General features: G+C 41.7%; 4 protein-coding genes across 4 annotated transcripts; 3 read left to right on the top strand and 1 right to left on the bottom strand.

Annotated features, from left to right (window-relative positions):
• Window positions 1-17,800: 17,800 nt before the first annotated feature.
• Window positions 17,801-20,713, top strand: LOC122178025 (G-protein coupled receptor 183-like). The gene is made up of 2 exons (XM_042867920.1): window positions 17,801-17,876; window positions 18,748-20,713. The coding sequence occupies exon 2, from the start codon at window positions 18,774-18,776 to the stop codon at window positions 19,827-19,829; it is 1,056 nt and encodes a 351-aa protein (XP_042723854.1). The 5' UTR covers window positions 17,801-17,876; window positions 18,748-18,773; the 3' UTR covers window positions 19,830-20,713.
• Window positions 20,714-24,539: 3,826 nt separating this feature from the next.
• Window positions 24,540-117,761, bottom strand: UBAC2 (UBA domain containing 2). Its single transcript, XM_042867109.1, has 9 exons — window positions 117,657-117,761; window positions 109,620-109,747; window positions 106,268-106,387; window positions 105,738-105,844; window positions 54,713-54,836; window positions 52,848-52,895; window positions 42,232-42,477; window positions 28,721-28,843; window positions 24,540-25,397 (listed from the first exon to the last, which is right to left on the bottom strand). Exons 1-9 carry the CDS (start codon window positions 117,685-117,687, stop codon window positions 25,290-25,292), a joined length of 1,035 nt encoding a protein of 344 aa, XP_042723043.1. The 5' UTR covers window positions 117,688-117,761; the 3' UTR covers window positions 24,540-25,289.
• GPR183 (G protein-coupled receptor 183) lies at window positions 63,649-75,366 on the top strand. Its single transcript, XM_042867107.1, has 2 exons — window positions 63,649-63,731; window positions 72,697-75,366. Coding segments are annotated over exons 1-2 (1,116 nt in total). The 5' UTR covers window positions 63,649-63,729; the 3' UTR covers window positions 73,811-75,366.
• On the top strand, window positions 99,835-104,489 carry GPR18 (G protein-coupled receptor 18). Its single transcript, XM_042867108.1, has 2 exons — window positions 99,835-99,889; window positions 103,191-104,489. Exons 1-2 carry the CDS (start codon window positions 99,848-99,850, stop codon window positions 104,196-104,198), a joined length of 1,050 nt encoding a protein of 349 aa, XP_042723042.1. The 5' UTR covers window positions 99,835-99,847; the 3' UTR covers window positions 104,199-104,489.
• Window positions 117,762-144,179: the final 26,418 nt, after the last annotated feature.

Genomic DNA, 144,179 nt, shown 5'->3' with positions numbered 1-144,179 from the left:
TGCTTTTATATCTCTGTGATACACTGTGCTGCTTCAGGTATTGTAATAGAAGGCAAACAAGTTACTTTAGATGTAGGAAGTGGGATCTTACGTTCACTTCAAGAAAATCACATTGAGAAAGGTAAGCTCAGGAGTTCCTGAGCAGAGATGGCAAAATCTCATGGGAGACTTCTCTGAGTAGTCTTGGAGATTATCCAGAGCTTTCATTGCAATGGAAAGCCTTTTTTTTTTTTTTTTTTTGGTTATTGATGGACAATGATTGAAATCAGTAAGAAGTTATCAAGGGACATTGTGTTTCAACAAGCAAGAGACCATAACCACATTTTTTTTACCTAAGTATGATAAAAGATCTGCAAACATCCATTTCTTTGGTGGACCAGCTGCACGTAGCACCATGTAAGTGCAAATTTACCCACCTTTTTCAACTCTTGTGTAACTAGGAAGATGGAAGGACTGGTGAGACTCCTGCAGGTGCCTTCCCTCTTTCCCATTTGCCTATTACTTTGAATGAGGGAGGGAGTGTTGGTTGAGGACTGGTGAGGAGCTCCTGATGGACCCATTCTGACAGTGGGAGAGAACAATTCCTGTTTAAGGATTCGGGCTTCGAAGTCCTGAGTTTACCCATGTTGGTGGCAGCAAGAGACCGGTTTATCTGATGTCACCTGGGCAGGAGCCTGCGTATGAATGGTTGGGAGGACTGCACAAAAACCCAGCCATCCCTTGCCTACTCTTGTCAGAGCTATAATTAGACTATCCAGTTAATGAGTAAAAGATACCTCTGAAAATAGCTGCTTGTTCCGTGCCTTGTGCCTAAGGCTACCCCAGAAAAATCAGGGGACTGTAGGTGCCCTAAGCACGGGGCTGTGCTGGTTTCCTGCTCCTGTACTGCTCCAAGCCACATGCATCCTTACTATCCTGCCAAGCAAGAGGCTGCAAATCCACTTGGGACTCTGGACCCCAAGGAGGGCTGCTAAGCTCTCCCCAGCTGTTTTCTAATAAGCTTTGGTGCTTTGCAATTCCCCTTTCCAATTACCAGCCCTGCTCCCTGCGCTGGCCAGGTCTGATGCATGCTGATGGCTGTGCAGCTACATAGGGGCTTTTGGGTTGAGTGATGGAGGAGGTGGGAGGCACGATGGTGCAGAGCAGGGACATACACCAGGAATTCAGGTGGTGTCACCTCACAGCTTTCTTTGGCAGAAGCCCCTAAAGTTGTCCTCGTGGCTGAGGATGGAGTCACCTGGGTGTATGGTGCAGCAATGGCCCTGATGAGAAACACCTGTCAGAAAAGACTTTAGCTGATAGAGGAGATTGAAGCATTGGAGTACTGAGTGTACTGCGGTGTGTCCATCACCAAAGTCAAATGGGAAAACAACATGTTGAAATGGCTTGAATAACTGACCTGTTTGGATACCCTTCGGTTCCCAAAGACAACATTCCCAAAGCTTCTTTTTATAGCAATATAGTTGAAGAGAACTCAAATTTAGCACTGAAATCATGATTTTGGGTATGGTGGGCTTCACACTTTCCCTTACCATAGGCACGTTCTGGTTTTTGTAAGATCTCCACAAAATTATTGGCAGCCCCGGCATCGATGTCCATCATCTCCCAGTCACCAAGTAGCTGTCCTAGTCCTGCAGCCACTGGCAAGTTGCTGCCTCACCATGCTGTGGGGCCCCCTATGGGCACTGAGTGGAAACCTGGCTTCCTCTTGATGCAGGCAGAGGACAACCAGATGCCCTGCATCCCTACAGCAGGCTTTGTGCCTGAGACTGCTTTGCAAACAAGACTGATTATGGCTGAGCTTGTGCTAAGCATCTCGCGAGGGATGGATGAGCAACTGCAGAGGGCAGAGAACAAAAGTAGGGAGCTGCGGTCTTTGTTTTCCCCCTTCCCTAAATTCTCTCTTTATCCATCCTGGTACCAAGATTTTATTGGTGTGAGACTGGAGTGAGGCTCAGGCTGCTGCTGCAGGTAACACACTCTGCAATTAGTTCAAAAAAGAGATCTCTGGGGAACAAAGAGCTTCTCACCAGGAGAAAGAGCTCCCTACTGGTGTCAGCTCCAAAGCAGGTCTTGTCTGAGTTGAGAACAAAGAGGCTACAGTCTGGGTTACAATTTTTAATATTCTAGATAACAGATTTTTTACATGTTATTATATTCTTGAAAAGCATCAGAGTGAATATGTGTGCATTGTGAAGATCTAGCCTCAGTTTTGAAAGAAAAGAGGCAACAAGCTTGACCCGACAACTATCCTGAGACCCCCGTGGAAAGTAATAATCTTGAAAAAGCCAGTGCAAGCTATGTTTTCAATTTATAAATTAAATGTATTTAAAATTTATGAACTTTGACTGCACGAGTAACTACTTCATTAGACTTTAAGGCTGCATGTTTCCTTGGCTTTTGCGTGGTAAAGTGAAACACATTTCTAATAAACATGGAAAGAGATTTCAAGGTAGAGTCACTACTTTTATGTAAAGCACCCTCCAGACTCATTAAAAAAGTTTACCACCTAAATAAAACAAGCACACTGTAATTCTTGAAGCCATAAAATTGTTAATATATACATAATATTAGTCTACTCTTGCATGTACACTGCTTGATATCAATGAACGACATACAGTAAGGGTTTTACTGTAAGGAAATTAGCATATAAAACTATGTTTTGCTAAGTCTCACACTGTAATGTGAACTTGAGAAACAAGAGAATGTAAGTTGGGTGCTGCTCTCGTTCACTGAGTAGCTACAGCTAATGGCATGCACATCCTTAGGAGAGAGTGCTGTGGTGCTCTGACACCCAAGCTTCAGCTGTAAATGACTCTGCCCTGTTTCTCCTAGTTTATATCAATCAGCTAGAACCCCTCGGATGGCCAGCAGTGGGGACATGAGTGGTAGCACTATGGTGGGCACCATAGAATCATAGAATGGCCTGGGTTGAAAAGGACCACAATGATCATCCAGTTTCAACCCCCCAACCACCAGACCAGGCTGCCCAGAGCCACATCCAGCCTGGCCTTGAATGCCTCCAGGGATGGGGCATCCACAGCCTCCTTGGGCAACCTGTTCCAGTGTGTCACCACCCTCTGTGTGAAAAACTTCCTCCTAATATCTAACCTAAACCTCCCCTGTCTCAGTTAAAACCATTCCTCCTTGTCCTATCACTATCCACCCTCATAAACAGCTGCTCCCCCTCCTGTTCATATGCTCCCTGGAAGGCCACAATGAGGTCTTCTTGGAGTTTTCTCCAGGCTAAACAAGCCCAGTTCCCTCAACCTTTCCTCACAGGAGAGGTGCTCCAGCCCTCTGATCATCTTAGTGGTCCTCCTCTGGACCCGCTTCAAGAGCTCCATGTCCTTCCTGTATTGGGTTCCCCAGTCCTGGACGCAGTACTCCAGATGGGGCCTCACAAGAGCTGAGTAGAGGAGGACAACCACCTCCCTCTCCCTGCTGGCCACCCCTTTTTTAATGCAGCCCAGAACACAGTTGCCCTTCCTGGCTGCAAGCGCACACTGCTGGCTCATGTCCAGCTGCTTGTCCACCAGGACCCCTAAGTCCTTCTCCGCAGGGCTGCTCTCAAGGAGATTTTCTCCCATTTTCTATAAATACCTGGGATTGCCCCAGCCCAAGTACAGCACCCTGCACTTGGCCTTGTTGAACTTCATTAAATTTTCATGGGCCCACTTCTGCTGCCTGTCCAGGTCACTGTGGATGGCTTCCTTTCCTTCCAAAGTATTGACTGCACTGCTCAGCTTGGTGTCATCCACAAACTTGCTGAGAGTGCACTTAATGCCACTGTCTATGTCACTGATAAAGGTGCTGAAGAGCACTGGTCCCAAGACTGAACCCTGAGGGACACCGCTTGTGACCGGCCTCCACCCTGACACAGAACCATTGATCACAACCCTTTGGCTGCGTCCAGCCAGCTGATTCCTAATCCATCAAACAGTCCATCCTTCAAATCCACACCTCACCAATTTAGAGAGAAGGATGTGGTGACGGATCATGTCAAAGGCTTTGCAGAAGTTCAGGTAGATGACATCCATAGCCCTTCCCCCACCCACCAAAGCTGTCATTCCATCATAGAAGGCCACCAGTTCGGTCAGGCACGATCTGCTGGCTGTCTTAAATCACCTCTTTATCCCATATGTGCCTTAACATAGCTTCTAGGAGGATCTGCTCCATGATCTTCCCAGACACGAAGGTGAAGCTCACCAGCCTGTAGTGCCCCGGGTCTTCCTTTCTGCCTTTCTTAAAAATGGGAGTAACGTTTCCCTTTTTCCAGTCACCAGGGACTTCACCAGACAGCCGCGATTTTTCAAATATGATGGAGAGCAGCTCGGCAACCACATCAGCCATCTTTCAGAACCCTAGGATGGATATCATCTGGCCCCATGGACTTATAAATTTTCAATTTCATGAGGAGAACTTGGACCTGTTCTACCATTACAGTGGGACAGAAACCACTCCCCACACCCTCACCTAGAGGTTCATGGTCCTGGCAAACACAGGAAGCCTTACCTCTCATGAAGACTGAGGCGAAGCACTCATTGAGTACCTCAGCTTTTTCCACATCTGAAGAAGCCAGCTCCCTGTTACCTTTCATCAGAAGGGAACACTCTCCTTGGCCTGTCTCCTCCTGGCTATGTACTTGTAGAACCCCTTCTTGTTATCTTTCACATCCCTCGCCAAATTCAGCTCCATCTGTGCTTTCCTAATCCTATCTCTACACACATGGACAACAGCCCCATATTCTTCCTAGCCTACACAACCCTGCTTCCATTTTCTGTACATTTCCCTCTTTTCTCTCAGTTTCAGCTGCAGGTCCTTGCACAGCCCCAACGGTCGCCTGCCTCCCCTGCTCGACTTCTGCTGGGGGATGCTGAGGGATGGAGAGTCGTTGTGCTCTCAGAAGGGTGTCCTTAAAGAGCTGCTTTGTTCTGTACCCATGCCCTTAAGGACGGTTTCCCAGGGGATCCCACTCAGCAGCCAGAAGTTCACTCTCCTAAAGCACAGGGTCCTAGCTCTGCTTTTTGCCAGGGCCACATACTTCAAGATCACAAACTCCACCAATTCGTGGTCACTACAGCCCAGGCTGCCTGCAATCTTAACCTCTCCAATGCTCTCCACTGCATTAATGAGCGCTGGGTCCAGTAAGGCTTCACCTTGGGTCGGTCCATCTATTACCTGGACCAGGAAGTTGTCCTCAACAGACTCCAGGAACCTCCTGGATTGTCTGCCCCCCGCCATGCTGCTATCCCAGCAGATACCTGGGTGGTTGAAATCCCCCATCAGGATCAGGATCCTGATGTCCCCCATCAGGACAAGAGCCTGAAAGCGTGACACCTCCTGAGGATCAACCTGGATGCCCCTTGTTTGCCACCCTTCCTTTCCTTTTTCTGCCACTTACACGCTGCTGCATGGCATGGTGCAGGCAAAGCTTTGCTTCATTTTTAAGTCTCATGGTGACAAATCCCTCATCCTTTTCTGCTCAGACATTACTTCCATGTCCCGTCTTTCAGTCTGAGCCTGTCTGTGTGCAGAAACTTTTCCTCTGCCCAAGCAAAGCCATCTGCTGGAAGACAATCCCTGCCTTGAACTTTATGTGAAGTCTTATCTGTGTGATTTGCAGCTGGTGCTAGATTCACCTTCAGTTCTTCTCCTACCTTGGGATTAGCAGTGTGAAAACCACAGGATTTGCTTATTCTAGCAAAATATCTCCTCTGCACACACCCTTTCCCAGCTATCCTTGGAAAATTGCCCTCAAACCCTTTCCTGGCTGTCCTCAGCCTTTCAACAGCTCCAGGCTGCTGCTGCCACCCCTCTCCCAGCTCCCCACCTCCTGGGCCACAGCAGTGCTCCAAATAACACCATAAATCTCACTTCACAGGCTCTTGTCTGACAGCAAGCCACACAAACCACCCCAAGGAGAGCTTTCCTGAGCAATGTTTGCAGAAAGTATGGGGTCACGGAGCAAGCAGACCTGCTCCAACTCTGATTTCTTTGATATGGACACCAAGTGGGCCACCGAGCTGGTCCCCACTCCCTAGAGCCCTTGTTTGTGTATATTGTAAGCGCCTCTTAAAAAAAAAATAGCGAAAGCTCCAATGAGTTTCCTAAGTGAAACAAGAACCAAGCAGGTAAGGTAGGCATACGGCATATGGCGCTAGTAAAACTAACAGTGAAAGTTGGCGAGAGCCGAGCAGCCTTTGTATTAATTCTCTGGAGCTTCAGGTAGAGCCTAATGTAATTACTTGCTCTACTTTGTAGCTTTTTAAGAGCAAAGTGTGTGTTTTAAAAAGTTAAATTTCCAAATAAAACAGTCAGGCCTGGAGCAGACAGAGTGCCTGATTCTTGTCCCTCTGAAATCAACAGCAAAACTCCCGTTGACTCAAATCAGAGCAGGATTATGTCTCAAATTTAAGAAATATAAACCAACAGAGCTGCTCTCTTTTAAAATTCACTGATTAAGCTTCAAGGCTGTACCCAGTATTGCTCCCAGATTCAATTTTCCCTGCTTTCTTTTCCCTACTTGAGACTGCAGAAGATCTCAGCTTCACTGGTTGGGCCTCCATCAACAACATTAGAGTTTAAATTTGTTTCTCACATGAAGACAGCTGCTCTGCAGATACCTGAGTGTAGGTGCTGCATCCAGAGACACCAACTCTCACTGGACAAATGTAATGGTTTAACGTGAGAAACATTCATGCTGTACTTCTGTATTTCAAAAAGTCACTCTGTCAAAATATCGTAAATGTTCTTTAACAAAACCAAGAACCTGTGCTATCTCTCAGCCTTTTCCTGGCTTACATCTTGCCATGGTTTATCAACAGAGCAGTCAGAAGTGACGCAAAGCTGAACTGCACCAAGATCCTTGTGCTGTGTAAACGCTGGCTTAAGAAATGCTCTCCAGATCTCACTGAATAGCAAACGTGGTGTGGATAGGCCCCTCTGCAGCCATTTGGTGCTGGGAGCAGCCTCCTATCAGCCTGCAATTCCTTGCGATTCACCTTCCCATATGGTTCCTAAGAGCAATGCGTGTTCCATCGCCTCAACTCACCCTGTTATTTCACTTCAGGTGTTTATGGTCTCTAATCACCACCTGCCTCCCCATAATGGAGTTTGTCCCATACCCACAGTGGGTTTTTCATTTGGGCTTCTCCTGGCCTGCTTTCAATCAATCACTCTGGTCACACACCTCCAAGGTTAGATGAGAAGCAGATTTTATCAAATTGGCATAAAATGCAGTAAAGCTGCACTGGCTTTTGATAATTTCAGTCTTATGGTTCACAGGGTTTATTAGCAACATTTTCCTATTGATTTTCCACAGCTGCTGTAAGAGCTCTGTAGCACAGAGAAGGGAACACCACACAGCCCAGCACTTGTGCTTTGCCCCTGCAATGCCTAGCAAAGGATGGGGCTGGGGCACCAGCACTGCAGCTTGCAGGAGCCAGTTCTGACCTGGGCTGTAAAAGTACGCACAGGCGCCCTAGTGAGAAGTGGCCTGCTGAGCTCACACCCAGCTGGACAAGAGGGGTATGTGAGCAAGGAATGGCTCTGGACCTTCACCTTCCTCTGCTCGATGTGCCCCACTTGCCAAAGAGATGCCCCGGGAAAGGCATCAGCATTTACCCTGGCTGTGGGGCAGCGTGGGCACCACGAGGGGCTTTATGTGATGCACCGTGCACTGACCCTGCTGCCCTTATAGAGGTGTGCATCCTCCTCTTGGCGTCTTTCCTTCTTCCTTCTCCACCTGTGTAACAACGACTATCCCTGACAATGAATTCAAACACAGCAGCTGCACCAGCGCCTTTTTATTTACCAGGAAGCAAAGTTTGCTCTCATGATGACTAATGTTAATGGAGGTAAAGAGCAACAGCAGTGCTGCTGCTGCAGCCCAGCACTGTTCCTGCTTGGCTGCTGGGGCCCACCCTCTGCCTGGGGACATGGGCTCTGTGCCCAGGGTGAGAAACACGGCTGCCACTTTCTCCTTTGCAAATTCAGGTGGTAGCAAACCCTCTTCTACCTACCTCCTCTCACCACTATTCCTCCCACTCCCCCCGTGAAGCCCAACGGGCTGCAGAGCTGTGCGGTGTGACTGCCTGTACAAATGCAGGTGGTTAAGATGTGCCTGCAAAGTTCAGGAGCGAGTTGGAATGCTCTGGGAACATGAAAGCGCCCACTGCAAGAGCAATGTTTCCAACGGGGGATGCTGGGGTCCCTGTAGGGCAGTGCCATCCTTGTGCTGCACGACCCCACACATTCCCCCTCCCCACACAGTGCTGGCACAGGGGTGCAGGCAGCACCAGCAGGGAAAGCAAGAGTGGGTTTGCTCAATGTCAGCTGTGATTTGCTGCCGGCATTTCCGGCAGCAAGATGCAGAGCTAGCCACTGACAGCAAACCCCGCTCTCAGTTTCACCCCAAAACTGAGGGTGTTGTGTCTGGTTTCTAACAGGAGGGATGGCGGAGTGAAAGGGCTGCAAATGGCTTCCCTCTAGCCATAAGAGACGAGGTGCAACAGCCCGAGGCTTGAGTTCATGTGAGTTAGCCTGAGGCTTTGTCTGAGTTTGGCTTTGAGACAACCCAGCCATTCAAAGTGAAACCCGGCTGAGACCACGGCAGGGACTTTCAGACTTCACCCTACCCAGCAAGGTTTGAGGCATGCAAATGGAGGCCTGCCAGCCCCAGCAGCTGAGGACCAAACTCGAGGGCGGTGAAAACATCAAAGGAAGGAGGTTGGGGAAGCCCTGGGGCAGAGATAAACCCTCTGATCCCCTCTTTGAAGGTGTTAAAGGCTGGGTTGGATGGGCAGCCCGGTGTAGTATTAAACGTGGAGGTCGGTGGCCCTACCTGTGGCAGGGGGGTTGTGGTTGGAGCTTCATGATTCTTGAGGTCCCTTCCAACCCTTGCCATTCTGTGACTCTGTGATTCTGTGACCACCACGGTGATTAGATTTCATTGAAACATGTAACGTTGCTGACAACTGACAGCAGTACATCAAACAAACGCCCCACGGCTCTGCCCACAGCCCGCCCGCAACGTCGTACAAACGGTGACCTCTAGCGGGGAAGCTGCTCTTCCTCCGCAACCCAGCGAAAATCTTAAGGACGGCTGCTGCTCGTTAGCACCTCCGAGAGAGCGAAGGGAATCGGCGTTTGGGCGACGCGGGCTCTGCTGTTTGCACCCAAGGGTGCCCGTGGTTGCTGGCGGAGGCTTTGTGCGGGGCTGCTCCCCTGTGTTTTTCCTATTAACAGAGCTCGTTCTTTCAGAAAGTGGAGATTAATCCGGTGCTTAATCACAGCTACTGCCTAAACCCAAACTGACGTTCCTCACTTTCCTTGTGCCATTTCAATGGATCGTGTAGAACCGCAGATTGCACCTCTACCAATCCTAAAAACGGCACCCAAGGATTAACAAATACTTTTTGCTGTCTTCCCCTTTTACTGCCTCCTCACCATTTCTTCAGCATTCCCAGTTTTGCAGAGGATCTGGGTTGGGAGCCGTCATCCCCATCTCCCCCTGCATTCTCTCCCAGCTCCAGGTGGGTCTGTGAGGAGGGGGAAGAAGAATAGGATGTCTCCTTCTCTTGCACTTCTTCCTGTACCTCCCAGCAGCCCGCTGGCCCTCTCATCCAAGACCAGACTCCAGGGCAAACCCCAAGCACTTCAGCCAACATAGGCTGATTTGCTCAGCCCTTGTCTCCTTTCTGCACCTCCTGGGGTATGGAGCCATACACACCTCCCTCCTTGCCTATACAGGGTGAGTGCTGTTGCAGGGCTTTGCAATTGATGTGCAGCCCATCACTGGAGATAAGAAAAATCACCTATTGCCCACAACCTGTATGAATCTGCACCAGGACATGCTGACAGCTCTGTGTCACCATCCTGAGCTCAAGCCTATCAGACAGATAAGTCACTGAGAGCTTCTTTGATTTGAGAGTGAAGAGACACTTGCTTAGGATGCAACTTGGATGGGAGCGCTCCTTGCTGGACTGTGGCTGAAGAGAGGAGAATCAGAGTGCCAGCCCCCCAGTGGGCACTGGGCATCTTATGAAGGGACAGAATCAGCATGGCTTTGGTTTGTCCAGAGCCCCCTGGAAGCCCTGCAGGTGTTGACATGTCACTGTGCCGAGGCTCATCCCAGCAATGGGTGGCTTTTGTCCTGTGCTGCAGGAGCAGAGCAGCACTGGGGGTGCCCAGTGGATCTCCTGTACGCTTGTCCTGTGGAGAGCGTGGTCTCTGCTTGGGGATATTTCTTTTGAATATGAATCACATTACACTTTCTCAGTGGACCTTGCTAAGGGACCTCAGTGTGAAATCTCTCTTTTACCTCAAACTGGTTTCTGGCATACTGCATTCAAGCAGTGCACGCTCTTTCCCTGTTCAGCATAATGCCTTTTCAAAGACTTTCTGCTTTCACAACAACCATGTGGGCTCCTACACCCAGCTGGCTGCATGGAATCTGCCCACAGACGTGCTATATCCAAAAAAGTAGGATGAAGATATCCACATCTCAAGAATAAAGCATATTTCTGAGCATAAAATCACTTTCACCCCAGTCTATACCCAATTACAAACATGAATTCCACTGTCAACATGAATCATACCAGAAAATGCACTGTGCTTGGGGAGGATGATGGGACCCACAGTTCTGTTGGTGGTGGTCCAGAATGGCCCAGTAGCCCTCATAACAGTGAGAAGGAGATTAATGCAGAAATTGCTTTTTCAGGAGGAGACACAGTCTGACAGCCACAGCCACGCTATTGATATGTCAAACCAGTGTGATCATCTTTCACTATTCCAGTATTTAAGAGGAGTTTATAAACTGGAGGAAAATCAACATTTTACATGGGTAGATAGTGATAGTGCGAGGGGAATGGTTTTAAATTAAAGGAGGGGACGTTTAGATTAGATGTCAGGTGGAAGTTTCTCATGGAGAGGGCAGTGAGGTGCTGGCACAGGCTGCTCAGAGAGGCTATGGATGCCCCATCCATGGAGGTGTTCAAGCCCAGGATGAATGGGGCCCTGGGCAATCTGATCTAGTACTTAATCTAGCAGTTGGCAAGCCTGCCTGTGGCAGGGGGATGGAACTTAATGATCTTAGAGGTCTCTTCCAATCCAATCCAAGCTATTTCATGATGATTCTATGCTTCTGTAATCCTTATCTGCACCTCCCAAAGAGTGAGTAAGGCTAGCTGCTGAAACAACACTATCTTCATTTCTAGCGAGTACTGATTTTATCCTTCCTGGAAGTTGGTGCTCACGTCAGATCAGGACAATGACTCCATTGTCACAACCTGATTGGATGTGCTCTCAGAAAGTGCTAAAGAGGCACGTCGGTCATTTCACGTGGAGTTCCATGTTTAGTAATCAATGGTCAAGGCCAACCAAAGTGATCAGATGACTACAGCTCTGGAGAGATGGGAAATTACTGTCCCCTTCAAATTTCCTTCAGAAACCCCCTTTGTTTCTTGTTCTTTTAGAACTATTCTGTGTGATTCCTGTTTGTTGTCAGATCAGCTCTGACCCATCACGATGCTGACCACCAGCACCCGGAGTGGTCCCAGCTCCCCTAAAGCAGCACCGAGCTTACAGGCAGAGAAGGGCCATGATGGCAGAGCCTTCCATGCACAAGGGCACAAAGCTGCCCTCTGCAGAGGTGTCAGCCCCAGGTGACATTGCACCAGGCACGCGACAAAGCTGGGCACTGCTAAAGAACAGGTGGGATGCAACAGCAGTGCAGGCACTGTAGCTGTGTGAGGATGGGGACCCGTTTCTGCATTTGAACATTTAAAAGGAACCACGATTTTAAATAACTTTGAGGTCAGGCTTTGATGAGGGGTGTGAAGAACCAAACGCTTCCCTCCAACTGAGTGTTTCAGAATGATGCATGTGGCAGCAGCGCAGCGCTGGTTGCTGCAGACAAGCTCAGAGAGCCAAGTGTTCGGTAAGCATTAGCAGCTAAAACATCAGTACACGTGAAGAGAGTGAAACCCCAGGAAGCAAAAGTACCACTATGAAGGGAATCATTTGGTAACCACACTCATGGGTGCATGAGGCAGGAGACCAGCTGCTGTGTGGGCTCAGGAGATGAGCAGGGAGAAGGAAAGGTGTAAAATGAATGCATGGAAATGATCAAATCCAGTGGTTGTTTAAAGTGGTAAGGTTTAAGATCTATCTGTCTGATCTTGCAAGTAAAGCCCTAAAGAACATCATTTGCAGACTGGAAAAGAAATCCTTCAATGTAATCCAAAAAAAAAAAAGCACCAAAACCCATAATCTGATTAAATGTATGGATTTAAAATCAGTGTAGGTAAAATGGGACATTTTCTTGGGTAGTTGCACAGAATCGTGAGGGACAGAAAGAATGTGGGGCTGCTGAATGTAGTGCTCTGTCTGTCTGTCTGAGGTGGTCAGCAGGGCAACAGCCCAGTGAGGGAAGGGATCTGCAGAGAAATGCGGGACCCACGCAGAATTTGGTACTGCTTAACTGGAGGAAGACTCTCACCCTGTTTTGCCACGCAGCTGAAGAATGCCGGAACATCTCTGTTCTCTACCTCCAGTAACTTTCAACCTTTCTGAGGTTATAAAATAGTGCAGCTAAGCAAGAGAACCCCCAGAAAGCCTTTGTGGCCCATGAGAACTAACAGCCAATTTTTTTTGCAACCTTCTACAATGTGTTGCATGAATATGGTCCTCCGTGGGAAAGTTTAAAAGCAAAGCTGAGGGCACACCCAGAAATATTGTTTTCCATTTACCATTGAGTGTTAAAATTACTTCTCTATTCCCATTTTCCCAGCTGCCTAAGACATTCTCTGCTGTTTGGAGATCCCAGAACCCCATTCTGGCTGAGGCAGACAGGGCCCTCTGTGTCCGTGTGTCCCAGCCCCTGCTCCAGCAGCACCACCCAGAGCAGGGTGCCCAGGCCCACGGCCAGGCGGTTCTGGAGAGCTGCAGGGAGGAGACCCCACAGCCTCTGGGCAGCCTGTGCCAGTGCTGCCAGTGCTCCGGCACCCGCACAGCGCAGCACTGCTCCTGGTGTTCAGGGGGAGCCTCCGGGGATACAGTTTGTGCGCCCAGAGCCTCCTCTCCTGGCGCTGGGCATCACTGGGAAGAGCTCCATCCTCTCTGCACCCTCCCTTCATGTATTAATCAATCATTAATATTAATCCAATGTTGTAATTAGTGAAAGATCATTAATAGCATCCTCCTGAGGCTCCCTTACTGCAGGCTGAGCAGTCACAGCTCTCTCAGCCTTTTCTCATGGGGGAGATGCTTCAGTCCTTTCATCATCCTCATGGCTGTTTGCTGGAGCCTCCAGTAACTCCACATCTCTCCTGTACTGCGGAGCCCAGAACTGGATACAAGCCTACGTGTGAGATATGTACATCTGCACACACAAACAGGAGCATCCTCTGCTTTGGGAGCAGGGCAGGAGGTTGGGCTGCAGCACGCTCTGTGGTTACGCTTCCCCAGCACTTTCTGTTACGTGACGTCTTTCGGTTCTGTACAGCTTTGGCCCAGCAGGTATTGTTTGGGTTGGGGCTGTTGTGGAAACACAGCTAGGGGATGAATGCAGCTGGGAAATTCTACCAAAAAAAACAGATTAGCAATTTCTCCCACTATAATTCAAGAGAAACATTCCATTTTCAAACTTGAAAACAACAAGGCTGTGGTTTTGCAGGGAGGTGCGGGCCCCTGAGGAAGAGCACCTTGATGAGGCAGGGTGCTCACAGGGACGTGGCCGCCAGCTTTTGGCCATTTGGGATCCATTATACTGGATATAAGGAAAATGTTCTTAATGACAAGAGTGGTGAGGCACTGGAACAGGTTGCCCAGGGAGGCGGTGGATGCCCCATCCCTGGAGACATAGGGTCTGGCTGGATGTGGCTGTGAGCAAGCAGATCTAGCACTGGGTGTCCCTGTTCATTGCTGGGGGTTGGAATAGGTGACAATAGGTGACCCTTAAAAGTCCCTTCCAACTAAAACGATTCTACTATATTCTGAGGTGCCCCTCATCCACAGCAAGGCACCAAGGAGCCACCTTCAAGTTGCATTTAACAAATCAGGAGAGGCCACTGGCAAGCCCACGTGCCGTGCCACATCCAGGCAGCCAGGCCCAGCTCCCCAGCAAACGGAGCCCAGCTCTCCAGCACCGCGCTGCTCTCGCCGGTGCCACAGCTGCACCCTACAAGTGTGTGTGCACGCATAGCGTGTGCGGCCCCACTGTGAGGAAAAACAGACAAAAATAGGACCTCTGATCTCCAAACCCGCCTTCTGATTGCTTTTTTTTTCTTTCTTTTTTTCTTAAACAAACGTTTTTACATTGTTTTTAACCACAGAAATCAGATACTCAGACAACTTTCATCTCATTCCTGCAGAATCAAAATGGAGCTTCTCAGCTGCGGGGCGGCGTGGGACCGGCACCGCTCACACTCAGCAGAGGAAGTTGCCTCATAATGCGAATTTCTCCCAGCTTGGGAGCCCAGGGCTGAGTGCTGTCAGGCCTTGGGACACCTCGTGCAGCCAACTGGTCTTGAGCAGTGCTGTGTGCTGCCTCTCAGCGATCCTCTACACTGTGTGGGACTTCGGTGTCATCTCCTGAAGCATGCATCATCACACGTTTATCCTGACAAAGATTTAGGATGAGATCAGGTTTCAAGAATACCCAATTATTTTCTTGAGATTTTCTTCACAAAGTAGTAAGAATCTCAATAGTTTCCATTGAATTGATGCCTCCCAAATGCCTTGCTCCCCCCACAGCTGCTGCCAAAACCAGCTGATCTCTTGGTGGTCCTGCTCCCCACCAGGTGAACAGCCAGGCACCCAGTGGGGAAAATCCCTGCCTCATGTGTTGAAACCAAAAGCACCTGGATGGGAGATTTTATGTATAAACCCCGAGCTTCCTGACAATGTTTTGCACCTGAAGACAAAAGCAGCAGCCACAGCTTAAGTGGGGAGGAAGCCAGGAGAGATGATGATACAATGGAAAGGAAGCGCAAAGCTTCCTGCCACCCCTGGCAGGAGGGGATGCTGCCTGCTCAACATGAGGCTCTGGGACAGGCTCTGCCAGCAACACTGCTTTGGGTATGGGGATCACAAGTGCAGCAAGCCTGGTGCCCTCATGTATGAGGCCTTTGCAAGCTCTCCCCACTGACCCCATGGGTTCTGGTCCTGAGGAGCGAGGCCCTGCAGCCTGTGGGTCAAGAGGGAGATGGAGATAATGGTGGCTCTTGGTGGGACAATGCAGGGGCTCAGGTGCGAGTAGGCTGGATAATAGGAAAAGCTTCTTCTCAGAAAGAGTGGTGAGGCACAGCCTGCCCCAGGGATATGGTGGAGTTACTGTCCCTGGAGGTGTTCGTGAACGGTGTGAATGCGGCACTGAGGGACATGGGCAGTGGGCACAGTGGGGATGGGCTGGTGGTTGGACTGGGTGATCTTAGATGTCTCTTCTAACCTGAACGATTCTATGATTCTACGAAAGCCGCTGCACTGATGGAGCCAAACATGAGTGGAACAAGCAAACCAGACTTGAGGGGCTGAGTGATGGTGACATGTGTGACACTGGCTTGAGGGACCAGCTCCCAGAGGAGTCACCGGCAGGCCCTTCTACTGGGCAACACAAAGCTCATGGGTAAAGGCTTCCAGGATCAAAGACGGGGTGCAGGGAGCACCAGAATACCTGGGCCAGCTTGCAGCCCTCATGTCATGCTCTCATGTCAGGGCCTTGCAGGGGGATTGGAGGGTGGGTAACACCAACATGTAACCATGCTGAACAGGCTGCACTATGGTGCATCTCTGGCTGCCTTGGAGCTGCCAGACCCCACCTGCCCTGCACCCCATGGGTGCTTCAGAGGCAGGAGCTCCACCAGAGCTTCTGGTCCACCAGGCCAGGTTTCTGGCCTGAAGGAGCTGTGGGTGCAGCATGGAAGGGTTTGGTGGGGCCATGCAGCGGGTGGGGCTGGGCTGCACGCCTGTAGGCTGCACCTGCTGCATGCAGGGCAGGTCTGTGTTTTGCACAGAAGAAGCCACTTCCTTTCTTCTGCACTGAAAAGAAATAAAATCAGGTGGAGCTCATTGCTTTCACCCTCCTTATTCCCAAGCATACATGCACTGGCCCTGGAAGAAACAGTGGGATCTTTGGGCTTCCTTGATTGTGATTGAGGCTGGTGGTGCCAGCAGGGCCCATCCCTCCTCTGGCTTCTCCTTCCCTTGGGAGATCTTTGGTCTCTGTCCACCATCCTGGTGTTGTGGTGCCTTCTTGCACCTATCAAGCAGCCCTAGGGATGGATGGGGACAGTGGGTCTGGCCTGGGGATGATGCTTTTAGGTTTTCCACAGAAAACTCTCCTGATAGCACCAGGAATGCAGCCAGGAACCTCTCCTGGGCCAGGCAGCACTCACCCTGGTGACCTCAGTGGGAGCATGGGGTACCTCACAGCCCACGATGCATGCTGGCTAAAAGTCGGTCCCATATCTGCTCTTGGGTGTGCACTCAGAAGAACCCCGGGCATTGCCATGATGGAGAAGGAAACTCAAGGACATCTGAGAACCATGCAGGTTTGGGTGGCTTAATTATTGCCAGCTGCACAGGTAGAAAGCCCATCTTACTAAGGAATATTGTCTCCACAGCAGATCCTTCCCCTCAAGCAATACAGACCCCTAAGCTAGAGAAGTAGATCCATTCATAGATGGTTGCGAGCAGATTTTCACTATTAGTCTTTAAGTCATAGTGGTTCATGGCAATACCATTCACTGTGTAATTTCTATACGCATGACTCACCATCCACGAGTACACAGATTAGTGCTGAGTTTAATGCTGTTCTGTTGTAAAGCATTACAAGTATTATGCAATTAAATAATTGGTTGAGCTTTACTACAATAAAGGGTAATTTAAGTTTAACTGTGACTTTAACCTCGACTTTTCTTGGCCTCAGTTTTTCAGTAGCACCATGAATGCCCCTTGGTGGGAATTTCCTAGCTAATTGGGAGTATTTGGAAGGAAGAAAACAAAGAAAATAAGCCAGATCATCACCGCCACCAAGGAAAAACCCCAAAACACTGAGAAGAGAATAAAAATCCTCCTGGGATTTGAAAGCTCCATCAGTCTTCACTAAATGGTGCCCATGGGGAAGCGCATCCCACCAGCAGCAGCCTAAGAATAAAAGGCAACTAATCTAACTTTCAGTCTGTGTCTCAAGAAGCAATGACTGATGGTCTCTCCATCCCTCAGAAGAGGGAGATTTGCCCCCAGAAGTGCAATGAGGGACAGCCTGGGATGTTCCACACTGTAGGCTGCACCAGGGTTTGTCCAGGCTTTGTTGGGGTCTCATCAGGCTTCTGTGGCCAAGGGGCTGAGCATGTGAAGTAGGGCTGGAGCTGCTTTCCTGGCTCACTTGCGTTTTGTGTCCTCACGGACGTTTTCAGAGTAAAACCCAAAGTCGGCAGAGATGTCAGGAGCGATTGCTGTGCAGGTACAGTCATTTATCTGCTTCTACTCAGAATAACCCCGCAGCAGCCAAATGCCTCTCGTACATCGAGAAAGGAAGGAAAAAAAAAAAAAAGAAAAAAAAAGCCCAGTGAGAACCGTTTTACTAAATCTAAGAAGGAAAAAAAAAAAAAAAAAGCCCAAACCTCCCGGTGCTTTTATAGCGTGAGCCAATACCGAGAGGCGCTCACTCACACAGCAGGAGCCCTGCAGGGAGGGTCCACACGGAGCCAGGGCAAGAGGAAGGGGAGGAGGGCGAAGCGGAGTGGGTGTATGCCTGTGTCTGTCAGTGTGTCTCTCCGTCTGTTCACACCTCAGGGAGTGGGAGGTAGTGTGGGGCTGTGTGTCCACAGAGCAACAGGACAGGGGACACGACCTCAAAACAGCAGCAGGAGGTAAGCAGTGTCCGCAAGGGATGGATAGGGAGGGGATGGATGGGATGGATGGGGCTGGATAGGGCAGGATGGGACAGGGAAGGGTGGGATGGGAATGGACAGGGGTGGATGGAATGGAGATGGGCAGGATGGGATGGAGATCGAGTGGATGAGAACAGACTAGGATGGATGGAATGCAGATGGGTTGGAAGGAAACAGGCAGGGAGGGATGGGATGTGGATGGATAGGGCAGTTTGGAATGGAGCAGTGTGATGGAGGACTCAGGAGGCACTGACCCACAGTTCGAAGCACATCAAGGAGAAGGAGGGTGTGTCGTTTGGTAGCAGGGAATGCTCCTCTCACATCTGTGCATGGCATGGGGCATTGTATGCATGAGGATGGCTGGAATCTCTCTTTTCTTTGATTTTTTGTTTCTGCTTCTGCTCCCTTGCAATTATGCTTGCCCCGCTGAGCTCCCCCCAGCCCCATCTCCATCTGGCTGTTTTCTCAGTGAATCTCCCCATTGCCCCTGTGGTGATGAATCAATGATCTCACCGCCACAGGATGACTTTGGGACCTTGTTTGTACAAGATGCAACTGCTCTCCCCACGCACTGCCATCCTTTCTGGTATTGCTTGGATGTTTTTTTAAAAAAAAAAGAAAGAAAAAGAGATGGTGACAAGAAGCAGAAAGAAGACAATGAGTCACAGCCTTTGTTGCACCGCTCACACCGAAATCACGAGAGATGCATTTTTCCAAATGACTCGGGCTGTGTGCTGCTGGGGGCGGTGAGGAGCAGGACGGACAGGCGGGGGGTGGCAGGGAGCATGAAGGGACAGCCCTGAGGGTGCTGCTCCCACTGCTGGGCTTTTACATCTGTTCCTATCCTCAGAGAGAAGGCTCACGAGACGCTCCAAAATGGCTGCAGTGGTGGCCACGTCCGCACCTGCCAACATCACCTCCAACCAGAGCAGCTGCAATGTGCATAACCATCACTTCTCTGCCAGGGTCACCTTCTCCCTCTTCTACACTGCCCTGCTGGTGTTCGGCGCCTGCGGAAACATCCTGGCCCTCTGCATCACCTTCCAGCGCAGGAAGAAGAAACTCAACTCCACCGACCTCTACCTGGTGAACCTGGCTCTGTCCGATGCCCTCTTCACACTGGCGCTGCCTGGCAGGATCGCCTACTATGTCCTGGAGTTTAACTGGCCCTTTGGGGACTGGTTCTGCCGGGTCACCGCCTTTGTCTTCTACATGAACACCTACGTGAGCATCTACTTCATGACCTGCGTCAGCGTGGACCGCTACATCGCTGTGGTGCGCACCAGGCACCCTGGCAGGACCCGCAGGGTCAGCCGTGCCAGGGCTGTCTGCGCCCTCGTCTGGTCCCTGGTGTTCCTGCAGACGGCACCACTCCTGCTGCGGCCCATGACGCGCCGGATGGGTGACAAGCTGACATGTATGGAGTACTTCAACTTCGAGGAGATTCCCAAGCTGCCCTACCTGCTCCTGGTGGCCTGTGTGCTCGGCTTCTTCCTGCCCATGGGCATCATCTTGGTGTGCTATGTGCGGATCAACCTCAAGCTCTGCCAGACCGCCAAGGAGAACCCACTGACAGTGAGGAATGGGCACCACCGCCGGGCCTTCACAGTCATCTTGGTGGTGCTGCTGGCCCTCCTGCTTTGCTTCAGCCCCTACCACATCAACATCGTCCAGTTCATGGTCAGGAAGATCCTCCACCAGCCATCTTGCCATGAGCAGCAGGCCTTCAAGATGTCTCTGCAAGTCACCGTGGCATTCATGAACTTCAACTGCTGCATTGACCCCATCATCTACTTCTTCGCCTTCCGAGGCTATAAGCGGAGGCTTCTCCGCATCTTCAGGAACAGCGGCTCCATGGCCACCTCCTCCACTGCCAAGACCCCCTCTGAGAGCAACAGCAACAGCCAGCCACCCGGCTCCAGCTCTGTCTAATGTGACCCTCCTGTTCTCTCCATCTGGCAGCGTGTGGACCATTCCCTGCAGCAGCCGTGGGGCCGGGCCGCAGAGCAGGACCAGACCCCACCGCTCTGCCTGGAACCAGGGGCTTTTGCACAGCTAACACAGCACCAACCCAGCTGCTGCCTGCAGCTCTTTCCCTGCAAGGATGAAGAGCAGCTTGCTGCTGTCCCTTCACCACGCACTGCACGGGATGGATGGCAAGTGGGCACCATGTGAGCAGATCCTGGTCCCCTCTGTGGCACTGGGAGGAAGCGCATGGTTCCCTGCAACATTAATCCACCTCACTCTTCCCATAAAAGGGACTGATGGTGGTCTTGCTCTGCTTTGGCTGACCTTCCCTTGAAGATGAGGACTGGAACATGAGCCAAACCAGGCTGTTCCTGGGGCCTTGCTAAGGGTAGGTCACACATGACCCTCACCAGAGCCAGGAGGCATCTGGTTCCCATCAAAGCCTGTGCAGTAAGGAAAAGGTTGGTGTGACCTAGGAGCTCCACAGCTCTGCTCTGAAGCTGCTGGACTACAGGGCTGGACACAAGCAAACCAGATTTCATGGTTTTGTACTGGAGGCTGGAAGGGACACAGATATGCACAGAGATATGAAGAGGAGGAAAACCAGCTTTCTTTTGCTTAACTTTAAAGCAGTTCCATTAATGATACTTCTGATTACCAGAATTCGTTCTTGAAGGCAGTAACATTTCTTGCTTGGAGGTTAATAATACAGGTGTGTGCAGCTCTTTGAGTGTGCATGAGTTATCTTTTGGATGAAAATAGCTTCACCTGCACACAGGTGACTGCAGGGATGTACCTGAGGTTGGAAGGGCCTCCAGCAGAGCCCTGCAGGGTACCCGAGCCCTACTCCCAGCAGTCTGAACTCAGTGCTGGCCTGAAGGGAGCCTGTGTCCAAAAAACACATTACAGTGGGCATGGAAGAGCTGGTGGGCAGTAACCGAGGGGTATTTGTGGTCTGAGCACTGCAAAGGAGCCCGGTGTGGATGTCCAGCACACAGCCTGCTGGGAGCTAGGCCACCATGCACAGGAGGTTGGTGGCTTTGTTTGTCCAGCAGAGGATCAGGGGTTGCAAGGAGGGGCTCCCTAGCAGAGGTGTTACTCCGCTCTATCTCCTCCCATGGAGGCACTCCTGTGCTCTGCTCCACAGCTGATGCAGAAGTGTGAAAATGGGGCATTTTACCACAATAAGACAATCACAGTATCCTCCCCCATGGGCACAGAGCACCTTCTCCACATTTCATTCATTGCATAATGCTTGCCTCAGCCAGCACGTTTGCGCAGCACTGAGACATGCATGTTTCCTGCTGCTCACCTCACTCATGTGTGAACTCGCTGAGAACATTTCATCCCTCCTCTTATCAGCTCCTATCAGTAACTGCATTGCCACAGCTTTTGCTCCCTTCCTGACATCCTTCTCGGTGCAAATGTGCCTGCACCCAGCGCCATGCTGCAGCCATCAGATGAGGGATGCCTGCAGTTGCAGGCACCCGCCAAGATAACATCAGGGGAGCGAACGCAGCGGGAGGGAGCTGCTGGCCTGCTGGGAGCACGTGGCCACACCTGGCAGCACATCTGCTGACAGGGGGAGCTGGGACCTGCCTGGGGTTTCCAACAGTTCTATTTTCATACTAACTTTTCTTCTTTAAACCATACCTGGAACTCCCTGTTTCACACCAGGATACCCATCCTCGTATGGCACCATGATGTTGCCATATGAAAGTGCGTGCATCAACCGAACCCAACAGCCTCTCACCGAGCAGCTCCTGCCTGCAGGTCTCCATCAGCTGCCATCAACACTCCATCACCTGCTGGGGTGACACTGGGCTCCACTTCACATCTGAGATTGGCTGGGACTGACCGTGCTGTGCTCCTCCCTGGGTAAAAGCAGCACCTCATGCAAAAGCAACCAAGTGAAATGGGTGGATGACCTTAGCAGACGTTCCTACAAGAAAAACCATGGGTGGATTTTCTGTACAGGCTCAGCCACACTGCTGATCTGCTCATGTTATTCCATCTCTCACTTGTTCATCTGAGCCCCATCTCACTCATGTCTTCTTCATTAAACTTAAATGCCGGGTTTGTTGCCTACTTTTCTCTGGCTGGAAGGCCAGATGCTGCCTTCAGTTCAGCCATGCAGTCCCTGTCCCCACCACCACTCCCCATCTCATGATTGGGCTGATGGCACCCAGTGGTGCACACCCTCTTGAATTTCAATGTAGAACTGTGTGCTCTTTCTGCAGCCATGGCCCCTCTTCCCAGCAAAGGAGGAACAATACCATGAAGTGTTAAACCAAGTACTGTATGCTTTACAGAAACTCATACACACATATAATAGTGTGTGTGCATATATAAACACATGTAGTGCTTGTGTGCTCACGTGACTCTCCTAATAAAATAGTGTTTATGCTCCTTTATAAAAAACTCATTTCTATGACTATCCGCTTAAAGAAAGTCAATCTCACTTAGGAGAACACATACAAGAAATTAAGCCCATTCTATGATACTACCTTGCACTATACTTGCTTGCTTGGTTCTTGTTTCAGACAGAAGCCATGAGATGTCCATCCCGTGCTCCGGGACCAGAGGGAGGTAGCAGCCCTGGCACCCAACTGCTGACCTCAGCAGCACATGGTCTTTGCTTTGGGAGAGGGAAAAGTTTGGGTGAGGTACAGAGCCCAACCACTCTGCGTCTCAGCAAAGAGCTTGGGTTTGAGAACTGCTCACCAGGCAGTTTTCCACAAATGCAAACAACTGCAGGTATATTTCCAAGTCCCACAGTCATCTAGGAAAGTCCACAGCGAAGTACTGTGATGTTGTTTCATGGTGACGTTCCCATGCTGTTAGAGAAGTCTGAAAAGCAGCTACCGTTACCTAGGGACTGAAAATCCTCTCCATAGAAAAGCATCCTGCTTTATGTCACAGCCTAAACATATCTTTGTGTCACACCTCAAAAAGGAACTGCATGGTGACATTTAAAGCTGTGCTGGGCACTGTGAGGGCTGGAAGGACCACTCTCCTCATGCTCACAGATGTGTCACAATCAAGAGGAGACTGAGGTCTTCCCCAGCTCTGGTGCAGTGGAGCTTTCTTGTACGAAACAGGAACTCTGCTCAACTGCATCAGGGACCCCTCCTTTCACCACTTCTTTTTTTTTTTTCTTCTTTTTTCCCCGGTTGGAAATCACAGCCCTGGGAGCATTCTGAGCAATAAATTCTTCTACAGAAGTCAGGTTTCTAGCTGACATCACCAAGACCTGAGCTTCACCCCTCATGTTTGATCATGTGTTGTGAAATGGGGCTTTCCAAAGCGTGGCCTTCGGATACCCTCTGTATAGATAACAGCAGTCAAGGATTGAGACTTGGACAACATCCACCAGTGTGCCCAGGATGCTTCCTTTATGCTTTAAAATTCCATGTAAGAAATGCTTGTTGTGCCTATCCCCAGAACAGGGCACGTGTCCATGTGTTCTGTTCAGTCCATCCAGGGAAGGTCGACCTTTATTTCCTTCAGACAACATTTTACGTCTGAAAGAATGTATTAGTCTTTATTGCTGATTATGATAAAATATTTGTGGAGGAAGAGTCTGAATATTTCACACTTAAAAACGTTTGCTGACACAAATTACTCTATTTTTTTAAGAAGATATTCCAACAGTTGCCCTTCCTAAGGCAGCCAGTTTCCAGCCATTTGGGTATAGAAGCACCCCCAGCCTGCACACACACACACATGCACAGGACACTGGCTTTATTACAGAAGCCTGTTATGTGCCTAAAGATGAAGAAGTTGGATGTTATGCCTGCATAAGGACTTGCATGCTGGAAGGACCATTTTTAGTCTTATCAGTGAACTAAAAAAACCCCTCAAACAAACAACATCAACAACAAAAAACCAATGTATCTCTCAGTTCCTAAATATTGTGCTGTGATTCCCCAGCAAATATTCCAAGCGAAATGCAACTGGACACATGTCCAGTATGAACACATATGAACACACGCATTCTGTTGGATTTCCCAAACACCCTTCTCTTCCCAGTGTTCTTGCATCTCATTCCCTTTTCACCCACTATAGCCTCATGCTCCTGAGGACCTGTATCTTATTCTGAACACATGTATGTGTTAAATATGCCTGTACGTATATAAATAGACACATATATACTCAACATACTAACAAAAGTACATACACAGCAGCTGACATTCAATGTCTGGGACACATGTATGCAGGGGTTTCATGGAGTTGCAGTTTGAAATACCGTATTACTTCAGCTTGGTGTCCTACCCACCTCCTAAAGCTCCTGAGGTGCTCACAATGAGCACTGCTGAGAGTCAAGCCACACAACTTTACCCATCCATCTACACTTCAAAGCCAGCATTATGCTACCTTGGCAGCAGTGTCCCGTTGACTCCTGTGTTACTCTGAGCCACTCTTATGGTTGGCACTCCATCTGCATTAACTACTTCATACAGAAAAGATTCAGGAGGATCACCCACAACTCTGAAAGTAGAAAATTGGAACTACATAGAAAAGATAGCTTTGTATATTTTTCCTTGAAGACGGTGTGTAGTCAGCTCAAAATACAAACCTGGCGCATCAGACACAGCACACATCCACTGATGCAGAAGCCTGTCTGAATCAGACGTGGATGTCATTCAAATTACTGCAGTTCTGACCTCGTTGTCTCATTCAATTCACCTTTATTGCTTCCAGTGAGTATCCTCATGCCCTGTGTCTGAACAGCAATCTACTCCATTTGCAAAATTTAAGTGTACAGTGGTCACTTATCATTGCTTGTAATACGCCATATAAATTTTCTTGTACCCTATCTGTGCATTATTATGTGCTGAATGACGACTTTTATTTAAAAAGGAATTCAGGAAACAAAATATTACAGGCATTAATAAAAGTTTCTGGAGTGACATTATAATCTCATAACACTTCAGTGAGTCGAACATGAAGTGACCGTTGAACACCTTATTACTGCAGTCAGAAATCAAGTACTGTAACATAACATGTAAGCTAGAGAAATCAGACGGGCAAACAAAGAAAGCACACCGTTCCTTAATGGGTCAATCTGGTTGTTGTGGTTGTAGGAGCATGTTTTCGTAGTCATTCAGTTCGATAACGTGTCTAACAATGATTTACAAGGAAAAAAACCACCTATTTTATTTAAAAAATAAATTTAGGTGATATCCAGTAATAAGTAGAAACTAAATTTACTTTGAAAAGGATAACCAGAATAGAAACCACCGGTTGATTCGAAGGCTTGGGAACAGCTCACGTCATTCACTAAGCAGTCACGCGGAGCCCACTTCTCCTTCCTGCCGGCTCGGCAGGGCCGACCTGCATCAGTCTGTCCAGCAGGTGGCTGTGTCCCCTTCGGGAGCATACAAACCCACGGGGAGAGTTCCTTCATCGCTCACATAATCATCAGTGCTGCAGTAGAAAATTAGTGGCTACATTTAAGTCATTATTTGAAGCCCTCAAAGCTTCCAGAGCGTCTCCCCTGGAAAATCCCATCTCCATAAGTCGTGCAACCTGTAAGACAAATAACATAGAACTACTGAACCAACAGTTTTACTCAGATGATGTGTGCATTACCTATTTAACAGTGTCAGGGATCACTTTTTTTTCCACTGTTCAGAAGCTTATCTATCTGAAGAGCGTGCAAGCGCAGATGGGCACCGCCACAAAGACTTGTCTGTGACAGCATGCTTGAAAACACCGCCAGAGAGAGAGAGTGAGACGAGTGCTCTGTGATCACTTGTTCAGAACCGGTCTTTTGCTGTGTTTTCAACCCCGACCCAGTTTTGAAAGAAGAGTGAAATAGAAAGTAAGCTTTGTTGTCTGGCTGGCATTTTTTCTGTTTTTCACCTTGGCACCTTACATGACAAGGGCAGCCTGACCCCAGGGCTCACTGCTCTAGAGAAGAACGTGCCCTGCAGAGCCCAACGCTGACCCAAATGGGAAATCTTACAGCAGATGGGAAGACCTGTACAATTACACTTAGCTGTGCTCTGCTTGAAAAAAAACTGAACTCTCCAAAGGTCATTAAAAAGCCCAAAACGTTTGCTCCAGGTGGTTTTTACAGCCAACCTGAAAGCTAATCCTGAAACAGAGGCACGGAGATACTTAAATCAGTTCAGTAAAATTCATGGAAGGATTCCAAATGTTTTCAGAACAGGGCAAGTCAATGCCATGTGATGGACGAGTTACCTCGAAATGGGCACACTGAGAGAATCATTTTGGTGATCAGTAGCCAATTATCATTCTTTGCAACATCACGTTCTTGACACCTAACCTTTTCCCCTGTGCTAATAGATACTCAAAGTATCACAAATTACTACATGTTAAAAAAAGTACATACATCTAATTAAATCTATGGCTAAATTTTGATTGAAATTACACTTGAAAACTATGGCTCTCTATTAGGTATAAGTGAAAGTCACAATGTAACTAATTCACTTTTCTATTTAATCATCCAGAGAGGGGGGCAGCATGCAGAATGAAGCATGGCCAGGGGCAGCAGGAGGCACTCTCCATCCTGCTCATGCCTGCAGGTGGGCTGTGAGGTGGGAGCTGCAGGTCCAGAGTGGCCTGGTAGCCCTGGTGGCCGTCTGGAGGCTGGCATGGAGCCTGTTGCACAGAACCAAGCAAGCAGGAATGCAGCTGAGATCCTCTGCATCCTGTGACACATTAACAATATGTGGTCGTTTTTGAAATGCCTCTTGGAAGAAAGAACTCAGGATTTTTAACCTCTGCTGCTTTGGTGGCTTATTGAGAAATACAGTCTTGCTAAGTGTGGCCGGAGGTGGGAGTTCTGGTTCTCTTGATCTAAATTCGCTGTTACAAAATGTTTGAATACTGCTACCTTGGCTGTCAAAATATCAAAAATGCTACCATCCTTTTTTGCATTTCCCCTTCTCGCTCTATCACTTAGTGTCAGTTTCTCACCTTCTTGTAGAGAGAGAAACAAATCGTTACTTTCAACATCACTGCAACATCAATCTGGATCTCATAACCAGTAACTTTCTGAAGTTCCCTTTTCTGACTTTTCACCTAAGATAACGATTTTTATGAGAAAGAGGTCAGGCAATGGAAATAAAAGCTAACCACAGCAATACAATTCAGACGAAAGGTTTTTATGGCAGTGGGCATGAATTGTAACTTTGGCTTTCAAGAAGCGGTGGATGGAGTTTCAATGCTCCCATTTGCAGAAACATCCAGAGGGCATGATGGGAAATACATTTTAACAGCAGAAAGCTCTGTTTATCTGAGTATATTTTAACCACAGAATCCAGCACCAGGAAACTGAGTTGAATGCTGGTAACAGTAGTTGAAGGTGCTAAAAAATCCACGAGATAAGCAGAGATTTTTCTACCAGACGTTGCTAACGCTTACAAATCTGAATCCAAAGAACAGGCACAAACCTTGCACTTCTGCCATTCTAAAACAATTTACAGATTTATTAGCACAAATCTGAAAAATCAAAGGTGCTTGGGTAACTCTCTACCTCGCAAGGCAACCAGACAGCATTTCAGATGGCAGCAACTGGGTGATCTTTACAACTTCAGTGCATTACAACATGTAAGCATATACCTAAGTGCTTTCATACAGCTGAGCCTGGGCCAGGTTTGAGGTCAGAAGGCAGCACAAGTTGGATGAAAAACTGTTACATGAGTTCCAGCACAACAGTACAGTCCATACATACAGAATTTGTCACTTTACTCCCGGCACTGAATAGGCTTTTAGGCTGGTCAAAATTTCAGACTGGTCTCAGAAGGTGTTCTTTAGTGGGGGATTTTCTATTGTTTTTCTCTCCTCTCTCTCTCTCTCTCTCTTTCTTTCTTTCTTTCTTGTTGATTGATTTTTTAATTTTAAATTATTTTTTTTTAACTTTTCTGATGTAGGCCAACAAGTTCTCAATCAAAACCACCAGTTCAGTTAATTTGGGACGTAATCTAACATTGAATCAAAACTAGAAATTGTATCATAGCAAAGTTTTCTCTTTGGAACAATCTCATTTTAAACTAACTGGAAATAAGAGCATGGCACTGGCAGGTATTGATTTGTCTCCTTGGAACAGAAAAAGGGGAAAGAGGAACTCACTCTTGGAACCTATTCTCACTGAAGAATAGCAGATACCTTAGAAAATAAAAAGGCCAGTGCAGCTAACTGCAGATGGGCTAAAACTCAGAGAACTTGACTGCACACAATAAATCCTGAATAAAGAAACAAGATTAATATCCAATTCTTAAACTTCCTGGCAAATCCTCTCTTCGGAGACAACAAACTATCAACAGAAGTCTACATCTACACTACAGGTCTAAATCTACACTAGGCAGAAAAGACAAACTTCTCTGTGGCAACAGTATACAAAATCAGTCAACCATATTATGTAGGGAAACACCCCACAAGTGTCTGCTGCAGCCCAAGGCTGGCAGAACATTTTTATTTCCAAACAGCCACATGACCCAGTTGGGAACTTAAGCTGGAGACCTCAGTGCAGGAAGAGCTGTATGTCTACAGGGAGAATGATGAAATCTATTTACCATTCTTCCTTTTTTTTTTTTTTTTGAAACATATCAGCCCCACTTGTGAAATTGTCTAACCTTTAAATATAAGGAATGAAAAGTTATGCAAGAAGAGCAGTAATTCCCAAGTTGATATGCAACTCTAGTTTGAAAGATAATGACGAGTCACCGTCCCTGTATTGTGACTGTTAACTGGGATTTCTATTTATGCTGCTGCAGGGAATGATTAAGAAGTTATGTCACCAGACAAAAAAAACAAACAAACCAAAAAACAGAGGTAATTCCTAAAAACAGCTTTTTAAATGAAATATTAAAAGAAAAAATTACCTGTTCTTCAGAAACCTCAGTAGGTGGAGGTGTGTCTTGATCAGATGGGTGATGATCTTGGTAATTCTCATTGTGTCTATGACGTAGAGGAGGAAACAGTCTATTCCAGTTAATCATCCCACCCTGAAAACAGACACTGCTGTCAGTCTTTTCAAAAAGAACTACAGGTTCTTTTACACATAAAGACCATCCATCCCACATAATACAGAGGGCAAACATATGAGCGAAACACTTATCTCAAACAAGAGCTGCTGAAGCTTTTTGTGAAGTGAAAACTGGGACTTGTTACCTCTTTCCTAGCTACTTGAAGTAGCTGCTGTAAGCTAAGGAAAAGTGCTAATAAAACGAAGAAAGGACTGCCTGATTTCTTGCTAATACTTCTTGTTTCACATATGTTGTGGGTGATATGGCTCACTACAGTGCTAGGTTTCTGAGGCTGAAGAGCCTGCTCTCTTTGTGACTTTGTGCCAGACTTCGTGTCTGGCAAGGGATGCAACAGCACGTCCTGCATGTGCTTGCTTTACGTGGGTAAGAGTGAAATAAAGAAGCAGGGAGAAGAAGCAAAGATGCTTTTCACTGCATCCACAAAAACACATCAGGAAACTCAGAGCACATGCTGCTGATCACAAGCTCAACTTGCAGGATACCCGTGATAGACTTTCCACGCCAGTGATTATTTCTGTGACACCAATATGACTGTGACAGACTTACCTAACTTCATTGCATTACTACCACTGCAGAAACTGGCTGTACTCCAGTGCCGAATCATTTTCTGACTACATGGTAATAACATAAATACACAGCAGTAACGTAAGTATGGCATAAATCACTGAACAGAAACTTTAACAGCTCAGCTTGAAGCCTTAAAACAGTAAGACACACAGAATGCAAAGTGCAAGCTTTATCATTGCCCGGGAATGATCCATCTTCCTTTCATGAGCTTGCACAAACATTCTGGAAGAGATGTGGTATGACACCAGAACCTGCAAATGGGCAAGAGCAGCACCACTCGCTCCCTCTGTTCTTTGCAATGCAGCTGGTGTCCTTCTCCTCCTGACCCACTCCCTCTGCTACCATGGAAGAGATCCCCCTCCCTTTCAGTATATATAGGACAAGGACTTCCTTCCTCTAGTTGCTCTGTTTTAGGTCTGTGCTGTCGTTTCTCAGAAAATCTTCCTCTTATGAGTTTTTTCTTCTCTCAGCTGGGGCTCTTCCTGCCTTTATGTACTCCTGCAGCATTAAAAGCTCTCTGCTTGATCAGATCAGCAGCAGCAGCTTAACCTACTCCCAGACACACACACACACACACACACACACACACACACACACACAAAATCATTTATTTCATTTTCCTGCCCTTTCCTTTGTTCTCTTCCACTTCCACTGTCTCCCTGGGAGACCCAGTCAGCCCAGACACCACAGGAGGCAGTGCAAGAGCACACTTGAAAAAGCAGCTGGGGAGTCATGAGATGCGACCTGTTAGCTTCTGAAGTGTTCCATTCCCTTATGGCACAGTGCATCTTCCCTAAGAAGATCAGCACCAGCTATGAGTCACCACTCATCTTCAGTACAAAGTTTCCACTACTGGCAATTCGGAGTTTAAGACACTATTACATATCCATATTTCTACTTTATAAGCTGCACTAAGCATCTACTTAAGGGTTTTATCTTGAAGGATTTCACATAAGCCTTGTGTTAGCCAAACAGTATAGTGCAGCAAAAAGGAGAATTGGTTTCTAGTTTAAACCTGGAGAGGGATCTCACACCTTCTACTGACAAGCTGAACTCCTCTGTGGTCTTGGAAAATCACATGTCATGTACTTCCCCATCTCCAGTTTCCCCTAGCTCAGAATTATTTTGAGTTTTAATTCATTAATTTTGAATTTCTGGAAGCCTACTAAACTCCATAGTTCAGCAAGAACATGGAACTGATGCTGCTTTGCCTGTGTGTGTTCTTTTCAAATACTTGAGGCAGAGAAAGCAATGCTTCCAAGGGTAATTCATATAAAACTAGTGGATTGAAAAATGCCACCAGGATCAAGGCATGTTTTTTGTAGCATCAGAATTCATAGGGAATAATGCATATTAAATATAAAATCTACAATAAATGCATTAAGTTATCAGTATGCTGATGCATCTGAAGACTGAAATAAACGTACCTTTCCAGCTGTGCTCTCAGCTTCACCACCAAGCTACCTACTGCACCCCATCCTGCGTGCTGACACATAACATTGCAAAGACATCTGCCTTTTTATCTTAAACTTAACAATACATGTTAAATTAATGTGCACCAAATGCATTACCTGCAGTAAGAAATCCAGATTCCCTAACAAAATATCTACATCATTTAGAAGGTTTATTATGGATAACTGGATGAACTACAGATATGGATGGATGAATTCAGAACAGTTCCAGGCAAAGCTTGCTAACTCTATCCCAGAAATAACAAACAGACAAGGCAAATTGAATCAAAATTCCTATGAAAGGATCCTTTTCAGTTGTCTTCAGAATATTTCAATTACTTTTGGAAGTTGTGACAAACGTCAGCTCTTGACAGTATTAATGATGAAAGAATATCTAAAGCACAACTAATGAAGCCCAAAGGTCTTAATGCTACGTGAGCGCTGACGTTTAGGATTAATTACAACTTACTTTGGATGGTCTATTTCTCAACTGTGTATTATTTCCTAGACTGCACCTGAACCATGTAGTTATGTTTCTTGATCTGTAAATGCAAGGAAGTTGTTTCTTCTCGTGGGCTTGCCTCTAATCACATGATGGACACGTACAAAGTCAGACTGAAAAGAGCAGAGATTGAGAGTTGCAACAGGAACTGCTACTGTGGACCATTCCCTAAATATAAGAATACAGCAGGAACTGCTGCTAATGTCTCAGATACATAGAAAGCGGGGATTAAGGCTAAGGATTTCCAGTGTGCACGGTGAGTTTTGGACAACGTTACTATCACAGCAGAAATTGACCTAAGATCTGATTTTTAAATTGATTCAAAGCAATCAGAAAAAAAATGTCTTAAATTAACCAAACCTCTCAAATTCCAGTTAAAAATGTGCACAGATTTCCAGATCAATATTCTGCCTCGTCTCCCAGATGTTATTCTGCAGACCTTCTGTCCACAATTTTATGATACATTCTGTATTAGAGGGGTTTTTGACCATGCTAAGACACTTATTCTGAGAAAGGTCAGGAAGATTTCACATGAAGATATCCAATCTGTGAATCTACTTAAGCAATGCTTCTAAACCATCCAAAAGTCTCTACTGGAGAATGGTAAATAAGTATGCCTTCTGCAGGAGACTTGAAAAAAGCTAAAGCCATATTACCAGTGATGGTAACCACAGTCAGCCAACAGTCCAGATCACCAAGCAAACCCACAATGGTGAGGCAGGTCTAAGATTAAGACCAGAAGTCAAATCAGTGGCTTAGGACCTGGACTTTGTACTAAAAAGCAGCGAACTCCCAGTTGAGGTGGGTGAGGCCCCAAGACTTCTCACAGATGTTTCTAACCACAGCTCTTTCTCACAAGTCTGCTCCAAGGCTGAAGAGCTGTACCGTGTCAGAGGAGGCCCTCAGTACAGGCAACACAACCCTCTGGAAAGCATGTTGGTGTGCTCAGGATCACAACTGATAAACCAACTGCTTTCCCCAGGCAGTGCTCTGGGCAGAGAGAAACCATTCATCATGTTATCCACACAAAGGTAAGACTTACTGTTCATGCCTTCTTTCTTAGTCCAAATCTTTCATGACCAACCTGGTGAAGATTTTCTGCTCCTCTGCTAGAGGAAGGCAATCACTGAGAAAATCAGTCTATAAACTACCATTCATACAAATATTTTGTACAATTGGTGACTGGGCCCTGATTTCTGCCTGCAGCAGTCTTCCACATGTCATCAGAGAAAACTCATGTCAAAAAGACTGCTTCATTCAGTAGCCAAAGAGCAGGATGGACACATTTAAGGAAAGGTCTATAAGCCTTCCCCATTCTATTCCTCCTACAGCTGTAATTTTTTAACTAAAGAAAACAGCAGTTTCCTTTGATGCTAGCAGTGCAAAGACTGGGTGAATTGGTTGATGGCAAGTTCTTTGTTACCATCTGACAGGAGACAAACAAATCAACGAGACCATCTATAGATCTCTGTTACATCACTAACAGAAGTGGATTAGGAAAACATTGACGATGTTGGAACTCCTGTTACAGGAAAACAACAAATCAGTCACAAGCTTCAGGCGACCAAACAATGAGATGGAGGAATGGGTTAAAGGAATGGGAAAATGGCATCTATCCATGATAGGAAATATTATAAGGAAATACTATATTGTTGAATTATTCTTGGTAACTGTCAGTACTTCAGTTGTTAGGTCACATACTAGATTTTATTTTTTTTTTCCTAAATGTTGTCTGGGATAATACTGTTTAAAGGAAAAGAGTATCCTCTTTTCCCACAGAACAAGACATTCGTATCAGTCTAGAGCTAGCAAATGTCTGATTGCATAACTTGCTGAAATCCCAACTGCACAACTATTTTTTCACATCATCTCCTTACTCTCTTTCAGAGATGACAGCTCTCCCTGCTTCCCGTTTACATACTTGCCATAGCATATTCTGTAAAACAATTCTCACACAAAGTCTGACAAACAAACATGTATTACACACCACTAATAAATAGTCACTGAAGTAGCTACCAAATGTGCTGGTATTACAATTAGATTAATTTCACTAGAATTGAAAATGCCTTACAGAAGTCCTCTTGATAATTTTTCATGTGGTTAAGATTTTTTGATAATGTTATCTCATGTATATGGTTAATGCCAACTTGCCATCTGTTTGCACAAACAGGAAACACCTCCTGATATCTGTCCTGTTCACCTTTTCTCAACACAACAACCACAGTAAAAAAAAAAAAAAAAAAAAAAAAAAGGAAATTGCTTTGCATTTCATCTTTTAAAGTAACAACTTTAGAGCTTGCTTCCCTGCATAGTAGTCATTACTTGGTGCAGGTATAGATGCTGTCGTACTTCACTGATATAAAGATTCATTCTAAGAAACAAAAAACACTTGCCTTTCAGACACAATCTTTTTGTTAAAAATATTGACCCCAAAGTGTATGTACTGATAATATAAAAAACCAACGTAGCCATGAATGGTACACTGATACCAGCTGCCTCAGTCTCTGAACACTGTAAAAAAGATCAATGGCAATGGTAAAATTTCCAGTGGACTTATTAAAATGTCTGGCCTGTCTCTTTTTGTGAGGTAAAAACTGTTCTGGGGGTTTATTTCATCTTAAACTTTTTTCTTTTTTAACCTTAATAACGTTCTTTTTTGAAAGGAGGTAGAAAAGTAATCATACTGGTGCTGTGAGCATCACTTCTTACGATGGAAAGAATTTTTCACCATGGAAAGTAGTGCAGCAATTTCTAAACATATTCCAATTTCCTCTGGAAATTTATGCTACAGACAAGTCTCCTTAGCCCAGAGGCTTTGTCTCCAACTCTTATTTGCTGTATCCTGAGCTTTGATGTCTGCATTCTCCCAGAGGAGCTCGTGTGTCACAAAAATTCACAAATCCACATGTGGTCTTTTCCGAAGCCTGATCAGTTATTTCCTTTGAAATCCAGGAGGAACACCTCAGTCTGGCCTCTGAAGCCACTAGAGAAACAATGGAAGGGACTTCAGCACAGGCTCAAAGCATTCACAGCAGCAGATGCCAAAGATGCCAAGTGGCAGGCCTATCTGTGCCTTGGGAGGTGAGTGGGCACAGCTGCTTCTGCGACTGTGTTCAAGGGAGGTGTAGGGAGTTTTGAATGCTTCTTAGTGTACTCATGCATGCCCAAGCATTTGGCCTTGCAGTCTGCTTGCCACACATTACAGGAAGGGGTGTTGTTATATCACTCAGGCACACAACTAGCTGGTAGTAAAAGTGAAAAGCTATGAAGGTGCCCCCCAAAACTGCAAGTTAGCTCAGGACAGTGGGAGAGTCAGATGGCTCTGCATTCAACTCATCACAGTACGGTTAAAAACCTATTCTGTACCAAACTGCACATTATTGTAACACTCACATTTCAGTACCGCTGTGATGCAATAGTTCAGCTGGAAAGTGATGGATTGCTACACCAACAAGAAAGAAAGACATTTGATATCAGTCAGATGCTAAAAGATGGCATTTCTGAGAACAGATGTTAACTCGTTCACCCAGCATTAGGAAAGTGTTGAGCAGGGCTCTCATACTTTGTCTGCACTAATAAATGGGGATTTTGATCTTGTCTAGTCAGCAGAGGCAAGGCTTCAAACACCTTTTCAAAGCACCTCCATTTGTGGACTTTCCACTTCACTTTTGCATGCCTGCATCAGTTGCTCTTCATCCAGACTGGGCTTTTCAACTTCACCGACGTGGTCACAGCTACATCAGCTATCAGTCATAATCACAACCTGAATTTTAAGTAATTGAATGATTTGGAGCTGTTCTTATGTTGGTCCTTTAATATTTGCTAAGTGAGATAACCAGAGTGTGGCAGTCTGCTGTGCCAAATGCTGAAGGCAGATCCAGCAGCATGAACATCCTCTCTGGATTTAAGGAAACCATCTGTTACTCCATTTTTGACATTTTAGACAAAACAAAGGCAGTTCTGACCCTTCTTATTTGGCTCTTTGGATGCAAACTGGTGACAAGTGACTTATTAAAGCTTGATGGATGATTAGAAAGATAATACCTCCCTCACTTCCTGTGCACAAACATTTTCAAACATAAGTGAGAAATTAGAGTTTCAAAACTGTTTTGATTTGAGAAGCTTAGCTAGCAAACACTGGGTACAAAGAAACCTCAAAACCAGATTCTCCAATACACCAGCATAAACACATACTTGGGTACATAAAGGGCCAGTCTACCAACACATAGGAGGAAAAAAAAAAGGTTAGTATCCCATTCAAGGGAGCAAAGATTCAGTTGCAAATGGGAAGAGCTTCCATCTGTTGACATCCTAAAGTCAACATTCAAGGTGACGTGCTGGCAATACTGCTTAGCAAAACCTTCCCATCTATTGTGCTTCAACAGGCTTTAGAAACAACCAGTGACACAGATCTGTAGTTGTTATGTGCTATTATCAACGTTCCAATCAGAAAAACTGAATACCAAGATGGACCACACACTATCTGAATTAGACGTTTCTGGTCTCTATGAGCTACAAAAGAAGAGACTTAGAGGAAGAAATGACTTCCAAACAAGACTTCTGAGTGCAGATGAAGGGTAATAGAAAAAACTACTGACTTCTCAGCCCTGAAACTGGATGTCTAATTTGGTTCATGCTTGAAGCCGCAGATGGAAGAGCACAAACAGCTAAAAAGAAACTTGCCTTCTGTGGACAGTGGTGGATCAGACAATAAAGAATTAAATGCTCTCAAAATGCTTGGGGAGATTTTTATGCCGTGAACTTTTTTAATGGGGATTACCTCAAATTAAACTGTCAGAGAGAATAGAACAGTCACGTAGGAGAACAAAAGTAATCTCTATCTCAAAAATTATTTGCTTTGTTTTGCTTTAGGAAGCATTCCACCATTGCTTCCGTAGGGAAACTGATTACAAGCACTAACTCAAATTTAATCATTGTCTAAAGGCTACAGCTCAGAAGCCCAGTCAAACAGAAAGAGAACTGAATAATGGAGTCCAAGAAAAAAATGATAGTTCAGGGTGAGGGCAGGAGTGCTACTGAGGAGTAGGAGTCAGACACAGTTAGCCTTGTGACTCTGACCACTGGCTGTTAAGGAGGTACATGAAGCTTACTCTAGTAGTACTACTTGTGTCTGCCAACTCCTGGAACTGCTGATTTCCATGAAAAAGAGAGAAAATATAAAGTAGATACATAGAGGAAATAGTCATAAACTCATTACCCAGATCAGCACCCCGGAAATTCAACATTTTTCATGACATCAAATCCATGAAAAAGTTATTTGAAAAAAAAAAAAAAAAGAACAGAACAACACTGAAATATCTGAATAGTAGGGTTTAGCAACTGCTGCAATGATGTTATCAAAATGGAGCAGTAAAAAAGATTTAATGTATACCAACATCAGCAGAATACACAGCTCTACAGCTGACTAAGCATAAAGCTCACCTTTGGGAATACAAACAAGCATTATTCTCAACACAGAGAAAACATTAAAAATTACAGAGGAAAAAAAAAAAAGAGGTTTGAAAACACCAGAAGAATGTCAAAAAGCAAAAACAGGTCACCGAGGTCTGAAAAACTATTGTTTTGTTTGCAAAAATGGGAAAGAAAAAAAAGGCTGATGGTATGTCCACAATGCATAAGGAAGATGGATTCTCAGTTTTAGCCAGTGATTATTGCTGCAGCATAAATAAACCCCTAGATCACTTATTAGCAGAATTTGTAAAAATATGACGTCAGTGCTGTAGAAACATGCCTCAGAGATCAGAGCTCATGTAACTCTTTCATTCTGTGAGTATCCCACCTACAGTTGTGTTTAAAATTTATGGCAACGTTGTAAATAGCACTTTCTATTCAATTAGGCCACAAAATCCCAGAGTTCCTATAGGTAACACACATTGGAGTGAAAGCCTAATTATAGAAAAGGATTTTGCATCGCACTGGGTGAAAACCTCCCTCATTTATTCAGGTAAAGTTGTCTGGTACATTCTTCTCTAACTATGATAGATACATCCATGGGTCAGTATGAACAAACTCCTTCCATCTAACGTTCTGTGAGAATTTCCAGGGAGCTGGCAATGTGTAAAGGTTGCAAGACATCTCAGGACCCAAGAAGCCTCTTGAAGCATTTATAGTTGGTACTCAAGCTTCTCAAGCTATTTCAGAAGACTTTGCTAAAGTAGCACCTCTCTGCATCAGTGTGAAAATGAAGTATGTTCAGATGTGGTTCTTCCTCGGGACGGCAGAAATAGACTGTCGGTATTCACTGAGGGATTTGTTTCTAGCATCATGAGCAAGGACAACATTCCTGAAGAGGAATTCTTGTCTTAGGAAAGTCACTGCTCCATTAAATTCTGCTTTCCAAGGTCAGAAGTTTACTACTTAAATAAAACTGAAAGGTAAATTGGTAATCTAGCCTCAGTCCTTAGCTCACAAAATAAGTAAGTTGCAAATTTCTCAGGATATGAGACGCCCAGTAACAATAAAGACACTCAATGCATCTCCCCACAGAGCATCTCTCCAGTGTCCCAGGAGGAAGACATCCAGTGAATGAACAATTAGGGGAAGCAGCATTGTTACAGAAGAAGTCTGGTCTCTGCAAGCAGGGGAATCAGAGATATGAATCAAAGGGGGTCTGGCCTCACTAAAAAGTACCAGGAGCTGGAACAGAAAAACAAAGACAGGAGGGAGAACAACACCCACCCCACAAAAAAAAGCTTAAAAGCAGAGGAAATAGTAGAAAAGATTTTCATATATTGCTGTAGGCTTATCAGAGACACTTGAGCACCTCCGTGATACTCTTTTTTGAACCAAAAAGTTAAGAGAAACCAGGAGGCAGGCAACAGTGTCTTCAACATGCTCAGTGTGAATGAAGGCTACTGAGAGCATTTTTTTAAGATGGATGGACCAAGGTTCATTCTCCAACCCCACATACAGAATGGGCACAGGAATGAGCACTAAAAGGAGAACTGGTACCTAATAGCCAACAGAAGATGCTGACCACCTTTTCTGCAGTCTTCCACAACCTTCCTACAACCCAGTGACATCAGTGCTGCCAGCAACACCTCGCACGCACTCTTCCCTCATCTATTTACAGTTTGGTTATCTGCAGCCTCCCTCTAAGCTTGTCAATGGGAAGTGAAAGTCAGGCTGGCTCCCTGCTAGCACCCCAGTGCACACATGCAGCAATTTCTTCCCCTTTCTCACCAGGGCTTTCATTTGGGTTACAGAAAGACAAACTTCAGAAAAGAGCTGGGAAATGAAACAGATCCAGAAATGCAAAAGTCAGAAGAGAAAGACCAAAAAGACCCATTGATATTACAGTATAAAAAGAATAAAATAGTGCCTGAAGATATAAACTATCTCCTGTTTGGAGCGAGAGAAAGGAAAGTTGCATCGACGCCTTCAGGATGCATTGCAAATGCTGACTGATGGGTAAGATGTGATGGGAAAGAATTTTCTCCAGAGCAGAGAAGGACGTAGAGGAGGAAACACAAAGTATGGGAAATAATAGAAATGAAGGGGAAGAGATGAAAATCTGGGAGGAAAATGACATAGTGGGGAATGAAAACGTGAAAATGATACAAAGGAAAAAAAGAGATCAGATTTATAGAAAAAAGGGAAAAGAAGAGGATACATTACTAAAATGAGAAAAGAGGACTGACAAAAAAGAGAGAAAGAAAAGAATTAAGAAACTGGGGTTTAAAAAGGAAAAAATAGCAAGCTGATATTTTTTGAGGGCATGAATACATGTGGCACACGTGTTATTTCACTGCCTCAAAAGGTGATGGAGGTGATGTTCAGTAATTCTGAACTGACAGGTTCAGAATTTGTCAGGATTATCAGTGGAAGGGAAAAAAGGACAAAAAATTTTCAACATGCACATCACCATCTGGTTAAGGATTGTATCCATAGCAACTAGAAAGCAAGACAAAAATCAGACACCGTGTAACCACACTCCCCTGCGAAACTAGCAACGTAAGGTGATTTTTCAGTTTCTAACAACACGTTCAGACACAGCAGCACTGCACATCTCAGGGCTAAATCAAAACCATGTACATCAAGTAATGAAGCTGGTGGCTTATGCTCGGGCTGTGTCCCTCACTCAACCTGCTCCGGGAAGCTGTGAGTGGCTGGCAGCCCAGCAGCCACAAGCACACCTCTCTGCTTCAGCATCCTGCAGGCAACATTTCTGGGAGAGAAAGACTGGGAAAGGCAAAGCTCTAAGAACTGCCAGCAAGGAAATTCTGTGTTCTTTTTGGTTTTGGTTTTTTTTCTTCCCATAGAAAACACCCAAAATTAATTCCGTTTCAAATAAAAGAACTCTGTAAATGTAAACAGAAAAAAAAAACCAAAAACCCTCTATATTTTAGTATCTTAGAGATATAGTTTAAACAACTTAAGAAAGTTTTTTTCCCCTATTTTTTCCCTGTTGTTTTTAAGCTTTCTTTTTTTTTGTACATCAGGCTCACATTCTTCAGAATTTCTTGTAAAACCTGAAGAATGAGCTTAGTACAAAAAGGGTCCATTTAAGAAAGGGGCTTCTTTACAGCCAGAGGACAGTTTGCCACATTCTGCAGGACAATGCAGCACTGTTAAAACCACACATTGCGTTCCTGTGTTTCCATATGCTAACAGTACACAGGGAAAGTGCACTGCCTCTTCCCAAACAGAAGAATTGTAGAGTAAAGGAAAAGGAGGAACAAACAGAATGCCTCCCCAAGGGATAACAAGAAAATAGTTGCACAATGACGTCCAGAGGAAAGTTAAAGTTTCCTTTCCTTGGCAAACAACATGGAAAGCAGGAGAGAAAACATTCATTTATCTCATCTATGGACAGCATATTGGGATGCCAAAAATCTGCACAGTATTCTCTTGCAATGTAACTCTAACTTGTATTTGACAACTTGATTGATATACTTCACAGCTTTTATTACTGTTAGTTTCACAAAAAACCTCCCAGTGACACTGACTGGTGTTCTTTACCAGCTTCAGCCCCAGAGGTAGCATTTACCATCTAAATTCCATCTGCAGTGCGATGCGTTCAACTCCACTGCCTTCAAATTATACCTTTGTAAGCTTCTAAAAGCAAAAGAATTGCACAGTTACAACAATCTGGAAAACTGTTTTCAAGTTTTGAACACTGAGACTGAAATTATCCTGTTTGTCCTTTTGTACCATTGCATCTCAGCTTTTGTGAAGGGCACTATTCATGATTTTGCTGATATCCAGTAAATTTTGTGAGTCATAAACAAAGCCCAGTAAATGCTTTCCTAACACACCTTTTCTGAAGAACCTTTCTGAAACGTTCACACATCGAATCCTTTGCCCTCTGCTCACCGGTTTCACAATTCAGCACTATCAGATCACAAAATGCCGCTCTAAAGTTAAAGACCAGTCAATGTAGGCGATTCGAAAGAGTTTCAGCAACTTTTAAGGTAAACCATGTCACCGCTGCTCAAACAACACTCATTTATTTTACTTAAACTCCCCCATATTTTATAAAAAACCTGTATTTGAAGTCAATAGTGAAAAGACATTTTGCCAATTTCATTGTTTGTAATCCCAGGAAAAGGAGAAGGATAAGAAGAAAACATTATCAACTCTTAACATTTATAATTCTGAACTTATTTAATGCTTCTTGCAGTTCAAAATATATTATAAAGATTGTCTTTCATAATTGGCAATTTCTTTCTCTTCTCATTTGAAGAAACTTAGCTGAATCTTCACAACAGCTTGTGGCCCAAAAGACACCTTCAAAGTGCCTTCTATCAGAACACGGATGTTGAATTATTTCTAGTTCATTTCTTACATTAAAACTGGTAAATGTTGTAATGGGGATAGAGATTAGAATCTTTCCACCCGAGGAACAATTTATTCAGATCAAAATGTTAAGAAATGGAAGAAAACCAAATTCCAGGGAAACAAAGATATATACTCTAGTTGTTGGCCAGAGCCTAAGCTTTATGCTATCCTACATCTAATTCTGCCAACATATTAATGGTAACATAGGTGTATCTACAAGCTACCATAAACGTACTAAGAATTCATATATCAGTACAGAGCTGCATTTCAGTCGGAGAAAAATCAATAAAGATCACAAATTGTCAGACTGTAACAAAATAATGGACAATGTATGCTCACATAGAGAAATCTAAGGCACATATCTGCTAAGTTTGATAGAGCAGCAACACCTATTTTTAAGGCATAGGAAGAAGTTAATTGAGACACTGTCTGCCTTGTTCTGCAGTACAACAGAAAACATGTGAACGTCTTTCACTGCCTTGACTAAAACAGAGAAAACAAAGGGCTCTGCTATTCCATTCAGTAAGGAAATAAAATGAACACTAAATGCAGCAAAGAGAAAGTTCCTGTGGTTGACCTCTGTAAGGGAGTTAGATGATTGAATTTCAGAACTTTCTCAAAGATGCAAGCCTTATTTAAAGTACATTTGCAAATAAAGTTATTGTGTAGATAATTTTCTCCGAAAAGGATGCAAACAATACAAATACTCAGAACAGACAGAACTTGCTAACTTTCACCAACAGCTTACTGTCTTTAGTAAGAGGAAAGGCAGGCACTTTACCTTTCAGGCTGACTTTTGGAGAAAGAAATGCCAGACGTATTGATATCCTTACAGGACTGTCTGATGCTCTGCTTCTATCTTGCGAAACGATTTTAACATTAAAGTTACAGAAACACCTGAATGGCCAACAGCCGGTGTATGAAAAACCAATTGAGAAGAATATATCAAGCAGGAACCATAAAATATACAAACTGAAAACATATGTTTCCCATAAACATAATCTTTATGGAGCATGCATCAGTACCTGCTGCTGCCTTTGTCTCCTCATTTGGGCAACCTGAGACATCATGATTTGTCGATCCAAGAGCTCCATTCTCTGCTGCCTCTGGATGTCGACTGTTGCTCCCATTCCCACTCGGATTTCATTCGTTGGTTCCGCAGACGAGAAGATTGGTTCAAGAGTCCAGGAAAATATCTTTGCTACCCAGCTGGGTACACAAAGAATTCGATGAACTTTTAATATACTGCTATTGTAGCAAATCCCAGAAATCTAAAAGTCAAAATGAAATGTTAAAAAAATAAAGACTTTAAATACAGCAAATGTACTTTGTACTTAGCTGCAGATGGCCTTTCTATTTTAAACGTACATTTTAATGTTTTCACCCAGAGTCTTAGGTCAAGAACCAGGAATAGGGGATTTCTTTACCTTCAACTTCCTCACAACTACAGACTGTTACATTTCAAAATCTGTGTACTGCACTGCCTATGACTCAGAAAGTTGCTCTTTTTTTTTTTTTTTTTTTTTCAGAACTTCAATCCAAACCAAGTGACTGTTTCTCAATCAGGTTGAGAAAGATTTCTTCTACCTGAAACCAGTTTTATTTTATTCAAATAAAACTTTGATTTCTAGTAAAGGAACTGGTCAGAATATGCTGCATGCTGACCTGAGAAGACAAAGGCTGCCCTTGAGAATGCTGAAGCACTGTAAACATTCCTTAACAAAAAACAAGTCCCTCATAGTTTCTGTCAGCATTTCCAAGTCTGCCTTTCAGAAAATCACAGAATGGCCAGGGTTGGAAGGGACCTCAAGGACCATGAATCGCCAATCCCTTGCCACATGCAGGGCCAAAAACCTCCACATTTAATGCTAGACCAGGCTGCCCAGGGCCCAATCCAACCTGGCATTGAACACCTCCAGGGATGTTGCACCTCACCACTCTCATAGTAATGAACCTCCCCCTAACATCCAACCTAAATCTCCCCTCCCTCAACTTAAAACCATTTCCCCTTGTCCTGCAGTTATCAACCCTTTCAAAGAATTGATTCCCCTCCTGTTTGTAGGCTCCCTTTAGGTACTGAAAGGCTGCAATGAGGTCACCCTGCAGCCTTCTTTTCTCCAGGCTGAACAAGCCCAGCTCCCTCAGCCTGTCTTCGTAGGGAGGTGCTCCAGTCCCCTGATCATCTTTGTGGCCCTTCTCTGGACCCTCTCCACAGCTCCCTGTCTTTCTTGTATTGGAGGCTTCAGACCTGGACACAGAACTCCAGATGGGGCCTCACGAGGGCAGAGTAAAGAGGAACAATCACCTCCCTGTCCCTGCTGGGCACCCCTCTTCTGATGAAGCCCAGAGTACCATTTGAGTAAAGACAAAAGTAAAATAGCTGATTTAAAGTTTAACCAAAAAGTATGCACAGACTTTTTCCAGTCTACCTTCTAGGGAAAAAATAAAATAAAAAGAACAGTTCATTAAAAACTGACATTGAAGAAAATCAGCCTTTGTGGTGCCCTTCTCCTACCTATTAAAAAAAATAAAACAAAAAAACATTACTGTGCTCATGCTCACGCTTGCCTTGGGACTTGATTTCATTGCAGATGATCTACTGTCATCACTCAAGCATCACTTTTAATCCCATTGCAAAACTCTGAAGGCCAAAGTGGTACTCAGAAAGGTCAAGTTCTTCCTCAAGTTCTGCCATTCTGCTTTATGCTACTTTTCTGTAGTTATGACTATTTAACATCTGCTGTTCCTCAAGAATTATGGTATACAGCAGAGTGAAATGAACAGAAAGAGATAAGGACCATCCAAAATACATAAACGGTATATATCAAATTAGTGCATTAAATTGCATTACATTAAAAACAACGTAGAAACTTCATGTCTGGGCAATTTATCTATCTAAGGATTCTTATCTTATCCACTGACATTTGTATAAACATACAGAAAGCATTTCATTGCTGCAAGTAGAAAGGGAGACAGTTTAGAAAAAAATAATATTTCTTGGAAGAGAAAACTTTTTCAGATTATTTACAAGGTTGTTATTAATAATCTAGTGAGAAAATGAAACTTTTAGAATAATAATTTCAGTTCTGCTGTGGGAAATACTGATTTTCTTTTTATTCTATCATATTTTATGACTTCTCATGGGGTTGGATGTAACACCAAACACAGGCCATAGTTCTAAGATGAGAAAGAAAAAACTTAGACTGCCTTTAACCCCTTATCTTTTCATGCTATGAAGAAGTTAAATGAGATTTGACAAGAGGAAGGCCATCATCTATGGCATCTTAGTGAAGGCTGCCTTTAACAAAACATGTCTGGATTTAAAGAAAGGTTCTCAAAGGACTCTGGGAATGACAGGGCACTGGAACACAAGCTTCTTCATGACCTCAGTTCTCTCCTCAACTCTAGTGAAACAGTTCCAGAAGACCGTAAATCCATGACTAAAACTTGGGCACATCAACTGGAAACTAAGATAAAACTCCAGTGAATACATAAGAAGAGTAGTATTCATATCATTTCTGTGATCATCTACTTTTGGCATGTAGTACTTTAGATACCTACCCAGCAAAGAAGGTACCTCAGAAGTTAGCCACTGGCTACTATGGGTATCAGGGTATATAGGCTCCTTACTCAGCACTTAGATTGTATGGCTACCAGGAAGGTCACTCTTTTGGGAGCAAGAACGACTGAACTTTGTTGCACATATTACATAAAATTTCATCTGATGATTTCAGAGATCTTTTCTCCCACTCATTAGGCTACAGAGCCAGGCTCCACCTTTGGTCCCAGTAATTTTGCAAGGAAAGGCAGAAGAGAAGAAAAGGACTCAAAACACTTGGTCAGAAATCACACCAGTATTCCTTCAACTCTTTCACATGTCCTTCCCAACTATCAATCTCTGCCCACCAATCACCTGCAGTCTTCTGTGAAGGCTTAAAATTTTCACCATAATCTATAAAGAGTTCAGAAAGTCACAAGAACAAAACAATGCAAGCAGTGATAGGAAAATCTATATCTTCCTGAATGTATGACAAATCTTGACACGTGTTTGAACATGTTAACCACAAACAGTTCTCATATCAACTCAACACAGAAAGTGCAGCAAATAGGACAGTACCATGAATTTGTGCCAGCACAATGAATGTGTGCCAGCACTTTGGGATTTGTTTGTCTCAGAAGAGGAAATGTACATTCTCACATTTTTCTAAGTAGAGATTGCTAGTCAATCAAGAGAATTTAATCAGAAGAGAAGGCTTTAGGAGCCTAAATTTTATGGACAACACTAAGATGGAGCATGCTAAGTGTGAGACTTACACACGTCTCCTATCTCCCTTCCCAGATTTAATGAGCTCACTGGAGTAGCATGGCTGGTTTATGGCCAGTGCAGCACCAGGTGCAGAGGGCTGTCTTCTTTCTCTCTCCTCTCTTTCCCCAACAGCAGACTAATGTCTTGGCCCCTCCTTGTCCTGCCTTAGTTAGAAACTCATTGCGTACCCCAAACAGGATCTTCCATGCTCACAGAGTAGAAGATCAAGAAATCTGACAATATGAAGTTCAGAGGAAAGTCTGAAATAAAATGAATCTCGTGAAGGAAGAAGATAAATCTATTTATCTGTATATCTTCTACATGTAGTTGCCAAGAAACATACTGTAGGCTAATAACTGTGCAGAGCAATGACAAGACTGCAATTCTTGGTAAATAAAAACAGATTGAAGGACAGATTCAGCCGTGATAGGTACTATGTGTACATGGCCTACATCCATCTCGTTACCTTTCTATTTGCTAGGACTTCAGCATCACTCCCACTCCTCTTTCCCTTGATTTACTACCCCAATTGTAAAGCTATTAGATGTAAAAGCTTCAAATACTGTGTTCAGCTTCAAGAAGTTTCACGTGGTGACAAAGAGACACCTATTTGCATACTTCCAATAAACCCTAGATGGAGGCTTGTGTAGTTAAAATACATCTTGTGATTCAGTCTGGTTTAGTGTCATATATTCATCTCAACGTCAAATATTTCCAAGGAACTTCTTTTTTAGCTGGTTCGTATGCAGAACTTTCTAAGTGTCATTAAAAAAAAGAAAAAAAAAGCTTTAATGAAGTGTAGAGTTCTTTCTTACACCAGTTTTTCTCATGGTTGTAGTGTATTTCTAGTATTTAAGTAAACAACTCAGTATTTAAATAAACAACTTAGTTTATTCAGTGAATATAAGATTATATCGTTATATCTTGATTTGAACACTGTACATCAGGTTAAAGGGCTACTTTCCCCAAACAGATGATCATCCAGAGTATTCTAGGTTCTAGAAAGTTATCAAGGGAAGACGTGGCAGTCAAGTTCACACTGATAAAATGGAGAATTTTTGGCTAGCAATATCATTTTCTTTCCATCCCTATAAGAAAGGTCAACTTCCTCTCCCCTTCCCTCATGTCTCTCCAAAGAGACATTTTTAAGAAAAAGGAAGTAGCTGTAGTTTCTCTTTTTCATTAGGTAGACCAAACACGGAAGCTCTCCAAGACTTTACAAGACAAGGACACACATGCATCATTACTAAATAAGACATTTTAAATTCTTTACTTGATTGACATTAAGGAGAAAATCGAACAAAGAAAAGGAAGGCAGATTAGTATCAAAATTATGTGAAAAATTATTTTGCATAGTGGTTAGAGCTTGACAGAATTATTTACCTTCATGACCAAGCACAATCACTGCAAGATCTCAAAACATTTTTTCTGTACGTGCAGGCATGGATGTACTGCCATTTCAGCACAATATATCTACCTTAACTTGTACTTTTCTCCTTGTGTCACTGCTACAGTTCTACAGGCAACAGAAATCATATTGTTAAAAACATTTAATTTTTTAAAATATTACTGTTAAAAAATTGTCAATGCCTTAATGCAGACATCTCCAATTTAAAAGTCTACATATGAGTTAGTAACTTAAAGCTGGCTTTACAAGTCGACAAAGAGAAGTTGTTGAGATGTGACTCATTCTACAGCAGAAGCTTCAAAATACTCAGCTGAATAACTCTCACGGATTCCCTGTCAAAGCAGTGAAGAAGTAGGTGCTTCTAGGACACAACTCACCTCATCCTAAGCTAGCTGTAGCACTGTAGTCACAGTGAATCACAGAATCATAGAATCATAGAATCACAAGGTTGGAAAGGACCTATAAGATCATCTAGTCCAACAGTCTCCCCATCACCATTGCCACCACAAGCACTAAACCATATCACGCAGCTCCTCATCCAGATGCCTCTTGAACACTGCCAGGGACGGCGACTCCTCCCTGGGCAGCCATTCCAGTGCCTGACCACTCTCTGAGAGAAAAAGTTCTTCCTTATGTCCAACCTAAACCTCCTCTGGTACAACTTGTGGCCATTGCCCCGTGTCCTGTTTGTTGCCTGGGAGAAGAGGCCAAATCCCTCTCCACCACAGCCTCCCTTCAGGAAGTTGTAGAGTGCAGTGAGGTCTCCCCTGAGCCTCCTCTTCTCCACACTGAACAATCCCAGCTCCCTCAGCCGCTCCTCATAAGACTTGTGCTCCAGACCCCTCACCAGTTTCGTTGCCCTTCTCTGGACACGCTCCAGGACCTCAACGTCTTTCTTGTAGTGAGGGGCCCAAAACTGAACACAGTACTTGAGGTGCGGCCTCACCAGTGCTGAATATAGGGGAACAATCACCTCTCTGCTCCTGCTGGCCACACTATTTCTAATGCAGGCCAGGATGCCGTTGGCCCTCTTGGCCACCTGGGCACACTGTCAGCTCATGTTCATCAGAGCATCAACCAACACCCCCAGGTCCTTCTCTTCTTCACACTCATCCAGCCACTCATCCCCAAGCCTGTAACGCTGCATGGGGTTGTTGTGCCCAAAGTGCAGGACCTGGCACTTGGCCTTGTTGAACCTCATCCCATTCACCTCAGGCCAGCGATCCAGCCTGTCTAAATCCCTCTGAAGGGCCTCCCTGCCCTCAGGCAGATCAACACCACCTCCCAGCTTGGTGTCATCTGCAAACTTACTGAGGGTAACAGGGGTGTAAGTGCATAGCTAAGAAAGGTTCAGGAAGCAGTATGCCACTTCCTGAACCAACTGGCACAACTGGCAATGTGGACCAGACATCGTGCACACAAATTCTTCCTTTGATCTTAGAGAAAAATTGAAAGCTTCACACTGAAAGCTAAAATCCATTCTACAGGATCTCAGAAGTCATGGATAAAACAGTATCTTATGACACACACATAATTACCTTCTCCTTTCCTTTCCCAATTCTTTCTTCTTCTTCCAGAGCTGGAAGAAACTGCATACCCTCCTGCACAAACAGATATGACCTCTCATTCACATTAAGATCCCTTGTATGACAGGGATCATATTTCTCTTTTCAGATGCTTCACCTGATGTAGGAGTATATGTGTCAGCTAGCTGTGCAGACATGAGCGTCTAAGCTCACACCACAAAGGAGATCAAGTCAGAAAAGTGAGCATTTCACATGTCAAAGTTAGTCACCTATGCTCATTCAACTGAATATGAATATGATATGATTTAGGCATATATTTATATATGATTTTATATATGATTTAGGCATATGATATATGCCTAAATGCAAGCCACTTTATGTTAGTTTTGGGTGGGATTCAGCAAATTTAGGTGGATATTTGGAAATTTGTACCTGTCCAGAATTTAGCACAAACAAACAGACGATGCTTCTTCCTCATTTCCTAATCCCTCTTACTCTAGTGTTGAACATCCTGAACTGTTGCCAGCAGGTCAAGGGAAGTGATCTTTCCTCTCTCGTCTCAGCTCTGATGAGGATGCACCTGGAATATTGCACCCAGTACTGCACCAAGTACAAGAAAGATACAGACTGGCTGGCCGGAGTAAATCCAGCACAGGTCCAGGATGACGATGAGGAAATTAGAGTGCCTTTCAGGATGAGAGGCTGAGAGAGCTGGGAGTCTTGGAGAAGAAAAGACAGTAGATTTTATCAATGCATACAAAAGCCTGAAGGTAGGGAATGAAGACAGGGAGCCATTTTCTTCTCAGTAGTGCTCAATGGTAGAACAAGAGCCAATGGTTACAAATTAAATTCCTTGAAATTTCATCTGAACGTAGGAAAAAAACCCTTTTTTTTTACTGTGAAAATGGTAAAAAACTAGAACAGGTTGCTTGGAAAGATTGTAGAATTTTCCTCCTTGGAAGTACTCAAAATCTAATGAGACATGGTGCTGAACAACCTGTTGTAGCTGACTCTGCCCCATTTGGAGGGTTGGACCAGATGTCAACCTCAGTGCAACTTTTCAAACAATCTGAGAACTAAACCTGACAAAATACAAAGTCATATTTCACTCCTGCAAAATTATTCCAATGACAAATATAAGATATATAAGATGAGAACCTGGGAACTTTTTTTTTTTTTTTTTTTTTTTTTTAAAGTGGAAAAGAAGGAGAGAGGATGGGCTGATGCATATGTATGTGTCCAATACAACATTCAGATGGATACTGTTTTCTAAGGTGTTTCGACTGATCTAAGGAAAAAATAGGCAATTTTTTTCTAAGCTTCACTAAAATAAATGATATGCACTGCAGGGAAACACTTCTGTATTCAGCTAATCCAGTTTTAAGTGAAATGGAATTAGGCTGCATCCATCTGACTTTCAAGATATACCTGGACCTCTAATCTGAAGCTCCCTAATTTTATGATAATAAAAGAAACTTATAAAAAACAAATCTGGACTATATGTGCCAAGTATGGTATATACCTGGCAAAGTAAACTGCAAGAAACGAAGAGTCATAAACAATAAGAAGATTAACAATGCAGATTACTTATAAGATATGTAAATATTCAAGACATGTGAATTTGTTCACAATATACTTTTTTTTTTTTAATAAACACTATGTATTTATACAGCATGCTTTACACAACATACCAGCAATGGAAACTACTAGGACCACACTGACATACTGAAAAAATGGAAATTAAGAGGTACTACAGCTTCATCTGCAGAGTAAAAAGTTGACTTGAACAGAGTATTCATATGCTGATTTGAAGTTAGTGACCTAGGAAGATATCTTTTACGTCACAGACAGCCACACAGAGCTTCTGTATTCTGATAACACAGAATATGTACTCTAAAATTCCCCATCACCAGGCATATTACAGCAACGCCTACCTGTCATATGCCTACAGTCATACACATGTGCAAACACATACAAAAACAAAAACCACAGAAAACATGAACTCATGACGTTCTTTTACATCCTGACATTTATAGAGAAGAGCATTAGCAAGGATGAATGCAGAAACCTGCAGCGCCACGTCTTGTAGCTAAAAAGCCAGGTCTCATTTAAGAGCATTCATTGTGTGTTAAAAATATACAAATTGTGAATTTCAATAAACCTAAAATGGGAACATCCTGAGGAGAAAGTGGGAAGCTGAAAACAATTCAGAAATCATGCAGGCTCAGTTCATTTTAACATTCCAGATAGGCAGAAGTGCAGTGAAAGCTAAATGGCAGCAGCATCACATACATTCAGTCATATGAGTGTGTAAGTGTAAGTGCTAAAAGGTGTTCTTATGGTGATTCACATTCCTCTTCAGATTACTTAATGTACTTGGAAACATCACTTCTTCATCCGCTTTCTCAAGAGAAACCAAATTATCATCACTAACAGATGAGAAAATGAGACTTCCTATTCACAAAAGTATGACAGATATGCTGTGTAAAAATGACTGAAATTCATAACACAAACTTTTTTCCAAACTGCAGCACTTGTTACTTATCTGCACTTGTTACGGCAGAGTGCAGATATCTGCTCGTTGCAGAAAAAAAACTTGAGACCGAAAAGAGCATGATGATGACTTAATTCATCCTGGCTGAAGTAATATGAAACTTTAAATATCTTTTTTTAAGCCTTCCTGTGACACATGGAAAGCTCAGTTTATTCCTGAGGGCTTACACCTATGTAGAACATACTGTCAACCTGCAATTAAAAAATGATCATTCATGAAAAAGAATCCTAAGAAAACTGCATTATAGATCTGAATAAAACTGTAAATTAAAAGGCAATTAAAGTAAGAACTGGAATGAAAAAAATGCTTGATCCATTCTTTCAAAGTCTGTATAACTAAGTATACACACTTCCTACTACCAGGAAAGAGGGGGTTGAAATGCCTTTCCTTTTCTTTTCCTCTCCTTTCCTTTCCTCCATAACGAACACCTGTTCAAAAGGAAGGGCTATTAAAAGAGCTAGAAGAGTAACAGGAAGGGTAGAGTGTTTGGAGGAAGTCACAGATTCTCAATTGGGCTCAGAGGAATGTGATGGTCTCCAGGAGAGGAATTCTGGTTTGTTAGTTACGCTGTTGTCATCTGTATTTATGGTGAGACCAAACTGCTGACAGACTACACCATGTACAGCTCCATCTCTCACATCAGTCATTTGGAGTACACAAAAATGGTAAGAGACCAAACCACTGAACTATAGCAGCAATATGTGACATATTCACAGACATTCCACTCTGAGTTTATCTAAATTCTAATCAGTAGGTTCTAAAAAAAAGGGTAGAATTTGAGTTATTTGTAAGATTGCATCAACCTAATAATCAGAGAATCATACAATGGTTTGGGTTGGAAGGGACCTGTAACATCATCTAGTTCCAACCCCCCTGCTATAGGCAGGAACACCTTCCTCTAGACCATGTTGCTCACAGCCCCATCCAGCCTGGCCTTGAATGCTTCCAGGGAGGGAGCATCCACAGCCTCTCTGGGCAACTGGTTCCAGTGTTGCATCATTCTCATAATAAAGAATTTCTTTCTAATATCTAGTCTAAATCCACCCTCTTCCAGTTTAAAACCATTTCCCCTTCTCCTGTCACTACATGTTCTTACAAAATCATCTATTTTAGAAGAGGAGGCACTTTCACTGTTTGAAAAGCAAACAATATTTTGAGTCAATGAATCACAGGTAGAGCTCCTAATTTGTAAGTTTGTAATTTTTTTCAAAAAGCTTATCATCATTTAACAATCTCAAAAAGTTAGTACAATGTGTTTTAGCAGTAAGTGCTTTAATACTAAGAACAGAGTCAGAAAGGAAAATGATAGACCACATCAACTTTATCTGAATGACACAAATAAAGTGATTTCCCACTCCTACTGCCTCCATCACAGTATGAAATGGCTATATGCATGTGTTCTAGGAGGAGAGCAAAACATGAAATCCCACCAGTAAAAAGTTAAAAGTTGCTTTCTGAAATAGATTTGAGGCTTGCTAAAAAAAAGTATAAATACCGGGGTAAATAGAGTATACAAGCAAACAGAAATGTAATGGGTATTTATACCATTTCCACAAAAGCTTCTTTTATAGCTGTGGATCTATGCCTGAGACAGTGAATTTAATTGCAGGGCTCAGACAACACTGGCAAACTGCAAATACTACCCATTTTGTTGTTTCATATCAGTTGTATGTCAGTTTATCACCAGCCAATCAGTATTTCACACTTTTAAAGACAAACTATTTACTGTTATAATCAAAAACATTCCTTAGTAATTGCAGCTCTTTTTTGAGTCCAAATGTACTGCCCTGATTGTACATATAACACAGTGTTTCAGATGATGCAATTTTTAAAACAGTAAGACTTACCAATCCACTTAAGGCTAAAATCCAGATGTAGGAACCAGAGGTTAAGAGCTAGAAGGTAAGAGTAGCAATTAAAAATTTTCATTTTACATAGCTGATGTTTCCTGAGCTACTACATACGACATTATGTAGGCTAAACACTTATCATGACCATCGGCAAAGTCACACCTTTATTTCTATGAAAATCATGTTTAACATTAACAAGTATACATTCCAAAAGTAGAACTGGAAAAAAAACACAGGGATAACAATTGTTCTTCTTCTACAGAACAATACATTTTATTTTCATACAGTATACTAAGTATAACAGGATGTCAGTTATAGGCTGCACAGAAAAACAAGTCTGAAAGACAGACTGAAGCAAAGGAAATGACTCAGCAGCAGAAGGAGAAGAGTTCCAAGCTGGGCAGTGCAAATGAAGCTCTTAGACATACAGCCACAGAGAGTTGAAGCATGAGTGTCAAAATTAAAGAATTAAAGTGCTCACCCAGTGACATACTTGCAGGCATGAAATCACACAAATTGGTCAAAGTGAATTAAAAAAAAATCTAGATATGCCAACAGGGTGGCCCACCCTTTCCAGTAAAGTGTACGTGACTCATCACCTGGAGAAGGTTATTCTTAGTTGGGAAAACAGGGTGAAAATTAGACTGATACTGATTACTAAAAGCTCTGTGAGATGCTGCCTGAATTGTGAGAACACCTCTCTGGGCTCACTATGGAAAGAGTGACTTGAGATAAGGGCAGAGTTTGCAAATGAGGAGAAGGCAAATGAGTTTCCTTTGACCTCTGTGTGACGGCAGTGACAGTTCTGCATGCAGGAGGGAAAGATCCTGTGGAGATGCAGCGATGAGTACCTGGTCTTGTATGTGTGAAAGCAAGAGGCAAGGGACACAAGGCAAAAGAGCTCAGACAGTATCACCATTTTCACAAGGACTGGAGTTATAGTGATGTTGATGGTTTTGGGAGAGAGGAAACAATATCTCTAATGGATCGGGAAAACAGGGTGCTGGAGCAGAAATCAACAGAATCCAAATGTTGAACAGCAATGCAGGTGAATGAAACACTCAAGCAGAGTGGGAACCACAGTTCTGAAACTGACCGCTCATTCTAAAATGCTCTGTACCACATTGTGTAATTATGGTGCTTTCCACTACTAGTTTTAGAACTATTTTTGAGTCCCTGGAATATATAAAAATGAGTACAATTTCTCATAATTTCACACATGCATAATTCAGATTGTGACATTAGAGTCATTTCTAGGCCACTGGGGGCTCACTACCGTATATCTGAACCAGGTACCCATATTTTTCCATTCACATTTAACACAACACTACTTGAAAGTACTGTGCAACACGTTACACTAAATTATCTGCTACATGGCAATGCTTGGTATAAAAATAACAAATTTATATGAAAGTGTAATACAACCAAATCCTTGGTTATTTATTAACAGTCTTAACCATAGAAAAATACTGTCTTCTATCTACAGTTTTGCTTGAGCAATATCAAACAAGGCAAAAATAAAAACAAAAATGCTAGCAGATTAGAAAGGTGAAAAATACATGTGTGTTTGAACCAGGTCCTGCTTTCATCTGGCTCATTTCACTGAATCCCTCTCAAATTTACAGAACTTTAATATTATGTTTTCCTATGCATGACAATCAAGACTGAAGACTGTGGAATAGAAGATAATCTCCCCACCACTTCACCCAAAAATATGTATCAGAATATATTGTTCAATATTGTAGTTCATGGGAAAGCACTAGCTAGACACAATCATGCACTAGAAGCATCAAAATCACGCATTCAGAAATACTAACTGCTATTAAGTCACTAAAAGATGAACAAGCAAGTACATACCATACCTGTAAACCCAGTATATAGACCAATGTCTTGTTTGTAATAGAAAAAAAGCCTAGTACTTGTGTCACCTGCACTCTTGGAATGGAGCAATAGAACGGTACAAACAGAGCAAACACGGGACCCAAGCTGCAAATAGAAAGATACAGACGGTTAATAAGAATGATGTTAGTAATAACAGTATGTAATTTGTAATGTAACAAAACGTAATTAACCCCATGTACATGATAAACAAAAACATGATAAACACTGCCTTGCAAAAAAGAGTATTCCTTGGGAACTGGTGACTTGGTAATCTGTGGCATTCAGGACAACAGATCCAACTACCAAATCATCTACTATTACTATCTACTAAATAAGCCTGCCAAGAAGAAACAGGTGATGAAAAGCATATTATTTCCAAGTATTCGGGAGAGGGGACAGCAGAGAAGGCAACATTTTAGCTTTAATAGCTGATTGTTTCCACAAAATACAGCCCACAAAAAGAACAGCAGTGGTCTTCCGCATCAGAACAAAATGTATTTGATCTGGACAAAAGGATTATATATATCCCCAGAGGTCAGGAAAATCACTTCACATACGAAGTTGAGCTCCCACTATTCACCCAGGTTTAAGGTGTTACAGTATTGAAAACAGGATGCAATAACGCAATATCTAAAATAGGATAATCAACAGTTTGATTTAAGTTCCACTTTGCCAATGACTCCCATGGCCCTAGAAACATCTATGATGGAGATGGGAAAAAAAGGTCAGTGAAGGAAAATGCTTTCAGATTTTAATGGGGTGGCTGGACATCTGTAAGCAAGGCATTATCAGCCCTCATTTCAGACTATGAAGAGAAACCTCCCATGGAGCTTAGTGCTTTGCTATAACTAGACACCCTCCATCCCAAAGCACTGTTTGCACAGGTTTGCCAGAATACTGCTCTGCCCAGGCTACTACATCCTAAAAACAAAGATCCTGTCCGGTTGAATTCCCCCCACCCCCTCACATCTGAGCAATCCTGGTATCATTCCCTGGTGCATCTTGCTGCAGTGCAGCAGGGAGCAGCACCATGGGCATTGAGATGCAGCCAACAGCTGGGCTGAGGGGTTCTGCAAAGCACACGTCCACCCCAGCTGGCTCATCACTGCTTCTTCTGACAGATCCGGGATCAAAGCAGAATTTTACATCATTTACCAGCTTATCAAAAGCTCCAAGACTTACAGTTTCCAAAGACCTTTATAGGACAGGGATCTTATTGCTCTCAGTGGGATTTCTGCACACAGCATAAATCAGAATACAAGAACCTCAAGTGTTCACTCAGAAATCATTTCCCTTCCAGAGGAGCTACCAATAGGTGTAATGCTATGTGAAATGATGGTCTGAATATTAAAACTTTCATTTCCTGGATAACTGCCAAATGCAACACCCACAGCTATGAAGAAAACCTAATGATTAAGTAGACAGTTAAAATATGTTGACTCATTTAATGGGCAGTGGCTTAACAATATTTCATTATCATTTTGATTGCTGTTTTTGAAGTTTAGCTTGCTGAAAACCTTCCTCTCTGAGGACTTAAATGTCTTTTAGATAGACAAAATGTCTTTTAGATAGAAGACATTAGAAACATTTTTAGTATCATCTGTTTCAGATAAGGCCAGGTCCATGTGGGTGTATGCAGGATACAAACTCACGAACTACTGAAAGATGTTCAATTTCACAGAGGATCCCTCTTATGTAAACTGAGAGCACTCGTACAAACACACATAACACATTCTTAAAATACATCCACATTATTTAAGTTGTAGGGATTGACAGACACAACTACACAACTGCCACATAAAAAATAACACTTCATTGGAACTGCTCCCATTGCCGACAAAATTCACCATAGTAAATTGGGATTCATAAGCAAAGAGAGAAGAAAAAGAAAGAAAAATGATTTTTCTGCTCTTAGAAAAGCCAGGATAAATTATTTCTGTCTAAATAATGTGATTCTTTCTATTCTTACCAAATTACCTGAGGGAGTACCAAAATCATGGCATGCTTTTCAGGTTTTATTCTTCTTGTGATAAATAGTGACTCAGATCAAGAAATTTTGCATGCAAGCCTGCACTCAATCATAGCATGGGAAAATACAAAAGGGAAATTCTCATGCTGTTGCAGCTCCCGTTCCAAAGGGTCAGGCCGCTTAAGACTAGCGAATGACTAGGGCCATTAGCGACACATACATCAACATGATGGAGAGGCAAATGGCGTTTATTGCAACTACACAGCGGTTTATATACCCTACATGCTTCGTCTACGCCCCTAAAGCATGCGTCATAAATCCATCACAGAGTAGGGGAGGTCCTGACACGTCACATTCCGATAACCCTGCTTTACGCCTACTACAACATCATGCCTAGAACTGTATTCTAGAAGAAGATTACAGAATGTTGAAAGGTTCCCTCAATGTTAATATTCACCACTAATGTCAGCAGAAAACATAGAAAGCACCATCTCAGATCGTGGTACTAATCTGAGTAACTCAAAGTCCAGCATTTGACACAGCTCTCTCTGCCTAATAATCTTGAGGAGCTTGAAGAAACAACAGATTTTTATAAAATTACTTATTTGTTAGAAAGACTTCTCATCTCCTATAAACGTGTATTACAAATGCATCAGGTATCCCACAAGTGCAGGGGGAGATGGCCAATGTTACTGCCAGTTGTTCTCATTATTACTGAAATGTCATGGTGGTCAGGTCCTAATGACTGGAAAAATGCAAATGCCAACACCATCTTCAAGGAGGGAAGGAAGATGATTCAGGTAGCACCTCACCTCAGTCCCTAGAAAAGTTACAGAGCAGTTTTCTTCACAGCCTTTTCCGGACATGTGAAGGACAAACTGATAGGCCATGTTGATTTACCAAGGTCAACCCATGTCCAGTCAAACTGATTAGTTTCTATGATGAGGTGACTGGCATCATGGACAACAGTCAACACATTGGAACACAAGGCTACATTCAGGTACATCTTGACAGAGAAATGGGCTGATAAGAATTTTATGGATTTCAACAAAAGCACCTGTGAAATCTTCCACTAGGGTTGGAATAACCCTGTGCAGCAGTATAAGCTTTCTATTCAGCAAATAGTCACAAAAGAAGCTGGAAAATAATTTTTTTGCCTGTAACTGGATGGTAACTGATGAGTGACTTTCCTGTCCTGCAAGGTTTTCCATCCTACTATCCCCATCATCCTGCTGAGGAAGCAGGAAGAGAAAGCGGCATGGTGGGTACCTGGTGACCAGTCAAGGCTGACCCACCACACTTGCTGCAAATCTAAGGGCTGGTACTTAAACTAGTTTCATTGAGTTAATTAATTGTTTAGCAGTATATGGTCAGATTTGGTATCTACTCTTTTGAAGGACTATTTTAGTTCTCTCTGTTCCTTCATTTCCTTCTCCTCTCCTCTTTGCTTTCCTCTTAATGTCTTTTAATCTTCTTTCCCTCCCTCTCCTCTTTACTTTCCTCTTTACTTTCAAAGATCCTGGTCCCAGCCTTTTGCTCCTTATGCTTACAACAATATCAGAAACAACATGGTTAATTAACACCCTGCCAATCAGTTTCTACTAGAAACTCGAGATATTCATGTGCAAAGAAGAAACACAGACTCAAACATACGCAGACTCTGTTTTTCTGCTCACCTCATGTTTAGGAAATTAGTTTCAGTCACATGGGTTAGAAAATAACATTTTCAAACAGAACAAAATACTCTCAGTCCCAAAAGATTAAATTCTGAAGTCTGAACACTTGACATGAACACAACGTCCACCTCAAAGGCCTACTGTAGGCTCTGGAATGATTATATCCTCATTTTTGAAGCATGTTAGATTTCAACATGTGCAGAGGAAAAAAAAAAAAACAGCACAGCAAAACAGTAGGGAACTTTTTCATGGAGGAAAAAAATGAAGAAACAATAATGTTGGAAAGAAAGCACCTGTATCCGTTACTGTACAGACTTCTGACAGAGAACAAAGACTCAAGGATAAGGATTCATCACTGAGTGAAACGGGTTACTCAGAGTTTAAAAGGGTGAATATTAAAAGCAGATTAAAACCTTTAATATTAGTAAGTATATGCACAAAATGTAGGAAACAATGGTTCTAAACCGTAAGAAGAGACGGGTAGTAAGAGACGCGTTACTTCTGCAAAAATATCTGCTGTTGTCAATGGAAGTTCTGTGGGATTCAAATTTGCAGAAACAACCTGTTATTTTATTCAGAATGACTCACTACATTTACTAACTGCGGTACCGTATTTTTCTTTAGTTCACATTATTTAAGTTCTTTATAAAAACATTAGCCCGACAAACCCACAACCGCTTGGTTTTTTTGGGGGACTGAAAATATCAGCTCTAAAAGCAGCTGCACATAATACGGAGAGAGTACAAACAGTGTGCTTGATCAGTAACTCAAGTTATCAAGTTTATTGAGTGCTCTATATTCCTACAGGCTGTCCAGGCACTGCCAAACTATGCATAAAGTAGCTGCCTTTGTTCTGAAAATGCTAAACTTTTTCTTGATGACATTTCTTAAAATTGGGTAGCTGCCTGACATATGACAGCCCTTGACAGCTGTGATCCTCTCACTGATGAAGCCCAGGATGACAAGCACCATCTATTGCACCCAACCTTTCTGCCACACATGAGCAAAACCAGTAGGTTATGTTACCCAATGCTGTATCTGATTGCCAGTATTTTGTAGGAATGCAGGAAAATGGAGGAAAAAAAATACCCCAAACAAGACAACCAAATAAAAACATTAAATAAAGTCATGCATCTTGAGGGGAAAAGAGAGTTTCCAGCTCTCTGTGAATATCCCAACAGAATAACTGCAACTTTGGGTTCACTACAATATGTGACCAATGAACCAACAGAATGCAGATATCTACTGCTCCTATGAAAAGCTTTAAAGGCTTTGAAACAATTTATTCCATAAGCTGCTTGGTTCCATTTTAAACCATTAATGCTTTCTGTTCTGTCCCTTACCATCAGCAAGATGACTAACAAAGAACTTTCCTCTTCTGCTGGTAAGAGACTTTCTTCTAATTTCAGTTTTATTTATCATTAATAAGATGTTACCATTGTCCTTTATCACTTTCTACAAATGTCAGTTAGTGATATCTCCCCCCAACTTTTGTTTGCAAAGCTCAAGATAGTATCTGGTACTCTTTCACAAAACCCTTCTCCATCCCCCTGTTAGTATCTCCTGGCTGACCTAGGGTAAGTGACTGTTTCTATACTACCAGTCTGTTACAATAGGTTAACATAAAAATCCTTCACTTAGGTATTCTTAATATGCAGCCATCATGCAAGCCATTTTTGCAGAACAACAAACACTTATTCAGCTTATGGTACTATAATGATTTAAAAATAAATAAATCATTGTCCCTGTTCTTTCTCTAATATGATCAGCACGCTGCCATTCACATGAAGACCAAAACCAACCCGTCCTGGGGAATACCAATGAAACTGAGAGGTACAAGCACAGCTGGCCAAGCCATGCATCCCAACTGAGGACAGCATCACAGCAACAGCTATGATCCCTGGTAATGCCAACTAGGTGTTACACACTCAGCTACCTCTGCCTACCCACTGTCAGTTGCTGCTCTGCATCAGACATCTGCAGCAAGTGATTGGTAGAGACAGCTACAAGGCAGTTCTGCTTTTGTGACTGATTTCATTAACCCTAGCTTGAGTTCAGCAAGCAAGAGGAGCCTGTACCATAAAAGGCAGGCTCTCCCAGTGAATCCCACCAAGTCTGGCACAGAAAATGGGGTTGGGCAGAAAACAAATGAAGGCACGAGAAAGCACTAAAGGGGTTCGGATGGCTATTTTGTTGAAGTATGGTCAAATAGCTGTGTTTAAATTTTTGTGTCACAAGTTCATTTAGCTTGAGCATTTAACTACATCTTCTTTATCCAGTCTAGCCTGACACATTTCATTTGGCCTCTGGAGAGCAGACAGCAACCGTGACTCACCGAGGAGTCATCACTTGCTGTTCCTCAAACTCAAGTCACTTGAGAAATAACGTTTGTTTGCAAAACGACAGGATTCAGCTGGACACTAGTTCGAGACACCTGAACCTGCCTAGAAAAAAAAAGGTGTTAATTTTGGAAGGAAAAGCAGTTTTCAAGTAAAGAAACTGAACCGGGACTCAGGCTGGCTAGGTTCATTTTCTAGTTGATCCATGAACACCTTGTGTAATTTCAGAAGTCACTCCTTACCTTGCATAGTAGCTGTCTAGATACAGAATAGTAAAGCTAAATCCAGTATCTTTTGTAAACTGCTCAAATAGAGCATGAACTAAGCAAGCAGACTGAAAAATAAGTTTTCATAGGCATCATGACACAGCACTCAAAATATTAACTGTACTGCTTTAATGTAACCATCTCTGAAAGTAATGTCTTAGTGTACTAATTTATATGTTACTCTCCTTGCATGCCAAAAGCAAAACAGTCAACTTGTGTATTCCAGTGGCAAAAACAAACAAATCACACTTTCTGACACATGCCACTTTTTGGTTTAGATTTTCACATTCTGGGTCAGTTAGATGGACTGGAAGGATGCTGTCTACGAGGGTGGATAGTGATAGGACAAGGGGGAATGGGTTTAAACTGAGGTAAGGGAAGTTTAGGTTAGATATTAGGAGGAAGTTTTTCACACAGAGGGTGGTGACGCACTGGAACAGGTTGCCCAAGGAGGCTGTGGATGCCCCATCCCTGGAGGCATTCAAGGCCAGGCTGGATGTGGCTCTGGGCAGCCTGGTCTGATGGCTGGTGACCCGGCACACAGCAGGGGGGTGGAAACTAGATGATCATTGTGGTTCTTTTCAACCCAGGCCATTCTATGATTCTATGATGCAATCTGTGTCATTCTGCTCAAGCAATTAACATCCCATAAGGCTGGAATGGTGGCTAATGTACATGCGTGGCTCCATGGGCACAATCTAGTAATGCATCTTAACCAAAAAAAGATAGTATTTAATTTTATCTGATCAAAGCAGGAAGCACATATTGGTATTATTTTTTATAATGCTAAAGCTATTATGAGATAAACATTTCCCTTAATGTGAAGTTGGTTTATTAATGTCAGTCCTCGAGCAAAGACTACTACAAATCTCGAGAAATTTCTCACTTCTACCACAAATTTTTGCTGCTGGACAGAGAACCACATTGCGGTATTACTTTATGACGTATGGAGCAAGTTCCCTATAGGGTTGTTCTTGAATCAGTAGTTAATTCTCTTCATTTAAAGAGATACTACTCTGCGATGAAGATAATATATAAAATAATTGAAAAAGAAGGAAGAAGTCTGCAGCAAGCCCAGTAAGTTTTCTGAAAGGCTTCCTGAGCCTGGTTTTGGAAGAGGAGTGCCTATCAACAACTGAGGAGCTGGTAGTACTCGAAGCAGTTCAGCTCCCTGGCATCTCAGGAGAACCAAGTCATGTCTGCAGTGTGGGGTTCAGTAATGAAAACCACGTTCTGAAGTCTACTAAATGTTCCAAGTATGCACAGATGCATCTAGCGAGGCTCTATGTCATTTTCTATAGCAAGAACATAGAAGACAAGGTATGTTTAAAAAGGTTTAACTTCATCATTAAATCTGCAGTTACTTAAGGCTTCCTGATGAGACAGATATGTTACTTGAGATCTGATCTGCACACCTCTAGCACGGCAGCAGCAGCAGCAGTTTGTCCTATGAGCACAGCTGAGCCTTCCCAAAACAGTGTTCCATCTCTGCATTGGCTGGAGTCACTAACATCAGCATCACTGTGCCTGCTTGCTCATTTTTGAGAATCAGGATGCTGAACGAGGCCACCTGAAACACAAACTGCCTTTTGCAGTCACGAATGATCAGTATGAGTTTGTGGGGAAAATCCCAGGTAACTCCCAGCCACTGCATCTAACAGCAAAGGGCAGGGCTTTCCATCTATCTCTGATCTATTTCAGCCTTCTTAGCAAACATACCATTTCACTGATAGATCAAGGCTTCACATCCAGAAACAACGTTTTTCCAGGTACCAACACATGACCTCACAATTTGGCCTTCCATTCCTCTCCCCATTCCCATCTATATGCATCAATGCATTTTTATCAGAATCAGATCTGTGTTTTAAAAGCCATTTATTCATGTTAATGTGTTTGCCTTGCATGTGTATTGTAAATGTATATATTACTATCGTGATTATCTGTAGCCTTGCTCAAAATGCAATCAACTCAGGCACACAGCCTCACTAATCTCTAGAACCGCTCATGTTCTTCAACTCCCTCATCTATTTTTAAAGGGCATTTCTGTAAAGCCTCATCATTATGATACTAAAACAGTGCTGGGAATGTACATGGGTTGTTGAGACGACTGTTTCTACACGGCCTATCACTATGCCTAAAGTTTGACTTTTTTGTGCTGTGTCAGATTTCAGCAGGAGGAATTCATTTGAAAGTGTGTACTGATGATCCAACCCCAAACTAAATTTAAGCCTTCTTTTAATCGAGATATACTATGTTTAAAGTCTGAGGTTTTCCTGGGCTGTGTCAGGTCTTATCCATAGTGACCAGCGTAAAAGTGTGCAATCCTCATAGGATTCTACTCCAGGATAAACGTAAGCCTTTTTTTTTAAAATGCAGACGTCATAAAAACAAGGTTTTTCACTCAGGATTTTTTGGTTGGTCAAGTAAACTTCTGGGTAAAGTCCCTTCTGCGACAGTCAGTAATACGCAACTTGTGGGTCGGGGGGAGGAGGGGGGGTGCTCCTAATTACTCTTTTTGAGCAGACTAATTGTAGAAGAATTAAAAATAGACACTTTCACATCCCATATGACAGTAGCCAGCAAATCAAGACCAGCACACAAACAAGTTTTTTTTTGAAGCACATGAACAAATCTACCCCTCCCACAAAAGGGACTCACGTAATCACTCTTGAAAACAATGTGCAAGGGTAAACTTTCACAGTCAGGCTATCTTAACTAACTGCTCACAGGATCTAAGAAGCTGCAGATATGTAAGTACAGAAAAAAAAAAAATATATATATATATATATATTTCTTTTTTTCGTGTCAGCAAACAACTCCAGAAAGATGCTTTCTTTTTGCATTATACTGAATATTTTCACGTGGCAGGAGAGAAGAGTCTTGTGGAGGAAATTCTGTCAGATTTTATACTGCTATCTTAATATGCTTTTTGTTCATTTTCGTTTAAAGACAGATGATCCATAATATCATTTCTAATGCTTTCTTATAATAACAAATTCTTATAAGAAAATTTCTAATTAATTTGACAATCAAAAAGAAATATTTGATACTATATTATCTCAGGGTTTTGTTTAGTTTAAGTAATTGAAATTATACTAATGCAAAAGAACTGTTGTTGAAGTAGTAAGTGGAACACTGGAATTCACAGTTCATTCACTGAATACTGCAGAATATTTTAATATTAGGAGAGAGCCTTAAAACAAATCTGTAACGTGGTAATGAATCCACAGCTTGCTCATTCATATGTGCTCCTTGTCTCTATTCTCAGCTCAAGAGCTCCTCAGTCGCTCTTCCCCTATTTGAATATTGTAGCAGAGTGTTTTAAGAACCTAAAATGTTAGGAGCTAATTCCTTTTCTACCATTTCTTTGAAAGCTTTCTGAAGGCATTCTTTTTCTGAATCATAGTCAGCTTTCCCCTTATTACTGATGTTTATAACATAAAACTAAATAAATATGACTAGTAATTCGACTTTTTTACACCTTCATGTTAAATACTTTTTCATGTTATAATGGTAAAACCAGATAGGCTGTTAAAAAAGCAAGCATTTACCAGGAAAAAAATAGATGCATGCATGCCCTTGAACATAGAATAGAAGAGGTCTGAGATTTCTATGGCTCCTCCAGAATAGAGACAAAGGTACTGAAAACGGAGCTGGGAACTTGCCTTTAACAGCTGAAGTCTTATCCCTTTTTGTTCAAAGAATGAGGAGTGTGGATACATGCAAGGAATAATAAATTTAAGCTAAAGTTGTGAAGTTTTAATCCCTGAAATTAATTAAAGCCGGCACCTGCACAGGTTCCATATCACTCCTTCAGGAAACATACATGTATATATATATATATATATATATATATATATATATAACATACATGTATATATATATATATATATATATATATATATACACATGTTCAAGGTTTGCATTTTTCTAGTTTCTAAGATACAAAGTCTTTATTTGTATCTCATTAGACATTTTTTCCTCTTCTACTTGCAGAAGTGCAATTGTTAGTGGCTTTTATTTATTTGCCATATTTCGGAGTCTCTCCGTTTCATACTAAGTAGACTTGGGCAGTTAAGCTGAAGGGAGGTTAATCTTCTCAGCACCAGCATTGCTGTAAAAATTAACATGCATCTTTGATCAATATAATTTAGGTCAGATAATTCTTACACTTTTCGTAGTTATCACATTTGGAAAGAAAGATCCAACAGATACGAGCCAGACACATACGTGTCTTCTTCTTTGCCTTTAACTATTTATGTAGCATTTCAACTCCTTCACTTCCATTTCACTTATTTTACTGTAACTGTTATTATTTTAGAATACAAAATGAAATTGTCATGCAATTTGGTAAAGCAGGTAGTAATAGATAAAAGCTGAACCAGAAAGATCCTACACAGCATGCATCCAAAAATCCTGTTACAGAATTCACTTAAAGAATATTTTAATTCTTCCTATTCATCTTTAAGAGAATTTAACTCATGCAATGCACACTTTGGGTTCTCCATGGAGTGATTTAAACATTTTGCTTTAGTATTCCAACAAATTTGGATTTCTACTAGGAAAAAGTACTAGACTGGAACTATCTCACTAAAATCAGCCATGAGTAGTGAGGATTCAGTCATTGTAAGTTTGGACGTGAAACTTAACAGCTTTGAAAATAATGTACTAAAAGAATACGAGAATTACAGCACTAGAAAGAAACAGGAAGCTTTAGGAAACGCCTGTCTCTTGCTTCAGCTTTTGTGAAGCCACGTGTTGTCCTAAGCCTAGATAAATGCAGCTTTCTCAGATAAATGTACCTTCCCATATTAACAAAGCATTCTGCTATGCAACTTGACATGCATACTTTTTAATATATGTAAGATGGTCGGAAAAAAACTCATTTTTCAAGTACATAGAACACATAATACAGTGAGGATCACAATAATGGTAAATTAAGATTTCAGACAGAAAATATTACTGGTCAAAAGAAAACAATTAATTTCAGAAATTAAGAAAAAAAACCACACTACTCGAAGCATTGCGTATTTCCCATCTTTCTCTGTTTTTAAACTCACTAAAGCTTACACAGCTTTGATCTATAGAGGGCTGCAGAGCTCAGTAAAGTCCTCAAATTAGGCAGTACAAGGAAATAGAAGTCTATTTCCCAACCATTTCTCCTAAATCATTTATACATACCCCAAAGTTTTATTCCCCAATACAGTTTGTTCATCCATCTCAAACTAATGCAAAAAATCATGCTATGTGCAGAGCAAGGATAGATCTATGATCTGCCATGCCTTACCAAGAAAGGTAATTATATTGTTCTTAGACTAGATAGTGGACAGGTGGACCAGAGATTTACCTCAATGAGTAAAAATTATTAAAGAGACAGACAGACAAATCACACATTAAATTACAACACCCAGTTAAAGCCTTTTATAGTATTTCCCACAGTGCAAAAAAATAAAATAAAAAATAAACAAACAAACCAACCAAAAAATTCCACAGATGGTGCTCCTCTACCAAAAGCAGGAGATGAAAGCAAGGAGAAAACTCATTTAGCTCACAGAGAGAGCTTTTTATCACTGCTTGCACATGATTTAAACTGTGTAATCTAAGTTTGTAATACTATAATTGTAGGCTTATAGCTTAGGTTTACCACTTCCATAGTTCAATGAATGCAACACAGTATTCCATGTTTAAAGGCCATCACAGGTAAACACATGAAGGAAGCCAGGGTAGGGGTGATACCTGTGTGGTTATTATTGCTATAAAATATCTATCAACCACATAGAACAGATTAAAAGCAAGCTATCTAACAAATCTCATGAAGTCACTGGCTAAAGAAAAACTCACAACTGAGCGTGTGTATTTCAACACTTGTCCACTCATTATCAGAAAGCAAATGCAACACTAAAACTGGAAGAGAGCAAGGGACAGAATACCAAGGAACAAATGGCACTGCTTGGAAGACTGGGCACAATACTAACTTCATACTCTGCCAGGTGCATGTTCCTCTCAGGTAGAAGCAGAGAACAAGAGCCATGCCATAGACTGCAGTTATCCCAGGATCCAGTGAATCTGGGAAGCACTCAGGATTGCAGGTAGATCATGTCATAAGCTCTCTAGCAAATGCTGCCCAATTCTGCCTCAAATACGTAGTCCACTGAGCAAAAAAGGGGGGGTCACAGTGGTGAGCATGTTTCGTGGAAGGTGAGGGCCATCTGGAACCCCATTCTCCCTTACTGGAATTGAACTGGAGTGGGAGCAGAAGTCCTAAGACTATTCTTTCTCACTGAGACATTTGAGAAGCTCTCTTTGAATTGTCAAAACAATGAGACTATGCAAATACTCCTGGAGGTGGACAGGGGCTATTAAAACAACCTTTATTCCGAGAGGAAAGTCTCCACAGAAACAGCAACTGTAAACTGCTTTTGGAGAAATTTATTTAAATAAGAGGCGACCACGATGTAAGAGGGAGGTTGACTAAACACTACTACAGCACAAAGGGCTAATTCTCCTTCTCTCGAGTCCTCCAAATGAAGACCAAATACCCTTGTGGAAAATATGCTTTAAGTGAATAGCTAGTGGGATCTATATGCAAATAACTAAAACGTTAACACCCACCTCTTGCAATATCAATGAGTAAGTGGTTTTTTTGCATTAGAGCTTTATCCGTGTCACTGAATCCTGCATATCTGCAGACAAACTTTCTCTACAATACTGATAAAGGCACTGATAAAGAGACAAGAATTTTAAATATTTAATGCATTAAAATCACGTACCCCTATGGAAAAAAAAAAGTGGCAATATCTTACAAAATAATTAAATTGGTAAAGTAAATTAACTGATGTATTCATAAAGTACAACGAGGGCATATAACTCAGTAACTCCACTATGAATCAAGTCAATGCACTGATCAGCTGCTGTGAGGTTTGCAGCAATAAGGAGGCAACACTCTCCAGTTTTGCTCTAGGAATCTAAAAACAAGTGCCACCCAAACTGGGGCCACTGTTGTTTTTTTCAGATATGTTCTGTGCAAGATGACATATGTTCTGTAAGTGTAACAGTTAGATCACGAACTATTGCTGCAAAGAAATATTGACTTGATAGAAAACATGAGACTCAAAATAACCTTATTTTACTTAATAGTCCAGACACCCTTTATGAAGAAATTGTTTTTTAAGTGCAGCCCCATTCAAGACAAGAAAAGCTGAAAAACTTGCTGATGTCAGTAGAGTTCATCTAACAACAGTCAGAACTGACAGAATCACAGAATCACAGAATTGTAGGGGTTGGAAGGGACCTCCAGAGATCATCGAGTCCAAGCCCCCTGCCAAAGCAGGTTCCTACACCAGGTCAACTCAGATGTACAAAGAAGCTCAGCTGATGTATATTACATTTTCAGATGGCAGCAATTTTATCATCTGCTTGAGCTCCAAGATGGATATAGAATCTCAAGGGTTTTTAAGAAATATTAAATATATTCAGGAAATGTAGCATTTAGACATTATGGTGACTGCTCAAAATGTCCAGACATACCTATATAGAAACAGAACTCATCTAGAGTATTGTAAAATGTGTACCCTACATTAACATGCAAAATACTTTGGGGATAGCAGAAGACCAAATGGACGCCCTGCCCAGGGCTGACTCCCACAGCCAGCAGAAGAGCCTGCTGGCATCCTCCTTTAAGGAGCACCAATGTGTGCATCTGGGAGGGACATTAGCTGTGGGCCTTCAGCGCTATTCTCATTCGCTTGTGGCCAGTTTGTCCCACTGTGGAACTAGAAAACTTCACTAAGAATCAGGAATGTAGCTCTAGTGGTCTTGTGTCAAGGGTAAAGAGAAGGAAGAACTGTCTTAGATGGCTGCTCCCTGTGTGTGTCCATGCACCAGGGATGGACACAAGCACTCTCCTGGCTGCAACTCCTGTTCAACAGAGCCATGCTTCTATGCAAGGGTGAACATCCTACTTTGAGCAACATTAAGTTCTAACGTTAAAGTAGATGATCCTACTTTATCATGCAAAAGTAGATAAGGTTTTATAAAATTCTACTATTGATGTCAGAAGAAATGACTAAAATTACAGAATTTTGCCTAAACCATACAAACACTGACAGACAGAAGAATGGATGTGACAAATATACATTATTTATGAGCAAAAACTACCATAACTTTACAGAGAACAGGAAATAAAATTATGCTGTGAATGTATTGTAGTTTGTCACTGCAATAAAACAGTTTATCATACACCTTAATCATATGCAAAGAGAAGCTCTGAAGAAATGATTTTACCTAAATATCAAGTGAGACAGGAGTAGAAAATAAATGTCATGCTGGGAATCTGAACAAGTAATCAGAAGCATTCAAATAAGAGAAACAGAACAAACTGAAATCTCTCACTGACTCTTATCCAGATGCCTACACAAACCCAAATGACTTTCTATGAAAAGCAGCCTGTTATACTTCAGTAAATCAAGCCATGCTACATGCTCCTATAAGAGACACTCTAAGGTATTTGAGATATTCCTAAAACTGCACTGCAGTCACAGAGCTGATAATTAGCAATTCAGTTTCTCTATTCAAGTCACAATACTCCCAGTTCAGATTTGACTTCCAACCCTGAAAGCAGTGTTCGCATTTCTTGACGTGCTACTTATTTCCTTGAGATGTTTAAGAATCACAACACCATACACTAATCCGTCAGAAATCTCCCACCTGTCTATCCTACTACCTGTGTATGAATGGACTTGATATTTACGTGCTACATTTCTTCCTACCACATGTAATGTAACTTATTCATGTATCTTATTGCATTGAGTCCACCGCGATATAAAGATCAGGAATTTGAGATCCATCACCAGCTACGCAGGTTTACTTTTTAGAAGAGAACCTTGCATGCCCCAGTCAATCTAAGCCAAAGTCTGATCAAACTGTATAATTCAAAAAGCGCTGCAGGTAAATTAATTGTGAACAACCCGAAGTAAATAGGATAATCTCATCAAAACATGAAAGAAGATACTAACCTTTTAATGCTTCCACAAGTTAATAAAAAGGTAATGAATACTTCATTAAAGGTATAGCTTAAAACCCAAAAAATGGAGAGGTATTTTACTGGAAGTCTTCTTTAAGGTACAGAATGTTGTAGCTGTTTGTAAATATTGACTGTTGAAAGGCAAATCCTTCAGAAATAATCCAGATACTTTAATTAAAGATATCAGATGGATTTAACATTTAAGTTTATAACAGCTCTTCTCTCCAGATAATATTCTGCATTAAAGTAGAAGCAATCATGACTCCTATTTTAACCCATAACTGCAGATAAGCAGGCTGACAGGTTTTATGAGTCATCCAGATGGAAAAGATGTCTGATATCAAAACTAGCATTAATATTTACTATCTAGAAACGTCTCTCCATTACAGTCATAACAACACAAGCAGCCTGAAGAGTTTGAAAAGGAATAGCTAGCATGATTGCTGAGAGCATGCCATGATTACACATAAGAATAATTTCTTCAGGGTTTGTTTTTCTTCTTTTTAAGTACATAAATAGAGCACCGTATAATTCTGAAGTTATGGTACTTTCAACAGTGTTGAGAGACTTTTTTTTTATAAGAGCATTCTGTGGCAGTCACCTTCTTACAACTGGGTATGAACACATAGAAAAAGTCTAAGATTGCAGCGTGCCTGGTTGGCTGTTGGAAGTTTTCCTGAAGTTTTTTAGAGAGTGCAGGAACTAAAATCATCTCACTTCTTTTCACAAGCAGTCTCACCAACAAGAACTGAAAGACACAACTAATCTTCACAGACAAGAGTGGGAAACATGCCTTTTCTTTAAAAACTCAGTGTCATCAAATACGTAGTCTGAGTAAAGACCAACTAAGAAGGTATACTATGAAAATGACAAATACCTTAAGGATGGTACTAATCAACAATAGATTTCTCACTTTGATTTGTGAGCTAAATTCTTCAGACTTTAGGTAATATTTTGCAGAACAGCTGCTCAAGGGGTAAAATCAGATGCCCCCCATCCTTTCCGACGCTTGTGCTGTGCAACTATTAGGTGTAACATCACACTTAAAAGCATTCTGTACTAGAAGCAATATCAACAGGATGGCGTCCTTTCCACTTCTAAAATTCTGCTAAATCATTTTTTTCTATTTTGAGTTCCCCAAGTCATTGCCACTTTGCAGATCTACCATGTCATTTCTGACTATGCAGGTTAAGCAATTTTTAAAATCTGCTAAATCATAATGTATGTGAAATACTTCAGATAGGTTATATCTCTTTTGCAGCACCACTTAAAAGAGACTAAATTAGTCTTAGGAATTTATGGATATAAACAATATCTCAATTAGATTTCCAAAGTCAGTTCTTAGCACTACTATTAAATAGGCTGAATTGTTATTATTCAAGCACTGCAACAGGCTGTCCAGGGATGTGCTGGAGTCACCATACCCGAGAGGTGTTCAAGAAATGTGAAGATGTGTCACTGAGGGACGTGGGTTAGTGGTATGGCAGGATGGACTGACAGTTGGACTTCATGATCTTAGAGGTCTTTTCCAAGTCTTTAATGACTCTATGATTATAATCATATAATTATATAATTTTCAAGCTGAGAGAATTGGGACTCTGGAGAAGAGAAGGTTGTGAGGTGACCTGATAACAGCCTTTCAGTATCTAAAGGGAAGCTACAGGAAAAAAGGGGCAGACCTTTTAGCAAGGTCTGTGGTGACAGAAAAAGGGGAAATGGCTTCAAGCTCAAAGAGGGTAGATTCAGGTTAGATATAAAGAAAAGGTCTTCTACAGTGAGAGTGGTGAGGCACTGGAACAGGTTGCCTAGAGGTGTAGTTGATGCCCCGTCCCCAGAGACTTTCAACGTGAGGGTGGATCAGGCTCTGGGCAAACTGATCTGGCTCTGGTGTCCATGTTCATCGCAGGGGAGTTGGACCAGATGGTTGGAAGTTAGACCTCTAAAGGTCTCTTCCAACTGTAAGGATTCTGTGAGTAATGCCAATAAGATAAGCAACAACACTGAAAGAAATTAGTTTCCCCAAACAATTTAAACCATTGCGAAGTGCATCTTTAGAAACAACTGCCTAAAAAATAAACTGTAATACATTATAAGATTTTTTTTTTATATCTGACCCTTGGGGATTTCATATAGTCATTTATCACATGATTTCTTCAGACTTCTTTTTCCTCTCAGACTGGTTTCACTAGTTGTCGACTTCCTGATCATCTGTCAGCTTCACTTCCAAGTACATGGGGAGTTACAGGGAAGATTTAGGTTAGGAAGTTTTTCACTCAGAGGTTTGTGAACAGGCTGTCCAAGGAGGTGTGGATGCCCCAGCTAGATGTAGCTCTGGGCAGCCTGGTATAGGGATGGCACCCCTGCACGTAGCAGGGGGGTTGAAACTAAATGATCTTTGAGGTCCTTTTCAACCCAGGCTATTCTATGATTCTATGACATCTCTGGTATATTATTTTGCCCACTGTCTGATTTTATTTTTCGGTAGTGAAAGGATTGAGATAAAAAATATAAAAGCTGGGGAAAGTCATTTTTTTGTTTGTTTTTGGAAGCAGGCTTGAAAAACTATTTCAACCAAGGTTTCATTTCAGCTTTTTAGAATCTTGCTTTTTCCTGATACAGATTGGCCACTGTTATGCAGAACTAGTTTGTCTACATTTATTACAAAATGTCCCCTTTTGTTTTTTTCATGTAAGGTCCACTGAGCTTCCTGCAGAAACACCAGTCGCAGAAATGGACACTTTCACAACTTCTCAGACAAACAGTTCTACCTGCGACTTGTATGAACATAAGGATACAGCAAGGATAATCCTATCTGTGTTCTACAGCCTCATCTTAATTCTTGGAATACTTGGAAACACAATTGCCCTCACTGTCATTTTTAAAAACAGAAAGAAGATAAATTCTACTACTCTCTATTCAACAAATCTCGTCCTCTCAGATCTACTGTTCTGTATTGCCCTGCCTATAAGGATAGCCTACTATGCCATGGGATTCCACTGGCCTTTTGGAGAAGCACTATGTCGAATAACTGCTCTCTTGTTTTACATTAACACTTATGCAGGTGTGAACTTCATGACATGTCTGAGTATCGACAGATTTTTCGCCGTTGTCCATCCATTCCGATACAAGATCAGAAGGATTAAATATGCCAAGGGCATTTGTGTATTTATCTGGTTTCTTGTATTCAGCCAAACGTTCCCATTGCTTATACAGCCTATGACACATGAAGAAAATGAAAGGACTACATGTATGGAATATCCAAACTTTGAAAAAATAGCCCATTTACCATTTATACTTCTTGCTGCCTGCTTAGTAGGATACCTTATTCCCCTTGGAATTATACTATTTTGTTATTCTCAGATCAGCTGCAAACTTTTTCAAACAGCCAAGGAAAATCCACTGACTGAAAAATCAGGGATAAACAAAAAAGCTATCAATACAATCCTATTTGTAATTATAGTGTTCATCATTTGCTTTACCCCTTATCATGTTGCAATCATACAACACATGATTAAGAAGCTCCAGTATCAACCCTTATGCAATGAAAACCAAATTTTCCAAAAATCACTCCATTATACCGTGTTTCTGATGAATTTTAATTGCTGTCTAGATCCCTTCATCTATTTCTTTGCATGCAAAGGATACAAAAGGACTGTACTGAAAATACTGAGGCGACAAGTGAGCGTATCAATTTCAAGTGCTGCCAGATCACACCATGAAGAAAGCTCACGCGATGTGGGAGAAACACAAATGATGGTACTCGCAAAATCTGCCAATGGGAAGTTACCTGAAAAATCAAGTCTGTAGAATACTGCAGTGAAGTGGGCTTAAAAATCCAGGGTCCATGGTAAAAATTCTTAGCATTCCCTGTACAGTAGCTTCAGGAAGATTCTGTTTCTCAGGATGTCAGGAAATCAAGGACTGTTGTTAGACCGAAAAAGAATTATCACACGACAGCAGGAAGACTCAAAATTACAACTTCCTAGCTACATCATTTTGACTGATCTCATTAGTTTTTCCAGGAAATGCACACCATTGTGAACGTCCAAATTCCATACTCCTGGATGTCATCAACTCAAGCAAAGACTTGACTCAGTTTAACTGGATGCCTGAGAAAGGATTAAACCAAAAATAGCTTATAACTCAAGAGTTACAACTAGCACACCTGAAAATTACAAGAGCTCTAGCTGAGCTACAAGTACATCAGTGGGTTTGTTATCTCAATCACAGAAGTCAAGCAGTCAAATTTTTAGATAAAATGGACAGCTTCTATGCACAGTTTGACTACTGCAAGTGTTGATAGTCATTTGGAGGTAAAAGTGTATTTTACAGTACTTATAGATCATGGAGTACTATATAGATTACGTATGTCTTACTGAAAAATTCACAGATAGTTTTGTCAAATATTACAGATGAAAATTTAATGCACTCTTCAATTCTGCCCAATACTGACTGTGTCCCACACATTCAATCTCTTGTCTTTTCAAGGTCTATTACCTCTTGAATCCTTTTTCTAAGGGAGAACTTTTCTTTCCAGTATGTATTATAAAGAGACTCTAAGTTGTATATAAATTATTTATGAACGCAGAAATAAGTTGATGCTAGAGATTGAAACACGAAAAGTGCACTGTTTTGCTTAAAAGTACAGGGATACAGGTTTAAAAGGCATGGGGAGGAGCAGCTGAGGGTTAGGGAAAGGGTCTGCACCAGAGGACTGTGGGCACAGAATGGGCTGTCCAGGGCTGTGGGCTCCATGGCTCCATGCTGCCAGAGTTCATGGAGCATCTGGACACTGCTTTCAGACAAATGGTCTCATTTTTGTGTGGTCCTGTGTGAAGCTGGGAGTAGGACTCGATGATCCTTATGGGTCCCTTTGGAGTTGGGATATTCTAGGATTCTATGATCGATCAATGGCATCAGCAGGATTGGCTGGGAAAGAACAAACTTTTGAACCATGCCTTCAGAGAGCAAACCTGGAATGCATTTGGGCACACTGAAATGGTGCCCAAAGAGACCAAATGACATAAACACATCCTACTGGAATTGGCTGAATACCAACATACATCCAGGATGTGGGTCTTGGTTTCCTGCTGTCATGTCCTTCCATAACGTGTCAATTTCCTTCCCTGCTTTATTTCTGGCCCCTGTGTCTTTTCTTTTGTCTTCTGTCTTATTAATATACCTTCACTCGCCAACACAACTTGGTAATTGCGCCACGTGATGAAAAAGGAAATCTAAAGAATGCCTGATAATTACTGGCAAAAGGTAGGCCAGATGTCAGAATAAATTTTATTTATTGCAGCTGTATCTCTCCAGCATTGAGACTGTTCTGAAAAGCAATCAAATAAAACAGTTACATTTGCCATCTTTGCAATTTCTTCCTTCCTCATGTGTTGACCTCCGCTTACCTCCTAACGTGGAAGGGTTGTAGCTGAAAAGCAGTACGGAAAAATTAATTAATGATTATTTGATTATGGGAAAGAAAAAGCAAAGGACCCTATATTTCATACCACTCAGACTGTCAAAATTTAATTTCCAGTTCCAGAAGACACTATGTTGCCACAGGAAAGTAAAATACAAAAATTTGTTTTTAACATGAGAAGTTTCACTTAATTCTGTATATTATAGCAATTTCGTTCTCACCAGTTTTTTTTAATAAACTATTTAAGAATTTGTTGCTATAGGAGTCAATAAATGATAACTTGATAAAGTCACAGACTACTCATGATTGCCTAGAAGTTCTAAAAATAAACTATATATATTAACACCATAGCAATACAAGCTCTTTTTACTCTACTAATGTCTGTTTTTTTCACTTCTGGCATTCATTTATGGTCATAAAGCCTTAAGGCTAGAAATCCATAAAATACAACTCAAGTATATATCACAACACTATTAAAACACAATGTTCTGGGTCATAGAAGGCCCTGTGCAGGCATACAGGGACAATTCAGCAGGACAGCATCCTAGCTGGAGCTGAGCTCGCTTGTGAGAAACCCTAAGGAACCCTTGCACTGTGTTTCAGAAGCATGTTATGACACATGGCCTTCAGGAGTGGCTTCAGGGCTGGGCTGTGGTGCTAGACCGGGGTTGGCTCCATCTTTACGGCTTTAAACTGGAAGAAGGTAGATTTAGGTTGGATGTTAGGAAGAAATTCTTCACTGTGAGGGTGGTGAGACACTGGATCAGGTTGCCCAGAGAGGCTGCGGATGCCCCCTCTGTGGAGGCATTCAAAGTCAGGCTGGATGGGGCTTTGAGCAACCTGGTCTAGAGGGAGGTGTCCTGCCTATAGCAGGGGGTTGGAACTACATGATTGTAAAGATCCTTTCCAACCCAAACCGTTCTATGATTCTATGATTCTATAATGCACATATTTACTCATTTTTAGGCAGAAACAAAGTGAAGGGCTGCATTGACAACTTCAGTTTCTCTGTCCCTGTTTTCTCATGTTAGCAATTCTGTTATTTTCAAGTCCAGACTCTGAGAATATTGACATGATTTTAAAAACAAACAGCTAACTTCATACAAAAACACTGCTTTTGCTCAAATAAACAATAATGATTATAAAATAAAAATAAAAATAATAACAATAAAAAACTTAGAAAATAAGCTCAGCTTCCTGACAAAAGTCCTGAAGACAAAGTGACAATTTACAGCTGAGGTAGCTGATGCCACTGCTTCCCCTCAATGCTCATCAGTACTTAACTGATCACGCAAACTCCTATTAGTGAGATTCTTTTGTATGAAATTTGAAACTGCCTATTAGAAACTACCAAAAGGAGTGGTGGTGATTTCAGCTGGCCCACGACTCTGTTTTAAAGGAGCTGTCTTTCTTCTACCAGTTGTGCTGTGGGGCCATCACCAGAGCGGTGGTAAGAAGCTGCTGTACAGAAGCAAGGGAGGCTGAAAAATTCTTGCTTGCAGCTTGCAGCTCTTCCCAAATGACTGATTTTCTGCAAGAAGCCTTTTCCTGTTCATTTTACAGGCGCCCTTTCCCTGGTGTTGTTTGTTGGAATATTTTTAGAACAGAATTTTTACCCATCAAAGCACACCTCCAGTCCCTCTCCTCCTGCATGCCTCAAACACATGAATAAAGGGAGTAAAACTGTAGCTGGTACCTCTTCTCCTCTCCAACACTGAGTAGACAACATGCTGAGAAAGTAGGAAGCGAAAGGGCTCTGAAGACATGAAGAGACTGTTGAAACAAAACAATTAAAATTAAGTATCCTGACTTTTTCCTTCGAAAGAAGGTTAGTCATTAACACTGAGGAAGTTCACACCAGCAAATTCCCAGAGCAAAATGGAGATTGGCAGACAGTTATTCCAAAGGTAGCACATAACATTTAGCAAACATGACTGGCACTAGTAGATGTCCAGGAAATATCCACTGCCAGTGTTTCTCATGAGTAGGAACTTCAAACTACTTCTGTATTTCTTGTTTGAGATATCATGGAACACTGTCTTAAAGTAAACCAGAGTTCTTTTCTAATGAAACAGATACATTAGTGCAAGACACATCACAGAGTAAGATTCCCTTGGATCTTGTACTTTCCACAAAGAGAAAGATCTGATTCTGTTGGTCTGAGAATAAAAGAGAATGCCACGTTATGCAACATTGGCTGAAGCAGTATGAACTTTGCAAGAGAAAATCAGAATCCATCTTTGGTAGAAGGTTTTGATGAGCTTTTTGGTATGACAAGCTGAGAACTGGTTGTACAGATCTGGATCTTCTTCTCCCTTTTCACACATGAAGCAAGTAGCTGACAAGCAGCATTAGATAGTAGCTTAACTCAGGAGGATTTCAATGAAGTTCTATTGACAAACGGTCCTTATTTGGAGGGCAAAGTCCAGTCAGGACCTTAAAAACTCTTCCTGACAAAATAATGGAACATCTTTCAATTCAAAACTTAGCAGGGTATGGCTAGGGCAGCTGCTAAAAGAACTAAAATAAGCTTGTATGAAAAGTTATGTTTCTTTAGTTCCACTACATAATCAAAGGTAAATGGAAGAGCTAATGATGGGGAAGACAACTTCAAAGAACCATCATTTTACAAGTCTCTTTGCTAAATTAGAACAAGTAGTCTTTTTTGCTGTTTCTTCCTGCAAAAGGACTTTCCTGAGATGTCTGGCATTCGGGTTGTGAAGGAAAAACGTTTTAGACTTAGGTGAAGATCTGCAACCTTAGCAGAAAGCAGGTCTGATAAGAGGAGAGTAGCATTCTGGGTTTCCAAACAGACAGAGTCACTAGATCGTGAAACCAAACTACCCAAGCCATACCAAGCTTTTCTGTAGGAGATTCAAAGCTCCTGGAAAGCTGATAGAAGGGACACAATTATCTCCAAATACGTACTGTTTCCTTTCAGGCCCGAGATGATCTCACATTATGCAGTTTGTTGATATACAACAAGTATATGGTCTCTAAATAACAAAACTGAAAAAGCAGGGGAAGAGAAAGGCAGGGTGTTTTGCCTTATCTATTCAGAAACTGGCTGGGCATCAGCCTGCTTTGGGTAGGTGGTGAGCAACTGCTTTTGCACTGCTTGTTTTTTTCTCACTTATTGAATTGTCTTCACCTCCACCTATGACTTTTCTCGCTTTTAGTCTTCCTATTCTCTTCATATCCATCTAGGGAGGAAAGAATGAGCCAGCAGCAGCATGGGTGTTTAGCTGCTGGCCAGCATCAAGCCACCATACAGGCCTATATGGAATATATATGCTCTAAGACACTGATATATAATCTGCACTTAGCTTCCACAGACTATGTTAGCATGCTCACTAACCAAATGGACAGAGCTGCAGTTATCCTCCACATTCAAACACTGTGGCTTTTTGGAATGTTGTCTGGAGTCAAACTGACATTCAGCTTGGACAGAAACAAAGACATTAGAATGATCTTAGCAAAGTCTAATGGGAGAAAACTTAAAAAAAAAAAACCCAACCAATTAAAAGAAACAAAAGAAGAAAAAAAACCCAGCTGTCAGAATTGTATCTGGCTAGCAACACTATTTACCTTAGAATTAGCCTAAAAGAAACTGGTCTTTGTCAAACAAGTTGTAATGGTTCCAGCAAACCCCTGTTGACTCAAAATGACAACATCAGAATGGAAGAATGAGGTAGGATGTCCATCAGTGACTGGAACAGTACTCAGGAGAGCTCTGGGACACTAACTCCTGCAGGAACTGCTGCCTAACTCTTGCTATCATCCTAAAAGCTACACAGATGAGGAACTTGTCAGCTACATTCATCTCTTAGCAAAAGCCAATAACAGCAGCTGTGTGAAATAGTAAACATGCTACCACAAATAGCACAGTTCCTGAAGCTGCTTAATGACTCCTCTTTTACCAGCTAGCTTATTAATATAAAAAGGTTGCAGTAACGACTAATCTAGTCCTGAAATTCAAAAGCTTTCAGGTAAGCAAGGAATGCATAGACTCCATGAAGACTATGAACCTCTAATAAAGTGAAAATGAATGTGGCACAGCTGAAGAGAATGAGGAAAGAAACTCTGCCTTATACAATCAGTTTTAGAGAACCTGAAAAGCAGAGATGTAGTCTGTCTCTTCTACCTTCTTGCCTGTGATACAGAGCAGAAAAAGAGCTCAAGACAACAGTTTGTATTTTAGCAGTATCTCACTATGCTGTCTCAGTACAGACAAGGTGAAGGGACATCAAGAACCTTGATAAAACATGGAATTAATGTTAGAGGAACATCTACTCCCATCTGTAGACTAAGGCTACAGTACAAAACGAACACAATCAAGCTGCAATTCTTCTCTGAAGAAAAACTAGGTTTTCTGTAACAAATGCTCAAACATATTTCCTCTTTTTTTTTTTTTTTTTTCTCCTCTCAGAATACTGCCTTGGTTTCCTGCAATGTCTAACTTTGGACCTCTTGAGGCAGATATCTTATCTTTGCATATAACAGTCCACAGTCAGTCTTTCTTCCATCAGTTTGTCTGGCCCCTTTTTGAACTCACATAACAGTCTGCAGCATCTTGAAGCAAGAAGTTCCACTCTGTGCATGGTGTCTAGGACCACTTCATTTTGTTTGTGACACCTGCAAGTTTCATTTGAAGTCCTCTGTTTGCCGTACTGGAAATGAGTGAACATGCTGACTCTATGTTTACCCAGTCCACATCCCTCATGATTTCAGACATGCCACGAAACCCCTTCTTTCGAGTCATCTAATCTCTTATCACATGAACGCCAAGCTATCGGTCACTTCATACAAACTGCAGAGAGAAGGAAAGAAGGCCAAAACACAGAAAAAACACACATTTGAATGTGCTATGGCCGGTGGCAGAAGAGAGCAGGCTATCCAACAGTGCACCATATTACTTTTCCTACCACAGGAGCACACAGAAGACTCTCAAAAATGGGATGCCAATTCATTACTGCCAAATTTGGACCACCTTGCTCAAACACATAAAATAAAGAAGAACCAGACCTCAAATGTCTGGAAAACAAGGCTCAAAGGAATTTCAACAAATCAGAGAAGTCAAATGTGAAGTCCTGTACCTGGAACATGGAATCATACAACAGAGCAGACTGGGCACAGCCTGGATAGCAGACAGCTTGGCAAAAAGGGCTTGAGTCTTGGCAGACAGTAAGTTCAAAAGGAGTCAGTACTGTGGCCTCTTAGCCAAATATGTACAGGACCATGTTAGAAAGAATGTCAAGGGAAGCAATCCTTCTCTAGTCAGCATGTGTGAGATCATACTTGGAGTACCCTGACCCTTGTTTTGCTCCTGGGGGGCAAAGCAAAGATGGAGACGCACAGTTACAGTAAGTAACAATCAGACAGGAGGCAGCATTTTTTCACCATGACATTAGGTGGAAAAGGTGGCTCAGAAAGGCTGTGCAATTTCTATCCTTTAGAGATTTTCAACATCTACTGGACACAGCTCTAAATCAGTACTACCAGGGAAAGACAATCTCCTGAAATTCCTTCCAACCTGCATCCTTCTATGACTGTAACAAATTTGGTCAAAACACTGATTAAGTCAGACAAGAAGGCAGCATGAAACTCACTGTTCTTGGGGCAAAACTAGCAAATAATAACTGAAAATACTGTCTAGTACTGTCCTCTAAGCTCACTGTCACTGGTATCCTCCTAAAATAAAAAATGGTCAAGACACAGCTTAGATTTCTTTCCAAAAGGCTGCATCCATTTTTTTTCTCAGTGCAAAAATATGAGTTTCTCCTCTTCCCCTTTTCCTCACTTGTGACAGATGTTGTGCAAAGTGCTAAACTAAAAAAGCAAGCTTTGCACCTGTTCTGAACGCAGCAACATTTGTGGTTATCCTACCCTCTCCAGAAAAGTATGCAGTTTTATACCATGCACAAGGAGAAATATGTTCCTCACTCTAATAAGCTAGACATAGCAGTTTCATCCTTCCTGTGGCATGTAACTTTCGAGGGAAGTTGTGGTTAGTTAGCAGAAGGCACATCGATGCAGCCTACTTTAAATATAGAGATGCTGAAAACTGATTATTCTCAATTTACTAGGCTACTAAGCAGTCAAATAATGTTTTGACAACAGCTAATGATACCAAGCAATCTGGTGAAACCTTCATAATGCAATTTCTAAGTATGGAAAGTTACAATAATTCTGTTTAGTTGTAGTAACAATATAGATCCCTTTGCCCCGTTGGACAGGAAGAGATGAAGCAGCTGTGTGAGTGGCATCTATGAGGTATTTTTGACAGTGAAAGAAATGAAGACCCCAGTTTTTGGGTTCTTTGCATGTTAGTAAACACATTTTTGCATGCTAGAAAAAACTGCAAAAAGAAGTACAGTGCATTTTCAATGGAAGCTATTTGAAACAACACAGGTACCCATCGAAATCATATTCCTTCACTTAGCTGAGCACAGATCAACTATTTTAAATGTGTCTGGGCTAGCAAATAAGAAAAATATATAGTAGTTTATTTTTATGCTAAAAGAGGGACAAGAGGGCAAAGTTTCATATTCATATTAGTTTAGATAAACTACAGAATGATCCCATTATTTCATAATCACCACTTATCTCATAAATCACCACTTAAATTCCACAAGAGCTCAAAGTTGAAAATCCAAGTTAAAGCCCAGAAAGATACCATTTGTTTGAGCAATTTTTTCTGATAGAACAAACAGAAAGTCTGCCTTCTGTCTTTCCATCTATAATCATCTGTATACGATTCTGCTCTTTGTACTTACAAATATATGTTTATTTTCTAAAGTACTCTTCTGTTGTTATGTTTAAACATATTAAGGAGATGGTGCTTAGGAACACGGCTTAGTAGTGGACTTGGTCTCTGCGTGGATGGTTGGACTGGATGATCTTAAGGATCTTTTCAAACCTAAATGATTCTATGTTTCTCTTTGTATATCTCCGATTCTTGACAACATCTCCTTATCTCTCCTCATGGCTTTGTTCTAGACAAAAAACAATGTAATTTATCAGACAGGATATCTGGCTAGAGGTCTCTAAGAACACAATGTCTTGCGTATCACTAAAAAACTGTGGCCTGGAAGAAAGTATCTTAGTTCTATGGAGAAACAAAATATCAAGCCATCTGAATTTGTTGGCAAAACACATTATGTTTGCATAAGTATCACCAAAGAAGGATCTTCCATCTTTAACTCCTCCTTAACCCACGAGCTACAGCAGAATAATAAGCAACATGCTCTGATACCACCAGCAGCAGTGGAACTAGTGATGGCTACAAAATGAGCAGCTTTCAATTCTGGGCACAGCTAGGCTACCTCTTCATCCTCTTCTGCTACTTTTCTCTTGCACCAGTAAGGCCATTCAGCCAGTATCCTCATCCCATGCCTTGGGCCTCAAGCAGTCTCTACATACATGTGAGCACCAGGGAAGCTGCCAACAGCTAAGCAAACCTACCCAGCTAGACAGACCACCCCATGGACCACCACAGATAGTGAATCTAAGGGGAAATGCCTCCCGCTGCCCAAACTTGTTTTACTGCTTCCATTAAAGGCCGCTGTACGTTGCCTCCAGTTTTCTGTTGTGTGTGGAAGTTGAATTTGGAAAAGTCAGTTCCTCTTGCTGTAGTTCTGCATTTCTAATAGAGTAAATTCATTGCTGGTGATGAGTGGACACTTAGTGCACAGCTCAGCATCTCCATTCAAGCAGCCAAGCACAATCATCATCCTATAACCCTTTTGCAGTGCTTCTTGTGCTACAGCTTGCAAATTCCTGCTGAAATTAAATGACTCACAATTAGAATTCTAATAAAAATGTCCACTATAATATTTTTGGAACAGAAATCAGTGAAGAGTTAGTAACATACTGTATTTTGCACTGGAACAGTCTGCGCAGAGAGGCTGTGGATGCCCCATCCCTGAAGGTGCTCCAGGCCTGATTAGAAGGGCCCTGACATAGCAGGAGGCATCCCCACCCACAAGAGGGAGTTGGGACTGGGTGGAGTTTAAGGTCCCTTCCGACCAAAGCCCTTCTGTGATTCTGTGCTTTTAGCAACAGATAAAGCCTCTTCAGCCTAAGATAAGTTCTTCAGAACTATTTTTTTTTTTTAAAGTGGTGTTTGTCTTTACAGTTTGAATCAGTTTTCCAAGAGATAGCAATGTTTACTATTAATTTATATCCTCCGTAAAAAGTGATGTGAATATCAGGGCAAAACTGTGGGGTTTGAACTCTGAACTCCCTTCTCAGAAATCTGACTCTAATGCTCTTTCACAAGGTGTCACTTTCTATTTCCAAGCAAAAACAGGAAACCAGTGCACCTCATTGGTCACAGACACACTTGGGTGGAAGAAATTTTTGGTTCTCTCTTCAGAGTTTGCCAGCATCTCAAAAAATGAAATAAAATAAAACAAAACAAAAAACCCAGTTCAAAATAAGAACGATGATTAATGCTCCATCTAATTCACTTACTCACAGCAAACTCTTCCATAGATGTAAGAATGACAGCAGTTGCAAAGAAGGGAAAAACATTGGGGTGTATCAGTAAGATACACCAAAAATTACAGAGCATTAAAGAAGTAAAGGTTAGGGTCTTAAGTGTCCTTTGCTTAGAACAGCAACACTTTTCTGACCCGTAACATATACTAAAGAAAAAAAAGAGCAGAACTTCGAATCAGGCTGCAGCAGTAACTTCACCAATAATTATTTGTTTCACTGTGGTAGAAGCCAGCAGTGGACAACTGTTCCATAAACGGTGAGGGAGCCACACAACCACTAATCCAGGTGTATGCCTCATAGACACCATGGAACTACTACCTAATCAAGGTGTACCTAATCAATAACACAATCAACCAATGTGTGCTTAGGCAATGCATAATTTGTTGATGTACAAGTAGTCAATGCATATTTAATCGTAAGTACAGGTATAACGTATTATCTCCTCCAAATGAAATTCAGATTATGCACATTTGTTCTAGGACTGTAGCTTTATTAATGAGACAAGAGTAATGGAGCATACTGTCCAAGGGAATCTGAAAAGCTTAGTCCTCACTCAAGGCTTGACTGCTGACAGTTATGGTAGATTCTGCACCATGAGAAAGACCCTGCAGAAACATCAGTTATCTCAGAGCTGGTGAACCTCACCACAGGAAGGCACTGACCAAAGGCCTACCCAATGCTCTTATCAGCTCAGGGCTCTCAGCATCAGAAGAGATATAAGGTTTCACCACTTGTTATTAGCTTTTCTTGGCTAGTAATAAACAGCTATGTGCATTTAGGTGCTTGTGCCTTCCTTGCAAGGAAGCAGAAAGAACCAGCCTCTCCTTGATGCAAAATGCCTGCTATTTCATTTATTGCTTTTCTAACTAACACCAGAATGATAAAGCTGATTACAATCCCTTCCCTCCAAAAAGAAAAGGTGTTCTTTCAAACCAAAAAGACCAAAGTGACTAGGTTAAAAAATTAAATGAATGAATTTTTGTTGCAAACAGAACCAAAGTGGGACAGCTAATGATAAGGCTATAAGAGAATATAGGAAAAAAATGCAAGCAAATTGCTGGTCATAGAGAGCGTAACAGTGAGCTATTCTAAAATTTGACAGAGTTTCAAGCAGTGCTGCCTCTGATAGGAACTGGAATGAAGCGGTGACTGTAAGAAAAGAAAAATATAAAATCTAAATGTTACAAATACTCCCATCTTTTAGGGTGATGAGGATGGCCAACAAATACACAGAAATATAGTAACTACTTAACACTTTTAGAGAAAGTATCTGTTTTCATTTCAGAAAGTTTAGTAGAAATACAAAATATGGCAACCATCCGTTTATTTTTCCACTTTTTTCAATCCCATATTCCTCTCTATCTGCTACTCTGATTCTGACAGACAAGTAACAAACCATTCAGAGAGATGTAAGTAGTGCAGCTTCTTTTTAACAATTATTGGTTCTTCTAATAATCTTTGTTTAAAACTATCTAGTACATAAATCCAATTACAACTCATTTATTTTTAGAAAGGGTTAAGATAGCTGGCAATATTTAACTAAGTTGGCAAAGGCTCACATAATGTTTATCTCCATAAGCTACTTCCAGAATGCTGACTGCAGCAATTAAACCTGCTGCAGTGCAGGCCAGTTTCTCTCCCTTTAAAAATAAAATATTTCCAACTTGAATAATCACACTTACTTCACAGAGCTCTAATAATAGCATCCTTATTGCTTGTGACTGATAAAAGTAACAAAAAGAAGTAAGTGTGGAAGTGGTGACACTTACTTCTCTAAGTGTCTGCCTGCAGATACAAACGCCACTTAGTACTCTCTGCTTGCATCTGCCAGAATCAGAAATAGCAGCCAGAAGGACCAGGGAAGTGATTGCCCCCTTCTACGCAGCACTGGTGAGACTGCATTTTGAATGCTGTGCTCAGTTTTGGGCCCCTCACCTCAAGAACCATAAGTTGCTTCAGTGTGTGCTAGAAGGGTATTGAAGCCGGTCAAGGGACTGGACACATGACTTGTGAGGAGTGGCTGCAGGAACTGGGGTTATTTAGTGTGGGGAAAAAGAGCTTCAGTGGAGACCTTATTGCACTCTGCTATTACCTAAAAGGAAGTCGTGGTGAGCAGGGTGTCAATCTCTTTTCTCAGGTGACAAATGACAGGATGCAAGGAAATGGTGTTGTGCCAGGGTGGAATTTGACTGAATATTATTAAGAGGAATTTCTTCACATTTTCTCAAGCTTTGGGACAGGCTGCCCAGGTAAGTGGTGGAGGCCCCATGACTGGAGGTATTGAAGAGACCTGGGGATGTGGGACTAAGGGATGTGGTTTAGTGATGGTGCTCAGTAGGTCTGGCAGATGGCTGGACTTGATGACCTCAAAGGTCATTCCCAAACAGAAGGAAAAACCTTTCAAAGATGCACTGCTTTGCTTCTAAATTCATTCAACCATTTGCAACGCTTTCTTTATCAAAATACCTCCTCCACCTTCCTTTCTCTTAAATAACATTAAATAACATCTAACTATCAATTTTGTGTGCATGCATGTGTGCTCATCTGAAAAGCGTGATATCAGCAACACAGAAGTAAGCCTAACATCTCAGATGGCACAGCTTTGTATAGGGCAGAGATTTTGGCTGATAACAGTATTTCGGTCCCTTATCGCCCTTAAATACAGGGCTTGTAGCAACAAAACGTGTAGAACCCTGTCAGGCAGGTTACAGGGTTCTTCCTCATCTGTCTCCCTCCTCTGGCAAAGGTTACTGGTGCTAGAGCAGCCAATGCTTTACCAACAAGCACCCCAGCAATCAAACCTGAATCTTGTGATACAGTCACAGAGAGACAAAGTCCTTCCTCTGCCCTCCAGCTACACGCTCCCATTGCTTTCCTTGCTTTGGTCCTGGTATTCATCCACCCACAACTGAGAAGGCTCAGAAACTTCAGGCAGAGCAAAATGCTATATGTGTGCTTTTATAACATTGTTTTACCTCCCTATAACTACTGCCTGTATGAAGCCAGATGACTTCAAGTTGCAGATAGGAAAGTGCAGGCTGCACGGCTCCGTAAGCAGCACCCTGCACTTCATCAACTCACTCACATACTAAAACTGCACTTTCAGCAGGTGAGGAAAAGCCACTTTTATTCTTGCTGACTTCTTCAGAAGGCTCTGGTAGAGGGATGGAGAACAGCTGAAGAAGTGATAATTATATTTCGAATTAACACAGCTCTTTCCATCAGGCAAATACATCAGAGCCCTCAGGTCAGATAATGCTCAATAAATGTATATTTACATATACAACTATTTTCTGGATGTGTTGGTTTTCAGTTTTTTTTTTTTTAAACTATTGTTCAGCCTCTTCTGCTCCATGGATTAAGGTCCTCATAGCTCTCCCGAGATAATAAAAAACATCAGCTCTCATTTTCTGATCTAGTCCCTTGATTCTAGCTCCTTTTCACTTTTACTACTGCACTGAGCAGAAATTACTTTAATGGAGTTTACTGGCATGTATTGCAGATTTTTTTGGAGGTGGGATAGACTATAGATGGAAGAAAGTATGCACAGAGGCAAAAGAAAGGAAGGAGTATTTGCTATTAAGTGTACATTTGCATGAACATTCACTAGGATTACTGCAAACACTCACCTCTCATAAATGCAGCCTAAAAGAAATTAACTGAAAAAGGAATGTAGACTTCTTAGCATAAGAGAGATTAGATTGCACAGAAGCTAGCTACTGTGACAGACCCATAGCTACTGTCTTGGCCTTTTATACACACTAAAGTGTGAATAAAACATGAGCTTTTTTATTTCTGGAATGGAAACACTCCTTGACTCCACAGTGGACACAGAGGTTCATTTCTGGTATTTACTGCTAGCTACCCTGTCTTCCCACAGTTTGCTGTTCACTGTGACAATCTGTCCAGTTCTGAGCCACTCAATACAAAAGAGACGTGGACACAGTGAACAAAGCCCAACCAAAGTGATGATGATGATGCCCCTGAGGCTGTGGGGTCTCCTCCCTAGAGAGCTCCAGAAGCTGCTTGGCCATGGGTCTGGGCACCCTGCTCTGCTTGGGTCCAGAGCTCCCGATCAGCCATCCCGAGATTCTCTGACACTGTGAAATATATGAACTTAGATGAAATATCAATCAAGCAGTTGATTTCTGAGAAGTGATGCAGGAATTTAGGCTGAATTCTGGGCAAAACGTTAAGAAGAGGGAAAGCACAAGATGTTACACTGCTTCAACGACATAGGGTTAAACGTTCTTTCATACCTCTGTCAGAGTGCACAGCTATTAAAACACTATGTTAATCAAAAGGTGAAAAAAAAATGGTAGTCACAGACCCAGAGAACCACAGTGTGATAAAGGACATAACCAAATTAACATCTCATTATGGAATATGACCCTTAAGAGAAGGAAAACAAACAACCAAACATCAAGTCCTTGAAAAAATGAATGGTGACAAGTGACAGAAAAGCCATCCACAGAAAAGCACACGTTATTTTGAGCAGCTCTTAATGGAGATGGCTTTATTTTCCTAAGTTTATAAGACACTTAAAAAAAAAATGTATACACTTTTTTTTTAAAAGAAGGAAAATACAGTTTTAAAACACATCAAGTATTTCGTAATACACCAAGATAATAGTGGACTATTTAAGAGCTGCAAAAAAATAACTTCTTTTTTATTTACTATTTTACCAGAGTGAAGTGGATGTGTTTTACCAATCTAAACATCTTTTTCTACACCAGAACGCAGTGGCAAAAAAAGAAAAAGGTAGATATGGAATGGCTGCTGTGTTTGCTGAGATAGTCTTAGGAACAAAGCTGCCTCTCAGATAGAGTGGTGCCATCACAATTAATTCATTTGCATCTTGCCCCATCTTTCTGTATTGTCAGAAAATTGGAAAAGGTGGCCTCAAGTCTGACTGGCTCTAGAACAGAAGATAATATTTTTTAAAAACAGTTCTGAGACATCATCTCTGATCATCTGCTCATGACACACTTGACTTAAGCACTCAAAATCCCACTCAACAATTTGCCAGGAAGTAAAGTAAGTTCCATCTGGCTAAGGAAGAGGGTGATACAGCACTTGTCATGTGTATGCAACACATCATGGTATTGCCAGCTACCACTAAGCAATAATTGAATATTAATGGACAGAAGGATTACAGAATCATAGAATGGCCTGGGTTGAAAAGGACCACAGTGATCATCCAGTTTCAACCCCCCTCCTATGTGCAGGGTCACCAACCACCAGACCAGGCTGTCCACAGCCACATCCAGAGCCACATCCAGCCTGGCCTTGAATGCCTCCAGGGACGGGGCATCCACAACCTCCTTGGGCAACCTGTTCCAGTGCTTCACCACCCTCTGTGTGAAAAACATGTATGGCCATATTGCCATGTAGCTCACTAAAGCTATAGAAGTCCACAGGGACATGCTGGCAAACACTGGAGCCTGAGTAAAAATGTCCTCCAAGTCTTGGGGTGGGGGGGGGAAAGAAAGTAGAAAGTACAACCTGGTAACAATCAAAATCATGTTTCTATGAAGGGCAGCTGAGGCTTTTACAGTTTCTATGAATCTAAAGAGCAGAGACCAGTCTAACAGTTGCTCAAGACCACGATACTTATTTTGGTAAGCTGCCCCTCAGGAGCCACTCTACTGAGCCAAAAAGCGTGGGCAACTTTTCTTCATTTAAGACAGCTACTTCAAGAGATCTTTGAGAAGCATATAGCCTTAAAAGTGTAACCTTTTATCAGGAATGGTCCAACCTGTTATGGGCACTGCTTTTTTCTCTGTATCGAACATACATATTTTGTGCATATCTTTGGACCATACATTGTCTTGGACAACACTCTTGTACAGTTTGAATAGAGCTGGGAGAGGGATTCAATGATTCTCCCTTATGTTCACCTTTTTTTGTGTTTCTACCATAATAGAAGGGCAGAGAGAGGCACAGGGTCGCATCAACCTCCTAGAACTATTTGCACAGATAAGTTTGACTGCTGTGTGAGCTAGGCAGGGAGGGGTGGGCACCACAGCTAAACAAACTTTGGACTTCCTTTTCGGCTTCTGACACCTGACCCTGGATTCAGCTACCAGGCCTCGCGTTCCAGCACAGACACACCAGTTCTCTGCACTCTCCTGATTCCATACAGCCAGCACATGACCTAGTCCACACCCAAGCAAGGCAAGGGAACACACAGTTACACGATGAGCTGAAGAGGGGCTTGTACTCCCAACTCCCCAGTGATTTCAGTGCTAAACACGACCTTTCATCAGATCCTGTATTTAGCGTAAAGCTTGGGTAGAGCGGAGCCACAAAGGACAGCAATTCACGATGACCATTCTGACAAGCACAGATATTTCTGTATCATTTATTACGGCACGTTCTCATGGTAGCAATAGTTGGAGCCAACTATTGAGACACGATGCACACATCCTCCGTTCCAAGATTTTGAGTGCAGTTCTGTAGAACAGGTCAGCAATTGGCTACCCCTTGATACCCTTCCACAGCAAGCATAATTCACTATTTCTTGGGTGAGACTTTTCAAAACCTCATTGGTCAAAAAGGAAATCAAATTTCTTCTCATAACTTCTCACATTATAATCAGAACATTGTAACAGATATCATAACACTTTTTCAAACCTCCTTTTACTAGTCCTTAATGTTCATCTTGCTCACACAGTTTGCTAGATGCACAGTACTTGAAAATTAGTGTTTCCCACATTTTTGGGGTGGTTTTATTGTTCCTGTCAGGTTTGTCTGGTGTTTTTTTTGTGTTTTTTTGTTTTTTTGTTTTTTTTTTGTTAAGACATTTCATACTTAGTTTTGGTCCCTGGCTTTAGCTCATGTTTGCTTTTTACACAGACAACTTTGGATATTCTAAGGCCCAAGCTGCTGGCAGGAAACTATTTAGCTTGTTCATGCGAAAACAGAAACAAAATAGAAAAGCTGTGGCAAAGAAGTGATTTCTTCGCAAAAATACTTCCCCATTAAGATCACCAAACAATCCTCTTTTTTTTCCTTTTTTTTTTTTTTTTTTTTTTTTTTTTTTCCAACTATAGACCCAGGTGTCTGAAGCAAAAGTGATGACTACACACAACTAGTACATTTAGTAAGCATAAAATACAAGCAAGGAAGAAATTTTAAAATAAAGTCACACTGAAAATTCTTGTTTTTTGCACATAGGGTCTGCAAAGTCCTTTAATTCTGAAAAAGACACATTCTGATTTCTTAATACTTCAAGGAGCAATCACAGTAGTTTTCTTACTACACCTATATGCACTGTCTTTCCTCATGCCTATTTGTTTATTAAAGACTCAATCACACAACTGTACTTTCTCAGAAAACCACTGAACTTAGTGAATCAACTTATTTGCACATCAAGAGGAGATCTTTTAAAGAACCCACGCATACAAGACCTCCTTCGTGAAGTTTCTCAGTCACCCTCTCTGCCCTAAGACAGCAATCACATACATTTTATTATTACAAAAATATATAACATGGAATCACAGAATGGCCAGGGTTGGAAAGGACCCCAAGGATCATGAATCTCCAGCCCCCCTGCCACATGCAGGGCCACCAACCTCCACATTTCATACTAGACCAGGCTGCCCAGGGCCCCATCCAACCTGGCCTTGAACACCTCCAGGGACGGGGCATCCACAACCTCTCTGTGCAGCCTGTTCCAGCACCTCACCACTCCCTCTGTAAAGAATTTCACCCTGACATCCAACCTAAATCTTCCCTCCTTCAACTTAAAACCATTTCCTCTTGTCCTGCAGTTATCAACCCTTTCAAAGAATTGATTCCCCTCCTGTTTGTAGGCTCCCTTTATATACTGAAAGGCTGCAATGAGGTCACCCTGCAGCCTTCTTTTCTCCAGGCTGAACAAGCCCAGCTCCCTGTCTTTTTAACACAGTATTCCGTAACACCAAAACATCTCCAACTGCTTTGAAGAATTACCCATACTTTCTTTCCTTCTTTCCCCTACCCCAATAAAAAAATTAGATACCCCAATCAAACAATTGCCCTCCAGATCTGAGGAGAGGGAAGGAAGAGTCACAGATCATCATCTGAACAAAGGCAGTTCATTTTGAAACGGTGAGGGATATTTCACCTGCTTTACAAAAGGATACCAGATCCTTAATAAAAAAAACATTCTAGCAATACAGACTCATAGCAGAACTTGTACCAATATCAGACAACTGGTATTTTTAGAACATAATGACTACTACAAGACTGTTTTCAAAGTAACATGGGGCACTACCATCAGTAAGCCAAGTTACAAACAATAGCCAAAATTATCATTTGTTCAGAATTGTTTGGCACAGACATCTACAATTAGCTACAGGATTTCCTTCTGAATTCCAAAGGGACTTCCACTTTCCTGTCTTCCTTTACCGGGGTTGAACATCAGGAACAAACAAGGTGCTGCTGCTTCCCGAAAGAGGAAGAGAAGGGGTAAAAAAAATAACCAAACACTGTGCTGACAGTAAGAAAAGAAAGAAAAGTCAATTTTCTTAGAACTAACCATCCCCAGGTAGACTGAAAATAACCTTTAAGAATCAACTTCTAAGCTAAAAAGGAGGCTTCCTACTTCCATTAGTAAGAAAGCATCGTTCCTTTTCATGAAATAATTTAAATGCTTACAATGCAAACACTCAGTCTTCCAAAAAAGCAATGTGCTGCAGTACGAAAGTTGTTGCTACCACATCTAATTTTGATAGGGTTATCAGACAAACAAAACAAAATAAAACTTGGGGGTGGCTGGCTTTAAAAGCTCAAGGATGTTTAATTTATTAATCTTTATCCTTATGTTACATAACTCCAAAAGAATGACAAACACTGTTTCCCTTTCTTTTCCCATTCCTCAACAAAGCATCTTCTAATTCTCCACTTTCACAGGGTAAAATCAGACTCTAAGTAAGGATGTATTCACCTACAATTCATTCTCAGGACTGCATCTTATTGTTCAAAAATGAAATGCAAGAAGGTGATGTTGCAAGATGAGAAATACAACTCTTTGTACAGCAAAAGAATTTGCAATTCCACAATTGCAAATTCTAAGCTAACAAATAATGAGGTAGCTTACTACAGGAAGGTCCAAATGGTTTTCAGTCTTTATAATTGGTTTTCCTGCATAATTGGCTATGTAGAGGAGGTGCATAAAGGAATGATCTAGTTATACCTGTTTTTTGCTGTGTCAAAGATCTGTTGCTACACTAGCTTAAGACCCATAGATGGCAGCATTGACACAGTAATTAATCATCACCACACTGCACGTCAAAACGCATTTCACACCGTCTCTTATTGGATGCTAAACCCTGTTTCCAACTGTCAAATCTATTAGCACCAGGCAATATAAGCACCAAGCCATGAACTGCATGACAGTACAGAGAAGCCAGATTCAACACCACTATCAGAAAGTACTATATTAAATAGTCAAGTAATTGTGACACCATCATCTTGGAAATAAAATACAACATTAGATAAAATTAAGCGCTATAGGCAACTGGTATATTTCTTGATTATCTACACATGCTGTCTAATTAGAAAGAAGGAACAGATATGTCCCACACCTATTCACTTTTACTGCCCTTCCTTCTTTCCTTCCTTCACTGCACCTAAACCAAAATAGAGCCTTACATTTCCTCCAGTGTCTGCTGCAGTGCCGTTAGAGCCCCACCAGCACACAGTTCACAGCTCAATTACAGGCAAATGAAAACACAGACTCACACGCTGGCTGAGGCTGGCAGGAAGATCTGGACCCATCTGCTCCAGCAGCACCACCCAGAGCAGGGTGCCCAGGCCCACGGCCAGGCGGTTCTGGAGAGCTGCAGGGAGGAGACCCCACAGCCTCTGGGCAGCCTGTGCCAGTGCTGCCAGTGCTCCGGCACCCGCACAGCGCAGCACTGCTCCTGGTGTTCAGAGGGAGCCTCCCAGGCTACAGTCTATGCCCATGGCCTCCTGTCTTGGCACAGGGCACCTCTGAACAGAGACTGTCTCTGTTCTTTGTGCAACCTCCCTCCAGGTGTTTATAGACATCAGTGAGCCTCCTCTTCTCCAGGCTGGGCAGTTCCAGCTCTCACAGCCTGTTTAATAAATGTTCCAGCCCCCTGGTTGCTCTGGTAGCCATCTCTTGGGCTCCCTGCAATTACGCCCAAGTCTCTCTTGTATTCTGGGGCTCAGAACTGGACACAACTCAGGATCTTCTGTTTAACGATATACCACATGTTCTGGGATAAAAATGAAAATGCATAGGATGAATGTGTTCAGAAAAGGATAGCTACACAAGCTTAGCTTTAGCTGCCTTTCTTTTCTTATTGCCATCATTACTAACACAACACTTTCACAAAGAAACTCAGTGCCTACATTATTGAACTTGAAATCCATGTCCTATCTTATTCTGCTAGGCTCCTTGCTGCAATAAGCCTCAATGGTTTCACCTCTTCTCTCTCAGATCTGTAAATGTATATTTGGTAAGAAAGAACAGAGCTCACTAACAGAGCAGATACAGACTTGGGATGCGATGGAAAAGATAAGAGCCTTTATTTCTTGCCTTGCAGAAGTTCATTTCAAAGTGCAAAAAAGAATGACATGCAAATAATCAGCCTTCGTAATGTGTTTGAGTAGCACACCTCCATTGGCACTTTTTATATAGCATTAACAGAATGGCACGCCTACATGTCAGGTGCAAAGACAGTAACTTCTCTGCAACCATTTGGCAGCAGCCAACTCTGCTGTCTTGCTTTGCCAGCTCTCAGCATCAGCTGGACCTGTCCCAGTGCCCGGGTGCCTGTTCCATGCCCTGAGCACGCTTGTGCTCACCTTATCCTCCACTCCTTTCCAAGAACAGTGCTGAGGACACACCAAGCAACCCTGTTCTGTGGAGACCCGCTGTTCCATGGCAGGACCTGAGCTGCTTTGGCCTGTCCATATGGTTAGCAAGAACCCCTCCTCTCCTGAATACTTCTTTTCATATCAGCTCATCCTCACCGACTGCAGCAAACCAGGCTTCACAACGTCAACACATCTCTGTATTCATTATCTGTGCCAGAGACAGGTGGCATGGAAGAACAGTACAGGAGTGACAGAAGACTGTCACTTCATGACAGCAAGCTACCTGCCAGGGCCGGGCACCAAGCACAGGAATGCCACATGGAGAAAGGTGTCCTTGAACTTAAAGGACATTGCTTGTTCTAATTCTGCAGCTCTTCTGATTTTTGGCACTTCATTGATGTGCTAAAGCATATGGAGCACTTCTTCACTATTTAATTTATAATTATATATCCTCTGGCTGGTAACTAAGCAGAGGTTGTCCAAGCTTCTGAGCTCTGGAGAAGTCAAAATGATTCTCCCTACCTTCTGCACCAGACTTCATCAAACATCTTGACTATAACAGCTCTCAGTAAAGAAATATCTTTTGAAACACTAACTCCATGTCTGGGAGGCATACTAAGTTTCGAAACACTACTCCTACACACTTGAGTGGTTCAACAGTAAAAATATCACACACTGCATAATCAGTCCAGAAGGAATATTTGAACATAGTCACCTGGACAGTGCCTAACAGGAGCAAATACCACATTGGATAGCACAGCCCTGACAATTTCAGTCATTTTTTTAAAAAAAGCTTAATATTCATATCGATTTTAAACAGTTACAAAATATTTGTGATGGGAAATCTGTACTTCTGGCAAAAGAAAAGCTGTTTCTCAATGTAACAGAACAAAGGTGGAAAGCCGAACACAGACCCAACATTTTAAGAAATCTGCCATAGGCAATATGGATTTCATCAACAAGCATGGAGCTGTTTTGTCTCCATCAGAAAAGGGGTGGCCAGCAGGGAGGTGATTGTCCCTCTCTACTCTGCTGTTGTGAGGCCCCATCTGGAGTACTGCATCCAGGTCTGGAGCCCCCAGTACAAGAAAGACAGAGAGCTGTTGGAGAGGGTCCAGAAGAGGGCCACAAAAATGATTGGAGGGCTGGAGCACCTCCTCTACAAAGACAGGCTGAGGGAGCTGGGCTTGTTCAGCCTGGAGAAAAGAAGGCTGCGGGGTGACCTCATTGCAGCCTTTCAGTACCTAAAGGGAGCCTACAAACAGGAGGGGAAGTTTAAGTTGAGGGAGGGGAGATTTAGGTTGGATGACAGGGGGAAGTTCTTTACAGAGAGAGTGGTGAGGTGCTGGAACAGGCTTCACAGAGAGGTTGTGGATGCCCCATCCCTGGAGGTGTTCAAGGCCAGATTGGATGGGGCCCTGGGCAGCATGGGCTAACACTAAATGGGGAGATTGGTAATCCTGCATGTGGCAGGGGGTTGGAAATTCATGATCCTTGAGGTCCCTTTCAACCCAAGCCATTCTGAGATTCTGTTTTTGGTATTTGGCATGGGGTAATATCATAGAATCCTTAGAGCTGGAAGGGACCTTTAAAGGTCATCTAGTCCAGCTTCCCTGCAACGAACAGAGACATCCACATAGATCAGGTAGCCCAGGGCCTGATTCAGCCTCACCTTGAAAGTCTCCAGGCATGGGATATCAACATTTGCAAATACACAGATGGTGAGATTGCTGCAGTGTAACAAACTGCTGTCTCTAGTCCACTACTAGACATCTCAGAGTTGCAAATTTCAATACATCTCAACAAATTTTTGAAATACTGCTTCTTTCAAAGGCTGATGTTGCCAAGCAGAGGAACTGTCAGTCTGATGCACTGCATACTTTTAGGGTATTTAGTGACATGGGATGTGTCCTGGCTGCACAGAAACAAACAAAACCTTAGGAGAAATACAGAATAGCAATTTCATTACTGATATTTTTTTTTTTTTCAAAAGGGAAAACCAGTAACTCCATCCTCAAACTACACCATATTTTAGCCAAACCCAGAATAGAAAGCAATACACCACAGCAAACAGAACGTGCCAGTTATGGCTAGCTAGGCTGCAGCCCCTTTTCAGCTGCTCTGTTTCCCACCCCAGCAGCTCTGCTGCACACAGCATTTATAATTACTCCATGTTGTTGCACATGAGAACAGGGACAGCTATGCCAGAACCCAGCCTCTGAGTAACACATGCCAAAGCCAGAAAAAAAACGGAATTTATGCATTTATTGCCTCCACAATTTTAACTGGTGGTCTATTATTCATGGCCTTCACCACGGTACAACACAATATGGGTATAAAAAGCGAGGCACAATTTCATCATGCTTGAGAACTGTAACCCGAAATTGCATTTGTGAACTCACCCACAACAGCAGGCTGGTAAGTGAACAGGCTGGCTCATGTGGACAGCTGCTTCCTGTACCATTGGCTGTGCAAGAAGCTTCAGTTCATTCTTTCCAACCAATCCAAACGATGCCAAGTTTAGAAAGAAACGGAAAACACAAGCTCAAGCCAAAGCAGAGGGTAATTATTCTGCCCCTTCAGTGCAGAACTTCAGCTTACACCATGTGGTAAGCAGACAGGCAAAATGCACTCTGCTGCATTACAAATAAACAACTGAGAAAGAAAACCAAGCACTACCTGCCTCCTGCAAGAACAACAGCATGAAGACAATCCCCTCAGTGATGCATTTTGACATCATTGCAAGTGATCAGACTGACTTCTTTTAAGGCTTACCAGTGAAGTCAGGGCAGCACACCACACACGCACCGTGCTTTACTCTCAGACATGAAGCACATTGGCTTGGCTTTGAAATACTCAAAGGTGGCTTTAACAGAAGCTAGCATTCTCCCTGAACATCAGAGCAAAGCAAAACAAAAAAACAGCCCTGGATGGAACCGAACATTCATTTCAGCAAACACTCCCTTCAGAGGAAAACCACTGTGAGACACTCATCTCTAGCTGACAAAACAGTACAGAATAAGAGGCAAACAGAAAGAACAGCAGGTGCTTCCTACAACAGAAGCTGCAGCACCAGGGGAATGCAGCACAGCAGAGAGACCAGCTACCTCCCTCAAACCACAGCCAGTGCAAGTGTTCACACCCAGCATGCACCCAGAATTAATTCTGCACTCTCTCTCTAGCTCTGGGGAACAGTGCCTCTCCATTTGCTTATTCAAGTATGCCCTTAAGTTGAAGGTGCCTCAAGAGTTCTGTAGATTGGTTACCAAAGAATAAAATGCTCCTGTCCACAAGAGCTGAAAAGCCAGGTATTCTTTTTCAGGAGCTGCATACTCTTTTTTTAAACACTTCAACAATATCTGTGTCACTGGACTTCAGTGACCTTTCACTAAACTCGAAAACAGCATGAGTGACTCATCCTTCTGGAGCATGCTCCAGAGTTGTTATGTTAAGGACAAAGCCTTAGTTTTCAACATTGTTTAGTCCTTCACATGTTCTTTTGTAAAACACATCTTTTTAAAATAGTCTTTAACCCAAAAATATTAAGCTTAACTATTGATATTTCTATAGGATGGACTGGGCAGGATTTATAGCTCGTTGCACCTTAGAGATCTTTAAAATGATTACAAAAAATAAGTATCAGCCAATCTGAAAAGGGAAGTCCAAATGTTTAAAGATATCACCAATCTACATACTGGAAACTATACCAAACCCCACCTTGTGGTTAGGTCATCTGTCACTGACGTGTGCAAATATCTATGCACTACCATAAGCCCATTGAACAGAGACAGATTACATGATTCCAGAGCAAAGCATACTCTTCACAGAAGTTACTTTCAGTACTAGGTGGGGATCACCTGCTGACATTACTCTTACAGTCAGTGAAAAAGGGTGATCCCGCAAACAAACCTGATTCTGGCTATGTCTGGGCTGTAGGACTTTGTTGCTTCTGGAACCACGTGCAATCCTGGCAAATTCTTGACTGCATGTCAGGAGGAGATCAAAATACTGTGCCCTTCCTCAACACGTATCTCTTGTCACTTCATTGGCAGAGGAAAAAAAAATGGAGGCAAACAGAGGTAACAAGCTCTCCATGGCCTGCTTCAACGTCCTAATGACAGCCTGAGAACTGCCACTGATGACCACTCTGCAGAGAATCTGGAATATCTCCTTCTCCAAATGGCTCTTTTGAAGTTTGTCTCTTTTTTTTGACTGATTTCTTGACTGACTCCCTTAGCTATTAGCTACTGAGGATATTCCCATCCCACCTCAGGTGTCTGTTGGGACACAGTTGATAGATTTTATTCCATTTCAATAATGGCTGAACATTCTTTACAAAGCCTATTTCTGCAAACCTGTTAAATAGGAGAGCCATTATTTTTCAGACATCAAGGCACTGCTGCAGCGTTAGTAAATTACAGTCGGTGCAGATTTAAACAAAGCAAAGTCCTCCAGAGAATCAAACTTCTCACTTCAAACACACACAGTGAGCTCCTGTCACTTTCAGGCTGAATACTACCCCAGCCAATTTAAATAAAACGGGGATTTCCATGAAAATGACTGCAGTCTAAAGAGAATATTTTAGCACTGTGCTTGTTAGAAACTTTCCACAACCAAGACGTGTATTTTTTGTCCTTACACTTTTGTAAAAATATCAACCCAAAGCAGGCTTCTTCACAATTGAATCAAAGAACGATTTGGGTTGGAAGGGACCTTTAAGATCATGTCATTCCAAACCCCTGCTATAGGCAGGGACACCTCCCTCCAGACCAGGTTGCTCACAGCCCCATCCAACCTGGCCTTTATCACAAACAATTCAGAAAGTATTTTAAAATGATATTTGGTACAATTGCCCGGCTTGGCCGCACTGGAAATATTATATCAGGTATGAGAACTACGAGGTCACAAATCGTGCAAGTTACCTTGTATGCGTATGAAATATTAAAAAGACACTTTTAAGTACTGACCAATAGCAAGCTCAAAACTAGCTAGATTGCGTCACTGCTTCCTCCTGTGAAGAGCTATTTTATAGCATAGCGAGGCTGAGCAGAAAAGAGGAAGTCTAAAGCTTCTACAGACGAGGGACTATGAAACAAACATGGCAGCAGACACTTTGTACTGCACAAAACGTAAGTTACAAACCATTACTTTGCATCAGTAATGTAACTTGGATGTATATGCACAGTGTTAAGATTTACTTCTTTCTTCAGAAGCTGAACACAGGTGTATATTCTGGGACTAATGAACTGAAATCTAATTCTTTAGAGTGCTTAATGCCTTCAAACCATAAGCAGCATTGTCTAAATAATGTTCAAAGCAAAATGAATGTTTGTATAAATAGTAGTCCCCTAATCATTGTTCAGGTTTTTTACAATGAATTTAAAAATATGTCATAACTAAAGCAGTAAATATGTTATCACTAAATAAAAAAAAAAAACAAAACCTCGTTTCCATTAAATGAAAAACACAAAACTATCTTGTTGCTTGGTCTCTCTACGATCCACTGAAAGCCCTGACCTCCTTGATGAAATGTGAAGAAATGTAGAAGGAGATAAAAAATGTAGGAGGAGAGTTGAGGGTTTGGGAAGAGAGATACACAGAAAATCCTTAGAATGGGATTTACTCATACTAAAACTCTAAAGGAAAATAATTAATTCTAGTTTTGCCCTGAAAGTCTCTGTTCTTGCTCATGAAATCTAGATAGACTTTACAATTCTTGTTAGTTACTAAGAACCTCAGCCATAATTAAAATATAAAACATGTTGACATAACATATGGACTGATGTCAGGTCAATAATTCAAGATTAGCACAGACAGCTGGAAACCAGTAATTCCAGGAGCTATGCAGAAAGTGTTCAGCCTAGAGAAGAGAAGGCTCCAGGGGCACCTGAGAGTGGCTGTCCAGCAAAGGAGGGTGATAAGAAAGAAAGGGACAGACTCTGCTATAATAGTAATAATATAATATATATATAACATACATTATATATATATTATAATATTATAAGTATTATAATTATAATAACATTATATGTTATAATATTATAATATTATATAATATTTTATATATATATTATATAACAATATAATTATATAATAGTCTGCTATAATAGTACAAAGCAAAGGACTAAAAAAGGGGAGATTTAGATTGGGTATGAGGAAGAAGTTTTTTTAAGTGAGGGTGGTGAGTCTGCCCAGAGAGGTGGCAGATGCCCCATCCTTGGAGACATTCAAGGATAGGGCTCTGAGCAACCTAGTCCAGCTGTGGATGCCCCTTTCATTGCAGGGGACTTGGACTAGATGACCTTTAAGGGGTCCTTTTCAACTGAAATGATTCCACAGTTTTAAGCGCTTATAAACAGAACAAATTAAATGCTCCCATTATGAAAGATAGCAACGCAGGCAAAACTGTCCAACCAGAGATGCATGAAGACCTATTGGAGCTGATCTCAACCTGGAATCCAGGCAGACAAGTACTGACAAGAGAAAAAAACCCAAAAATAACTGAATCATTGCACCTGTGTATAAATGCAGAGAGGCTTTTTTTTCCCCCAAACATAATTAATTCTTAACTGCATAAATGTCAAATTTCAGATTCTTAAAAAGTAAATTTACAATAAATACATAACATTTGGCAACACTGACTACTACAACTAAATTTAAGAAAAAAAACCACTTTCTGTTAGAGTATGTCCATTCTCTGAAACAATTGGCACCACTTCGAAATAATCTGCAAATCAGCCACACAGCCCCAGTTTTCCAGTTACAAGCTCAAACCAGATTCAGCTTCCTCTCTTCCCATCAACATCAACATGCTAGTTATTACAGAAACAAGACTTGACTAGAAATGACTACAGTTACTGCAAGTCCAAAGGGGAGAGCAAAACCAAAACTTGTGTCCCTTATTAACATTTATCTATAAAAACTGAATTCTTCTACCTGTCTTATATGTTGGTATTCAGTTTACAGACTGGTCAGGATCTGGATATAGATAGTAATGAACTATGTCATAAACAACCATCGGCAACAGAAAATACAAGGGAAAAAAATTGGATTTTTTTTTTTTAATTAAAGCTTATGAGGACTTTATTCCATAATTTTAAGAATATTTTTAATATTAAACACTGGCATGAGCTTACACAGCCACAAAGCTTTGCTGAAGAACTATTTTGAAATAAAGTTTCTGAATCGTTTCCAACAATGCAAAAAGAACTTACTTTAAATGTGTGGGATTTTTTTCTAGCAATATGTGGACAAATTTATGTAACAGTAATAAAATCGGGACAGTACAATAAATATTACTTCAGATGTGCTACAAGCACGTGCTACAATATTTTCTGTCACACATATGCCATCTACCCAAAATAGACACTGGAGGTGTTCAAGGCCAGGTTGTATGGGTCCTAAGCAGCCTGAGCTGGTGGGGGGGCAGCCCTGCCATAACAGGAGGGTTGGGACTGGATGGGCTTTGAGGTCCCTTCCAACCCACACCATTCTGTGATTCTGTGAAATTATGCTGCTGGAGTTAGTCAGATGCTTGTCACAAATTGGAAGATCAGTCAAACAACCAACTCACTCTTTCCTCCTCCTCTTCAGAAAGTTGCCACATGGCTGGGTAAAAGGCCAAACCAGAGAAGCTCCCCCATGCGAAGTCGCAGTGCAATAAAACAGAGAGCCAGGAAAGAGGGGGAAGGGTGGGCTTACCAAAACACCCCTGCAAGTATCAGGCAACACCCGCCTTCTGCAAGGGGCTCCAGAATAAGATGGGGGACAATCTTATCAGTTGAGTCTGCACAATGAAATTTGAGATTTCAGACTCCCAGCTGAAAGAAGGAACAGTGGATGGCTCATTCTGAAGCTCTGGGAATAAAGACTTTATTCAACCCACAGAGCTATTAAGATAGATTTTTAATGTCTTTCATGAGCAACAGCATGCACACACATATTCTTTTGAGATCTACGTAGTTTCCACACCATTAAAATGCAATGTAAATACCTCACTTAGCATATCCAAATGTTACTACATGTCATGCTCACTTCTTTCTTTTCATAACTAGCCAATTTTTTCAGCAGGAACAAGCTGAAGAAATATTCTTTAGAAAATAGCTCTGTTACTACAATTACAGCCATTTCTATCTAATTACCGGCTATTGGAACGCATTCAAAAATAGTTGAGCAATCTTGACTTTCTCATTCCTCTTAAGTAACTGTATATTTAATTAATATAGCTTATCAAAACTATTTCTCATAAATCTGACAGCACATGTACTTTCTTCATGGCACAGTATGTATTCAGTCAGAAAAAGCAACAAAAGTAGCACACTTTTCCCCACCAGACAATACAAAACCCCGTTCTACAAAAATTTGCATTTGTTTTTTTAAAGAAAGTTTTTACTTGAAGGAGAATAATCTTCCTCTGTCATCTATTTTCAGGGTTTTAATGGGCGTGCAACAACTATTCCTAAAACCAATTACGATATGATGCCTGAGAATCACTACCCTGAAGAATACAGGATTTCATCACTGGTCTTCTACAGTTTTGTATTCACAGTAGGACTGGTAGTGAATGCCACAGCACTATGGGTTTTCAGCTGCACTACCAAGAAGAGAACCACTATAACCATATACATGATGAATGTGGCATTACTTGACATAGCCTTTATACTTTCCTTGCCTTTTCGGATAATCTACCACGGGAAAGAAACATGGCCTTTTGGAGATATATTCTGTCGGATTATCAGTGCTTTCACTGTATTTTATCCAGCCATTGCTCTGTGGTTGCTTGCTTTCATAAGCGTAGACAGATTTATGGCTATTGTCCAGCCCAAACATATCAAAGAACTGAAAAATACAAAAAAAGCCCTGCTGGCTTGTACGGGGATCTGGATAATGACCCTTGCAACAACTTCCCCGTTGCTCTTCCTACGTTCTGATCCAGACAAAGCCTGCAATTTCACCACCTGCAAGAAAATGCTCGATATCATCCATTTAAGGGAAGTAAATATGTTGAACTTTTCTCGCTTGATATTTTTCTTTTTGATTCCCTTGCTTATTATGATGGGGTGCTACCTAGTCATTATTTACAATTTTATCCATGGCAAGACTTCCAAGTTGAAGCCTAAGGCCAAAGAGAGATCCATAAGAATCATTGTTACTTTGATTGCTCAAGTACTTGTGTGCTTTGTACCCTTCCACATTTGCTTTGCCCTCATGATGTTAAATGAAGGTACAAGTTACAATCCGTGGGCAGCCTTCACCACCTTTCTCATGAACCTCAGCACTTGCTTGGATGTTATACTGTACTATATTGTTTCTAAACAATTTCAGGCTAGAGTCATCAGTGTCATCCTTTATCGCAATTACCTCCGAAGTGTGCGCAGGAAGAGTTTTCGAACTGCAAGTGTAAGATCACTCAATAATATCAACAGTGAAATGATATAAAAAAAAAAAAGCAAAAAGTGAAAACATTAGAGGGATTCTCTAATGAAAACGAGAGGTTATTCTTCCAAATTCCAGAATTTTGGCTCCGCTGGAAAATGTTCTGTGCCCGGAAGTAACAGATGTTTGTTGCACTGTAACTATGCGAGATGTACAATGATAATGGCACTTCTGCATGTTTGCTCAACAGCCTTTGCAAATCTGAAATGAACTAAAACTTAGTATCAGTGTTAAACTGCCCACCACTTTTGTCACCTTAACAAATTGTAGCTATCACCAGACAAGAAATAACCATTAGTGTAATAAAGCACTAAGACTGAAAAACTGTGATGCAAGGTATCATCTATTGTTCATAATTACACAGCCTAACAATCCTAAACTACTGTATATCCCACTCTTCTAAAATCAGCTTCATTTTCTCCTGACCAATATGTCAGTATGACTTACAAAGTACAAATATTTCACCAAAATATTTATTTGACAGATTTCCTTCTAACAGCTTATGCAGACATAGATAAAAAGTCATAAAAAAATCAGTAGCTGAAGTGCTCATTAGTTCACTGTGTGATATGTACACTTATTACACTCTACACTTTTTATACAGATGAAAATGCTAAATTTGCTTAGATACTCTAGCAGCTTATGCGTGCCTAGCAGCTGTGTTCCAGCACAAAAACATTGCAGTGTTATTCAAGCTTTAGACTCCTTTTGAATACTCACACATCACGAGGAATGTATACTTGTAACAACAAAAGACATGCTTTATCTTTATTATTAGATCAGCCTTTTGCTACTTTCAAGAGATACACTAAAAAAGTAAAGCTCTGTAATCTTAGCATGGTGCTCAGCATCTAAACTCTTGCCTCATGAGCTTCTATTACTACCTCAGAGCATGTGACATCTGGAAACTCAAGTCTATATGAGGCTGATGTCTCTTAACCACAAAGGCTCTGCAAGCTCTATGGTTCTACTACAACAGATACACCTCCTATTAATGGCAGAAATGTCAAATACAGATGACACAAAACTCAACCATTAAATATCTTAAAGCTTTAAGAACTTTAAATGCAAACAAATTAAATAATATGCTCAAGCTTTGAAACACACACGTATGAAATACCAGAATGAAATGCATATAACTGCATTTAAAAGTGAACATAAAGATACGAATTAGAGTTAAGCTATCTTTGGCATTTAAGAAAGAAATCAGTACCAACCTGATTTCATTTACAGGTTTATTGAACAAAAATAAATATGGTGCTAATTTGTGCACTGTAAGCCACTTCTCAGTCATGCTGACAATGGATCTGGCGCTAACAGAAAGGAAAATCATTGTCAGGTGGATAAATTTTAAGAACCTTAGCCTCAGATCACAATTAGAAAATGAGTGTTAGAAAATATTTCTACCACAAAACATTTACACTGGAGTTCAAAAGGATTATGCTTAATTTAAAAGGTTACATGAAGAAAGGCTTTTAAATTCAAACCTACACAAAATATTCCCTTAAAATCCTATCTAAAATAACACTAGGAGCTACTTACAAACCAGAAGGCAAGCTGTTGATGGTGATGCCAAATACATACTGAGCAGCTTCTACAAGGAGAAGATCAAACAAAGCTGACAGCATCCAAGCACCCAGTAGAAAGGACTAGAAAGAAAAAGGTTAATTTTAATTCAATTCCTTAAAAATAAGATTTTAATATATCTCTTAAATAAGAAAATCACTACACTAGTTCAGTCAAGACAAATATAATATTTAGCACAGCATAAATTCAGATGTAAATGTTTAAATGCTGAAGAATGAAAAAGAGTTTGATTTGTTACCAAAAATAAATTCTGTGGATGCAGTAACTTTCAACTGATACAGATGCAAACTTAGAATAACCCACTGATTGCAAGATGAACTTAAATTCTGACTTACAGAAACCCAAATCACTTTAAAACTCTTAAATGTATATTTCTATATGGAATATTAGTAATAAAAACTACAATATTAATCTAAGACTACAAGATTCAAAACAGTGTAGAAAGTAATTTCCGATAAAAGGAGAAAAGCAACTCTAGGACTTACTGAAAATTTTCTGCTGCCGTATCTTCTTTCAAATATTCTGAAGTTGTAAATGAGCAGGCTGCTGCAGAATGTGTCTTTCAGATCAAGGCATATCACTCTCCCACATACAAGTCTCCAAATCTAGAAGGTTGAAGATTGTTACATTAAGTCTCTCTACCCTCACAGAAATTCTTCAGAGCGCTTGTGCTCAGAGTGAAGGAATATAAAACTAAACTCAGACAGCAGGAAGGCAGTATGGCATTAAAAGAGGGAAATAAAGAACTAGAATTCTATAGAGATTTCAAGAAGACTGTTTAAAAATGTTTTCAAACAAGAAGTCTATCTATTAAAACAGATCTACAATTTAAATCAAGTCAACCCCAGTTTTCATGATCCTAGTTCGTGTTTACAAATAAAAATGGAAACACTAACCCCAGTAAATGGTATAGATTATCAAAAAATTATTTTTAAGTGACCTCCAGAGACCATCTAAACCAGTGTAGTGCTCAAAGTACGTTCAATCAGTTCAGTCTGCTTGCAACCATGTCCAGTCAAGACTTGAACATCCACAAAAAATGGAAGCTCCACAACCTCCCTAGGCAACTTGTTGCAGTACTTGGCCAATCTCACAGACAAGAAAAATAAACGAAGTATTTTTATCTAGGCAGAAGTTCCTAAGTTCCAACTTTTGTTTGTTACCTCTTGTTCTAATCAAAGTGCGCTTCCAAGCAGAGTCTGGCTCCAGCTCTTCTGTAATCATTTATCAGGCACTTTGCAGACAGGACTAAGGTATCTCCTCTCCACCTTCTTTTCTCAAGGCTTTTCACCAAGTTCTCTCCTTGTATACCACATGCTCTAACCCTCTGTCATTCTAGGTGGACCCACTCCAGTGGGGTTCCTGAGTTCCTTGCACTGATGATCCCAGAACAGGGTACTTGTGAGACCACATCTGAGCACTGTGTCAGCTAGCAGGGAAGGATGGCTTGCCTGGATCTACTGCCACACTGTCATTAACACAGCCCAGGAAGTGGTTGGTGTTCTTGGATGCATGAGCACACTGCTTACTCCTGTTTAACTTGCTGTCCACCAAGATCTGTAGGTCTCCTCTACAGAGCTGCTTCCTAAGCACTTGCTCTCCAACCTGCATTCTTACTGCCTGGAGTTATTCTGTCCCAGAGAAGGACTTTCTACTTCACAAAGCTCCCATTTCTTCAGTTTTCCATGGTCTTTCTCAACAGCAGCCCTGTCTTCCGGCATATTGCCTACACCCCAAAATTGGGGTCACCCACTAATTTGCTGAGAGTTTAGTTCTTGCCGTCATTCAGGTGGTTAATGAAGTCACTAAACAGTACTGGTTCCAGTACTGAACCCTGAGAAGCCCTCCCCTAATTACTACCTGACAGGTTGACTTTGTACCAGTAACCACAACACCAATTTTCCATCGATCTATTAATCCATTTATTCAGTATATACCTCACCAATTTGGCACAAAATCAAGGACACTATGGGAGATGGGTTAAAAGCCTTGCTAAAGTCAAGGTATACAAAATCCACTGATTTCTCCTTATTCACAGTACTACTTGCCTCACAGAAAGTAATCATTTGGTCAGGCACTGCTTCATAGAAATAGAGAACTGTGGAGATGAGACTGTCCAGTCCAACACACTTGTTCTAAACAAAGTCAGCTAGAGGGGTACGTTAATTGGCCATCTCCAGACTGGTTTTGAATACCTCTAAGGATAGAGACTATGCAACTTGTTTGGGAAACCTGTTCCTCCATTCTATCAGACTTACCTTAAAATATATTTCTCTTTAAGTGAAATTCATTGTATTTCAATGAATCATCTCTTGTTATGTAAATAAACAGCACTGAGAAGAGTCTGGCACCCTCATCATTATTCCTCCTTCTCCCATTAGGTATTCACACATACTGGACAATCCACCCTAAGCCTCTTCTTCAGGCTAAGCAATCCCAGTCTCTCCTTGTACATCAAATGATCCAGCTCCTGGCTGTACCCATGTACCCAGTTCTATCTTATAATCACAAACCTAGAACAAAGGACAGCACTCTGGATGTGGCTTCACCAGGGCTGAGTAGAAGGGAAGGAGAGTCCCACTCAAACTCCTTGTGATGGATATTATACTCCATAGGTGTCTTCCAAGTTTGTTCTCCTACAACTCCCTGCAACTGGCCTTATTCCCTCCTCTCAGGGAACCTGAATTCCATCAGGAAATTCATGGTCACTGCAACCAAGGCTGCACCTGTTCTTCACACATCCCCAGTGAGACCTGTCTTGGTTTTAAGTAAGAGATCCGGTCAAAACATTTTCCCTCCTCAACTCCTTGAATATCTGTGCTAGGAATTTGTCACCAAAGCAGTTCAGAAACCTCCTTCAGAAACTCCGCTGTATTGGCCCCCGCAAGCACATATCAGCATAGTTAAATCCCTCCATGAGAGCCAGGGCCTGAAAATGTAAGGCTTCTTTCAATTGTCTGAAGTCCTCATCTACTTCATAGTCACAGGATCAGTCTGTAACAAAGTTACAGACCACAAAGTTGCCTGTGCTAGTCTGGCCCCTAATCCTGACCCACAAATTTTCAACTTCCCCCATCATCCATCAGTTCTGCACAGTCCCAGTCCTCTTTTGCACTCCTTGCCTACCTGGGCTATTCTTCCTAAAGAGCCTGTACCTGCCTGTTGCAGCACTCTCATCACATCTCCAGGACTACAGTGAGATTATGGCACATTAAAGGTAACACAGCTCTCGTACTTGACAAGAAAGATCACAGAGTGCAACAACATGCAGAATCACCAGCTAGGCCTAATAATTGTTAAGGCTTGTAGATGAGGAACAGCAGTTCTCTTCAACAGAAAAATTTCAGTTTCTCATAATTCACTATAGCAGAAGGTACAGTGTGACATTTATGTCCTCTGTCCTTAAAATAAATGGTAGGTTATCAACAGTAGCTGATCACAATAGTCTTGTCCAACCTCAAAAAAAATTAAGCACAAGAGGATAACAGACATTCATATCAGAACACCTCTATTACTATTTGGGTTAAGTCACACTTCGCTCAAAGCAAGCTTCCCAACTGCAAGGAGAGATGACACAAACAATCATTTCCCAGGCAAAAGAAAGAAGTGAAAGGCTTATGTTGACAGTTTCAGATCAAGTTTTTCTCGCTTCAAACAAAAAGCAGGTAATGGCCTGCTACACTCTGCTGCAGACTACTAGGGTAACTTAAAAGCTAAGAACAAGCTGGTCTACAGCAGTAAACAAAGGTAAAGAATCAGAAGAGAAAAAGAAAGGAAAAAATGCACAGAAGAGAGTCTCTTGCAGTCTCTTTCCACAAAAAATTGACCGATCCTTACCTGAAAATCCTCTTTTATAGCTTGTAGGTTATACGCAAAGAACTTCTGATAATGTTGGAAGAGCAGAGTCAACAGAATCGAGATGGCACTTGGGACTAATAACAGACTCTTTGACAAAGGTGCTTTATCTTAAAGAGAAAATAAACAGAAAAACACTTTAGAGGAAAATCTCTTCCATTTAAAAAGTGCCATATTTAGACAGGCGATCAGCAAACAATAGTGCATCATCTCAGTTTTATCTGATCAACTTCCTTTGCAAATAGATAGTAAAAACACCTCAACCCGAGGAAGTCTTCTCGGATTGATACTAATGACAATTCGGAGATACTAATGACAATTAAATATTCATTAGACATCTTGTCTTCAACATTCTCTCATGAAATTAATTGTTTGGTTATAATTATTCAAAGCTCTCCATACCTATGGAGATCACCTCTCCCACACAGATTAGCTCTCCTAACACTCAGTGATGTTTCAGGAAACAAAACAATTACTTGTTACTAGCAAAATAGTCATGTAAATGGACTTCAAACAAATACAGTTGTTTCTTTTGTGTTTGAGATCAACCTTTATTCTCAAGGCTATGAATAAATGTTGTGAATAAGTTTCCTTTCTCTTCACCATGCTTGGATCCACCATTCAAGGAGGAACGTTTAAGCTAGCTTACACAACATTCATCCTCCTTCCATTCAAACACTGTAACTATTAACAAAGAAATTAATAAAACTGCATGTGTGAAATCATAGCTTCTTCCCCTCTAAGAGCAGGAATTTCAAAAACAACATTCCAAAGAAAGCATGCAGACAACAGTGAACACCTTCAATGCGCATTTACTAAAATCCATCAAGTGGAACATCCAGCACAAGTATATGCAGCAATTCATCCTAAGCACTTGGTGCAGCTGCTGCAAAAAATCAGGCATTGATACAGCCATTCAAACCAGTATAAAATCTCTGAAATACCACTCTATGACTTCCCCCTTTTTCACAGCTGCAAGTTTTATCATATTTACTTCTTTCCCAGCACCCCAGTTATAACACAGAATCTATTCATCTATGCATCTGCATTTTTGCAGGTTACTATCACAAAACACGTAGCTCTGCTGTCACTATTCTTAGATAACAAAAGGAATAACATGATTAAAACTACTAAAGGGAAGTAAACACAGTGATCACTTAGCACATAATCCACATAAACCATCATAAATGATTCAGTCAACAACATCTGCCACGTACCAGAAGACTGAACTGCCAGAAAAGGAAGATGATAATAAGCACCAAAGCCAAGATTTTAATCATAGTACAATCTCACTACCATCAAAAATAGGTTATTACTGAGTAATCGAAGCAGGATCCACACCCAAGTGCTAACTGATAGCTTCAGGAACTTTCGCTGTCAACTGTCTGCAGTTCACACCACCTTGAGATTCTCAGTCTTCTGTCACTCACCAGGTGGGGGAAACATCTTCCGATGTGCATCGTATCATCTACTTGTGCTTATAATTATTATTTCAGATCCCGACTGTACTTTTGAGTTCAGCACTTATAGACTCACTTTCCTTACTCCATTTAAATAATCAATGCCTTGGAAGTACTACCCTTTTGGAGAAATTAAGCAGTGACTTGGAACAACACAGGCTCTACTCCTACAAACAGATTTTCTTCAGGAATTGGATCAGGAGAGTGGCAACATCTGGTCGTTGTTTTTCAGGTTTTTTTAGTACAGGAAAATTATCCAGCTTTCAATTTACCCATTTGTTTTTATTTCTCTAGTAACAAGGTTTTCTATAGTCTACAGATGTCCCTTTTTCAATTACTCATTCAACTGATTCATTTTAATGCTTAAAAAAAGAAATAAAAAAAAAAAGAAAAAAGCCAGCATTCCATTAGTAAACTTAACTTAGATAATATGAAAAGGTCAGTTTTATAACCAGAATACAAGAGAAAGTTGAAAGCAAAGACTAATCAGACGCATTATAGTAGTCACAATGGTAGACATTCCTGAGCCAAAGTTTGATAACACTTGGCATTTCACATTATTGAAGGAGTTTAAACACATTTTACAGGAACTCTTTAATCCCACGATGTACACATAACAATCCTGTTACCATAAAAAACACAGTAAGCAAATCATTAGATATCTCTCCATACCTTTATATTCCTACACAGGTTTTATACCTGTTTTCAGATTTCATTGTAATTTTCCATGCCATTAGATCATTATTAGAATCATAGAACCCTAAAGTTGGAAGAGACCTCCAAGATCATCCATTCACATACCACCAATGTTGCCCACTAAACCACGTCCCTCAGTACAACATCTAACTGTTCCTTGAACACTTCCAGGGTCAGTGACTCAACCATCTCCCCGGGCAGCCCATTCCAGTGCCTAGCACTGCTTTACAGTTAATACACAAAGTTCATTTCTAATTTGTGCGTGTTCAAAAATCACCCACAGAACACCATTCAAAAGTACAAACATGCCATTTTACCACAGTCTCCCTTTTAGCTTTCAGATGAGACCCTTTAAACCCTATTATAAAGGATAGAACTTAATTTTTAAGCCCGTCACCTAGTGAAAAACCACATAAGTAACCAAGCCATTACTGTGACAGCTCCCCACAGGGAAAGTCACATGAGTAACGGAAACTTCTACTCTCAAGTTTCTCAAAATGTCATCCTACTTGAGAAGTGTATTGCTGGCCAGTTAAATGAAGAAAGATTACCTATTTCAGATGAACAACACAACTTCCAAAACACTTTTTTTCAAGTGTTTCTGGTACACCCAGTATAAGCCAGTAGTTTGCCTTACCATTCAACACCATACAGATCCTTACCAAGGACTGCTGCTGTGAGGCCACCCGTGAGAGAACCCCCCTGCTGCTGCCAGTACCATCTGCATCTACCTGTAAGACCAGAAACAACTAAAGAGGCCAGATACTGCACAATTAGGCATTCTGACACCCAGATTAAATGCCTTGATTAGAATGGAAAGGTAACACTCAGGAAGCAGAATTCTGGTCTGATAGATCTGCAACACCATGCGGGATGCAAACATGTCCTGCCAGTCCCCATGGTATTGCTGTCTACAGGCAGCACTAATATATATGTGCACAGGGAGGAAAACACACCTCTGTTCCTCCGTGTCATGTAAAGAATGTAGAATGAAAGGATAAACTCTCATTTTGACCCTGAAAAGCTAAAATGTACCAAATGTTATCTTCAAAGATCTCAGAATATATTTGCAATCCCAAAGCACTTTTTAAGTGACGATTCATCCAAGCAACAGGCAATAACAGCATCATTGCTGCAACAGACAGATAAGTGAACAGAGCAATTCTGTAACACTGGTGAAGCATGCCAAAACCACAATGAAAAACACAGAACCAGCCTTCACTGCAGATCTTTGCTTCTCTCTGGTGCACTGGAGAAGTTCTCACCAAAACTACCCTCATAAATTCCCAGAAGCATCGCAGCCTACCACTTTCTTGGTGACACTGCCACATTCAAAGGACAGAACTGAGGAACAAGAGGTGTCCCTGGAGACTTTCAAAGCAAGGCTGGATCAGGCCTTGGGCTACCCGATCTAGCTGTGGTGTCCCTATTTGTTGCAAGGGAGTTAAACTAGACAGCCTTCAAAGGTCCCTTCCAACTCCAAGGATTTCATGATCTCTCACAGAGGGGGAGGCTGATGGCACAAGCTGTTGCAGCTTCAGAAGCCACCACTGCATTAAGAAGAACACGAGAGCTGCAGTAGCAGAGTTTTTGAAATGTTTTTCTGTTCCTTGCCTGTTCAGCATTATTGGTGAGGAGATGCAGCAGCTGAGAATACCAAAAGAGGCAGCAAGACTAACCTGCTGTTCAAGAATGACTTTTCAGGGAACAGCTTCACCCCTTAGACTGCTATTGCGGGCCCAAGACTCAAGTGTTGACTTGTGAGAGGACCTCACTGCAAACCCCAGCTGACAGGCCGTGGCTGCAGAAGCTCAGGTTAGCTCAGGACATTTCTCTGCAGATCCCAAGTGAACACACACCAGAGCTGCAGAAGAAACATGATCTGTAATGGCTTTTTAAACTGTCACCTGGAAACATCCCCAGATGAACTGCCTGAGGCAGCCTCATCACTTCCATACAGACAAATTAACTGTTGGGGACCACAACAACAGCATGAAGTACATATGAACTATCTGATAATGCCTATACACATTGATACACATGAGATACATGAGTCTTTCAAACCATAACTGATGGACATGCGAACGCACAGTTTCTCCTATATCAAGTGCACTGGCAGAGTCAGTAGTCTGTGGGGCTTTTTTTCATTTTTTCCTGCCTTCAGCTGTCATTCAGCTATTCATCTACTGCGTTTCACAATCTGAACAAGAACCAGCAGCACATCCACTTGCCTAAAGTGGCATTTCAAAACAGAGTTTTCAAGGAGTCTTACTTCTCTCCCTTCAGACACAAGTCTGCTAGCACACCACACAGAAATACCATTAAGAGCATGAACGATTCATTTTGAGTACTAGGAAACCTTGCTTATCCTTCATCGTAATGGTTGCTGAAACTCACTATCTGAATTAATATCCAAATAGTTTTTAAGTGTTTACCAGACACCACGTGCTTCTGGGAAACCAGAATAATTGTATCAGATCTGAGGATCTGAGATCTAAAGCCTGTTCTTTGCTATCATGGTGCACTGGGTCCTGAACAGCAGCTGAAAGCAAATCAGAGCATGCTGTGGAGGGAGGACAACACGAGATACTGACACGTGTAATGCTGCTGGAGGAAGGGGGAAGATGTCACAAGCCGGCACACCAGCTGTGAGGACTGAACTCTTCCAAGTGATCACTTTTTAGGTCAGTTGATCCAGTAATTATTTTTCCAGTGCCTCATCCTTTGGAATAGAACATGCAACACGAGAGGACCCTGCAAAAATACTGGAGTTATTGCTGCAAGGATGATATGACTGAATGACATATCCTTGCTCACAAAAGCAACTCCTGCCCCTATGCACGGAGCACAGGCACAGGAAGGGGATGTTCTGCTCAGACTGCCTCATCACAGCGTACTCTGGTGGTTAATCAGCATGATGTCTGCAAGTGAATGCAGTCATAAGAGTGTCACAACAGGAAGGGATTTTCACCAGAAGCTTATGAACTTAGCGCAGAACCTTAGCATACATCCTCTTAACATGGCAAGAAAAATCTAGTCTGCACTCCTGTTATGCTACAAAAGACCAAAGGATTTCAGTCCTGCAGCAGAAATGCGTTTGGCAGGAAGAAAGTCAGAAAAGAGACCAACGGTGATCACATTTTACATCTGTTTTCACAAGACATTGGTAGGACTGTAATCAAACCTATAACCTATACACTTACTGTCTAAGGAGGAGTTGGTGTTAGCCTAGGTTACAAACTGCAACAGATACCAAAAAAAAAAAAAAAAAAGAAGAAGAAGAAGGAAAGAAAATCTTTGTTTTAAATAGAACATTTGAAAAAAGAAAAAAAAAAAAAAAATAGAAAGTGAAACAGTGCTTATCTAGTTGAGCAGTCTCTTCTTCCTCCCTTCCTCCCAGCCACAGAGCATATTACCCTACTACTATTAATACACAATGCCGGAGACATCAGGTACAGCTACAGCACTGTGCTGCACAGATCCCCAAGGTGGTCTGAAATTAGCTAGCTCTGTGGCAGAAGTGCAACAGCCACATTTTTGCAGCACGCAATGACTGGCTAATTGAGCTCCTGTGGCCGCACCGTTCCCAGGACTCAAGCTCATGTTTTGATCCACACTGCACTCTAGCATGCTGTTGTACAAGCTGAACTGTTTTCCCAGATACCACTAGACTGCTTAAAACTTATGCACACAAGCCAGATACAGTCAATACATACTCCATTTTTCCTTTAGTCACATCACAGAGCATCAGCTTATGTAGTTTAATTATTTTCCTAATGCCTGCACACAGCACACTTCAGGTTACACAAGCTGAAGAGCACATTACTGCACTTCTGTCTTGGGGATATTCAACCAACCTTGAGCATTCCACCACAAGGTTCACAGAGAGGTTAATGCCTACGTAGCGTTAGAGGAAACCCTTACATATAAGTTCAAAGAGCTCGCCTCCCTACTGCTGCACAAAGTACTTTGTGCACAGTAGGCAAAGTAGTCAAACAATTTTCAGGTGTAGCAAGTGGATGTGCTTTAAACTTAGACTTCGATTTTACCTTAAAACCAAAGATTAGCTCCAGCTGACTCTCCTACTGTCCATACCCATGGACAGCAGTGAACATAGCAGCACTACAGCTCTGAGCAGCTAGCCCCACACCAGCCCTGATACACTCATGCTGGCCTCTGCTGAGCTGCTGAAGCATTTCAGTAGCATTATTCATGGGATGTGAGCATCTGGCAAAATGTGACAGATACAATCATAAGACGGTTCGGGTAGGAAGCTGATCCTGAATTTGTTCTAGACACTGCACTGAATACAATGTAACAACACTCAAATTGCTTCTCCCTTGGCAACACAAACTATTAAACTCATCTTTGCATCTTTGTAACGTTTCCAGAGTCTGCAGTAGTCCACAGTCACTTACTTTGCTTTATTCCAAAATTAGCAAAGTGAATAATAAACTAAGAATTCAAAGAATGACTATAACATCTTAGTCCAAGGTGCTACCAATCTTCCTTGGATCATTATTACCAGATGGAGTAAAAAGTTTAAAGCCAGCTGCAATTGCAGCCACTAGGAGTCAACAGCTACATTCTCCCGTCTGTTTCAGACGAGGATTAAACATGACGTACAAGAACCAAAGAACTTCAGATGAGTTAAAGAACCATTTAAGTTCTGATTAAAAGTTTCAGAATCAAAAAGTTGTTTTTAAAAAAAGGTGACCGGGCCAAACCACTACACACCTGCTCCTGGAAAACTGACTGGTGAAATTGGTGGAACACTTTGCCTAAGGAGCCCATTCAGACTCACATTACCAACACCCGGTGGAGCTCTGGGGTCACTGGTTGTCCATTTTGGCATGGCTAAAGATGAGAACCTTGCTGGAAGGTGTGACAACAAGGCGATGGGACAGAATGCAGGAGCCACTGGCATTTCTGACATGTCAGAAGACACTAAAATCCTTACTCTGTGATAGATAAAACCAACAACTAGGTCAATTTCTAGATGACCTAAGATAGGAATTCAAGGCCAGGCTGGATGCGGCTCTGGGAAGCCTGGTCTGGTAGTTGGCGACCCTGCACATAGCAGGGGGCTGAAACTAGATGGTCATTGTAGTCCTTTTCAATCCAGGCCATTCTGTGATTCTATGATAAGTGACTGAAAAAACAACAACAACAACAACAAAAAAGATTTACCAAACTGTATCACTACGTGGCTTGTACCAAACACTACAGGTGTTACAAAGGCACTCAGAGGTGGCACGCTGGGCTACGAGAGCCTTCAGCCTGACCCGCCGCATCACTTGTACTGCAGTCTAACTAGCATCTATCTGGTTGTCCTACCTGGAGTGAGTTGGTGAGGAGCGCACTTTGTACCAGTTTATCAGAGAAAACAAGGAGGTTGAACTGCACACACTGTGCCAGCAGAACGGCATCTCCGCGGGGCCAGCACGGATCATTCTGCTGACCACCGTTCACCCACTCAGCCAAACCAGGCACCTTCTCACGCCACGTACTTTCTCGCAGCTTTACACATCGTCTCGCACCTCCGAAGAGCTGTTCTACGGCGCAGAAACAATCGCCCACCGGGAGCCGTCATTGCAACACGACGTTACCAGACCCCCCCCACCCCCGCGTCGGTGCTCCCCGTGAAACAGTCAGGACCCATCGCAACAGTCGGCTCTCGGCCCGCGCCTCGCACCGGCCGGTCGGAGCGCCCCCCGCGCTGCGGCGCGCCGTCAGCCCCCCCGCTGCGGAGCTCCCGCCGGCAGCGCGGCCCCGTCCCGCCCCGTCCCCCGGCGGAGGGGCCGGCCGTCCGCCACGCTGAGACGCCGACACACCCCTCGCCGCCGCCAGGACCAGTACTCACAGAGCCCGTTGGAGCCGGTGCTGGTGAACATGGTGGCAGCCCGGCGGCGGCCCAGCCGCGGCAGGCGCCGCTAGCGGAACCCCCGGAGGCCGGGCAAACCCCACGGAACCGCGGCGGGCCCAGGGACGCGCGAGTAAGGCGGCCGCGACGGGCCAAACGCCGCCGCCAGCGAGCGGGCAGCGCCCCCTACCGGGACCGCCGGGAGGGGAAGGCGGCGGCGGGTGCGGGGAGCCGGGCGGGGGCGCGCTGGAGCGGGCCCCGTGGTCAGGATCGCGGAGAAGCGAGGTCCTTGAGACGCAGGGGAAGCCGAGACCGTGGAAGCGGTGTTGTTTGAGCGACTGGGTCGTTTGCACGGTCGGGAGGGATGTTGTCTTTGCTGTGAACCTCATGGCTACAGGGAATCTTGGGTCACGGTAGATGAGCTGTTTGCTGTACAGCCATCACACAGCGCCAAGTGGTTTAGGCTGGAACGGACCTCAAAGCCCGCCCAGCCCAACCCGTGCCACAGGCAGGGCTGCCGTCCACCAGCTCAGGCTGCACAGCGCCCATCCAGCTGCCTTGAGTGCCTCCAGGGATGTGGCACCACAGCCTCCCCGGGCAGCTGTGCCAGCGCCTCACCGCCCTCTGAGCAAAGAATTACTTCTTCCTAACATTCAACCTAAATCTCCTCTCTTGTAGTTTGACAGCTCCACTGTCTTATCACTACACTGCCTGACAAAGAGTCCCTCTCCAGCTTTCCTGTAGGCACCGTCAAATACTGGAAGGCCTCAGTGAGGTATCCCCAGAGCCTTTCTTCTCCAGCCTGAACTAGCTCAGCCCTCAGCCTGTGTCCACAGAAGAGGTTCTCCAGTCTTCTAATCATTCTCGTGGCCCTCCTGTGGACTCGCTCCAACAGCTCCATGTCCTTTTGGTGCTGGAAGCCCCTTCTATCTCAATGCATCTTCCATTTAGTGATGTTTAAGGATATACAATAACCAGAACAGGCAAAGTACACTGTTAATTAACCTGCAGCCCAGACAGGGGGCAGATTCAGAAGGCAGGTGTAGGCCAAACGCAGCAGCAGGGGACATTTTGAGGCCACAGCAGAAGACCACCTTGTTTGCACAGGGTTTGAAAGGTACACAGTCAGCACTCAGACATTCCAGGCATGGGGGAGGCCAAGCACTGCTAGACTGATATAACGTATGTGAGTCCAGGTATTTCTATCTAATTACTTGCCCCTTTCTAAAGATGAGTTAAATTTGAAAACTGAGGACCCTTCAATCCATAAGTTTTGGAAAAGTACAACACCTGGCTCGTCCCAGGAGCCCACAGTGTGTCTGCACAACAGCCATGTATATGTGCTCATTACAGCTAATGGAGGCACAGTCCATAGGTTCAGCAGAGACTGGAGAGACTTTCGGATGATCAGAGGAATGTGTCTATTTTGGGATGAAATGAACTACCCCCTAAAGGCCAGCAACTATTGATCAGAGAGCCTCTAGCTGTAACAGTATAGATATCAACATTTAAGGTAGGATGAGGCAAAATCCACCCTCAATTTCATTCAAAGCCTGAATCCACCCTCAGCTTCATTCAAATATGGTATAATAAGACAGAAAATTGGGGCACCCAATTTCAGTGAAATGTTCAAGTCTACACAGAAACCCAAGCTTACTGAAATAAGTTATACAAGGCACTTGGAGAGATATAGTGCTCTGCTCTGTGTCACAGATGTGAGTGTCAGGAAGAAAGAGGATGATGTCTGTGAATTTAGAACTGAGAGCCCCAAAGTCCTATTTTTTAGCACATTGAACTGTGAGCCTTAACTTTGATTATTTCCCTTGATTTATGTTCCCATATCGTGTCATATTAGAGAGATTCTTTTCTGTTCAGCACTGGTATTGGATGGAAATCAGAATCATTAAACATCCAAGAGTCTTAAATGCATTCTGCTGAATAAGGCTGAATTTGGGCAAACACTTAAATTCTCTTTTGAAAGCAGCTCTGCGGATTTGCTATCAGAGATACTGAATGAGTAGCAAGCAGTAGTGCAGCATCATACCATAATATGTACTTGCAGATTTATCAGTGCTGCTGAGATACTGGGAGCTGGCTCTGGATTTCTGTGCTATTTTGTGTAAGTCTACAAATACACTACTGAGTCTATAAAGCATCTAAAGATCTAGCATCTAATGTCTCTGTTTCAAAAAATAAAAAAGATTGAGTTATTTTTTCTGAGATTAGATCGGATGAGATGCATAATGTGTTTTTGAGAAAACTGTGTACCCAGTGCTAATAATTACACTTTTATGTACCAATTGAGTGGTACAGGAAATGTAGCTTTTGCCTTCAGACACAGTGGCAACCAGAGACTTCATTAAAGAAGAGAGCTTTCCTGCTGACATTGGCAGCTCCAGCTGATAGCTTGTCATAAGAATTATGTGAATGATTTGCATTATTTAAATATGAAGTGTTGTCCTCTTTGGAGTTAAATGAAATCGTCAGTCCTTGTGCTTGCCTTGGAACATATCCCAGAATAGGAAAGCTAGCACTTATCTGCTAATCTACTCAGAACAAGCTTAGAAGGCTTTGACACTGCTCAAATGTCAGCTTAAATATCTGCATTTGTTTTTTACATCTAGTTAGCGAGGTCAGTTTGCTATGTTCAAAATAAACTTATTTAGATGTTCTGCTAAAAAAAAAAATAAAAATCCCAGGAGACTGAAAATCTGAAAATTATATTTCTCTTGTCTAATACGATTAGATTTCTTTCTTCTTCGAACTTGCATTGTTTTTAAACCAACTCTTAATTACTAATTAATCTCCAAGAGTCAGGTGCTCCCCTGCCACAAAGAATGAAGGATAGCAGCAGAGTAGAACAGGATGGAAATGCAACACCTCACACAGGAATCTGCTGTCTTAACTCAGTGCTATCAGAATTCTGCAGGTTCATGGGTGATGGTCCCTCATGTCTGAGGTTTCTGTGGCTTTCATAGTATGGTGCATGCAGCTATTACAGCTACATGAAATATTAGCAGATGCCTGGAAATAGGTGAATGTTAAACTTAATGATTTCAGTAACTTCTTCAATAACTAACAGTTCCCAACCCTTGTTTTCAGCTGCAGAAGAATGTAGAGAAAGCTGTTTACAATACATACTCTGCAGAGGAGATGTGAGAGGAGGATGGGAAGAAAGTAGAGAGATACAGTGGGATGAAATCAGCCTAATTGATCCTGTGCCTTTCCAAGAGTGAAGAATTTCTCTCACTCCTTTGGGAGTGAATAATGTTTTGTAACACAGCAGACCTGCCTATCCTCTTAAACTATAGTGGGTTCATTCTATTACACTGACTTTATTTTTACTATAAATTGAAGAAATGGAACATTTTCTAGATGAGTTCTTTCCATGTAGAGCTTAGAATTAGTGTGAGGAGAAACAGAGTGGCTAAAGGAGAAACTTTTAGGTAGTTCTTGAGGAGCATTGCGAAGTAAAGGAAAGTAGGAAAAAAAAGGCAAGAATATTGTGTGTTTTTTTTCCTCTGATATTGGTAGGTGACCATGCATCACACTATTATGAAAAATGTAAAGGCTGCTCAAATGTTTTCTGTCTGTTAAGGATTTAGCCACTTGAATGAGATGTTCTGCAAAATTTCAAATACAAGGATGAACTTGAGCTCCATATCGATGTATAATAATAGTAATGTGTGGATAACTATTCTTTCAATAACTCAAACATAATTCAAACATCACCTTCATGTTTTCCAGCTAGAACCCCAGAAAGGGATGCAGTCGTAGTACAGTGTTTAAGGGACTGGCTGACTTGGAGCAGAGCCAAATCACCAGCTGGTGGTCACCGGCAGCCACAACCTCCCACTTCTTGCATTGCTCACTTCCATCCCCAGCCACTTTCCAACAATTATCCCTATTTTGTCCCGGCAAATCACCAGAAATGTGTTGCATCCGCTTCCTCTTAGGTTTATGTTGTGCCCTCCAAATGTGGACGAGAGAAGAACAGCGAGGCACAAAATAAGTAAATAAACGAAAGTTGAGAACAAGTGCCTACCTGGACTCGTGGAGGCTACCTTGATTTCTTCCTCACATTTTATCTTTGTGTGTTGAATGTACCCACCGACCGTTTTACACTGACTCATAATCATCTCTTCTGTTTTAACAGTTGACCATCAACTCCTAAGCACCACGTGCAGGCAGGTATTGGCATCTCTGTATTCAGGGGCAGCATCAAGCATTTGATCAGCAGCTCTGTGTTTGAATGCCAGTAAAACCCTCCCTTGGGTTTGCCATCCTTACATTCTCTGTCACAGGAGCCAGGTTATTTATTTCAAAGAAGGCCAGGATCCTGTGAAAAACAAGAGCATATGGTAGGTAGCATAACCCGCAACTAGATTCTAATGCAAACACATTAAAAGAGAATTAGGCAAATTGATTCTGGTATTTCTTAATTGATGACATTGATCTCAGCTTTTACATTTAATGTTCTATGTTAGTGTTTTATCTGACTTAGGCAAGACTTCATTCTTGTATTACAAATACACACTTCCAACTGTCTTTGGCTGAGCAGCTCACTGGATTTTAGCTCACTCAACCGAAGGACATTAATTTGCTGCAAGGAAAATTGGGAAAGATCAGTAAGCATCAGTGAAATGATCAAATTTAAGCATAGTGCATAGGAGACTCAATTAAGGAATCCTTTAGAAGGGCAAAATATTATGTGTAGCACTGTATAGCATACATAATATGAAGTTCAGCAACATACTTTGCATATCTGTACCCCATAACGCACACTAGAGTTCATGCACAAGTCATCTTTTTCAGATTGAATTTATGTAAATAGTACCTTTGTGATCTGGCATACGATGCTTAATTACGCAAAGCTACTAACGAGGATTGCAAAACATTTAAGCTTTTAAAATGCAGAAGGTACTTACATTCCTGCATGCCAGTGTAGCTGTGTTGAAATTGACTGTTAATTAAAATTGGATTTAAAAAAAACAAGCGCACTTAGAGGAGTATTTTTTAAGGATTTTTTTCCCTCCCTGATACTTAATTCATATTTCCCAGGCATCCTCCTCCTCTTGCTCCACATCATAGTGCTATCTGTGTTTCACCACATAGTGTAAAGGTTATTAATCTCCCATGTTTACACTCAGAGGCAAATCTGTGTTTAAGGGAACACGTGGCCACCCACATCATGATTTTATCAGGCTGGTAGCTTAACACTAGTGATAGAGCCAAAGAAATGATAAAGCCTTAAGAAGTTCTTCTCCCCAGTAGCATTACTTTACATGCATTTACTTCAATTTGCACATGAAGGGATAGTACATCTTTTTCCCCTCGGCTATAATTACCCATAGCAAAGGATACTTGTGTTCATGTGATTTCACTGGAATACAATGATTCCTCAGAAGAACTTGTACGAAGTTAAGAAAGTTCACCCCAGAAATGTACTTGCATGATATTTGCAATAGAAGTCAGGATGCCTTCAGGATGTAGGCATTCCTGGAGTTTCTTCTCTTTCTATCTTTTTTTCCCCTCTAAAAATGTTAATAACGGGCGAATTTGATGCAAAAGAAATCTGTATCGTATAAAAGTATAACATTTTGCCCAGCTACAGCCTTTAAATTGCAACCAGAAAAAAACAAAAAACAAACAAAAAAAACCTTCTTCTTAGATGAAAGATTCATTGAAAGATGAACTATTGCTAAAAAAAAAAAAACAAAAAACAAACAAACAAACAAACAAAAAACACACACACAAAAAACAAACAACAGTTCGTTGATAAATTCAGCAGAGCTATTATAAGCACAATTATAATTCCTCTTGCTGCTGTGTTACACTTGTCCCAGCATGGACCATTTTCTGCTTCCTGCTACAAACCCCTCGTAACTAGTGAGATGTCTAAAACTGGGGATTAGATCTCGTCTAATCCTGAAATATAGAAGTAATTAAATAGTCTGCAAAAAATAGTCTGAGGTGGTGGTGTCAGCACACAGAGCTCTGCAGCTTTACCTCTGGGCAAAGCAGGCCTTCCTGGTGCAGGGGGCTTCTTAGGCCTGCCCTCAGCACATTTTGCCATCTGGGACTGTTTCTCTTCTCCCCACACCACAAGGTAGAGATGATGCTATTTTACTATCCACGAGAAAAAAATAAAAAAAGGGCGGTTTTACAGTAAGCCTCAGTGAAAGAATTTACTGGGATGTTAAAGCGGAGAAACAAGTGCTGAGTTTCAAGCTGTCATGATTTTGAAAGCAAAAACCTCCAATGTCTGGGCAGTGAAGGCTTGCAGACGTGTCCATGTGCTGCCTGCGGCCAGGCCACAGAGCTTTGGTTTCACATCTCAGCTCTCAGGAAGATGCTCACTTGTCAGGGAGTGTTCCAGCACCAACAAGACTATTGGACAAGACACTTTGATTCATTTTATATCTGAGAGTATCTTGAGAAGAAATTCAATTCAATTTCAGTGTTTTCAGCCATTTACCTATGGCTTTGATCCCTAAATTCAGTGCAGTTCTATCCTTTCACAATAGCATGGTTAGGGTCTCAATAGCTAATGATTTCAACATATTATCCAGTCAGTGTGAGAGAGAACTTGTGTCTTTGTATGCGCAAGAAAAGCAGCTCAGGGGCTGAATTCTGTGTCAGTGAAAATGCTGGCAATGTATGGGCAAAAATTAATCTTTTGCCTCCTAGGCTGTACTCAGAGGTCATACAAAGCCCAGGTGATACATGATTCCTTGTAGGTAAACTATTTTGCCTGTGGGTCACAGCATAAAAAGATAAACAGCATGGCCAGGAAAAGCACCTCTTTGGAGCAAATGTCACGGGAATTTGGGGCTTAATACTCAAGTGCTTGCAGTTAAGATCAGTAAATAACTCTACAAATTAAAAAAAAAAAAAAAAGCAGTAAAAAAGAGCAAGTTTGCCCCAACCATATTGTAACCTGAGTCATAGAATATCTCAAATTGGAAGGGTCCCACAAGGACCATCAGGTCCAACTCCTTGGCTCCACAGGACGACTGAAGCTGAGGGGGGAAATGTCAGGGCGGCTTGAGGCAGCCACAGCTGTGTGTCACTGGGGAACAACATGGCGGGGGCACCTTGAGGCGGCCATGGCTGTGTGTCAAAGCCATCTCAATTTGAAAGACAAGAGTCCCATCGGTTTCTGTGGAGTTTGCTGCACTCTGAACTTTAAAACTGCAACTAGTGCAAGGCGAAACTAAGGCAGATGGAAAGTGCTCATTATAGATGGGATGATTCACGGCACAGATGGGCTCTGCAGCATTTTTGGTTTGTTTTGAAACAGGAATGTGGGGGGGGATAGTAGTTAACATGAAGTGGGAGGCTGTGTTTTCTCTGTGTGTATGGTAATGGCATGAAAGAAGATATTAACTTGAGGGAAAAAAAAAAAAGAGAAGGAGTGGTCATAGAAGGCTGGGTGGAATGTGAGGAATTAGCACGGGGTGGAGCAAGAGATGAGGGGAAAAACAGAGCATAGTTGGAGTTACACAACTTGTCAGGCTTTGAATGTGTGAGTGGCAGAAGAACAACCCATAAAAAGCTCAGAGGATGAGACATGGCAAGAGTGGTTGGCAAAAATGATAACACCAGTGGGACCCAGGCCAGCTGGTGTGCACACAGTGGAACAATAACTAAAAAACAAAGGAAGTGAGATAAAGCAAAAGAATAGTTGGTGAATGATCTTGAAGAATTCCTGTTGCCTTGTATGTTGTATCCACAGTCTCTTTTTCTGTAAGTTCATGCAATTAAATGATCTGTGCTATCTGACTAGGCTGTCCTGTATCATCAGTACCCTTGTGCAAGCACAAACGGTACAAAAATGAACCTCTGCAAAATCTCAATTGTACAGGACCTTCTGAGTTCGTGCATGTGTGTGTGGGCAACACAAGCCCAAACCCTTCCATTACAGTGCAGACAAGTAGATTTTCTTGCAGAATGCTTGTCAATTAATACTGTGTACATGCACATACATAGCCAGAACTGACCCAGTCTCTTTTTGATGACTCACAGCCTGTGGGCGAAACCAAGGAGGTGTTTGGAGGTGAGCTGAAGAGGTTGCTGTACCGCTCTGGAAAAAAAAATAAATGTCTATCACTGATGGTTCTGTGGTGGAAAGTGCTTAATGGAAATCTGGACTGATGATCATATGGCTATTTCATAGTAATCAGAAGTAATGATACATGCAAAAAAGCCACATCAGCAGCTTCAGCCTAATAGAATGAACCCCTACCTGTTACAAGCAGAAAATGGGAATAGATCTAATTGTGCTGTCAGAACTAATCCTAATATAATTCAAAACTGAATTACATACACTTTGAACTGGAAGTCCATAAGTCACCAGAATGGCAATTACTGTAAGCAATCTTAAGGAAGTATCAAAGGTCTTTGCAAATATGAGGCTGTTACTTTCTAAATACTCAGACTACGCAACCTGACTTCTCCCTCCTCTGAAAGACACTCACGGAAGAAAATCAATCAGTGGATCATTGGATTCAAATGAAATCACGTAACCACCTATGATAAGAATTTAGGGTGAGGCCTGAGAAGCAGTTCACCACGGTGGAAAATTATAAAGGGAGTGTCTTTCATCACGTACTGTATTTCTTCATTTTGTCTGGCTGATACAGCCACAACCAAGATCATTTTCTCAGACACAGGCATAATTAATAAGGCATTGGCCTGGATTCAAGGTAAGAGTGTTTTAGACCTTTAAGAACAGAACTGAGAAGCAAACAGAAATTAGATTACTCACTGCTGAATGAAGACCTTCAAGAATTTAATTGAGTGTGGGGAAAATCAGAAAGCTTTTCACAGTGGACAAGAGATAAAGGTGCAAGTGCAGTATTCTTTTTCTGCACTGTCAAATCCAACAGGAAAGTCAGTGTGAGAAACCAACTGACAGTATTATGAAAACCCAAGTACTGATATTGGTAAGAAAGCAGTAATTATGATCCCCCTATCAGCATCCTGTCTGACTTTCCCAAGGACTCTAGCAATTAAAGACATTTGAATATATTTACAAAGAATGATTTAATCAAGCAAAAAATGTATGTACATTTGGAAGGGATTCTAGACGTTGGCCTATTAAAGGGTGGTTAAACAACAGCAGTTCTTGTCTCCTTGAAAGGTTTATTGACAACTGACCCTTTTCCCTTAAATCACAGCATACAAATGAGTGTTTGGAATTTTATTTACACTATGATAGAAATACAGGGCAATCTGTGTGTTAGATCAGTTCTGTGCCTAGGAATGTTTGCTGACATACGAACTCCTTACATAACCAAACTGTCTCCTGACCCAGAAGGGATTATTTTGTCTCTTCCTTGCTGTGAGGGTGCTCATAATTTAATGGACTCACTCTGCATATTCCCATTTCCCAAGTATGAAGGACCTGGCTGCTGCTATGGATGTGCCATAATTTCTTTGCAAAGATATTTAGTCTTTCAACTGGTCACGCTACTTTCTGGCAAGAGAGGAGCCTAATAAAATGATTAAATGGTTAATGATAAAATGATTTAATGATTTAATCATTAAATGATTAATGATTAAATGATGTAGTTTCCAAAGACTGTAAATGGAGATCTGGCCTCATATACTTTGTGACAAGAGTGCCAGGGGCCAAATGCCTCATCTTCATGTGTCAAGTGACCTAAGGCTTGTCTCCATGGGGAAACTCTTGTGTCACAGGTATGGGACACATTTAGAGTTTAATAATTATTTTATAACTTCCCTCTGCACAGACTTCCCTGTTTTGCAAGAGAAATTATCTTGAGGTTTAGCATAATCTTACACAGAATATATACAAAACACCAGCAAGAGTGTCTAAGCCATCATTTTGTTCACAGCAACTTTCTAGCAGTGGTTATTTCAGGCTTTTCCTTTTTGAAAACAGGTTTGGTGGATTTTTTCATAACTTCTATTTACCAGCCGGCAATATTTAGTTTAGTGACTTGCTGTCAAACATAATTAGAATGGATACGGAGTAGTGGAAGACCAGTCTCACACAAAAGGTTTATAATTTAGTAGACCATTCATAAAAAGAGAAAGGTTTACACAGGGATCCAGAAAAAAATAACCCTCAAGAGTGAATGAATCGTGATTCTCTCTGGCTGGTCATGTCCATTTTAGGAAGGATTTTGAGGCCCTACATTAACTGGGGGTTTGGTATTCTCTCAGATTATAAAAAGAGATCCAGAATGACTACAGTTTCCAAGAATTCTTCCTTAGAAGAGAAAGAGTACATGAACCTCAGACAGCTGGAATTATTAAAAAAAAAAAAGGAAAGCTGTAGAGTCTGAAGACATGGATGCCAGCTACTGCTATGTTGCAGCCACAAGCGACAAAAGAAAAGAGGCATCTGAACATCTCTGCTCTGATCACAGGAGCACGCTGGGAACAAGCTTTAAGATGGTAAAAAGACTGCTCCAAAGTTCAGATTCACAAGCAAGAATCAGATGTCCCTCTCTAGCTGGGGATTTGTCCAGAAGGGCTGAAGTGCACCACTGTTACTTCACTGTTTCCTTCCCAAGGACTGTGGCCTTACGCAGTGCTAGCACTGCGCCTCTGAGATCTTGGAGTTCTGCTGTTTCATCCCTCTCACACAGACCCAAGCAACACCTGACCTGTGACCATTGGGTTCAGTAGGGACTCTTTCTGTGCTGTAGGCCAACAGTTCAGATGACGACCAGAATTCTCCCCTGCCTGTAAATCACGTGGTTATGTGCTGACTGCACTCCTTTTTTCTTTCTCTTTCTCTTTCTCTTTCTTTCTCTTTTTTTCCCTTTCCTCCCCTCTCTTCTCATCTTCCTTTTCAGTTTTGACTCTGTATAGACAAGTACTGAAAAATTATGCAAACATAAAGGTTTGAGTCTCCTTTCACATTCATATGAACTCCAATTCAGATTCAAATGTATAATACCTATACACATGCATAGATTTTGCTCATCATGACTTACAGCCCTGGAGCATGGAATTACGTGTCTGCAGTGCAAGTGCAAACAGGCCAGCAAACAGTCATTTTTCAGCAACAGCCTTTGCCATTCTCAGCACTGCAGAGACTGCATGATGAGAAAGTAGCACAGATGCATTACAATGTCACATAATTCTATTCCGAGACTTAATATCTTCTGTAGTCTCCTTTTAAAAATAACAACTGAAATTCTGAGGTTTTCTGAGGCTCCCTGCTTAGGTTTTTCCAAAGGAAATTTTTTAACATTGCAAAGACAATGTGAGAAACATGATGCAAGTTTGCCACAGAGATTCAGAAAGAAAACATGTAAAATCATAAAAGATGCTTCTGGAATGTCCATAAGCCAGTTTTATTATCCAGAGAGGTTGACTCATGTTTTTTGAGAAATTGAATTAGCTGCACTATGAGGGGCCACCCTATCTCATCTATGCAACAACCCATATGAATAAAACTGCTATAAAACATCACTGTCTTTATTTAGCAATGCACTCTGCCCACTGGTCCATACCAGTGACATTTGTGGCACAGTGACAGTCTTGAACATTTTGTGCAGGCCTCCTGGTGATCCTCTAACACAGCTCTTTGTGAAGATCAGAAGAGGTCTGATGAGAAAGCAATTGATTTTAAGAAATATGTTATGCCTATACACATTCAAAATAGTTGAGAGCACACTGGAACTCTGAGTTCAGACTTCACGCTTACATCTCCAGATAGTTTGAGGAATATTAATCTAGACATTGCCTTGGTGCATGTGGCTGACATCTCTTCTGATATTTGTCCCTTCTCCAACAGAAACAGAGACACCATCTTTTCAGAAATGTGCAATTTACTTTGGATAAAATGTCAGAAGGATGAGGCATTTTTAAACAACAGCAACAAAAAAATCAACCCCAAATGATAAAATACTGCATGACCGGAATAGAGGGCACATTTGTCCAACAACACAGAAGTGAAATAAAGCAACAAATCTAAGAAAATAGGCCAACAGTTTCCCCCATGTCTAATAAAGATTGCTTTCAATACAGCCATTTTCTCTCCATCTGTCAAAATGACTTTTAGAGTTGAAAGCCTCATGATTTTCACAGTTATAATAACATTGGGTAGAGAACTTTAGACAGATTAAGTTGATCTAGCTGCATCCATTCATTCACTTGAACTGAAATACTTTTTTGCAGTTGAGGCTCTGGCTTTTTTTTCTTCCACAACTGAGCACAGATACAGCTTAACACTTTATGTAAAAGCAACTCACTTAGAAAATGAGTTTATTTTAACTGTGTTTAAGTTCATGTTGCTTAAGCATGTAGCTCTCTTGCCTGAACACACACAATATATGCACCTATAATTTTCTTGTGACTAATTTGCCCTCGTAGTTGTGGGTGATTAAATGACTTTGCCATTTTTGGTCTGCAAACAGCTACCTTTTAAGTATATTATAACAGAGGTGGGGGTTTTTTGTTTTGTTTTGTTTTTTTTTTTTTTTGACTAGCCTTGTGGGAGTCTTAGTTAACACCTTCCTTAGCATAGACTTCAGGAACACACAAATGTAAAATTCCTCTGATTTTTGGTTTTGTTTTGTAAAGCAAAGCTAATTAATACTTGGAGGATAATAGAGTTAACTAGGAGAATCACAGCTCATAAATGAAGATAAGAAAATTATAAAAGGTGTGACTGATACATATGTAATTACCTGCTTAGGTGGCAGCCTCACCTAGAAGAACCAGAGCATTTTTGGGAGGCAGGAAATCCTGTGTTGTAATCCTCATTCCACCCATGACTCCTGTTACTGTAGGCAAACTATCCCACCTTTTCTTCACTGAAGTGTAGTCACTGAATGAGAGTCAGGTAATGATTTATTAATAGAATTGACAAAGCACCTGCAACACTTAAAGTATGACTTAAGTACCTATGAATATTACATATAAGCAGTATAGAATCATAGAACCTTGTAGATGGAAAACATATCCAAGATCAGTAAATTCAACCATCAGACTGAGCTGAGTCCCATCACTAAGTCATGTCCCTTAGTGCCACATCATTTGTCTCTTAAATGCCTCCAGGAATGAAGACTCCACCTCTTCCCTGGGCAGTCCCTTCCAATGCTTGACCACCTTTTCATAACAGTTCTTCATAACATTCAGTCTAATTTGCCCCTCGCATAACTTGAGACCATTTCCTCCAATCCTGTCACTTGTCACCTGAGAAAAAAAAAGTCTGAAATTAAAATTGTCCTTACATCATTACCCATATCCTATTCAGAAGTGAGTGGCACAGGTGAGAAAACAGGTATTCATAGTTCTCAGTGATTGTGCTCTGAAAGTTAAACAAATCTGATGCACTCAAATGGAAGAGGAAGATTCCTTTACACCTCCTCAGCCCTCCTCATTGTTCAGACCTCTTCTGTGAAGTGTGTTGTGATTACAGCTGGCATATCTGTGGTTTTACAGGTGTTATGTGACTGGCTTATATTCTCTCATTCAGCAATATATAAGCCATATATAAGTTACTATCCCCCTAGAGCCTAAGCAAATCACCTTTTACAGCAAATCACCTACTGCAGGTTAGCATGGAGCTAGCGAGAGGACTCATGCCCCACTTCCTACCAGGCTACTGCCACCAATGCACTGGCTTTTAGGTAACCAGAAAAGGAACAAATCCTTTCCAGATCACTCCTAGAGCAGCCTGTAAATGCTTTTCCTCTTCACAATACTTAGTTCAAGGAAGATTTTTACCTTCACTAAATTAATTTAATTAATTTAGGTCCAATCATCTCTCACACATGATAGCCCAAGGCTCTGTGACTATTGTAACCTCTATCCCTCAATAGCATCCATTCTCAAGGAAGTCCTGTATTTCCTGTTGGGGTGGATAACTGAACCCTTTCCAGGCTGTGGACCTGAAATAGGCTGACCTCTTTCACACTTTTCTGTTCTGAGTCACTGCTGAGCAAACACTGTCATGTACAGAAGAAACTGAGAAAACGTCTGAGCAGAATAGCGGAGCTGTACTGTATTCCACTAATGCTAGAAATCCCGGGAAATGTAGAGAAGTGGAGAGGTTTTTGATCTGTGTCTGTGAGAAGAAATCAGGAGAAGTGCCAGTAAAGGCTAAGGAAAGATGCCTTGCCTAGCTACTAAGTTCTTTTTGCCTGTATACTTGGGCAGGACTACAGCAATACTACAACTACAGCAAAATGGAAAACGGCCAGGTCATAGTTTTGTTTCCGGCAAGGAGCCAAAGCACTTAATACCTTTGAAACCAGGCTGATGAATTATGGAAGAGTATTACAAAATGTGAAAATGTTGAAGTAAATCGAAGCACATTTAAGGAAGACGTTTCAATCAGTAGGTAAGTAAAGGGAGTGAAATGCTGAAGCAGGCTGGCTGGTTTGGGGCTGAATATCCAGTCTTGCTGTTTCGAGCAGTTGAAAGGGGCGAGGCTACTTGGATTTCCAGCAAAAGATTCCGAGTTGGAAAGCTGGAAGACGGGTTAAATGTTAACAAAACAATGTGAATTTGTGAAACAAAGGAAGTTACCTAGCCCAGCTGGAACTTAAATAGGAAGGACAATGGTTTTTCACGGAGGCCAACACAGGGATCTCAGTCAGGGCTCTCAGATAGAAAGGAGCAGAAGCAGAAAGACAAGCATCGATCACATTTCAAATCCTTTAAAAAAATAAAGTTCTGCACGCTGTAACAAACAACACGAGCCAACACAATGCCTGGCATCTGAGTGGTGGTGTAAGGTCTGAACAAGATTACATCACTCGTGCAGAGTTTGCCAGCAATAGCAGGTTGTGCACAGCAGGCTCAGAGGGAATGACAACAGCCTACCCGCTCAGAGGAATTCTTTGTAAAAGAATGGCTCCAGCACAACAGGGAGTGAATGAGCCAGGGAAACAATAAAGGGAAAGAATGAAGCATTGTTCTGAAAACAAATGAAGAATTTGCTCTCAGGTGTTCGAGCCACTGTGATGCCAGAGGCAGCGACACGGTGCTTAGGAAAATCTCCAGCGGTAAAAGGTTGGCAAGGGAAAATCTGGCTTGGCTGATTGCCAGTAAAGGAGGTGAACTTCCTTATGGAAAATCATGTGGCGGAGGATGAGGCAGGACCACGGGAGCGCTGTAGGGAATCTGAAGTCCCAGTTTGTGCAACAAGGACAGCAAACACTTCAACCCTTCAGGCAGGAGAATAATGGCATGTCTTTCTATTTTTTCTCATCACTCTCTCTCTAGGTGAGTTGACAGTCCAGCTAGTTGAAGGGGTAAGCTCAGAGTCACTTCAGTAAGGCTCTGGTCACAGATTCCTAGAGAGAAATATTTACCAGCTGCAGGTGGCCTTGGAAGCTGACACAACAATAAAGCTGAGGGCAGGAGAGAGGGCTGACGTGTAGGGACTGAATCCAAAATGGTGAAACTACAGCATTACCTCCAGAGAGAGAGAGGGGAATGTAGAAAAACCTGCCAGGAGAAAGGTGTCTTTGTGAAGGACTGGCAGGCTACAGAAACTGCAAACTCAATGTGAGGCTGATCAGCCAAGGCTAAGATTGCTGTGTACTTTAGAGGTCCTAAGCCAGATGTGGATTTTCCTGTGTTTTCCTGGCAGCTGGCCACTTTTGGGGATTGTCAATGAACAGCCTGCACACCTAAAATGGATAAACTGTGTACAAGCCATAGACCCAGTACTGCATTCACCCAACCTTATGTGTGTGCATTGCCTACCTGATCCATGTAGGTGCTGCACGTGCCTATAGCCACACTGACTCGCTCTCCACCCCACAGCATTCAGCTGACCAAACTCAATTTCAGTGCATGTTGATGTCTCACTTTTTGAAGCTTTGATTCACCCCAGAAAAACAAGAATTCTTATTTCGCAGTAACAATCTTCAGCTGGGATAGAAAAAAAAGTCATTTAACGGATACAACCAGAATTCAGAGAAGAAAAGGAGAAGCTTTGGGTAGTTATCCATGATAAGCCACTTAACAGACTTCACCCCTTAGCAAAGCCTTTTTATGGCAAAGAGCAGCATTTTGGGAACATCTTGCAGTCCTTACATATGTTACTAAGCTCCAAGCCATTAGATAATTACGTTACCAAGAAGAACAGAACATTCCTGTTAATGTTTCTTCTTAATGGAGGAAAAAAAAGTAATGGTAACGAGAAGTGGTGCACACACAAAACTGACAATCCTATTTCTTTCCTGGTGCCATAGGTTCCTGCAGCTCCATTGCTGCAGAGGAAACTAGGTGGTGATTTCTGCCTGCTCTCTGCGCTTCTATTATTTAGGGTGGGGATATCAAGCTCAGCTGATGATGTTGTTGAGTTCACTTGCACCCAGTAATGATATCTGTGCAGACAGTTTTTAAAAGGACCACAGTTCTTGCAAGAAAAACACAGCAACTTCTTTTTCCTGACCACCTTTGGATATGGATGTGGTCAGCCCCAGGTCCCACCCTAGTGTTGCCTGCCACAAAACAATTGTTTTAGTCTTGAAGTCCTGGCTAAACTCATGCTATCTCAAGTATGACAGCAAACATCTTAAACCATGGTTATTTTCATTTCCGTGACATGCCCTTGGACTCCATTGGATGAACTGCTGACATGGTCAAGGACGTGACTCCAGCCTGAAAGTGGGCTTTTCTAGGTTTTTCCCCTTTTCTTTTTTCTATTTTAGTCTCCTAATAGTATCTGAGATGCAAACCAAAGCAGATGTGATTATCTCAGCCATCACTGGGATGGAAGTAGCATTGTAAATAGATATGATCCAAACCAAATAGCACTTTAAAGATCCAATTGCAACACTCTGATATGCAAACAGTGACAAATAGGAAACCACTGCAGTCTTTCAAACATCAATGCAAAGCTTTCACAGGGACTATCAACATTGTCAGCTATTTCATTCATACCTCTGAGTATCAGAGTATCATGTAGAGCATGTTGCAAAAGCTCCTTCTCAAGGCTGCATATGCAGCTTTAATGAGAAAAGGAAATGGTAGGCAGGAAGTAAAGTAATTGAACTGCCACAGTTATGGCAACCCTGACAGCTTATGGCAGCCCTAACAGCTGCTGAATCAATGAGAACTGAAACGTATATTTTGGTGATGCAAACTTTCAAACGGAAGAATGCTACTGAGAAGGGCAAGTTCAGAAAATCAGCATTAAAACTTGACTGAAAGGTATAAGCAAAGATTCGACTTAAAATCATAGAACCATAGAATGGCCTGGGTTGAAAAGGACCACAATGATCATCCAGTTTCAACCCCCTGCTTTCTGCAGGGTCACCAGCCATCAGACCAGGCTGCCCAGAGCCACATCCAGCCTGGCCTTGAATGCCTCCAGGGATGGGGCATCCACAGCCTCCTTGGGCAACCAGTTGCAGTGTGTCACCACCCTCTGTGTGAAAAACTTCCTCCTAATATCTAACCTAAACCTCCCTTGTCTCAGTTTAAAACCATTCCCCCTTGTCCTGTCACTATCCACCCTTGTAAACAGTTGTTCCCCCTCCTGTTTATATGCTCTCTTCTAGTACTGGAAGGCCACAATGAGGAAATCATGTTCACAGAGTAAACATACTTCTTATACAACTTAGCTTACACTTAAGCAGTTTTCCAACACTAGAGGTAGCTGCTCTCATCACAGCAGATGTTCTCAGTAATTTTGTGCCAGTGTCCATTGAAGTAAAAGTAGTCTTAATGTGGAAAATACTTCTTTTCACAAAATTCACTTTCAAAATCTCAGATTTTGTATCTATGAGTGATACCAACAGAACATCACCTGTCAGCACAATACTGCTTGAACAGTCAATTCATTCTACATTTGGAGATATATTTACTGTTAAGTCAACACCGATTCTGCAAGCAGTTCTAATAATGTAACTTTAAAACTTTGCAGGATTATTACCATATTCTCCAACAAATATTTTTGTTTCATGAGGATTTTTCTTTGAGTAAGGTACATCTTCCTATAAGCAAAATAAGCTACACTTTTAAAGTAGATTTTAATAGCAACCAAATCACCGAACTTGCAAGATTTCTCTGACTATTGTATGATGTGTGTGGTGTTGGATTTATTCATGTAGTGCCATGTAGAGGGCTATCTTAACACACTGTATCCTAATCAGTGTTTTTAAGTTCTGCCAAGTCTTTGATATATTTACTACAGAACTAGGGATAAATCATTTTATTACAATTCCATTGAATGTTAATCTAGAACGATCTCAAGCTGTATTATATAAACTCCTAAGATTCATTTTACTAGTTAAACTTCAATGTGTAATGTACTTTAGGGTTTAATGTCACTAAACCATAAAAATAATCCACAGAATTCTATTAATGCACATAATAAATGCTCTCATAGGTAATTTTCCTTACTTCCCCCTCCCCATCCCCTTTTTGTTGGATTTTTTTGCATTGTGGAGACACGTGTTGAAAACTCACAGAAAAATTAAAAGCCATCCTGATTTTAAAGAGTTCTGAAGTTAATTTTGATTGTGGTACAAATATGTTCCATCAGTATCCTTGCTGAAGTTCCACTTCTATATTTTTATCCTCCCTCAGCCTGCTGCTTAAGACTCACACAGGACAACAGCAGGAAGGAAAGTTAGGTATCTATCAGGTAGATTAGCTGTATGCACTCCTTGCATTGTGCCTCCTTTAGTGCTGATGGTCATAAGGAGACACCTCCAGGGAGCAATTCTGTCATGCTAAGCTGAATGGCTAAAGAAGAGCAAGTGTACAGCCATCTGGAGATTCTTGATGACAGGAGACCATTCTGCCAACCCTATGCCATCTGAACAGTACTTCATAGAATCATAGAACCCTTAGGGTTGCAAGAGACCTTTGAAGGCCATCTAGTCCAGCTCCCCTACAATGAACAGGGACACCACAGCTACATGAGGTTGCCCAGGGCCTGATCCAGCCTCACCTTGAAAGTCTCCAGGGACAGAGCATCAAGAACATCTCTGTTCCAGTGCCTCACCACCCTTAATGTGAAAGATTTTTTTTTCCTTATATCCAACCTAAATCTACCCCGTTTAAGCTTGAACCATTTCCCCTTGTTCTATCACCACAGACCCTGCTAAAGAGCCTGTTCCTTTCTTTCCTTTAGCTCCCCTTTAGAAAGGCTGCTGTCAGGTCACCCCACAACCTTCTCTTCTCCAGGCTGAACAGCCCCAGCTCTCTCAGCCTCTCCTCATAGAAGAGGTGTTCCATTCCATGGATCATTTTTATGGCCTTCCAACACTCCAACAGGTCCATGTCTCTCCTGTTCTGAGGACTCCACATGTGGACGCAATGCTCCAGGTAAGACCTCACAAGCACAGAGTAGAAGGGCAGCATCACCTCCCTCACCCTGCTGGTCTCACTGCTTTTGATGCAGCTCAGGATAGAGATGGCTTTCTGGGCTGTTGCTCATTGCTGACTCATGTGCAGCTTGCCATCCACCAGTACTCCCAGGTCTTTCTCAGCAAGGCTGCACTCAATCCTTTTATCCCCCAGTTTGTATTGGTAATGGAGGTTGCCTCAGCTGAGGTGCAAGACCTTGAATTTGGATTTGTTGAACCTCATGGGGTTCTCCTGGGCACGCTGCTCAGGCCTGCCTAGGTCCCTCTGAATGGCAGCCCATCCCTGTGGGTGTCAGCCACTCCTCATTGCTATTTCTGGCTGTGGTAAAAGCTACTACCTGAAGTTCAGATTTTCCAGCATCCAGTCATTACAGTAGGCTTTTCCTTAACATTTTGCACCAGTATATTACTTCTGGCACAGTATGGTGCCTCTTCCATTGGTGCTGCAGCCCTGATCAACTTTCCTACACTAGAGCTTTATACGCTGCTAGAATTTTGTACCACAGCTGGAGCTTAATCTGTGCAATGACCACAGAAACTGAAAGTAGTTTGTCAGTCAGCATTTCCAGGGAGAGCTGGTGGGTATAATGCTGAGACGGGGCAGCACCAGGAGCAGCCCTTATACCCACGTTCAGGGAGCTGACTGTTGTGTTCCATGGTTCCTCTGATTGATGGAACAAAATACTCTTTTGAGTGAAAAGGCAGACTCTCTGTTTTTCTGGGACACTTACTTGTACTGCTCCTTAAATCAGAGTTATTCATTCTTTTCTAAACTCACACAGACTTGTGGACAGGGAATAGTTAACTTCTGAAGGACAAGGTGATACAGTACTTCTTCCTGAAAGAAAATTATGTCTCTATATTTTTTTCTGATTGAAGAATTTGTTCATTTTTAAGCTAACAGTTGCAAGTACTATAAACATTTAGCTTAGTTCATTATAGCTCTATAAAACCCAATGAAATGCACTAGAGAAAAATGGGATAAATTCAAGTTTTTAGTTCACTTTAGCAGTATGTAGAAGGCTGGCTTGAAAAGCCTGCCTTTCAATAGGCTGAATGTGTTTCCGCCATGAGTTTCCAGGAAACTATTAGGTTACAATTACAAGAAGTTAAAACTGCTGCAACAGAATTGTTGACTGGAAGTCAGAATTTCCTTTACCCCGCTCCTTTTATGCTTAGTCCTAACTGGGTATCACAGAACTAGCTGGCTTAAATACTTTATTCCCTTTATTTTTTTGGTACATTTTTTTTGCATCTCCTCTCCTCCCTTTTCTGACTGTAACCTTTAATTATTTGTTCTTTGGTCTGTTTCCCTTACCTTATATTGGGTAATCTACTTAATCTAGCAGCAGGGTCTGGCCATCCTTCCTTTTTATGGGAGTCTCTCCTTTAAATTTATTATGGATATACCCAATTTTTTAAATCAGGTTACAGGCAGCTTTTATACTCATTTCTAGCTAACTACTGAAATGGTCAGCAATCCAAAGAAGAATGTAAGCAGGAAAGTCTGTGATAAGACCAATAAAAACAATATTTGCTCTAAGGAACAAAGCTGAAACAGAGTTTACAAAGTAAAGTAAGAGAAGAAGGCAATGGGTGGGTTCATTTGGAAGGAAGACATCGGGATTTTTCCTAAAATAATAACTTAGGCATTGAGAAAGTATGACTGCAAATAACTGGAGCAAAATGCAAATCTGAACAAGGAAATGGAAGCATGATTTGAAAAGGCTCAGTAAATAAGACTGTAGGAAAGATACCACAAGGCAGACAGAATCTCAAACAGATCTGTAATTCACAAACTCCAATGACTCCTTTTCTCAAAATTAAGATGCAAGGAGATGGCCTTGAGAAAGTGAGAAAGTGAGAAGGAATGTGACTGGAATGCTGGCTGAGCTAGCAACAGACAGTGGACAATTTGTTTGATTACACAGATCTGAAAGATGATAAGGACTGAAGACTGATTTTTCACTGCTCAACAGACAACAAAGTTCTTTCCAAAGTAAAAGCAAAGTCTGTTTGAAGGTGTATTTGTAAAATTTGCATTGCAAGAAATGACACAAAGTTTTATATGTTTGGTAATATATATATTTATACCTAACATAAAAGTTATGTTTACATGGTTGTTTGTATAGCAAATATGAGGTTTACAGACAATTTAACACATTTGTAGCCACTGGAATGTACCAGTAAATCTGTGGCCTCGAATCTCCTTACAGCTGCATTTCTATTTGGAGTACAAGCTGTGAGAGCTTGTGAAGGATTTATCAGTTTAGCAGACAGCTGTGACTGAGTTTAGGAGAGAACCTGAGGACAAAATTCTCCCAGATAAAACTGCTTGGCTGCTCTGTCTTCCTAGAGATGAGATTTCTCTACAAAGAGCAGGCTTCCAGTGGAGGAGACGGGACCTTCCAGGGACATCCTGGAATGATCTCCCCTGTTCTACACCACTGCCTCATTTTCCACAGGAAGCAAAGTCTTCTTTCTTTGAATTTTTCTGGTCTAACTTAAGAAAAATAAGAATGGATGGAAGGATGAATGGAATATGTATTAAAAAATATTCAAAACTTTCCAGCAAACACACTTCTTTTTTTCCACGTGAAAAAAATACAGGCTCTTAGATGTGGAGGTTGCTGCAGATAGATAACTCTGCGCAGAACATGATAGCTGTAGTTTGCATGTAGACAAAAACTCAATCATTCTGTTGCCAACGTATTTTGTTCACATGCAATTAAAACTAAATTTATCAAAACTGAGGATTATTTGGTAATCTTTGGAATAGACAGGAGCAGAAAGGATCTAAATACTCCGTAGCATGTAAGAACAGGTCTCAATGCAAATTCCATTTCCTTTTTTGTAACAATATAAATATACACTGGACAGCACGTCGGCAAAACCTGGGAAATGAAGTCTAAAATTACATTTTTCCTTTCGTTATGCAAAGGAAGGATGAGCAATGCTCATGAACTTCCATTTGTCATGTTTCATAGGAAAAACAGGAGGCCCGAGCTGTTCTATGTCGCTTCACATGCAGGGATCCTCCTCCAGTGTCACTGTGCTAACAGCTTAGCCAGTTCTAACTGCTAAGAAATCCGTGTTTTATCACAACACAGTGGTCACATTTGAGAGGTTTCAAGTAATCATCTGAATAAAAGCATTTTGATTAAGGGGTGCTGCGTTTAGTTAGTATCGCACCCAGTTATAAATGCAAAAGCAAAATAGTCCAGGATTGATGATGAATTATTTATTTCTCGGAAATAATTTTTCCGTTCGTTTCTGTATCACGCACAGTAACTTTAGCATTCTGTTTTATGATTTTCTTATTCACACCACATCCACAAATTCACTCTTGCAGCTGTTCCTCATGTGATTATTTCTAGTTGTTTCATTGTGGTTACCCATATGAATGAGGCTTATTGTTATGGTATACCATCATGGTCTACAAATATGCAAAAAATTATAAAGGGACAGGAAACTTTCAAACCCTTTATATCATTTCTTTCTCTTCTGTTTCTGGATATGTATTCTTTTTTTTGGTTTTGCATTTTTTTTTTAGATTTTTCTGCAGCTATTTAAGAATAACTTTAAAAACTGGTTCCGCTGACTGACTTTAAGTCAACCAAAGGACAGCAAACAGTTTAGATAACTGTCAAAGCTCTAGGCAGTAAAAACTAGCATTTATGCAGCTAATAAAAATAAAAGTGTATTGTATGGATTACTTTATTGCTATGACAGTACAACTGCTCTGACTATTTTACATGACAGCCAGATGAAGGAAAAAAACATAGTTCCAATTAAGAAGCCTATTATTTTGGAGTATATATTAATACTGGAGTAACAAGCTTTTAAATACAGTACAGTAGTGGACAAATACGTGCTGTTCAAAGAATTCTTTTCTCCTTTTCTCGTGAATAGCATATGGTGAGAACTGTTTCCTTAAGCCAGCAAAGATCTCTGCTGATCAGTTATTCTGCCGTGGAGATAAGAACCATGAGCTTTCAGACTCACATACACTGTGAACAATCACTGCTCGAACGTTTCAGCTGAATACAGCTCACATCATATTACTTATTTCTCTGTGCACGCCTTGGAATTTCATATAAACTGGCCTTGAAACAAGGAACATTTATCCAAATTATAAGTGTATCAAGAAGTTACCTACTCAGCATGAAAGAAATGGAAGCAGTGCCAAATTAAAAGAATGAACAGCCAAGTCTATAATGGAGGATTTGTAGTCATAAAGACTACTTTGAATTAAAGTGTCTACAAGAGACTTTGTCAGTGCTTTTGTGTCTTAGGTGGATACCAGCCATCTTTTCACACTCTTTTTAGTTTAAACTGGGTGGAGAGTCACAAATATTTGCATTTCAAAAAACATATTACTGGTCTGTGTAGCAAGGGATGTAGTCTTTTAATAATGAATATTGTATGTGAACCTTGAAGAATTAAAGTAATCGTTCCATTCTGCAGTTTCAACGGAAGGCTTGACAACATCAAGATTCCTTTTAGCAGAGGAAGAAGAGGAAGAAGAGAGGCAGGTGATCTCTTCTTTCTGGTGACGGTGACAGGGCCTGAGAGAATGGCATGGAGCTGTCAAGGGAGGGTCAGGCTGGGGACTAGGGAAAGGATCTGCACCAGTGGGCGATGGGCATGGAACAAGCGCCCAGGGTAGTGGGCACAGCCCTGAGCTGCTGGAGTTCAAGGAGAGTTTGGACAACACTTTCAGACATAGGGTTTGAACTTTGGGTGCTCCTGTGTGGGGCCAGGGGATGGACTCAGTCATCCTTGTAGGTCTCTTCCAACTCAGGATATTTTACAATTCTAGATAAAAAATCCAGAAATTAGCATACAGCCCAGCTTACCTAGAAATCTCCATCACTACTGACCAAATATTTCTGTATTGTACTGTACTTGCATAGGAATTTATTTATATAGAACAGTAATTACACAGCTGGAAGTCAACCATGGCATGAGAGTTAACACCACCTTACCTCTAAGAAAATGAGGCTGTGTTTATGTAGTGCATCACTGTAGAGAAAGATTTAGTCACCTATGTTAATCCTTCAGTACTGCCACTGAACATTAGAAGTATAATGGAAAAAAATGAGCTTCTGGAGTTGCACCGGAATGGGCAGTAAGTTCAATGTGCATTTATTTACTCCATCCTTCTTCAAGTTTCTGTTGGCGGGGTTGCAATAATCAAGTTTGAAACACAGAGTTCCACTGAAATGGATGGCATCGTTTCACAAAGCAGGTAATGATGCATGTAACTTTAGGAACAGAAAGATGCTGGCAACATTTTACTGAGAAACTTCCACTGAGTCTTCTTGCCCTTTGCCACACAATATGCCCACCTTTCTAGGTAAGGCCTAACACTTCTTTTTACAAGCAACAGAGGCACAAAAACACACATTTATGCTCTTACGAATACAATCAAAGAAAATATCAAAGACATTTATGATAGCAAGTTCCAGGCATTTGAAATTAAGATGAATAAAAGATTTTGTAGACCTAAGTACACCGTCTGATAAAAATCATGTTATCTTAAGAACAGCTCTTCTGTGTTCCATGGGTTTATCAGCATTCTGTAATCAAAGTAATATCAAAATGTGTTTACACCTTTCTGTACCTACTCTTCAGCACACTTATGCTCCAAAGGAAAAAAAGAGGGACTAGAAATTGCTATTCAGAATTATGTGTGAGCTGCCTGCATAGAATCTGGGAAGGACAGATTAGCAGAAAGTCAGTCTTAGCCAGATGCAGAAGAAAAACCCACTTCATTATGCCTTTCAGGCACTGGGAGAATTTTAAAAAGGAGCTCAAATGAACACACTCGAGTACATGGTTGAATGGCTTAGTATGTTCAAAGATGCTAAGAAAGCAATCCATTAGCAGCACTGTCACATTGTCTTACTTTAATTTTACAAGTATACAGAACTAGTAGCTCATTTAAAGTAAAACACTGTCAAAATGCAGCTGTTTATACTTTTGTCTTTGAGAGCACAAAAAAAGAAAGAAATCCAGAGATTTTATGATCCAGTTCTAAGTTGTTTATTATCTGTAAAACATCCAGACTGTCTGTATGTCTAACGCTTAGTGAGCACTCCCATACCTCCTCTTTTCTTTTAGCACTTTCTCTGACTACATCATTTGTTGTGATTTGGTGGCCATTAGCTTGTCAGCTCTTTTCTTTTCCTATTTGAATGGATGTGGAAAGGTTATTATGATCATCTAGCTCAACCTCCATAGCAATTTAAGCCAAGACATTTTATAAGGTGAACTTAGCTTTGAGTCCATAATTTGAGGGATGATGATGAGCCCAGGATTTAGATAAAACACTGCATCTTAATTTAGAATTTGGGAGATAGAGTTTAGTGGATCCTTAGGGATATTGTACCAAACAATTCTTCTTGAGGCTAAAATAAAAGGATCTTATGCTTATGCTAAATTAGTATAATTTCACCTGCCAGTTACTGGTTCTCACTGTCAACTCATCTGACAGATTTAAGAGCCTCTTAATATTCAAAATCCTCTTCTCTTGCAAATCCTAGTACATTATGATCAAGCTTTTGTAAGCTAAGCAGATGCTTCTTCAGTCTCTCACTGCAAGGCAGATTTTCATGGCTTTTACAATTTGTCACTTATTTGTATTGAAATGTGGTGCCAGTAGATCTGAAACAGTTTGAGGAATGCCATGTTTGAGAGTGTTACTACTACTTTGTCATATTCCTCTGCTTCTATAGCCAAGTTTTGTGCATTAAACTCTTTGAGCAGATCATAAGCATACAAAAGCAGCATTATAATTTAATTTAAAATATCATTTGTATTAAAATAAAAGGTTTGCTAAGACCTATTTCCACCATACCTCCTCCCCTCCAAAAGCAGACTATTTCAAAAGTATCATCTCACTGTATATGTCTACTGCTCCATCTATGTTACTGCATCTACAGACTTCTATCAAGGAATATTTTGTGTTTTCTTTACATAAACTAATGAAGGCAATAAATAGCACTACAACAAAGTCAAAGCCTAAACAGGTCTGCATTCAGTTGTTATTGCCAAGATATAATACACCTTAGAGAGATCTGCTGGCTAATTTTGATTATTCAGATAAAGATAAATAACTGTCATATAGAACCATAGAATCATTAAAATTGGAAAAGGTCTCTACGACCATCAAGTCCAACCATCAAGTCTGACC

Source organism: Lagopus leucura, unplaced genomic scaffold, assembly GCF_019238085.1.
Source record: "Lagopus leucura isolate 7727_CA_CO unplaced genomic scaffold, USGS_WTPT01 Super-Scaffold_100001, whole genome shotgun sequence".
Classification (NCBI taxonomy): Eukaryota; Metazoa; Chordata; class Aves; order Galliformes; family Phasianidae; genus Lagopus; species Lagopus leucura.
This window is presented reverse-complemented; position numbering and strand designations above follow the sequence as displayed.

What these genes read in the sequence shown, in the direction of transcription:
- LOC122178025 (XM_042867920.1), top strand. Translation starts at nt 18,774, where the DNA reads ATGGCTGCAGTGGTGGCCACGTCCGCACCTGCCAACATCACCTCCAAC.
- GPR18 (XM_042867108.1), top strand. Translation starts at nt 99,848, where the DNA reads ATGAAACAAACATGGCAGCAGACACTTTGTACTGCACAAAAC. An exon ending in CACTTTGTACTGCACAAAAC is followed by an intron (nt 99,890 to 103,190) that starts GTAAGTTACAAA and finishes ATCTATTTTCAG; the next exon opens with GGTTTTAATGGGCGTGCAAC.
- UBAC2 (XM_042867109.1), bottom strand. Translation starts at nt 117,687, where the DNA reads ATGTTCACCAGCACCGGCTCCAACGGGCTCT. An exon ending in TTTTAGCCTTAAGTGGATTG is followed by an intron (nt 42,478 to 52,847) that starts GTAAGTCTTACT and finishes TTTGACTTTTAG; the next exon opens with ATTTCTGGGATTTGCTACAA. An exon ending in GGAGACAAAGGCAGCAGCAG is followed by an intron (nt 28,844 to 42,231) that starts GTACTGATGCAT and finishes GTCTGTTTTCAG; the next exon opens with GGTGGGATGATTAACTGGAA.